At 47.4% G+C, this 142660-nt stretch overlaps 2 protein-coding genes and 2 pseudogenes across 8 annotated transcripts in view; 1 reads left to right on the forward strand and 3 right to left on the reverse strand.

Moving 5' to 3' along the window:
- Nucleotides 1–24895: 24895 nt before the first annotated feature.
- On the reverse strand, nucleotides 24896–69417 carry TMCC2 (transmembrane and coiled-coil domain family 2). Of its 5 annotated transcripts, none has more exons than XM_025353525.1 (5): nucleotides 68553–69417; nucleotides 55496–56041; nucleotides 28329–29263; nucleotides 26966–27101; nucleotides 24896–26408 (listed from the first exon to the last, which is right to left on the reverse strand). In XM_025353525.1, the coding sequence occupies exons 1-5, from the start codon at nucleotides 68757–68759 to the stop codon at nucleotides 26097–26099; spliced, it is 2136 nt and encodes a 711-aa protein (XP_025209310.1). In that variant the 5' UTR covers nucleotides 68760–69417; the 3' UTR covers nucleotides 24896–26096. The 5 variants fall into 5 exon arrangements, with proteins under 5 accessions (XP_025209310.1, XP_025209312.1, XP_025209319.1 ...); XM_025353527.1 differs by lacking the exon at nucleotides 68553–69417 and adding an exon at nucleotides 68202–68396; XM_025353534.1 differs by lacking the exons at nucleotides 55496–56041; nucleotides 68553–69417 and adding an exon at nucleotides 51088–51283.
- Nucleotides 69418–73133: 3716 nt separating this feature from the next.
- Nucleotides 73134–73612, reverse strand: LOC112636798 (annotated as a pseudogene). The gene has a single exon (XR_003122276.1). The product of XR_003122276.1 is annotated as a 60S ribosomal protein L26-like (transcript).
- Nucleotides 73613–87760: 14148 nt separating this feature from the next.
- DSTYK (dual serine/threonine and tyrosine protein kinase) overlaps nucleotides 87761–142660 on the forward strand; it is a 67796-nt gene continuing 12896 nt past the window's right edge. For both annotated transcript variants that reach the window (XM_025355676.1, XM_025355687.1), the window contains exons 1-9: nucleotides 87761–88205; nucleotides 113697–114085; nucleotides 131859–132528; nucleotides 137141–137373; nucleotides 138084–138167; nucleotides 138877–139053; nucleotides 139676–139805; nucleotides 140785–140941; nucleotides 141395–141527. In XM_025355676.1, coding sequence (XP_025211461.1) covers nucleotides 87935–88205; nucleotides 113697–114085; nucleotides 131859–132528; nucleotides 137141–137373; nucleotides 138084–138167; nucleotides 138877–139053; nucleotides 139676–139805; nucleotides 140785–140941; nucleotides 141395–141527 — 2244 coding nt within the window. In that variant the 5' untranslated portion in view covers nucleotides 87761–87934. The remainder of the gene's footprint in view (nucleotides 88206–113696; nucleotides 114086–131858; nucleotides 132529–137140; nucleotides 137374–138083; nucleotides 138168–138876; nucleotides 139054–139675; nucleotides 139806–140784; nucleotides 140942–141394; nucleotides 141528–142660) is intronic.
- Nucleotides 97759–98634, reverse strand: LOC112605801 (annotated as a pseudogene).

The following is a 142660-nucleotide window of genomic DNA, read 5'->3' on the forward strand; positions in this document are numbered from 1 at the left end:
CTGTAGCAAGGAAATGACAAGTTGTCAGATTTCTAACATATTCCGAAGCTAGAGCCAACAGACTTTCCTGATAGATTAGATGTAGGGTATGAAAGAAAGAGGGAAACCAAAAATCACTCCACAGCCTTTGGCGTGAGAAACTTGGAGGGTGGAGTGTCCATTAGCTGGGTTAGGGAAGGCCTGCAGATGGAGGAGGTGTGAGGTGAAGTCAGAGGCACTTAGGCCTCCAGGCAAAGATAAGTGGTATGAGGAGCCTGGAGTTTGAGAGATTTGGGTTGGAGATAGAGATGTGGGGGCTGTTGCTAGAAGGAATTTCTGCTTCAGGTGGAAAATCCAGCCAGATGACACCTGAAGAAGTCCCTTCCATCTGTAAAGATTCTAGGATTGTATTGACTAGGAAAGCAGAAAGCAGTTCTTTCCAAAGCTTGTCTGATATGATTATGTGAGGAGGTGGGCAGTGCTGCGATGAGGAGGTGGGCAGTGCTGCGATGAGGAGGTGGGCAGTGCTGCGACGAGGAGGCATGTTTTGCCTGGTGGGGACTGGCTTTCTCCACCCGATAAAGTCTTTTTTTTTTTTTTTTTTTTGACACAGGGTCTCACGCTGTGGCCCAGGCTGGAGTGCAGTGGTGCAATCTCAGCTCACGGCAGCCTCGACCTCCTGAGGGCAAGCGATCCTCCCACCTCAGCACCCCTTGCTCCTCCAGTAGCTGGGACTACAGGTGCACACCACCACGCCCAGCTAATTTTTTTGTATTTTTGGTAGAGACAGGGTTTTGCCATGTTGGCCAGGTTGGTCTCGAACTCCTCACCTCAAGGATCCACCTGCCTCGGCCTCCCAAAGGGCTGGGATCACAGGCTTGAGCTACTGGGTCTGGCCAAAGTCTTTCACAGATTTTTATAAGAAGGTTAGAGAAGTCACCCTTAGACCAGAGCTCTGCCTCTGACATCGGCCCCTACAGAGGGGTTGTGAGTCGCTTTATACAGCAGAGGCCCCAGGCTGGGAGAAGGATTCCCACTCAATATTCTTTCTGTGTTTCAGAACTTTCTACTTCAGATCCCTGAAGGAGCCTGGAATCGGAGCACACCCCAGTGAGGGCACGGCAATCTCTGCATTTTCACAAGCACGGCAAGTGACTCTGATCACACTAAAGTTCCAGAATTTACTCAAGGTGAGGGCCTGAATCTACCTTAACCTAGAATATTTTTACTCTGCCAGGCATGCAGCTTCCCTCTGGGATGAAAATCTTTCTTTCTTTCTCACTCTACCTCTTTTTGGCTCTGAAATCCTCTCCTCACCATCTCTTTGCAAAGGAATTCCCCATCCTTTTCAGTTGTCTTTTCCTTTCTCTCTCCAGCCTCCAACCCCCTCCCTGAGCTAATCCCACCGTCTCAGTTTCACCCCTTCCCCTCTCTAGGGGCAGTTGGGTCAAGCTAGGGGATGAGTCATCCTAGGTAGGGGAGGGGATTTCAGGTCCATAAATGGGCAAAAACTCAGATTTCAGGTTTCTGTCTCTAGGAAAAGGCCAGTCTGTCCCCTCTATCTCTCCACCCCCAAAGGAATTCCCCAGGGAAGAAGAGGAAAGAGTCTGGGGCTGGCTTTGACCGGATGGAATCCTAGAAATAGCAGAGTTTTTTAGGAGATAGGTTTCAGAGTGACTCAGCTTCCCTGATAAACAGACACTGCCGGCCAGGATTTTCCCAGCCCAAGAGGCCAAAACCCCCACTTCCCAGTGGAAGTGTTCAGCTCTGCCTTTGGAGTTCTGGGCCCAGCCAGCACCACTGCCTCCATCCTCCTCACCATTCTCTTTCCATGATCAGAATTCGAGCTCCGAGCTGCATTAAGCTGAGCTCTGGCCTGTGAGGGCACCTAGCTATTGCAGCAGAACTCGCCACATGTCTCCTCCTGGAAGCTAGGGTTAAGGTGCAATGACCCTTCAAAGTTCTTCCAGCTAGATTCCGAATCACCTCTTTATGACCCCTGGCAGCAATCACCCATCACCTTTGTTGTGTCCATCCGGAGGGTCCTTGGTAAGTGACAACTTCATACTCACAGCAGGCTAGCTACTGGCAGGGATCCCTCCTCTGCTGAGGGACCCCTGGCTTGCCCTGTCTCCCAGTCCAATGTGCAGTCCTCTGTGAATCCAAGAGCCATTGGTGAGGCTGAGTGGGGCCTGGGGAGAGCCTAGCCTGCCAACAGGGCCTCACATGGTGGCCAGACTCACCTGAAGACCTGTTTGACATTCAGAGCCTCACTTTGCTGCTCAGAAACCTTGCTTATCAACAGGCTAGGAGGCTCAGGGGCAGACTCACTGAGCTCTAGGAGAGGAATGAATTCAGCCAACATGCCAATTCATTCATTTCTAATGAATAACAAAACCCCTGTCAAACCAACCAGATACTTGGGTTTGCTGATGAGCACATTCACTGCCTGTGGCAATTTCACACAAGGATATTCTGAAGTTCAGTGGGAAGTTTTCTTGAAGAGCATGGAAGCTGGGCTAGGAGAGCTGGTTGAATTGGTCTTCATGGTGGCGCCAACCTCTTTGTCAAGATACATCTGGTAACCCCGTTCAGGACACCCCGCCCCAGCGCAGCTCTTGGGAGTGCCTCCCCACACACGCACACATTGGACATCCCAAAGACAGCCTTGCTGGGCTAGCACATTCTTCCCACAGAGTGCGTTGCAATGACTTAGAGAGTCACTTTCACAGTCAGCTCACACCCATCACATTACTGCAAGGATTAAATGAGACAACACATGAACATGCTTTGTAAGCAATACATCACCGGAGAAAACCTAAGGAGTGAGAACAGGTACTCAATAAATGTTTAATAAAGGGCCTCCACCCGCTTTCCTGGCCCCAGCCCCTTATGAAGGGGAATCTGATTGTTAAATCAAGTGAAAACCCATTCCCTAATAAACACACCAACATTTATTAAGACCTTACTATTGTTCTGGGTGCCACGTAAAATACAGAACAGAAGCAATTGAGGCACGTCCCCTCCTTCAAGGAATTTACATGTAATAAACCTGGGGCCATAAACTAACAGCTACAGGTTGGTCATTAACAGCACAGAGGTGGGAGGCTGGTGGCTCAGGCCTGTAATCCCAGCACTTTGGGAGGCTGAGGCAGGTGGATCACCTGAGGTCGAGAGTTCAAGACCAGCCTGACCAACATGGAGAAACCCCATCTCTACTAAAAATACAAAATTAGCCAGGCACATGCCTGTAATCCCAGCTACTCGGGAGGCTGAGGCAGGAGAATTGCTTGAACCGGGAGGCGGAGGTTGCGGTGAGCCAAGATTGGACCGTTGCACTCCAACCCGGGCAAAAAAAGCAAAAGCCCCTCTCCAAAAAAAAAAAAAAAAAAAAAGCACAGAGGTGAATGTGCTAAGGGTGTGTGTAGTAAGACGCCCCAGTTCCACTGGAGCTGGTTGTCATGGGATTGCTTGTGTTGACGTGGCTAGACTGAAAACTGGCCGTTTTCAGTCCCCACTCTTGCGTCACTGGATTGGTCAGTCAAGGAAGAAGCCCCCCAGCTGTGGGGCTCTGCACGCCTGGGCCCAGGGGCAGAGTTACTGGAGTGGAGATTTGAGAGCCCAAGTCGTTCCTCATAAGCAATGTTAGTCTTGCTGTCCCAGCCCTTGCTGGAGATGCCCACGAGGGTCAGAATGGGCAGACAGGCTGGGCGTAGTGGTTCACATCTGTAATCCCTGCACTTAGGGAGCCAGAGGCGGAAGGATAGCTTGAGCCCAGGAGTTCAAAAACTGCCTGGTCAATATCGCAAGACCCCATTCTCCACAAAATGCGGGGGGAACAGGCAGACAGATGCCAGGTAGGGGTGAGGGGTGGAGTTGGTCAAAGAACAGGCAGACAGATGCCAGGTAGGGGTGAGGGGTGGAGTTGGTCAACTCCCTCCCTCACCAGTCATGGTTGGGGGTGGGGTGAGCAGCACACAGCTGGCTCCTTGACCCTGGCCTCCTACCAGGCTCACCCATTCTGTCTCCCTGCCTAGCAGGGTTGACTTTCTTTAGATGCCTCTTAAAGGCTCTGGGAACACAGAACTGCAGTTCTCTCTTTCACAGCTAAGTGAGCTGGGTCCACCTCACAACTGAGTCCCATACCCAGGCCTTTTGGGGCAGTCTATCTGGATCCAAGCTTCCCCACATCTGCACCACTCATCTCAGAAAAAAGAACCAGCTTGGAATTGCATTAAATTATGTGCATGGTGTCACACCATCCCCATCCCAAATTAACTTGCACGGCAAAGAAGTAGATACCGATCACCACTGAAGTCTCTGGCATTGTGCTAGAGCACTGGTTCTCCAAGTGTGGTCCAGGAACCCCTGGGGGCTCCCCAAATCTTTTCAGAAAGTACACACAGTCAGAAGTGGGGTTTGTTGTTGTTGTTGGTGGTGGTGGTGTTTTGAGGCAGGGTCTCGCTCTGTCACCCAGGCTGGAGAGCCACAGTGTGATCGTGGCTCACTGCAGCCATGATCAAGCAATTCTCTTGCCTCAGCCTCCCAAGAAGCTGGGATTACAGGCATCTGCCACCACACCCAGCTAATTTTTGTATGTTTAGTAGAGATGGGGGTTTCTCCATGTTGGTCATGCTCTTCTCGAACTCCCGACCTTAGGTGATCCACCTGCCTCGGCCTTCAAAAGTGCTGGGATTACATGTGTGAGCCACTGTGCCTGGCCTTAATTACTACTTTTAAAATGTCTGTTTTCATTTCTAATATGGTAAATATCGGTAGCTATCATTCATCCACATAAATGAAAGTTCTTTGGGTGTCCTCAATAATTTCTAAGAGTGTAAAGACATCCTGAGATCAAAATGGTTGAGAACTGCTGCTTTCATGTGAAGGAATACAAGGTTGGGTGCGGCGACTCACGCCTGTAATCCCAGGACTTTGGGAGGCTGAGGTGAGTGGATCACTTGAGGCCAGGAGTTCAAGACCACCCTGGGCTGCATGGCAAAACCCCATCTCTACTAAAAATGCAAAAATTAGCTGGGCACGGTGGTATGGGCCTGTAATTCCAGCTATCTGGGAGGCTGAGGTGGAAGGATCCCTTGAACCTAGGAGATTGAGGCTGCAGTGAGTTGAGATCGCACCACTGTGCTCTAGCCTGGGTGACAGAGTAAGACTGTCTCCAAATAAAAAGAGAAGGAATACAGCAGGTAGGGAGTTGCCAGATAAAATAAAGAATGTCTGGTTACATTTGAATTTCTGATACACAATGAGTAATTTTTTAGTATAATATTACATAGGACATGCTTAACTAAAAAGTTATTCATTGTTTGTCTGAAATTCAAATTTAAATGGGTTTTCTGTGTTCTGTATTTTTACTTGCAAAATATGGCAACCCTAACAGCAGGAGAGATTTGGGTTAGACAACAGGATGAACTTGGATCAGATATTGGGATTCTGACCCAGGGAAGGATGGAGAATCCCCTATTCTGGACGGCTTTAAAAAAGGAGAATGTGGGCCAGGTGCAGTGGCTCACGCCTGTAATCCCAGCACTTTGGGAGGCCAAGGCAGGAGGATCACCTGAGGTCAGCAGTTCAAGACCAGCCTGACCAACATGGAGAAACCCCGTCTCTACTAAAAATACAAAATTAGGCAGGCGTGGTGGCGCATGCCTGTAATCCCAGTTACTTGGGAGGCTGAGGCAGGAGAATCGCTTGAACCCAGCAGGTGGAGGTTGCGGTGAACCGAGATCGCACCATTATACTCCAGCCTGGGCAACAAGAGCAAAACTCCGTCAAAAAAAAAAAAAAAAAAAAAAAAAAAGAGGAGAATGTGGTGAGGTGTGGTGGCTCACGCCTGTAATCCCAGCACTTTGGGAGGCCAAGGCAGGCAGGTCACCTGAGGTCAGGAGTTCAAGACCAGCCTGGCCAACATGAAGAAACCCCACCTCTATTAAAAATATAAAAAGTAGCCAGGTATCGTGGCACACACCTGTAATCCCAGCTACTCAGGAGGCTGAGACAGGAGAATTGCTTGAACCTGGGAGGCAGAGGTTGCAGTGAGCTGAGACTGTGCCATTGTACTCCAGCCTGGGTGACAGAGTGAGACTCCATCTCAGAAACAAACAAACAAACAAAAAGCAAAACAAAAAAAAAAAGAAAGGTGAGTGTGTCCGAGGACCTGAAGGGCAAGCCTCTAAATGCTTAGGGGTAGAGTTTATAGTCAGAAGGACCTTCCCGCAGCTGTGCCAGAGACTCCCCCACCCTCAAGAAACCTCAGCAGCTGAGGATGAATAAAACCCACAGGAAGTGGTGGAAGTGAAACTTGGTGTCAGTGTTGTTGTTATTAAAAGGGGGAAGTGCCGCCGGGTGAGTGAAGGGTGGGTGGAGGCAGGGGACCGAATTTTCTGGAGGTAATGAGGTCATTCAGCAGCCCCTCCCTCCTGCTCTGCTAAAAATAGTTATGGTTGTGATAGGGGTGTGGGTTGTCTGAGGCTGGGGGAATGACTCTTGCTTGAGGTCTAGATGGGGCAGAGCAGAAGTAGTGCTGGGGTGGTCGGAGCTTCAAACCAGGTAGCAGGAAAACCTAAGAAGCGTTTTTGGGTTTGGAAATAAACAAATAAGTAGCCTCAGAAGCAGCTCAGAGGAGAAGGGCCCTGCCCTCCAGCTAAGAGAACTAACCGTAAGAGGGAAGAGGGGCCCGTGACCATGGCAGTCCCTCCTTTGGTCAGCATGGGAAGCTCTAAGAAGCTCTTTCCATTAAGAGAGACAGGGGTGCTCCAGAAATCAGGCTGGCAGGGAGGTTGCAGTGCGTTTTTGTCTTTAGCATTTATTGAGCACTTACTGTGTGCTTGGCATTGTGCCAGGCCCTGAGGCTCCTGAATTAAATACAATGTGGTTCCTGTGCTCCAGAGCTTGGAAGTCCAGGGGAAGAGATAGGCATAAAACTAACATAAATTCATGAACTCATTGTGATCAGAGGGAATAGTTGAAAGCCCGAGCAGCAGCCGACCTACTGTAAGCCTGAGCCCGCCCCTCAGCAACTCTCCCCAGCCCTGGCCCAGGCTGCAAATCAACAGAGGCCGGAGTCACCCAGCTGCCTGCAGAGCCGTGCATCAAGTCAGGACCCTTTCTCTGCCCAGACGTCTTTACCAACTGTTTGGAGCAAAGGGAAATAATCTGGTTTGGGGAAAGACATAAGAATGACAGTTTTCTTTCCAAAACCTTCACCCTCTCCCATTTCAGCCTGAGAAAAGCTGTTAGATTTTTCTTCAGAGGGTTTCTAAGGGCCACAATTGCCTTCCACCTAAGAGGGAACAGGGTGGGGAGGGGTGGCAATGGCTTTCTTCGACCGCAGAGGTTTTGGATTTAGCCTGAAGTCACAGAACAAGTGAAGCTGAAAGACAGTTCACCATTTTCTGGTATCTAGAGCTTATTGAACAAATGTCCATTGACCCCCTATTGCCAGGGGCAGGGGTGAAATATTGAGTTGAGTCCAGGGCTCCAGCCTACTAGAGGCACAGTCTTTAGAGGAGTCAGATAATGACCAGGCAGTGCCTAAGCAGGATCTGAATCCAGGGCCGTGAGGAGGGAGCAGGCCCCTTAGTCATCAGATGCTTCATGAAGGGAGCTGGGTCTTGCAGGCTGAATAATTTTCTGGGTCAAGTACGTGTTTAGGGAGAAAGAATTCCTTGGAAACTTAAAAACTAGTCTCCCATGGTCAAGTCTGGTGCCTGTATGTGAACACTATACACATGGAACATGGCTCTGTATCCTGACTCCTGTGCCCCGCTGCCACATTTTATACTCCTGGGTGTGTGCTCCTGGCCAGTGAGGTGTCTGCACTCTTGGGACAAGTGGTGGTCAGGGAGTCTTTGTCCCCCGGGTTCCTGGAGTTCAGGCTACAGGTCTGGTTTCTGCCATTGCCCCTCCTCTGGTTCCCTCCTTCTCACAAGCCACAGCCTGGCAACCTGGCCCTCTCTCTGCCTTCGTGAGGAGGGAGGCTGCTCAAACCACAGCTCACCACAGAGGCCAAGCTGGGTGTGCCTCTGTGGAGCAGTGGCAGGAGCCAGCTGAACACAGCCAGGACCAGTTTCCCCAGGGGCCAAATGCAACCTATTCTCCACTGCATCTTCCCCACTGCTGGGCAAACTGTGTTGGGCTTCTGTGAGACCCCATAAAGGTAAGAGAGTCTGGAGTGACTTTGCCCAGACTGACTGTGTGACCTTGAGCAAGTCACTGGACCTCTCTGGGCCTTGACCTCCTTTATTCAATTATAATCCAGACCCTAGGGTCTATCCCAGCAATGTATGTGAACGTGCAGTGTGAGTTGTCGAGCACAGCACTCATGTGAGAGGTTATTACTTTATTACTTTGAATTTGCCCTGAGCCCCACAGTTTGGGTAGGGAGGCTGCCTCAGAATTTATTTTTGGGTATCAGCTTCCAGATGGAGATTCCTAACCTGGGGTCTGAGGATGGTCTGCAGGGAGTCCTGATGTCATATACAGAATTTTTGAGTAGATGCATTTTTCTTGGAAGAAGATGCAGAGTTTCCATCAGACCCTCAAGAGTCTGATGAAAACCTGTTAAGAGCCACCCATAGGGGGCAGGCAGAGGGGCCTCAAATCCTTGGTGGCAGTATTCACGAACCAATGTGACCCGCTCAACAAGGACATGCCTATGTGGGTCTGAAAATACCAAGTGCAGGCCGGCAAGCTAACAGAGCTCATGAGAACCACAGTGCCAGAGCCTGTGAGGTGAATTTCATTACCACCCTCTGTGCTGGCCTGACCTTAGCTGGAGCACTGTGCTCTGTTCAAAACAACATGCTTTTTGCGGAGTTTTTTTTTTTTTTTTTTTTTTGGTTGGTTGGTTGGTTTCGTTTTTTTTGAGATGGAGTCTCACTCTGTCGTGTAGGCTAGAGTATAGTGGCGTGATCACAGCTCACTGCAGCCTTGATCTTCCAGGTTCAAGTGATCTTCCTACCTCAGCCTCCCAAGTAGGTGGCCCATGTCTTCATGCCTGGCTAATTTTTTTTTCTTTTTTCTTTTTTTTTTTTTTTAAGTAGAGATGAGGTCTTGTCTTCTTGCCCAGGCTGTTCTCAAACTCCTGGACCCAAGTGTTGCTCCTCCCTTAGCCTCCACTTTGAGATTACAGGCGTGAGCCACTGCACCTGGACAAAGATATCATGTTTTAAGAACTTGGGTAAATGGAAATGTTTCCAGAGGAAAAAGGCCAAGCTGTCAAAAGGTCTTATGCCCATGTCTTGGGAGAAATGACTGAAAGAACTAAGGGTATTTGGCTTGCAGCAAAGAATATAGGTTAGATGGGGATTGGAAGTGGGCAGTAACTTCTTGAAATGCCGCCTAGTGAATTCTACCGGGAGGCAGACAGAAACTTAGCAAAAGGAAATACTTTCCAGCGGGGAGCCCTGTCCCTCCTGGAGTGGGATAGGACTTCCCTCTGCCTCACATACTTGGTTCCGCAGGATGGAATACATTGCAGACAGGATCCAAGCTCTATCTAACAAGGGAACAAATAGATGACAATGGCCACTTCCCTAGGGTTTGGGAGACTGAGTGATGCCTTGTGGGTCAGGCAGGGGAGGACAGGCTGGACTTGGGCCCTTGCAGCCTCTGTCTCCGTCACAAAGGAGTCTGCTCTGTCTGCCTGGGTCTGCGCGGTCAAACTCCTCCCTCTCCACTTCACAACCCACTGATGTGGTGTTGCACAAGCAGCAGGGGGAGCCAGGTCGGGTGAAGAGAGAGGAAGCTGGCGGCCCTGGGAGGCTGGGCTGCAGCTCCCTTGGAGGACAAGCTAGGCTGTCGTGGGCCAGGCTGGAGGGGTGGGGAGGGGAAGATGGCTCACTGGTGAGTCAAGGTGGCCATTGTCTGCTCCTGCTCCCTCTGGGGGAGGGTGACTGAAAGAGACAAGCCCTCTGGCCAGCTGGGCCTGTGAGGGCAGGTTTTCCACCCTTGTCCTCACAGCTCTGAAAGCAACTGGGGTTTGGCTCCCTTACCCTGATTGCCCATCATGCAACAAGGCAGGGCTGGTGGCTGGCATTGGATGGATGCTGAGAGGAGGGTGTCCAACCCCGCTCACACCTTGCTAAGGGGCTCAAGATGGTCAGTGGATCCTAAAAGCCCAGGCTTGGGGAGAAGCTGTCCTGCCCTGTCTGGCACGGCAGAGGAAGCAGGCAGGCGTGCCCCTCTCTGGTGATCACACTGAACCTGAGCGGCACACCCTCCCCACCGCACCCTTCCTAAGCCTCCTTCCAAACCTGCTCCCATCTAGCAGGCCTGTCCAGCACCCCACCCTCCCTCAGGGCCCCAGGGGGAGCCTACAGAGAGCGAGGTCACTCTGGGTCGGTGCCTGGAGGCACCACCCTTGCCCCTCACTACAACCTGGTCTGGTCCGAGTGTCAAGGCCTCCATCCTGCCCCCTGTCAAGCCCAAGTTTGGGTCCCTGATAACTCCTAAGGCTGACGTCACAGAAGCACAGAATGACAGACTGTCAGGGTTATTGTACGTTTGGGGAAACTGAGGTTCACAGAGGTCAGACACATGCAGCAGGGGTGCCCAGTCTGCAGTGGGCAGGTGGAGGAGGGAAGACTCCCTGTCAGGGGACAGCTGTGCTTCCAGGCCCTGGCAGGCCTCCGAGTTGGGGACAGTCTGAGGTTTAGGGCCACCTTACAGTTCCCCTGCCGCTGCCTTCTTTGCTGCTTCATTCTCATTTGGGTGGAACAAAGGTGTTCCAGAGCTCAGGGGGTGAGGTGAAGTAAGGAGCTGCCTTGTGTGGGCGGCCGTGTGGCTTTGGAGTTGACAGACGTAGGTTAGAGCCCGCATTTCTCAACCTTCTGCCGGCGGGACCCTGAGAGGTGCCTAGATCTCATTTCCCATCTGTGAAATGACAGTAATAAGCATCTCACAATGCAAAATGCTTTGCATATATTGTCTCATGTATCTTTGAAGAGGAACAGAATATGCCACACCAAAATATGCCACTTCCGCATCAGGGTTACTCTCATTTGAAAAATGGCTGATGCAAAAGGCACACTCTGACTTCTTCCCTTTTCTCCTTGTCCCCAGGGGAAAGAAACGTTTTTGTCACCAGAGATGAGGAGTTGAGGCAGAGGCAAATGTGCACAAAAGGATAAAATACCTCTTACCTTCCTTAGCTTCCCTAATCATCCTTTTCCACAGTCGCCACTCTTTCTTTCTTTTTTTTTTTTTTTTTTTTTTTTGAGACAGGGTTTTGCTCTGTTGCCCAGGCTGGAGTGCAGTAGCATGATCATGGCTCACTACAGCCTTGACCTCCTGGGGCTCAAGTGATCCTCCCACCTCAGCCTCCTGAATAACTGGAACTACAGGTATGCACCACTATACCTGGCTCATTTTTACATGTTTTGTAGAGGTGTTTCACCATGTTGCCCAGGCTGGTCTCAAACTCCTGGGCTCGAGCAATCTTCTGGCCTTGGCCTCCCAAAGTGCTAGAATTACAGGTGTGAGCCACTGCGCTCAGCCAAAGACCTATTGTTTTTTTGAAACCCAGTTTCACTCTGTCCCTCAGGCTGGAGTGCAGTGGCATGGCAACCTCTGCTTCCCAGGTTCAAGTGATTCTTCTGCCTCAGCCTCCCCAGTAGCTGGGATTACAGGTGCATGCCACCGCACCTGGCTGATTTTGTATTTTTAGTAGAGACGGGGTTGCCCAGGCTGGTCTCGAACTCCTGACCTCAGGTGATCCACCCGCCTTGGCCTCCCAAAGTGCTGGGATTACAGGCGTGAGCCTGGCCTCTCGAGGCCCTACTTTTTTTTTTTTTGAGACGGAGTCTCATTCTGTCGCCCAGGCTGGAGCGCAGTGGCTCCGCCTCCCGGGTTCACGCCATTCTCCCGCCTCAGCCTCCAAGTAGCTGGGACTACAGGTGCCCGCCACCATGCCCGGCTAGTTTTTTTTGTATTTTTAGTAGAGACGGGGTTTCACCATGTTAGCCAGGATGGTCTCGATCTCCTGACCTCGTGATCCACCCACCTGGGCCTCCGAAAGTGCTGGGATTACAGGCTTGAGCCACCGCACCCGGCCGAGGCCCTACTCTTGATGGCTCTTCTAGACTGCTGCTGGCTCAGGATGGATCTGAGACATGGAAGAGGTGAGTGAGATAAAAGGTCACAGTGCTCTTCCCAGAGCAGAGCAGTGGAGAGAGGGGCTTGTCAGGCAGAGGATGCTACTGATGTCCAAAGGAGAGGAGGCTGAGAGGGTTGCCCTGAGTCCAGGGACACAGTCCAGGGCTTTCAACTGTGCCTGGGGGAGCTTTGGGCTAGCGGTAGAGGAGGGACTGGAAGTCTTGAACAGCAGGTGGCCAAGAGTTCGTATAATGGATGTTCTGTGGTTAAAGGGGCTCCTCAGTGCCCATGGGATGAGGGCTGAGGGCTCGGACTCAGGATGAGTACGCGCCAAGCTGCTGACAGTGCTTTCCTCTAGGGAGAGGGGCTGAGGGACGTTGTTACTCTCTATGCCTTCACAGTGTTTGCTTTTTTTTTTTTTTTTTTTAGAGACCAGGCCTTGCTCTGTCACCCAGGCTGGAGAGCAGTGGCATGATCACGGCTCACTGCACCCTCAACCTTCTGGGAGCAAGTAATCCTCTGCCTCAGTCTCCCAAGTAGCTGGGACTGCAGCCAAGGGTCACCACCCTTGGCTAATTTTTTTTTTTAAGTTTTCTTTTGTAGAGACAAGGACTTGCTATGTTAGCCAGGCTGGTTTCGAACTCCTGGCCTCAAACAATCCTGCTGCTTCTGCTTCCCAAAGTGCTGAGATTACAGGCATGAGCCATGTTTGCATTTTGTTTGTTTGTTTTTTGTTTTTTGCTTATTTGTTTTTACAATGATTGTGCCATATTTGAATTTTCTTTCTTTTCTTTTTTTTTTTTTGAGACGGAGTCTCACTCTGTCACCTGGACTGGAGCGCAATGGCGTGATCTCGGCTCACTGCAACCTCTACCTCCTGGGTTCAAGCAATTCTCCTGCCTCAGCCTCGTGAGTAGCTGGGATCACAGGCATGCGCCACCACGCCTGGCTAATTTTTGTATTTTTAGGAGAGACAGAGTTTCACCGTGTTGGTCAGGCTGGTCTCAAATTCCTGACCTTGTGATCCGCCCACCTCGGCCTCCCAAAGTGCTGGGATTACAGGCGTGAGCCACCATGCCCAGCCTTTTTTTTTGAGACAGAGTTTTGCTTTTCTTGCCCAGGTTGGAGTACAATGGCGCGATCTTGGCTCACTGCAACCTCTGCCTCCCGGATTCAAGCGATTCTCCTGTCTCATCCTCACGAGGGACTGAGATTACAGGCATGCGCCACCATGCCTGGCTAATTATGTATTTTTAGTAGAGATGGGGTTTCTCCGTGTTGGTCAGGCTGGTCTTGAACTCCTGACCTCAGGTGATCCGCCCGCTTTGGTCTCCCACAGTGTTGAGATTACAGACATGAGCCCCGCATGCAGTCGAATTTCTTTTAAAGGAAGAATAAAGACCAGAAGGGCCTATGTCATGCTAATAGTGGGTGGCGGGGAACGACTTGGGATTTGAGTTTCCCAGTTGAATTTTCTCCAACAAACGTGTATCAGTGAAACTAGAAAAATATTTTAAAATGAGATTACATATGTAAATTGTTCAGAGTAGCGGCGCTGTTGGAACAGAACACCTGCCATACTGGGAAGTTTTCTATCTGCACTGTCTGAGACTGGAGTCACTGAAGCCATTATGGCTGTGGGCTCTTGACTTGTGGCTAGTGCAGCTCAGGAACTGGAGTTTTAATTTATTTAATTTTGACGATGTTAAATTTAGGCCAGGCCGGGCGCGGTGGCTCAAGCCTGTAATCCCAGCACTTTGGGAGGCTGAGACGGGCGGATCACGAGGTCAGGAGATCGACCTGGCTAACACGGTGAAACCCTGTCTCCACTAAAAAATACAAAAAACTAGCCGGGCGAGGTGGCGGGCGCCTGTAGTCCCAGCTACTCGGGAGGCTGAGGCAGGAGAATGGGGTAAACCCGGGAGGCGGAGCTTGCAGTGAGCTGAGATCCGGCCACTGCACTCCAGCCTGGGCGACAGAACTAGACTCCGTCTCAAAAAAAAAAAACAAAAATTTAGGCCAGGCGCAGTGGCTCATGCATATAATCCTAGTGCTTTGGGTGACTGAGGCAGGAGGATCACCTGAGTTCAGGAGTTCGAGACCAGCCTAGCCAACATGGTGAAACCCTGTTTCTACCAAAAAAAACAAAAAAACAAAAATTAGCCGGGCATGGTGGCGGGCACCTGTAGTCCCAGCTATTCAGGAGGGTGAGGCACAAGAGCTGCCTGAACCTGGGAGGTGGAGGCTGCAGTGAGCCAAGATTGTACCACTGCACTCCAACCTGGGTGACAGAGTGAGATCCTGTCTCAAAAAAACAAAACAAAACAAAAAAATTAAATAGCTCTGTCTTGAGAGCATCCAATAGGACAGACTGTGAGGGTGACAGGGCGATGCTGGGTCTTAGGAGTGAGTTTCCTGCCTTATCACCATCTGAGCCCCTCCTGATGGGTGCTTTCTCCCCTATCCTTTCTCTCCTCCCAGGCTTCAGAGCATCCTCTGTTCAGGGTCCCTCCTGCCTCAGGTTCCTTCTCCAACATGTACAGAGGACAGGGGTTCCTCGGTCAAACCCCTCCAGGTGTGTATGTGTCACGGTGGGGGTATCTCCTGCAGGTGAGAGCCCAGGCTCAGCACCACCTTGCTGTGGGGATCTTGGGCAAGTCACCTCCCCTTTCTGGGCCTCAGTTTCTTCATCTGTATAATGAGGATATTGGCCAGAGATTCCATAAGGGCCCCATGGCCCTTTGTCGTCTTCTTTTTTTTTTTTTGAGGGGGGGGATGGAGTCTCGCTCTGTCGCCCAGGCTGGGATGCAGTGGCACAATCTCAGCTCACTGCAAGCTCTGCCTCCCGGGTTCACGCCATTCTCCTGCCTCAGCCTCCCGAGTAGCTGGGACTACAGGCGCCTGCCACCACGCCTGGCTAAGTTTTTGTATTTTTAGTAGAGACGGGGTTTCACCGTGTTAGCCAGGATGGTCTCGATCTCCTGACCTCGTGATCCGCCCGTCTCGGCCTCCCACAGTGCTGGGATTCCAGGCTGAGCCACCGTGCCCGGCCTCATGGCCCTTTGTCTTCTAATTGCTGAGATCACTGGTTGAGGTCCTTGGCCATGGTCAGGTGTACTGGGCACTGCTGGGCAAGGGACACTTAAATGAGGTAACAGAAAGGACTTTCTGCTTTGGGAGGCTGAGGTGGGAAGATTGCTTGAGCCCAGGAGTTCAAGACCAGCCTGGGCAATATAGTGAGACTTCATCTCTGCAATAAAAAAACAATTAGCCGGGTGCAGTGGTGGGTGTGGTCCCACCAGCTACTCAGGAGGCTGAGGTGGGAGGATGGCTTGAGCCCAGGAACTCAAGCTCGCAGTTAGCTGAGACCGTTCCACTGCACTGCAGTGAGACTTTATCTCAAAAAAAAAAAAAAAAAAAAAAAAAGGGCTGGGTGCGGTGGCTCACGCCTGTAATCCCAGCACTTTGGGAGGCCAAGGTGGGCAGATCACAAGGTCAGGAGATCGAGATCATCCTGGCTAACACGGTGAAACCCTGTCTCTACTAAAAATGCAAAAAACTAGCCGGGCGAGGTGGCGGGCACCTGTAGTCCCAGCTACTCTGGAGGCTGAGGCAGGAGAATGGCGTGAACCCAGGAGGCGGAGCTTGCAGTGAGCCGAGATCACGCCACTACACTTTAGCCTGGGCGACAGAGCGAGACTCCACCTCAAAAAAAAAAAAAAAAAAAAAGACTTTCTGGCTGGAAGACTAACAAGGCGCTGGGATGGGTGAAGTGTGTGGTGATGGGTGTGTCATGGGGCCAAGAGAGCTCCCTGCCTGTTGATCCAGCTTGCCTCTGGCAGTTCGTTGCTCTGTACTCTTCCTCAGATCCTGACTTTATTTTGACACTTACCAATCTCTGTTGTCACTGACCTATTTTTATCTCTGTCTTTCCCGATAGATTTCAAGATATTCACAGAGAAAGAGTCTGCCGAGCTCCCCTCTGGATACCCCAGCTCCTACGTGAAGCAAATGCTTCTTTTTTTATTTTTTGAGACAGTCTCACTGTGTTGCCCAGGCTGGAGTGCAGTGTCCCATTCTTGGCTCACTGCAGCCTCCGCCTCCCAGGTTCAAGTGATTCTCCTACCTCAGCCTTCTGAGTAGCTGAGATTTCAGGTGCGTGCCACCACACCCAGTTAAATTTTGGTTTCGCCATGTTGGCCAGGCTGGTCTGGAGCTCCTGACCTCAGGTGACCCACCCGCCTTGGCCTCCCAACCTGCTGGGATTACAGGTGTGAGCCATTACGCCTGGCCCAGAAGTTTCTTTTTCTTTCTTTTTTTTGAGATGGAGTCTCACTCTATTGCCCAGGCTGGAATGCAGTGGTGCGACCTCGGCTCACTGCAACCTCAGCCTCCCAGATTCAAGTGATTCTCCTGCCTCAGTCCCCCATGTAACTGGGATTACAGGCCAGCGCTGCCACGCCTGGCTAATTTTTGTATTTTTAGTAGAGATGGGGTTTCACCAGTTGGCCAGGCTGGTCTTGAACTCCTGACCTAGAGTGATCCAGCCACCTCAGCCTCTTAAAGTGCTGGGATTACAGGTGTGAGCCACCATGCCTGGCCCCAGACAATGTTTCTACAGGTTTGAAGAACAGAAGCATGAATAGTTCCTTTGCAACCTCTCCCTGGCTTTTCCCCTTTGGGGTTAGAGTTAAACTCCATGGCTAAAGGACCCAGACTTGAGAAAAAATACAAAGTCAACAGAATTTGGAGACATTTTGTCTTGCTTTCTGCCTCTTTGAAAGTGACTTTTTCCCTCAACTTCTCAAACTCCAACCTTCCCTTTCTCCTGAAAAGCAGGAGAGTGTTCAGTGGGTTGTCCCCCACACCGGGGGCACCTACATTTTTGTTGTTGTTTGTTTGTTTGTTTTGAGACAGAACCTCCCCTGTTGCCCAGGCTGGAGCACAGTGGCACGATCTCGGCTCACTGCAACCTCTGCCTCCTGCGCTCTAGTGATCCACCACCTCTGCCTCCCAAGTACCTGGGACTACAATCACGCGCCACCCTGCTCTGCTAATCTTTTGTATTTTTTGTAGAGACAGGATTTCACCATGTTGCCCAGGCTGGTCTCAAACTCCTGGGCTGAAGCAATCCACTCACCTTGGCCCCCCAAGGTGCTGGGATTACAGGCGTGAGCCACCACGCCCAGCCCATTTCTTTGGTTTTCTTTTTTTTTTGAGACATGGTCTTGCTCTGTCACCCAGATTGGAGTGTGGTGTGGTGGCGCACAATCACAGCTCACTGCAGCCTCAACTTCTACCTCCCACCTCAAGCAAGCCTCCCACCTCAGACTCCTGAGTAGCTGCGACTACAGGTGTGAGCCACCATGCTCAGCTAACTTTTTAATTTTTTTGTAGAAACAGGTTCTCACTATGTAGCCCAGACTGGTCTCAAACTCCTGACCTCAAGTGATCTTCTTGCCTCGGCCTCCTGTGGTGGAACTACAGGCATGAGCCACTGCACCCAGCCACACCTGCATATTACATGAAGAAGTAATGCCTAACCTGAATATGGCTTGTCACACTTCAGTTACAGGCAGGAGCATTGTCGTCCGACCTGGGTTCATCCTGGTCTGCTGGTCACTAGCTGTGTGTCCATGAGTGAGTTCCCTTTATCCTTCTGAGCCTCAGCTTGCTCATCTGTAAAATGGAGTCCAGTGACACCTCCCTGGCCATTCTGCAGGTTGCTGTGAGGATACAGTGATTCAGTCCAGCACACAAGAAGCATCTGTGAGCCGTAAGGGCCTGAACAGAAAAAGGGTTCATATTGCCATGACTTTGGGCCAGGGTGGGGCCTTCCCACACCCTCTAATCATACCAGAGTCGATGACAGTGGCTGTGCGTGGAAGCCACCTCCTTTTTAATCTTACAGCTGACAAGCAGAGAGGGTAGCCCTGGTATCGCTTTCATCTTTAGCCTCACCCCTGGGGGAGGGTGACAGAGAGGCCAGGTAAACCCAGTGGAGCCCAAATCTTGCTCCTCTCCTAACCTGGAGCTCCTCACTGGCCTGACCATCCAGTACTGAGGACCCCTCTGGTGGTCAGAACACAGGTCCCAGATCTGTCTTTCCTGTCTTTTTTTTTTTTTTTTTTTTTTTTGAGACAGTCTTGCTCTGTCGCCAGGCTGGAGTGCAGTGGTGCAATCTCAACTCACTGCAACCTGCACCTCCCAGGTTCAAGTGATTCTCCTGCCTCAGTCTCCACAGTAGCTGAGACTAAAGGCACACACCACCACGCCTAGCTCATTTTTGTATTTTTAGTAGAGATGGGGTTTCGCCATGTTGGCCAGGCTGGTCTTGAACTCCTGACCTCAGATGGATCCGCCCTCCTCGGTCTCCCAACCTGCTGGGATTACAGGCGTGAACCACTGCGCCCAGCCCCGGACCTGTCTTCACTCCCCACCACCCTGACTCCATAAGCCTCCCCTCTACCAAGCTGGGAGCCTGCCCTTGAGTCGGCTTTGCACACAGACACCATTTTAGGTATTCCCACAGCCCCCAGGGCCTGGTCACTCATTAGCCATGTCAGTCTCTCCATCCTAAGTTCTTTATCTGTGTAGATATGGGGACACTAGGACCAGAGAGGTGATGTTACCAGCTCAGTGTCACACAGCACACCTGAGCATCAGTCCCCAAATCCCCAGAATGCCAGATGGCTCCAGCTCTTCCCCACAGGAATGCTTTTTCTTTCCCTTCTTTCTCAAAGCTTCCCTCTGGCTTCCCTTCTGATTTCAGTGGGTTGTTCCCACCCCAGGGGCACCTGCATTTTATTGTTTTGTTGTTGTTGTGTGTTTCCCTTCCCTTTGGCTTCCCCCGCCTGCTTTTTCTCTTTTTTAAGACAAAGTATTACTCTGTCGCCCAGGCTGGAGTACAGTGGTACAATCTTGGCTCACTGCAACCTCTGCCTCCAGGGTTCAAGCAATTCTCCTGCCTCAGCGTCCCGAGTAGCTGGGACTACAGGTGTGCGCCACCATGCCCCGCTAATTTTTGTATTTTTAGTAGAGACAGGGTTTCACTATGTTGGCCAGGCTGGTCTTGAACTCCTGACCTCGTGATCCACCTGCCTCGACCTTCCAAAGTGCTGGGATTACAGGCGCGAGCCACTGCACCCAGTCGCCTTTGGCTTTCAAGCATGGACAACCCCTTTGAGGCCCCCAGGCCCTAGAGTTCTGGGGTGGAGTCTCCTTCCTGCTCTGAAAGCCATCCTCATTCTTCTTCTCGCTGCCACAGACTGAGAAGCCCCTTCCTCAGGTATCTTGCCCTCTGGGTTATGGGCCAGGCAGTGCTGATGCCTGAAATCACTGCATAGCTACTCACACCATGGATACCCTGTCTCCCGCTCCAACCCCAGGACGTGACCAAAGCCATCCTGCTATAGAACACGGTCCCTTTTGCCTCTTATGCTTCCTCCAATGCTTGGAGAAACCTCCCCTAGCTCCCATCAGAAGGAAGCTCTACATCTTGAAACCTCCCCATCCCGGCCAGGCCCTATGGCAGCATTGATCTCTGCCTGCCTCTGTACTGACGGGGTGTGTGTGTGTGTGTGTGTGTGTGTGTGTGTGTGTGTGTGTCTGTCTGTCTGTCCCCACTAGCTCGTGAGCTCCATGACAGCAGAAACCACGTCTTGCTCCTCTGTGTCTCCACTGCCTGTCACAGAGCCGGAGTTCAAAACCAAGTTTCTTGAATTTAATTGAACCTAAAGCTGGGTGGTTTGGGGGTCACAAACCTGGACTCCATGGCTACCAAACCATGATAAGTGCTTCAAGAACAACAGAGGAGAAAATGAAGAAGAAGGAAGGGAACCCCTCCTTGGCCCCTTCCTCTTCAGCAGCCGGATTCCCATCTCTCAGGTCTTCCCACCCTTGGCCTGGCTGGGCCACACTTGGCTGAGAAGCTAAAGTGGAGGAGGCCGGTCAGAGAGACATCAGGTCTGTGTTGGTGACTTGTCTCTTGCATGAGTTCACTTAATGACCAATTTCATGGGAAATCCTCTCTTCTCCATCTCCACCCTCAGTATGGGTGACTGGGGCTGACCCAAACTAGAAAAAGGACAGAGGGACCCCAATTAAGTAATAGCTGGAGACAGCGCCAGGTAGGAGTGGATGGTCTCTTACCTAGGGTGGTATGGAGAGGACTCAGTCTTCCTACAGGAGAGCAAGGAACAGAACTCCAGACCAGCCAGAGAGACACTCAGATCTTTCTAAAGTGTTTACTTGAGACTTATCTTCAGAGAGCTGAGATTACAGTAAGTAAAACCAAAGTGGCCAGGCACACAGGCTCATGCCTGTAATCCCAGCACTTTGGGAGGCTGAGGCAGGTGGATCACCTGAGGTCAGGAGTTCGAGACCAGCCTGGACAACATGGTAAAATCCAGTCTCTACTAAAAATACAAAAATTAAGCTGGGCACAGTGGCTCGAGCCTGTAATCCCAGCACTTTGGGAGGCTGAGGTGGTCAGATCACCTGAGGTAGGGAGTTCGAGACCAGCCTGACCGACATGGAGAAACCCCATGGAGAAACTCTACTAAAAATACCAAATTAGCCGGGTGTGGTGGCTCATGCCTGTAATCCCAGCTACTTGGGAGGCTGAGGCAGGAGAATCACTTGAACCTGGAAGGTGGAGGTTGCGGTGAGCCGAGATCATTCCATTTCACTCCAGCCTGGGCAACAAGAGCGGAACTCCGTCTCAAAAAACAAAACAAACAAACAAAAAAACAAATTAGCTGGATATGGTGGCACACACCTGTAGTCCCAGCTGCTCAGGAGGCTGAGGTAGAAGAGTCGCTTGAACCCAGGAGGTGGAGGTTGCAGTGAGCCGAGATTGTGCCATTGCCCTCCAGCCTGGGTGACAGAGCAAGACTTTGTCTCAAAAAAAAAAAAAAAAAAAACAAAAAAAACAAAAAACAAAAAATAAGAATAATCAAAGTAAGGCAACAAGAGATGGATAAAAGACTACAAATAGGGTACACTGCTTGGGTGACGGGTGTACCAAAATCTCACAAATCACCACTAAAGAACTTACTCATGTAACCAAACACCACCTGTTCCCCAATAACCTATGGGAATAAAAATGATAAAAACTACTTAATGCCAGATACATGCTGAGAAAATTAAACTGAAATAATTTGTTTCACTTAAAAATAAAACAAAACAAAAAAACAAAGTAAGGGCAACAAGAGAAGCTCAGGCTGAGGCTGGCAGAGAGCAGAGACTAGGCACCCAGACCTCTCAGAATCACCTCTGGTGCTTTTGTTATCAGAGCCAGCTTTGTGGATGGTTGCCTGGAGGCAGGCGCATGGCTGAGGTGGCACCGCTGGGCCTGGGATACTTCATCTGGACAGTCAGCCTTGGGGTATGGGGGGACCAAGGCGGGAGTACTCTCCTGGGAGGCCCCGTGTCTGGGAGGCAGCACTGCTGTCACCACCCCGACTGCTCTTCTGGCTGCCTGGGTGACTCAGGACCTGCCAGCAGGCCCGAATGTGCTGGGACAAGTCTCAGCCTTCCCTCCTTCCCCACATGCCTCCCCGTGGCCTAGCGGGGACTAAGCTTCCCCCTTCCACCTGCATCTGGAGGTTGGCTGCAAGCTGTCAGGCCCGTGGGCCACTGCTGGCTGCTTCCCCAAGCCCTGCCCAGCCCTGTCCCTGGGCAAATCAGAGCCCTCCCTGGGGCCCCAGATGACTGGCAGCATTCTAACAGGTCATTCCCCTAGGGTGAGATCCTGGGGTGCCGTGGGGCAGGCACTCATACTTGACACCTACGAGCCTCACTGGTGTCCTAACAGTTGGGCAGCACGGATATGATTATCCCCATGTTTCAGTTGGAGAAACTGAGAGCCACAACCTCCACAGTCTCAACTCAAATGCAGGCCTCTTGATTCCTGCTCTCCTTCCTAGACCGCACACCCAGGACCACGGGCTGGAGGCGGGAGGGAACCACAGACTGATACACTTGTGGAGTTGGGGTGGAGGCAGCCATCTTGGGTCAAATAGGCCGAATCCAGTCCTCTCTCAAGCTGGGGCTTGGCCTCTTGGGACTGGACCAGCTTTGTCTACCAGACCGAGGGAGGGGAGAGGTTGCTGGGAATAAGCAGGTTCTGGGTTCCCAGGGAAGAGGAACCCTGAGGACCTCTATTAGGCCTTCCAGTGTCAGAGGCTGAGGCTCACTTAGCCACCCTTGGTCTTGTATGTTCCTGTGGGGTCGGCTTTAGACTTCTCTGAACAGTTCTCCTGCACCTTAACATCTCACAGGGTCAGGAATGAGGAACAGTAATAAATCTCGGGTTAATCCATTATGTTCTAGGCCTTGTGCTTAAGTCTTGATCTGCAGAATGTCAAGTCTCCTGCACTCAAGCCTGTGAACCACTTTCATGTCACCTCCATTCCTCCTGGAAGATGAGGATATTGGGCTGAGAACAGCTGGAACCCTGTCCAAGGTGAGTAGCAGCAGTAGGGTTTGAGCCTAGGTCTGCTGGCTCTTTAATATTGGGATCCAGACTTGACTTAAGGGCCCTGGCTTTGAAGGGGAAATTGAGCCTGCCACAAAGATCCCTCCAGGTGCCCTGGCTACAGCTCCCCTCCTCTCCCACCCTGTGGCCCCAAGTCTTTCCTCCTCCCTTCCCTCCCTCCATAGCTCAGAACCATTCCAGAGTAACCTGGGCTGGCAAGGGTTAAGTCACCTCCTGCTGGCTTGTGCTGTCTGCCTGCTTTGCTGTTTGCCAGCGCTGCACCTGTTGTAGCCCTACAGTTTTGATGAGGTTGGCAGGGAGTGCCAACTCGTACGGGCATGGTAAACATGCCACCTGCCTGCTCAGTGCTGCCAGAGCAGTAATGTGCCAATTCCAGCACGAATTCTTAGCTACTCCCTCCCTAGTGGACCCAGGCTGAGGGGGGCATACCAGCCTGGCTGAGACCTCCAGACCCTCAGGTGAGGGGCTGGGGCCTGCATGACAGATGCTCTGGAAAGGACCTGCCTGTTGGCCCTGCATTCTGAAGGAGAATGGTCCCCAACAGAGGAGGCAATCCCAGTGAAGGAGGCCAGGTTGAAGTGGGGACAATGTACTCCCTTTTTCTTTCTTTTTTTTTAAATTTGAGACAGAGTTTCACTCTTGTTGCCCAGGCTGGAGTGCAATGGCACAACCTTGGCTCACTGCAACCTCTGCCTCCCAGGTTCAAATGATTCTCCTGCCTCAGCCTCCCCAAATAGCTGCGATTATAGGCATGTGCCACCATGCCCAGCTAATTTTGTATTTTTAGTAGAGATGGGGTTTCACCATGTTGGTCAGGCTGGTCTCAAACTCCTGACCTCAAGTGATCTACCCACCTCGGCCTCCCAAAGTGCTGGGATTACAGGGGTAACCCACCATGCTGGGCTGCACTCCCTTTTTTCCAAAGGGCGAGAAGGCTCAAACACAAACAAGGAAGCATCAGTGACCATCAGTGTTCCGGATGGGCAGGGCTTTATTAGACACGTTGTCATGATAAGGCAAACACAGGCTGGTGTTCTGTCCTTTTTGCAGATGACCCTATGTAGCTGGGGCTGGTCTTCCCCCACCTCCTCTGTTCGCTGTCAGTCTCAGGACCAGCTGAGCATGCCCGCCACCCTCCCTCCCCTTTTCCTCCTCCCTTTCAGTGTGGGCTGTGGTTGGCGGTGACATTTAATTCAGGGAAGGCACCTGACCTTGGGGAGGAATGTGGGAAATGTCTGCAGACTGGGGCAGTCACCCCCCACCTGGAGCCCAGGAATGTGGGCTCTAGGCCACCTGCAGCCCTCAAGGGAGGTGAGTGCAGGGTCCAGGAATGACACTGTTGGAAGACACTGGCAAGGTCACCTAGTGAAACTCCTACATTGTACAGAGGGTGAGGATGAGCCACCAATGCCCACCCCCGTGGCACCAGCACAGCCTTCTCTCCAATCTGGTGATGGCACTGTCCCTGACTCTTGGTGTCTCCTCAAGCCGGAGGCCACAAGTACAGCGGCAACTTTTGATTTGTCAGACCCACAGAACTGCAGAAAGTCCAAGCCCTTCGAAGTGAGCTGCCGTACATCCTCTATCACTGATGTGGAGACTGAGGTGCAGACAGATGTGAATTGGTTGCCATCTACTCACTATGGGCCAGGACCCAGGTCTCTGGCATGGGTGCATTTCCCACCATCCCTCCTGTTCCTGATGCTGGAAGTCAGCATCTCCTCTTCATCCCAGCAGGGAGATTCAGGTGGCCTCTCCAAAACTCCCACAGGATTACTGCTGGGAGTGCAGTGCCTTCTGGGGTGCCCATCTGTGTGAACTGCCGGGGGTGGGCGCTGCAGCCACAGAGGGCCTGGTCACTACACTCAAGCCCACGCTCCAGCACCTGGAGAGCAGGTGCTCTGTGCTCTGGCTGACTGCTAAGAAAACCAAGCTAACTCCAGCAGCTGCCTTCTTTGGGGCTGCACCGGGAGAAAGGGTTAGAGTAAGGACTCTGCTGCCCTCTCGTGGCCCCACTTGGGCATTGCTGCTTGTCATTCAGGCTGCTGGCAGCTCAACTGCTCTGAGCTATGGAAATCTCTCTCCTAATTGCCCTGCCATGGACTCCAAAAGGCCTGGATGGGGTGTATATCATTCCTCCTATCACACCACTTAGGCCATGCCTTGTTCCTTGTTGGATCCTGGAGGAAGAGGGCCTCAGGTCAACAGATGACGCCCAGCCTGTTACCCAGAATGCTTGGGTATAGGGAGACACCTGGTGGTTCCCACAGACACAACCTAATCAACCAACACCAGACAGGATGGTTTGAAAATTTAGAGGATATTTATTTCTCAGGAAGGTGCACAACAGCTGGCAGGCACTGCTTTCCCTGCTCTAGGGGATTCCTCTCTCCTTTTCCAAGAAATCCCCTCTCTTCTTGGAAGTGCCCATGGGAGGCTGGGATGTGAAAAGAAACCATACACAACACTCCAGAGCCTTAAAAAAATAAAGCAACGACCTCCTCCACATGAATACACACTTACAAAATAAATAGACAGATAAAAGAGAGGCCACGCGCCTCCCATCCCGGCTGTAGGGCTGCTTGGGGAGAGAAGGGCTGGGTGGCTCGGTCCCACTTCTCCCAGCCAGGATGATCCAGAGGCTAAATGGAATGGAAGGGCCCTGGCCTCAGAGAGAGGACGGGGTAGGACCTCTCCCGGTGCTCAGCAGGGAAGACACTGGGAGCATGGGTAGGGAACAAAAGAACAAATAAATAAATAAATAGAACCCAACAGCACTCCCAGAGGCCTAAGGGCTTAGGGTGAGGCTCAGGGGGGCCCTGGGGCCTGTTTCCCTGAAAATAGCAGATCCAGTACAGGCAGAAAGGACAGCAGGGAAAACACAAGCCACACCCACCTGGCCTGCAGAGCCCAGCCCCAGAAGGAGGCCACAAATCAGCTCTACAGGGAGGAGGGGTGGGGTGGGGGATGCTGAGCTCCACACTAGCTGCTCTGAGCCTGCTCTCTGGCCCTAGAGGTGCCCGAAGGCTAGGGACCCTCCCATCCCTGTGTTCTCTGAGGCCAGCAGAGCCTCCTCCCTCACTCTCCAGCCTTCATCCTCACCATCTCCACCAGAGGAAACCGTAGCTATCTCTGAGGTGGGCTCTTTCCTAGGAAAGTTGAGGCAGAGCCCTCTCCTCTTATTCTTAATGGCCTTCCTGACCCGGGGCATCCTGAGGGTCAGCTGGGAGAAGTCAAAACAATCCAATCCCGTGTCCACCTCTGCTCCACTTGGCCACAGGTGCCCCCACTACATCCAGCCGGGGCTGCATTCTAAGCTCCCTTCAGGCCAACAGGGAGAAGGTGTCAGACAGAAGCAAGTACAGAGAAGGGGGCAGGAGCTGCTGGAATGGACAGTTTGGGCAGGAGGCCAAACTGGACACATGAAGAAGTCCAAGGGTCCCTCCTGGAGCAGAGTGGCCAGCTGGGGGCCGGAGAGCACAGGGTCGGCATGGCTGGCCACTCAGCTGGGCAGCAACACGTGCTCCAGGAGGTAGGTGAGGGAGTCCCAGTGCTTCCAGAGGAGGAACAGGACAAGGACCAGGAGGGCAGTGCTGGTGATGCGCAGGCGTGTCTTCATGAGGGGCGTGATGAAGTTGGCGACGGTGGACACGAACACCAGCAGCACGGCCATGAGCGCCAGGATCACGTTGATGAACTTGCCCAGCAGCGCCCGCGCGTTGGCGTTCTCCACGCCCTCCAGCTGCACCACCTGCTGCTGTTGCTGTTGCAGCTCCAGCTTGGTGACCCGGGTCAGGCAGGACTCCACGGCCTCCTGTGGGGGCAGAGGGGCTGGCATGTGGGCGCTCAGGTTGGGCAGGACCCCTAGCCTGAAAACCTACATAGCCCACTGGGAAGGTGCCTATAATGAAGCCTCCTCTCCAAAGGCCAGGAGGAGTGGAGGTTGACTAGCTGTAACTCGGGTCAGAGCCCTTTAAGGATGACTCTTTGGGGAGGATGCTAGGAAATGAGAGTCTTGATTACTAGGGATGGAGAGGAGCTGGCCCAATCCCAGCTAGCTCCCTCTTGAGGCAGGCTGGAGGCTGGGAACTCCAACTACTCATTTGCAAGGCTGCCATCAAAGAGGTAGGGGCCTGGCGGCCCTTGCCCTGTGGGCTTGCCTCTGCACAGTGCATGCTCTCAGCTTCAGGCCTGTCTTGCTCATCTACACTTGGCCCCCGCTATGCTGCCCTCTTCGTCCACGTGCCTATCTGCCCCAGCCAACAGGCCAGGCTGTGTCTATCATGCCCCACGAGACAAGAATCCTAAACCTCTGGCTGCTGCCAGCTCTCCCAGCACATGTGGGGCCTCCCACGGTTGCCCTGGCCATACCTGGATGTCCCGCGCCCTCTCATAGGACTGGTAGGCCACCTTCTCCTCCATACTGGCCAACTCCTGCTTCAGGTTCGTCATCTCATTCTGGTGAAGCTCAGTCAGGTCGTTGAGCTGCTCCTCCAGCCGCTCATACCTGGCGGAGGGAGAGAGAGTGACACCAGTCCTGGCTCCCCGAGCCTCCCTTCTCTCCCATGGTTGATTCATTCATTCTCTCAATAAACAATGACTCAGCCCACCCCACGTGTCCAGCTCTGCTCTGTTCTAATTTTAACAGCAACAACAATGAAGCTACTCTTTACACAGCACTTAGGTGCAGGCACTGTGCTAAGCGTCTTACCTACATGACCTCATAGGATCCTCCCCGCAATCCCGTGAGATAGGTGCCAGTGTCATCTCCATTTTACAGAGGAGAAGACTGAGGCGTGGAGGCTGAGGAGCTGCCTAGGATCACACAGCTCATGAAGGGAGGAGTTAAGGATTGGCTGACTTCAACCTGGGCTCTTAAGCCCTGGGCTCAGATGCTCTCTGGGTACCAGGGACACATGGGTGTAGAGGACACAATCCCCACTCTGAAGGCACAAAATAGTGTAAGATGAATATTATGTGAGGAGTGGATAGTTTTTAGGTGGGGCTCCCCTTCAATCTTCCAAACCTTCTTCGTATATACGGAGAAGAAAAAGAGAAAGTGCTAGCTAAGGAGAAGATCCCTCCGTGAGCCCAGGGAGCGAGCGGCAAGTACTGCAGAGGCACACAGCAAAGGGCAGCAAAGGGCAGCACAGGGCCGAAGGGAGACACAGAAGGAGAGGCCGAGAGACGCCAGCTCCATTGCAGGCTGGCCCCAGGAGCTCCGACTGGAGGTTCAAGTTTCCCAAGTTACACAGTCACATGCTTCAACTTTACAGGTCTGGACTCATTATATCTTTACGACCCTATGAAGAAGGGATTAATGTCATCCCTGACTTGAGGTCAGGAGATCGAGACCAGCCTGACCAACATGGTGAAACCCTGTCTCTACTAAAAATACAAAAAAATTAGCCAGGTGTGGTGGTGCGGGCCTGTAATCCCAGCTACTCAGGAGGCTGAGGCAGGAGAATTGCTTGAACCCAGGAGGCGGAGGTTACAGTGAGCTGAGATCGTGCCACTGCACTCCAGCCTGGGCAACAGACAGACTCTGTCTCCAAAAAAAAAAAAAAGAAGAAAAAAAAGTCTCCTTAGGGCCTCATGCTGGCCCCTTCCAGCCACCAGGAAACTGCAGATGCTCCTCTGACTGCCTCCACACCCTGGGTCTGAAACCCAGTGCTCCTTGCCTCATCCCAGGTCCGGCTGGACTGCAGGAGGGGCTGGCTGGGCAGGCACCTACCTGTAGCGCTCCTCCTGCAGGCACTGGGTCATGTAGGTGTAGTCCCTCTGCAGCTGAGTCTTCAGGTCTTCCATGGAGTCCTCCAGGTGAGACTGTCCCTCCTTGATCTCCCGTAGCTCTTCCAGCAGAGCATCCAGGTTTCCAGCAGCACCATACAGTGCACTGGACTTAGGGCTCCCCAGTGCTCCGCTGGGCCCAGCCCCCGAGTTGCTGCCTGCCCCGGCTGAGCTGGCGCTGGCACTGGAGCACTCGTCATCGCTGCCATACTTGGGGCTGGAGACGAGTGTGGCACTGCCGCTCAGTGCCCGGGCTGCCTCCTCGGGAGGCCCATCTTCCAGGGGGTCCTTCAGGTGAGCGATGTTGTCAGCACTGCCAAACTTGTTGCGGATAAGGCTGGCAAACTCCCGGGGCTTGGACACCACGGCGGTGTGGGTGGCCTGTGAGAGACCGGAGAGGCTGCCCTTGACGCCCTCCACCACGCCGCCCCCAAAGCCACTGATGCCTGCGCGCACGTTGGCGCCCACGTCCTTCAGCCCCTGCTGCATGTCCCGCAGCACGTCCTTGGGCTGCCGCGAGGGCCCGTTCTGCTCAATCTCCTTCAGGCGACGGCGGTAGTGCTCCAGCTTCTTGTGCAGCTGGGCGATGGTCTGGGCTGACTTCTGGTTCTTCTTCTCGAACACCTGCTTGATGCGCGACACCTGCTGCTTGTCTGCGTTGTTGGCCAGTTTCAGGTACTCTGCCACGTTGTCGTCGCGAGCCTCCTGCTCGATCTTGATCTGCTCGGTGATCTTCAGGATCTTCTGGTGCAGGTGGTCAATGGCGGCCTTGGTCCGCTGGGGGTCCGGTGCCCCGTCGGGCACATCCAGGCTGATGGGGCCGTCAGTGTCACCATGGCCGGCGGGGAGGCTCAGGGCCACCAAGTCTCCCTTGTCGACCTGCGGAAAGAGGCAGGCAGAGGAAGCATGGGTAAACCCTGAGGCCATAGGAGTGCCCCTGGATGCCTGGATGCAGGAGTCCAAAAGAAGACAACCACCACAAGAACAGTATTCCCTGACAGCCACTTACACAGGGCTCTCACATCTGCGCTCTACCCAGTCACCACAGCATCCCTAAAATGCAGTCTAGGCAGAGCTGCTCCTCTTTTGGTCCAGGAAGGTCAAGCAAGTTGTTCAGGGACACACGGTCAGGAAAGGACAGAACTTCCAGCCCAGAACTCTTTTGTTTGTTTGTTCATCTATTTATTTGAGACAGAGTCTCGCTCTGTTGCCCCGGCTGGACTGCAGTAGCATGATCTCAGCTCACTGCACCCTCCACCTCCCTGGTTCAAGGGATTCTCCCGCCTCAGCCTCCTGAGAAGCTGGTATTACAGGCGCCCACCACCATGCCTGGCTAATTTTTGTATTTTTAGTAGAGATGGGGTTTCACCGTGTTGGCCAGGCTGGTCTCGAACTCCTGACCTCAAGTCATCTGCCTGCCTTGGCCTCCCAAAGTTCTGGGATTACAGGTGTGAACCACTGCGCCTAGCCCCAGCCCAGAACTCTTAAAGCTCCAGTACATGGACAGGGCAGGTCTGAGGCCTCATTAGAGTCATGGGGTTAGATTTCTGAGAAATGAGACAATTTTTCTCTCTGGACTCAACCGCCTCATAAGGCCTCTCCCAGGCCTCTCCCTCAGGGCTGACCAAAGCCTACACTTGGTGTCCTGCCTGCCTGCCCTCACCACCCCATCTTCACTAACACAGCTCGGTGGGCCACCCTGCCTCTGCTGACACCTCTCCCGGGCCCTCCATTACCTTATGGCTCTCCAGAGTCATTGGTAACCTTTTCCGCTTCATAATGGTAGGAGCCCCCAGTACTTCCTAGTCCCCGAGAATTGGGAGAGGAGCATGCCCCACGCCCACCCTGCTGGCCGGGTCCCGATGACTAAAGCCCCAGAAGGAACTCACAGGCCAAGGGAAGCAGAGACCAGTTTGGGGGCCTGAGGCTACCAGCCACCCAGCTTTGCAGAGGGTGAATGCGTAGGAAGGAAATGACAGCCCCCTTTACTCCCCACCAGGCGGGCAGGCTTCCTGAGTGCATCAGGGTGGCACCAAAGTTGGAGAGACAAGGAAAGGAGAAGAGAGACTAAGAAAGGATGAGGGGGAGGGAGAGAAAGGAAGGAAAAGGTCGCAGGAGATAGGAAAGATGGGAAATGTAAGGTGGGCTGAAAGCGGGGAGGCCTGAGCCCCGCTCCCCTGGCTCCTGGTTCCCCTCAGCCTGTTGGAGGATCTTTCTGTCCACAGCTGAGTCCCCAGTGTCTTATCGCCATGCAACAACGGAAGCAGCAGGAAATGGCTCAACCCCATGTATTTTTACACATAGCACACCCCAAGTAAGGCTGGGTCAGATCATTCGCCCTTAGTATGTATGGGAGGGGGCAGGGGTGTGGTCAGATATATGTGGGGGAAGGGGTTAAACACAAAGAAAGTGGCCCAGTCTAACATGCACCGGAACTGGAAACAGTCCCTGCCAACAACAGGCATAAGTCACTTGGCTTGATTCTGCCAAGGTGCAAAGTTATTGGGAAACATGATTGAAAACAATAGCCCTGCCAAACTCAGGAGCCGGGGGAGGGCGGCTCCTCTGTGGGCTTCCCCCGGGGATGCTGGGGACAACCACAACCCCGTCCCTAATCTCTCCTGAAGTCAGGACTTCCCTCTTATGTTTGCTTTGGGTCTCCCCTCATTCCCTCTTGCCCTCCCAGCAGGTGCTCATACCTTCAGGACTCTGCTTCTCAGAATTTCTGACCTTTCATACCCACAGTCTCCCTTAAGTGATCTGCTCCAAGGTCAAACTGTCACTGTAGCCTGACTTAAAACCCTACCCTGCAATGAGGCTGCTTCCTCCTGCCTTGTTCCCTGCAGTGACAGCAAAAAGCCCATCTCTCCATTTTCCTGACCTTCAGTGTCCGCGCTGACAAAAGGGGGGTAATCATAGCTACTCTCAGGCCTTTTGTGAGGGCTATACAAGATGATGTCTGGCAAGCACTTGGCATAGTGCGAAGCATACAGAAGGTACTCATTAAATGCTGAGTCTGATTCTGGGCAGCGTAATCCCTTTTTTCCCCTGGGAGAAAAAATGCCTGCAATCAAGCTGGCCTAAATTTATTTCAGAGATTATACCAACAAATTTACTCCGTATTGCTAGAACTACATAAAATTAAGGGGTTTTTTTGTTTGTTTTTTGTCTTTTTTTGGGAGACAGGGTCTCACTCTGTCGCCCAGGCTGGAATGCAGTGGCACCATCTCAGCTCACTGCAACCTCTGCCTCCTGGGTTCAAGAGATTCTCCTGCCTCAGCCTCCCAAGTAGCTGGGATTACAAGCATGAGCCACCACGCCCAGCTATTTTTTATAGAAATGAGGTTTCCCCATGTTGGCCAGGCTGCTCTTGAACTCCTTATCTCAGGGGATCCGCCCGCCTCGGCCTCCCAAAGTGCTGGGATTACAGGCCTGAGTCACCGCGCCCGGCCCCAAATTAAGTTTTATAGGCAACACACGGCCTTTGATGTTACAGAATCTGGCTCTCTTATAAAGCTGCTGACCTTTCCACAGATGCCCAGCTCTCTATCACTCTCTTCCTGGGAGAAAGAATATCTAGAAAATGGGTTCTGAGTCTGGCTGCATCACTGCCATTTGCTCATCTTTGTAACAGGGAGAGAGTCTGTCCCACCTACTTAGAGGGAGAGTGGAAGGAGCTAATAAGCAATGGATGTGAAATGCTGTGAAAAGCAAAAGTGCTTTAGGACTATACCGGAGTGTAAAATAGCAAAGTCTCCCCCTGCCGTGGCTCCTTCCTGGCAGCTTGGCCCTCTACTCCCTTGATTTGGCATCTTTCTGGCTTACAAATGGAAAAGCAGAGTTCAAGCTGGCTGTGAAATCCCCATTAATGAGAGGAGAAGAGACACTCCTGGGAAAAACAGCTGGGGCCTGATGGTGGGTGCAGAGGCCTGGGCTGAAGCCCTGGCTCCCTCGCCCACCCCTCTTCTCTACCCTAGGACCCAGACTTGAGTCTAACAGTCCTGCAGCAGGACACCAGCTCCTTCCGTCCCTCCATGGAGGCCTGGACACCTCCTTAGTGACACGAAGGTCTGCAATGCCTGGATTGAGTGGGTCAGTCTCCAGTCACAGAGCATATCCCCATTTTATTCTCTTCCCTGTGGAGGACTCAGCTCCACTGGCTTCCAGAAAGGTGCATATTTTCCTGGTGGCCTCTGGGCTCTTCTCTTTTTCTCAAATTCTAAATGTTTTGGAAAAGGATAAGGATAACAATTATAGTTGGCCTTCTATATCTGAGAATTCCACATCCATGGATTCAACCAACCATGGATTAAAATAATAATAATACAAATTTTAAAATACAGGGGCCAGGCGCAGTGGCTCACACCTGCCAGCACTTTGGAAGGCCAAGGCGGGCAGATCACCTGAGGTTAGGAGTTCAAGACCAGCCTGGCCAACATGGTAAAACCCTGTCTCTACTAACAATACAAAAATTAGCTGGGTGTGGGATGTGGTGGCGGGCGCCTGTAGTCCCAGCTACTTGGGAGGCTGAGGCGGGAGAATGGCGTGAACCCAGGAGGCGGAGCTTGCAGTGAACCGAGATCGTGCCACTGCACTCCAGCCCGGGCGACAGAGTGAAACTCCATCTCAAAGAAAAAAAAAAATTAGCTGGGTGTGGTGGTGTGTTCCGGTTGTTCCAGCTACTCGGGAGGCTGAGGCAGAAGAAGCACTTGAACCTGGGAGGTGGAAGTTGCAGTGAGCCAAGATTGCACCACTGCACTCCAGCCTGGGTGACAGAGACTCTGTCTCAAAAACAAAAAACAAAAAAACAAAAAACAAAAAAACAGTATAACAACTATTTTCTATTTTCATAGTATTTACATTGTACTAGGTATTGTAAGTAATCTAGAGATAACTTAAAGGAAGGATGTGTGTAGGTTCTATGCAAATACTACACCATTTACTGTATGAGACTTTAGCAATCTGGAGTTTTGGTATCTGCAGGGGGTCTTGGAACCAATCTCCTTCAGACACTAACATTTCTTGACATACGTCAGACTTGTCTCTAAGTGTTTACACCTATTAATTCATTTAATCCCAGTATTAACCTCACAAGAGGGTAGCACTATTATTTCCATTTTACAGGAGAGAAAACCAAGGCCTACAGATATAACTTGCCCAGGACTACACAACTAGTAAGTAAAGAACCTAGAATATAAATCCTGTCTGGCTCCAAAACTCAGGGCCTAACCTCACCTTGGAGGGCTGGGTAGCTCTGACAGACCCACAGCTTAAGATACCTTTGGCTAGGACAGCTGGCCCTCTGCCACCTTTTCAGGAAGCAAGAGAGTCTAATCAGTGGTTGTCAACCACAGCCCAGCCTCACTCCACAGCAATGAAATTGGAATTTCATACAGCTAAGACTGCAGGCTTTTTTTGTTTTTTGGTGAGACAGAATCACTCTGTTGTCCAGGCTGGAGTGCTGCAGTGCAGTAAGGCAATCACAGTTCACTGCAGCCTTGACCTCCCTAGGCTCAAGTGCTCCTCCCATCTCAGCCTCCCTAGCAGCAAGGACTACAGGTACATGCCACCACACCTGGCTAATTTGTGTTATTTTTTTTTTTTATTTTTATTTTTTTTGTTGAGACAGAGTCTCGCTTAGTCGCCCAGGCTGGAGTGCAGTGGCGCGATCTCGGCTCACTGCAAGCTCCGCCTCCCGGGTTCACGCCATTCTCCTGCCTCAGCCTCCCGAGTAGCTGGGACTACAGGCGCCCGCCGCTTCGCCCGGCTAATTTTTTGCATTTTTAGTAGAGACGGGGTTTCACCATGTTAGCCAGGATGGTCTCGATCTCCTGACCTCGTGATCCGCCCGCCTCGGCCTCCCAAAGTGCTGGGATTACAGGCGTGAGCCACCGCGCCCGGCCTAATTTGTGTTATTTTTTTGTAGAGACAGGGTTTTGCCATGTTGTCCAGGCTGGTCTCAAACTTCTGGGCTTAAGCGATCCTCTTGCCTTGGCCTCCTAAATTGCTGGGATTACAGGCCTGAGCCATGCTGCACTTGGCCAGACTGTTGGCTTTTACACCCCGAGAGAGCAAGGAAAAACAAAGGAGTTCTCCCCAGCCCCATCCTGCCTTCTCCACATCTGAGGGCGTGCAAATCCTTAGAAATGTCCAAATATTGGCCACAGCATTTAAAATCACCTCTGAAGACTTATCACGGTGACATCTCCAGCCTTCCTCACTGGAGATAACCCTTAATCTTACTGGTCTCCATGCAGACTTCCCTTGCCCACCCAGCCCCCTCTCGTGCTTAGGGGTATGTGCGTGTACCTGCATGCATGTGTGCAAACCTGAGAACAAGAGAAGAGGTTTGTGTGTGTTGTGGAAGGTGGTAGGAGGTGCTTGAGGGAACACTCTGTGGGAGATACCAAGATCCTGTTTGTGGTTTTTGCTTTTAAGGCTGGAACACCTTGGCAACCACATCCATCTGAATTAACTCCCTTCAATAACTCCCCCTGCCAACCGGAGACTTTTACTATGGACTCACCACGAGATCCTAATTGAGACTGAGCTCATCCCTGCTTGTAGCCTGGAGTTCAACCTCAGGAAAGCACCTAAGAGCTTCTCCCCAACACCAGCCTCCTCCTTAGATCCCGCAGTCCCCACCCCACCCATCAGGGATGCAAAGAAGGACACAGGGAGGTAGGCAGTCTGCCTGGAGCCCCAGACTGCACTGAGACACTCCTCAAATCAAGGAAGGGGTAGCCTCCCTCTGGGGCAAACCTCACATTTATCTCACTCGGATCTGCCCTCTTCACACACAGGCTGACCAAACCCAGGAAAGGTTATTTCAGTTTGGAGAACAAGGGAAACATCCTGCATGCTAACAGGAAACAGCAGACATCCCCCCATCCTTCCCCTCCAGGATCTTTAGTCTCTACCCCTATCCCTGGAGGGAACCCAAGACCTCCAGATCCCGGAGAGGCTGTGCTGTCTAGTTACAACTCTGAGAAGCAGAGTTGGAGCTGGCTGGGAAATCCCCACGAAGGAGAGAAGAGACACTCCTGGGCCTGGTGTGTGGAGTGGCCTTGAGCTGAGATCCTGATCCTCTTGCCAGCCCCTCTTCTCTACCCCTGGGTCAAGATTCTAGCCTGGGAGTCCTGCAGCAGGACACCAGCTTTTTCCTACCCTTCACAGAGGTTTACAATGCCTGGGATCTGCTGTTGAGTCTCCAATCACAAAACATCACTTTGCTCTCCTTCCCCGTGGAGGGAGCTGGCGTGTCTGAGGAAGGCGGGGAGCTCTCCATGCCCTGCCTTCCGCGGCACACATACCCAGGGTGACAGCTCCCTTTCAGGACTTGATGGAGAGAGGGCAACCAAGGTAAACAGAGCCAAGAAACTGGCAGACAGGGAGAGGTACAAAGAGGGATTATGCTTTAACAAAGGAAAGAAAATTAGTGAACAAGAAAAAGATGAGAAAGCTGTTCAGAGCGCTGGAACAGGTCAGAGGGTGAGAAAAGGAAAAAGATTTGCCAAAAAGACCAGCGATGAGACAGGATACAGGGCCTGCGGAATGTAAAGGAAAGGGCTTTACAGTTGGAGTTGGGCACTGATTTAGATCCTGGCTCTGTCACTTACCAGCTGAGAGCTATCACGATGAGGAGAGGAAACACTGAGTAAAGGGCATAAAGCAGGTGCTTAGAAACAAATACGAACAAATTAAGAGACACTTCACACCCTTAGAATGACTATAATAATTTTTTTTTTTTTTTTTTGAGACAAGTTCTCACTCTGTGGCCTGGACTGGAGTGCAATGGCATGATCATGGCTCATTGTAGCCTGGACGTCCCAGGCTTAAGCAATCCTCCCACCTCAGCCTCCTAAGTACCTGGGACCACAGGCATGAGTCACCGAGCCCAGACCCTAGTAATTTTTAAAAAGGAAGTAAGTGGGCTGCACACAGCGGCTCACACCTGTGGTCCCAGCACTTTTGGAGGCCAAAATGGGAAAATTGCTTGAGCCCAGGAGTTTAAGACCAGCCTGGGCAACACAGCAAGACCTGTCTACAAAAAATAAAAAGACAGCCAGGTGTGGTGGTGTGTGCCTATAGTCCCAGCTACTCAGGAAGCTGAGGCAGGAGGATGGCTTGAGTCCAGGAGTTCGAGGCTGCAGTGGGTTATGAACACACACACCACCGCACTCCAGCCTGGGCAACAGAGTGAGACCCTGCTTCAAAAAAAAAAAAAAAAAAAAAGAAGGAATAAGTGTTGGTGAACATGTGCAGAAACTGGAAGCTTTGTGCAATGTACCTAAAATGGCACAGCTGATGTGGAAAATAGTTTGGGAGTTCCTCAAAAAATTAACATAGAATTACTTTATGACCCAGCAATTCCACTCCTAGATATTTTCAATTCCCAAAAGAATTGAAAATGAGTATTCAACACTGATCTGTACACAAATGCTCACAGCAGCAATATTCACAATAGCCAAAAGGAGGACATAACTCAGATGTCCATTAACTGATTAATGGGTCAACAAAAATGTGGTATGTCTTGTAATGAAATACTATTCGGCCATAAAAGAAACAAAGTGCCGGGGCTGGGCCTGGTGGCTCACTCCTGTAATCCCAGCACTTTGGGAGGCTGAGGCGGGCAGATCACCTGTGGTCGGGAGTTCAAGACCAGCCTGACCAACATGGAGAAACCCCATCTCTACTAAAAACACACAAAAAAATTAGCCGGGCATGGTGGTGCATGCCTGTAATCTCAGCTACTCAGGAGGCTGAGGCAGGAGAATCGCTTGAACCTGGGAGGCGGAGGTTGTGGTGAGCCGAGATCGTGCCATTGTACTCCAGCCTGGGCAAGAAGAGCGAAACTCAGTCTCAAAAAAAAAAAAGAAACAAAGTGCTGATAATGCTCCAACATGGGTGAACCTCAAAAACATTAGGCTAAGTGAAAGAAACCAGACAAGAAAGGCCATATAATGAATGATTCCATTATATGAAATATCTGGAATAGTTAAATCCACAGAGACAGAAAGCTGATTAGTGGTTGCCAGCGGGTTGGGGTGAGCATGGGGGAAGGAATGGGGAGTGACAGCTTAATGGGTACAGGGTTTCCTTGGGGGTGCTGAAAATGTTTAGGAACTAGATGGAAGTGATGTTTCAACAACTGGATGGGGAAGGCCAGGGTCCTCCACTGGCCTGGGCCACAGCTCCCACCGTTGTCCCATTACAGAGTGGGTCTGCAGGAGGATCTCTGGGTCCTTCAGCTCACCGTGTCAGGTTTAGTAGAGCAGCAGCTCTTCCTGACACACTCCTAATCCCCCTGTCGTGCAGCTGGTTGACTAAAAAGAAGACCAGGACAGATTACTCAACCCCCAGTCACCAGTAGGCAGAAATGCCCAAGGTTCCCCAGCCCAAAGCAGGGCACAGGTGGGCTACACAGGCACCACTGCTCCTCTCTCCAAGCCATCAGAGTCCTGTTTGGTCCATGCTACCCAGCTCTCTATCCATGCCCAGCCACCAGCACCACACCTGGAGTTGTGGCCCCCATGCCATGACCTCCTCACCCCACCCCCTCCTGCCTGAGACAGGCTGGCCACTCCACAGGTACCTGACTCCAGATTAATCCCTGTGAATGGGCTGGGCAAGCTTTAAGAGGAGAACTGTGGAGGGAGAGTCATGCTTCTTCCATGATCCAACTCCACACCAGAATGCCCCCTGCTCAGGGACCCTACCAATCAGGGCCATACATCTTGCTCTACACAAAGGCTGGGGGCTAAGAAGTGCTGATGAATGTCTGGATGAGCCACAGCTGGGATGTTCTCTCAAGTGTCCAAGACCCAACTTTCCCTATTCCTCTTCCTGCTCCAGTGAGACCTACCCTCAGCCCATGCACACCTAGGGGCTCCCCTCCACATGGCGTTGGTGGCACTCTGGACTCACCTCCCTGGCCCCTTTCACAACACTAAATTAAGCTGGATTAGGCTCTCTGCCAGATTATAAGGAGCTGCCGGATCAGGGCTTCCCAGCCCTGGCTCCCATGGCCTTCCTGGGGCTCCCACCTCCTCCCAGGGCCTGAACTCAGTGTCCTCGTGTCAACCCGGCCCTGGACATGGGACACCGGTGCTTCCTCTCACACACTAGCCCAGCAGCCTGGATCCCTGAGATCCGGGAGGCACACAGTAGACACTGTTGGGACAGAAAGTATCCAGGCTTAAGTGAAGCTCTGTGGAGGGAGGGGAAGGGCACTAGCTATGTAAATTGGGAAATGTGAATCGTGGTTCTCTTTCTTCATAATGTAAATGCATTAAGCAGTTTTCAAGATGGACCACAGAAACAGCTGCCACTTGCAAGGAACATGTGCTCCATACCTGTGCTCCCAGTTGCACAAGAGATCTGTGCCTCTGACCCTCCTCCTTCTGAGGCAGGCAGCCCCTTCCCAGATTCACAAAGAACCCCTATTAGGGTCCCCACAGCAGGCTGACAGGGAGGAAGGAGCCTTCTCTTGTTACCATCTGCTCAGGATTTGGAAAGACAATATAAAGTCACTCTTAGATGGAAAAAAAAACACAAAGAAAAAGTTTTGAGGGTTCCTATGCTTCCCTTTAGGAAAGCAGGGCAGCCCAGTCATCCTGACAATGGAGTCAGGTGTCAACCCTGGCTTGTCTATGGGTCTAGACAAGCAGGTCGAGGCCCATGCAGAACACGGCTCCTGGGAGCAAGGTCTGGGCTTCCAGTGGGTCAGAGCCCAGCAGGCGAGTGTGGCCCCAGGGCTGGCAGGCCTGGGTGACTCAGCGGAGATGCTTCAGTCTGCTGACTGCTGCCCCGTGACTCTGATTTCAGTGGCCCTCTCGGGATAAAGAACGCTCAGATTCCCTTTTTCTACTCATTCCCGGATGGAAGGGGAGGTCAACCGGACTAGGATGGAGAGGAAAGCCTATGGCCAGCTAAAATCCTTCAACCCAAAGAGGTCATGTGACCTTACAGTAAAGCTGGGAGAGAAGGAACCTGTCATTTCCCGTACCAACCCAACATTCCAGCAAGAGCAGGCTGGAAAAATTATTCCAACCCTTGGTCCTGAAGTCGCAGGCTTCCCCCATTCCATTTTCTCAACTCAGCAGGAATAGCCCCGTGGAGCTGGTGGCTCTCTGCCTTCCTGGTGAGGATATGTGGGCACAGGAAGCTGCTCACTCCAGCTCTGATGTGTGATCACAGCTGACCCGGGTGCTCCCAGGTGGGCGAAGGGGTGGGGGTGGAGAAAGAGCCTACCTATCGGTTTAATTGGTGCCTGGGAGCCTAAGCGGCTTTTCTCAAGCGGGCAGGCACCACGTGCTTAGATACTGAATGGGGCACATGTGGGGCAGTATGGACCTGAGTCACTTCGCCAGGGGCACAGCGGGGTGACAAAATCCCCGTAGCAAGGCCCCAGCTACCACATGGGGGATTCGAGAAGCAGAGCATGCCCTCAGTAGCTTTAAAAGGCATCTCGCTCTACTACAAGGGGATTTCAGGTGCAAACTACCGAGAGACAGGAAAGTCACTCACTCATCCTTTCAGGCAGCACCTGCTCATCTCCAGGCCGCGTAGAGCCAGCTGCCTATTATCAGCTGACACCAGGTAGAGGCTTCCACCTGCCACCTCCTGTAGCCAGCAAGTTCTTCCTTCTGCCCTGACCCTAAGGGCTACTCTCTTGTCCTGGTGGAGACACCCCTCTCATCTAACCCTTGGCTTCTAGCCCCTTCCATTAGGGCCACCCCTCAGTTCTGATGAAAACTACATCCTCCACTCAGCGTCTGCCCTGTGGAGAACAAAGCACTTTTGTCCAGTAAATGTCCTGCACCCTCCTCGTCTCCTTACACCCACAGATCCCAGTTGGGGCCCTGAGCTGCCCTCTCATATTCAGGTTTTCTCCATTCTCCATCCTCTGAATTCCCTAAAAACTCTCAGTCCCCAAACATTTTACTCCTTATGGACTCCCCCACTGTCTCCCTGGGGTCAGCACTCACTGGACCTTCACAATCCCCATCCCTGTCACTGTTTCTCCATAGACAGAAGTGACCACAACCATGAACACCCCTCCACTTAATAAGGTGCCTGGGCCCCAGCTGAAGTGCCACATAGCCACGGTTTCTGGAGGCATCTCTGCCAGGGTTCACCTGCCCTCCTGCACAGGGCGCCCACACCCAGCCCCAGGGGCTCTCCCAGCATTTGGCAGCCTAAGGCTCCTCCTTTCTCCTACCCACAAACAGTTCTCTACACCTGGAGGAGAGCTCCCTGAGAGACTGGAGTGTAAGCAGAGCCCACCTGACTAATTGCAGAACAGGCCTTTCTCCATCCCCCAACTCCACCCCACCCAGTGAAATTCTCTCCTTCCACCCACCAGGGGCCTCACCTGTGTGGGCACTGTTTCCCGAAGCCGCGCTGGCGACAAGGTGCCCGGAGCTCTGAGGCCCCAGCTGTCTGTGGAGTGCGTCGGGCCCCCGGGGTCACAGACCCTGGGCAGCACTGGGCTTGCTCCAGGAAGCCGGGGCCTGCGAGCAGGTGTGCCTGAGCTCCCAGGCTCTGCAGCCGCCATCTCCAGACTGAGGCACAGCCTGGGGATTAGGGGCGGATTGTTCTGGGAGATTTCCCCCTCCCCTGGGGCTCACGGGCTGCTCCTTCCCATCTGGCAGGAGACATGGAGGATCACCGAGAGGACCAAGCTCTGATGAGATGCCCCTCCCCAAGTCCAGCTGTTCCACTGTGAGTTATGTGCATAAGGATGCCCAGGTATGACAGACACCAATGAGGAGGGGTGGCGGGGGGACAAGGGAGGTTGAAAGGGATGTGCACAAGGACACATGACAGGATGCACTTGCATCCTTCAACCACCCAGAAGACAGGCACTCCACCTTGCCCCTCCCGTCTCACAGAAATGCCTCCCATGATCAGAAGCTCCTCTCACAAACAGAGCAGTCTCATGGATTTGGAATGGAAGTGAGCCTCCCAGCCAGCCTTCCAGGATAGGGAAGAGCTCTCCAAAGCCAAAAAGACTGGAGCCTGGAGGGGGGCTCCCCAGCAGATCCTAACACAGTCAGCTCCAGCCAGAGTCCTCTCCTCCTCTCCCTGCTGCCCTGCCCGTTGGCTTAAGGCACGATCACTTTCAAGGCAGTTTCTCTACTCCAATAACCACCTGGAGGAAGCTGACAGCAGCCAGCCTCACCAGGGAAATTCTTCTGCCCTGAGATCCTGTCCCAGAAATCCAGTCTCTGCCCTGGACACCAATGGCCACTTCTGCACTAGCTTCTGCTTCCCAGTCTCCGCCAGCATTGCCCTGGCAAAAACACCCAAGATAAAACACAGATGGCAAACTCACGGCAGTTTCTTCCTCCTTGGACTTCATCTCGACAGTCCCAGCAGGAAATTCTGTGAGTGGCCAGCAGAGGGGGACAGAGGTCCACAGTTGAGGACAATGAGCAGTGAGCAGTGTGAGTGGCCCGCTGAGTCCTGGGGCCTGCTGGATCTCTCTAATGGCAGCTTCCCACAGCAGAACTGTTCAGAAAGACGTGGATTCTGCACCCTCTGCACTTGAGCCTGGCGAGGGACTCCGGGCTTAAATAATGATGGTTAACACACGTCACGTTGATTGGGTAGTCCCAAATTCAAGAAGGTGTAAAGAGATAAGGGCCCAGTGCTATCTCTGGGAGCCAGTGCCAGGGCTTGCAGCCAAAATCACCAAGATCAGGAGTCCTCATACCCTGGGCTCATGGAAACTATACAAACATTTGTGGTTGGCTGATGACTTGGGGTTTGTGAGCACAGAAGCCTGGCAAAGCATATTACATAGGTCCCAATTTCTGAGGCCAGCTCTGACCTGTAGGGCCAGGGAACACTTCTGGCCGTTCCCCTACTTCTGTAAACGCTCCCCCTCTTATGGTACTGGATCTTGACTTTATATGTTGGCACCAAGCACTGTTCTTGTATAAGGGTTATTTGTAAATAGGTCTTATGCCCCTATTAAATGATAAGGCAGGGATCAGATCTGATGTTCATCTGGACCCTTCGCTGTGCCTAGCATAAGACTGATCCTCCCTCAACACTGACATGGTAGAATGATGAAATGATCTATCTCATTTAGCTGCCATGAAAGGCAGTCTGGCCACTGCAGTTCTGTCTCAGGTAGCAACAAAGACAGCTTGGTCTTCTCATACTCAAGATACCCCTTCTTTTTTTTTTTTTTTTTACTTTTTGAGACGGAGTTTTGCTCTGTCACCAGGCTGGAGTGCATTGACGCGATCACGGCTCACTGCAACCTCCACCTCCTGGGTTCAACCGATTCTCCTGCCTCAGTCTCCCGAGTAGCTGGGACCACAGGTGCGCGCCACCATGCCCAGCTAATTTTTGTATTTTTAGTAGAGAGAAGGGGTTTCACCATGTTGGCCAGGATGGTCTCGATCTCTTGACCTCGTGATCCGCCTGCCTTGGCCTCCCAAAGTGCTGGGATTATAGGTGTGAGCCCATGTAAGCCCATGCCCAGCCCAAGCTAAGATTTTTAACTTCTTCTTATTAAGCAGAGGAAAAGGAAGAGAAGGCAGTGGCAGCAGGAGACAGGTGGGGAGGGGCCGAGTGAGCTGAGAGCCCTGGGGTTCACTCTACATGGTAGGTCTCTCTGTGCTTCCTGGGATCAGGAGGGCTCAGAAGCAACAGAAAGAGTTTCCTGCAAGGCCACGTTGCACCACCAAAATGAACTGGGGATAGGTGCCCCCAATACAGGCACCTCGTAGTTCCCTAACGGGAGGTTTTAGCTCCAATCCAAGAGCAGCTTATGCATCAGCACAATAACTGAACAGCAGGAAACAGGGGGTCAGGAGGGAACCAATAGTCTGCTAGGAGAAAAGTAGCAAACAGGAACCAGGGGGATGCCTGCCAGGCAAGTTAGCAGGAGAGCAATGCTTTTCTGAGCCTGCTCTTTTCTTTATACATGAGACGTGTTCCCAAATCTGCCAAGGACGCAGAGCTTCCTGTGGTGGGGGTGGGGAACAGACAGCCCAAAGCATGGTGGCATGGTGGGAAAGGCCCTGTAGAGCCCTGGGTGCGAGACTCACTTCCATGCTTTCTAAGTGGCCTTGGTCAAGTCACTATAGGCGCTGAGACGGTTTCCACAAATGTGATGGGAAGATGGTGTAAAGAGAGGGGATTAAGGTGAATGTGTCTGGCAGGAAGATGTGCCAGAGCTGGGCTCACTGGGCACTGAATGAGCTTTTCAGTGGCCACAGAGTGCTTGGGAGTCAGAAGACCTGGTCTAAATCCTTACCCTGCCACTCGCTAGCTATGCGGCTTTCACGTTCTGTCCATGCCACTTCACAACTGCAAGGAGGCAGGAGCAACTACAAAGCAGCAGCCTGGGTGAGGCGGCCTTACAGAGTGAGACCAGTGGCATCAGGAGATGGAGGAGAGGGTGAATGAGCCAAGCCTTGGAGACTCTGTGCAACTGAGTCTCACTTCTCCTAGCTGCAAATGGTACACAGGATCATTATCTCCCAGGACCCTCGTGCAAACGCATGACACTTTCTAAGTTTTATTGAAATCGGTGACTTGTCCTGAAGCTCCCTCACCATGGGTATATGTGCACATGCATACACAAACCACAGTATTCCAGATAGTACCTGGAAGACTTGGTCTGAAACAGAAAAAGTCAAAGAAGTAGCTGCCATCAGGAGCAAAGTTAAGAGAGTGGCAGGCACACCTGGGAAAAGCTGCCAAGGGCACTAAAGCAGCGGGCTCTGAAAGGACACCAGTCGCAAAGCAGCTCTTCTTTTGCAAAGAAAAGGAGCTGTGGAGTAAGCCGCATCCCCTGCACTTCCTGATCAGTCTTGGACACCCCTGGGCTGCCTCCTCTCTGGCCTGGCAGAGATGGAGGCCACATCTCAGTGACACAGAGTGGTCACTATCAATTCACAGGATGGGCAGCTGAGCTGTGGCAGGGGGGTCTCTGGCTTCACTCTTTCCACCCATCCAAGTTAAGCCTGAGGCGGGGGTGACAGATGGGCTCTTGTCATCTTAGAAGGGTGGACTGGAAGGAAGCCCAGGTCCTGGGCACAGGCTCTTCTCTCTGCACGTCTGGAAGGTCTCAGCCCTTTTACTGGGTTCCCCTTAGTTTAGTTTTTTCTTCTATATCCTTCCTTCTCTTCCCTTAATTTTTATGCCATGCCTCTTCTTTCTTTAGTACTCTTTAAATCTTTAAATCTTAAATTTTTTATTTTCTCTTCCTTTGCCTTATTGTTATTCTCTCCCTGCTGCCCTTTTAAAATCATCTTATTTTTCTTGTTTTTTCTTTTAGAGACAGAGTCTCATTCTTTCCCCTAAGCCGGAGTGCAGTGGTGTGATCATGGTTCACTGCAGCCTCAAACTCTGGGGGCTCAAGCGATCCTCTGCCTCAGCTTCCCAAGTAGCTGGGACTACATGTGCATGTCACCACACTCAGCTAGTTATTTTTTTATTATTATTATTTTTTAAGCGAGACAAGGTCTCACTATGTTGCCCAGGCTGGCCTCGAACTTCTGTCCTCAAGTGATCCTCCTGCCTTGGCCTCCCAAATCACTGGGATTACAGGCATGAGCCACTGCACCTGGCCTACTTTTCTTTCTCTTAAAAAAAAAAATCACAAACCACACATTTTAAAGGGTGGGAAACTGGAGAAGTCATAGGCTTTAGGAGCAAAGAACCACGCAGAAAAGCAGCTACATTTAGTAGCTTAGAATACAAGGTGAGGCCTTAAAAAAACCTCAGGCCCCAAATGTGCGGTGAAAATCTCCCAGTGAGGATTCTTCTTTGAAAGGCTGGCAGCTTCTTTTATGCTCACCAAGCCTGCTTGGAAATGGAAGTTTGCAAAGTGGTCATTATTCAGAGGTTCTCTCCCCAAGTATTCACTTTCAGCCCAGCCAGAAGGTGCATCTTCTTAGAAACACACATGACCAAAGAGCTCTGCTAACCCCCAGGGAAATGCGAGAGGAACGATAATATTCTTCAGCGTGAACGGCAGCAACCAAGGTGGGCAGGCTTCCTAGGAGTACGTGGATAGGCACAGCTGTGTGAGCTGGGAAGGCAGACAGATCAGGTCAGAGTGGAGGAAGATGCAGGGCAGCACCCACATGCACACACCAGGGCCCCTTTCAGCTGCTTCCAGAGAGGGAGCATGCCATCTCTCCTGCTAGTCCTCTGCCCGTCTAATGCCAGACACTCCTGTTTAGGTGGTCCTTCTCACAGACATGAGCCCAGATGTTGGGCAGTGAACAGAACCACTTACCTAGGTCACTTTTAGGCAAATCAAAATCTGTACCAGGCAGGTAGGAAAGACGGATGATTTCTTGCCTTTACAGTCACTTGCCCTGGAGGAGGCTTTACTGGCAACAGGCCCGAGAGAAAGTGACCCGGAGAGGAAGCCACATTTCCTTTTTGGGCAACTTTTAGGAAGCAGAGCACCCTCGACCCCATCCTGCTTGCCAGGAATAATTTGGAATCATTCCTTTCTAAAAGCAGAGGATTGAAACACTGAATTCTAGTGTGCTCCTGCTGACTCAAGGGCTCAGAGCATACCATGAGCTGATGTGACTAAATGAGAAATGTGTGTGAACGCATTCTGCAAACTGTAGCTTGCTGTTCAGCTGACTGTTGATGCCTGGAAGGCTTTCAAAAGGACAGGAGTGGCACCTCTTGGGGGGCATGCCCATAAGCCATTGAGGCCCTGAGAAGTCAGTGGACAGGCATGGGGCCCAGATTATATTTGGATCTGAAACTACCTTCTCAGGCAATGAAGAAACCTTATATAATGAAGTTAATGTTACAGAGCACTTGTCTTTCCAGGGCAGGATTCGTCTTTCCAGCTGCCCAGAGGAGGCCTCCTGGTCACAGTATCACCTTGGGTCTGATTTAGCTCCTGCTGAGCCTGCTGAATTATTCACTAGCTATGGACACTAGCCCAGCTCTAGGGTCCCAGTGGTGGGGTATCTGGAGAACTGTAAGGAAGAGGAAAGGGAAAGGAAGAGTGAGAACTCCCAGAATCAGATCTGGAGGGGGATCAAAGAGGACAAAAGCAGCAGGAGGCAGGAGGCCTCTAGGTTGGCATCTGGAAGATTTGGGAAATGGGCTAGGGGTCCAAGAGCCTGTCCCCGGACCGAGAAGAGAGGTAGGAAAAGGCTACTGTCCCCAGAAGCGACACTGACTTCCCCCAACTCCCTACTGCAGCTCAGGGGAGCTTCTGATTCCCTAGGAGCCTAGAAGAAATGCAATGGCGTGTGTACATTCATTTTTGCTTCTATTTCAGAGCTCTCTGCTCCGTGGTGTATAAAGAGAAAGCCCAAAATGTGCCTATGAAAAGGACAGGCAGAAGCAGGGATCAGGTTAATGATACTGTATTTCCATTGCCTCATCTGGCACCAGAGGGGACTGGGGTCACGTTTCTCATCTCAGGGATGTGGCAGATCCAGGGAAGAATGTGCTGGGTAGCCGGGGAGACCTGAGCCAACTCCCATGACCCAGCCCACATCAGAAGCGCCGGCTCCTCACCGTCTGGAACTTGATGACAGCTACTCTTGCTGACTGCTACCAGCTCTGGCATAGGGGTCTGACACCTGAACCGTGAGCACACCTTCCCCTTGGGCAGCCTTGGAGAGCCCAGGCAGATACCTGGCTGGCCTCTCCCACCTGTGTCTGCAGACAGACAGCTTATTTCTCACCAAGTTTTCACCTGAGCTTGGGGACAAAGGCGTCAACAAGGCATGACCTCACATCTTCGCTAGGTAACTTGGAAGTTATCTAATTTTGCCCCCTGTATCCTGGCAATTTCTGTACTCCCAGATGCCAGAGCTAGTCTGGAGAATACTGGATATTTTCTTTTTTTTCTTTTCTTTTTCTGAGACTGAGTTTCGCTCTTGTTGCCCAATCTGGAGTGTAATGGCGCGATCTGGGCTCACTGCAATCTCTACCTTCCGGGTTCAAGCAATTCTCCTGCCTCAGCCTCCTGAGTAGCTTGGATTACAGATGCCCATCACCACACCTGGCTAATTTTTGTATTTTTAGTAGAGACGAGGTTTCCACATGTTGGCCAGGGTGGTCTCGAACACCTGACCTCAGGTGATACGCCCGCCTTGGCCTCCCAAAGTGCTGGGATTACAGGCATGAGCCACTGCGCCCGGCCGATATTTTCAATCTAGAAAGAAAGTCAGTGGGTGTTAGTGGGGAAAAGATGCATAAAGGCTAATTCTGGAGGCCAGTTACTTGCTGTCTGATTCTGTCTGAAAAGTCAAGAGGATGCTGCAGCTTATGATGTCTGGTGTCAGAGCTTTAGGTCAGACACAGAGTCCTCACTTTGGGCCCCTCTCAAGGGGCAGGACCCCTACAAGGCAAGGGGCTTCACCTGAACATGAGGAATTCAAATCAGACTAAAGGAAGAAACTTCTCGGATCTCCAGGCACAAGAGGATATACAGCTGTGCTGGGACCCCAGGGCCTCTGGGGAATAGGGGCTTTGAGTCACTGAGACAGGGAGCAGCAATTCATGGCAAATCACACAGCTGCCCTGCCTTGGCCTGGCAAGCCACTGGCAGCACAGGCACGGCCTTGAAAGGCTCCTCTGAGACTGCTGGTCTGGCTGCCTCTGGCTCTCCCTCTGCCCAAAGGACCTTTCCATGCAGAGAGGAAGAAAGAAGGGCAGAAGAGATGAGATGGAATGGGCAAGGGGAACAGAGGAGGCAGTTGCCCTCCACCACTCCTGGGTGTGAGGGAGGGCAGGTCAGCAGAGGCTGGCGCATGTACCTGCATGGTGGTGTGACTCAGAAACATGCAGAGTGTGGCCCGTCTGGGCCCCTTCAGCCTCCCATGCAACCTGGCCTACAAGTTCAGATACATCGGGCGCCCGCATGGCCAGCTGGCTGAGCGGTCATGTTTGGAAACCTCTCTCAGCAGAGCCCGCCCCACCCACCTCTGAACCAGCAGACTCACAGACATAAACAAACCAAGGCCTCTGGGCAGCTGCCAAGATCTATCTTCTTGGCAAGAGCCAGGGGTTGGGGGGGGGCCCTCACTCACCATCCTTCAGAGTAAACAGGGGTGCTTATTTATGCTGGGGCAGAGAAGAAATCTTGTTGGATAAATCTGGTGTGGGAGTGGACGGAGAGCATAGGGCATTCAGAGTCTGCTCTGGCTTAGGTGACGGGCTGAACTCCACTGGTTTCCCCGTCTGGAGCCTGGAGATAACACCTCCATGAGGCCACAGGGAAGCATCCAGTCAGGACATTGTCATCTCTCCACCCTCCTCACTTCACCTGCAGCATGAGTGGGGAGATCTTGGCCCTCTCTTCCTTCCTGCCTGCTCTCAAAGCAGGGCCTGTCATAAAGTCCTGTCCCCAGCACCTCCACAGTCTCCTGAAGCTGTCCAGAAGCCCTCCCAGCTCTGCCCCATGCTGCTTCTCAGCCACACTGCAGGAGGGGAAGGGGTGAGCAGGACACAGTCAGGGGCTGGCTGGCTGTAAACCCAGCACTCCTGCGCTGCATCCCCTTCCTGACACTCCATGCACAAGCCCAGGGGTCAGCTGGGGAGAGGTTCTGAACAAGGCGAGAGGGGACTGATGCCTCACCAGGCCTGGGAGAGATGACAGAAGGGGAATACAACCCTCTGACACTACATTTTCCAGGAACTGCTGTTAAAAAAAAAAAGAAAAAAAAAAAAGAAGAAGAAGAAGAAGAGGGAGAAGAGGGTGGGGACCTCATCTGTTTTCTGAGGAGCCAGATGGCTCAACTCCATCTCCACTGGATATATAACCAGTAGTTCCCTCTCTAGTCTCCAGGGCATGTGCCTCCCAGAGGTTAAGGCAACACACGGATGGAAAACCTGCACTCTCTAATCACCTGCCAATGCCCAAGTGCACCCACAATTGATGACATTTTTTCCCCCACTTTACAAATCTAAGACAGAGACAGCAGTTACTTTTCTGTGTCACATACATATTAGAAAGCAGAATGGCAAGGCTGAGATGACGATTTTTAAAAATGGAGATAGGGTCTCAATCTGTCACCCAGGCTGGAGTACAGTGGTATAGTCGTGCCTGACTGCAGCTTCAACCTCGCGGGCTCAAGTGATCCTTCCACCTCAGCCTCCCAAGCAGCTGGGACTACAGGTGCACGCTACCACACCCGGCTAATTTTTAAATTCTTTTTGTAGAGATGGGGTCTGACTATGTTGCCCAGGCTGGTCTCAAATTCCTGGGCTCAAGTGATCCACTCATCTCAGCCTCCCAAAGTGCTAGGATTACAGGCAGGAGCCACGCACCCAGCCAACAATGTTTTGTTTTTGTTTTTAAACAGGGAAGTAATTGAAGGCACAACCTCAAAGACAACTAAGTGGATCTAGCAGGAACAACCAACATCCAAATTACCATCACCAAGGCTGAGCTGCTTCCCTGGACCGTGAGCCCCTATCTGTCCCCCATCACACCCTGCTCCCCTTGGGGCTTGAGGTCCCCTACTTTCTTGGGGTGGGGCTGGAATGAGCCTCTCCAGGACAGCTGAGGAACTTTAGCTGCCTCTAGGGTGTTTCGGTAACTCAACCCCAACAGGGCTGCTCTGGTCCGAAAGCCAGCTGGTGAGTTCTAAACAATGGCAGGGGGTGTGCGGAGAGGGGGAGGCTTATGAATTAAAAATAGATGCTAGTAACCGCCAGGGATCTTGCAGAGAGCATGTGGGGCTGTGTTTACTAGGGAGAGAAGAATACCTCCTATTCATGCCCAGAGATCCGGGCAGAACCACTACTGCTTCTCACACCAGCCCAGGGCCTCTGGGTGTGGGGGAGTCAGCTGACAGAGCAGGGTTTACTGATGGCTGGAAGACCCTCTTCCTCTGTGACAGGGAAGCACCTTTCTCTCCTCACGATCCTCAGGGCCACGCCCATTCCTGGAAGGACAGCTCCAGGTCAGGAAATCTAGGTAACTCAAGGGGAAACGGCAACCAAGAGATAAAATCATCCCCCTCGGGCTGAGGCAAACCTGCTCTCCATAGACTTTGCATAAAATGGTCCCCAGCTGGGTTCAGTGATGTCACCTCTCAGATGAGTCTCGGGTACAGACTAGGATCCCTTGTCTCCCTGCCAAGACCTAGCTGGGTGCCATAGACAAGCAGTCTCTTGATTCCCCTAGGCCTTAGTCTATTCATCTGTAAAATGGAGATAACACCTGCTCTGCCAACTTCACAGGTATGTTATAAAGATCAACCAGGTCATACACCTAACAAAGCTGAGGGTTCTAAAGAAGGATATAAAATAGTCACAGGAACAACCATTTCCCCCATTATCACCCTGAACCCAGAGAACTGTCCCCTCATCGGGTCACCCAAAGTCTCTGGGTCTCGTCTTCCATAAGCAGTAAAAAAAGAGTTCCTCCCTCCCATCTGGGTATCTCAGGCATGGTGAGCCACATGGCAGAGCCTCACAGAGAAGCTCCCCAGCTAATGTTTCCCCCAGGTCCCGCTTCCCCCAGGCCCCTGCAAACATCCAGTCTTTCACCAGCTTCTGTCAGTGCCCACTGCCCACCCCAACATCTTCCCCCTGTTCAGGAGGTCTTCATGGGAGCCCTAAGCAACCAAAGACAGCAAGGTTCACGGTTTCCCTCCTCATAAAATAGCTCCATACCAGAGACTCCTGCTTGACAGGATTTTTCTAATTTGATTTTTAAAATGTATTCATTGACTCACCCATGAGAGGTGGGCCTGGCTGCCTCTACACGCAGAGTGTCTGCTCATTAAGGGCTGAACAACCTGGTTCATTCTGCTGGGCTCCTCCAGCTCTCAATTTCACAAAGCCACGCCACCCTTTTAGCCAACGCGTGCAGAGCTCCTCACTCTGAGAACAGACTTCTCCCCACTGGAGGCTAGGCTTGCAAATGGTTCAGTCCCATCATTTTAAATACTATCTATATGCTGACAACTCCCAAATTTATGCCTCTAGCTTGGATCTCTCCCCAGAACTCCAGACTTGTACAGCTGACTGCTTAATTGGCATTTCCACGTGGACGTTTAATAGCCACTTTAAATTGAAGGTACCCCAAACGTAGCTCTGATTTCTGCCTCCCCACCTCACGCCCCTTGCCAGGTACTCATTCCATTTGCCATCTTCCTTGACTCAGTTATTGGCCATTTCTTCTTTCTGGCTGCCAGGCCACAAATCTGTGAACCACATTTGACTTCTCTCTTTCTGTCATGCCACATAGAATCATCAGAAACCTTTGTGGCTTGATCTTTGAAACCAATCCAGAATCCAGCTACTCTGCCCCACCCCCAGAGTAGCTGGACAGCTTCTGAACCAGATGCCCTGCTCACACCCAGTTCACAGCACTTTGGGAGGCTGAGGAAAGCCGGATCACCTGAGGTCAGGAGTTTAAGACCAGCCTGGCCAACACGGTGAAACCCCATCTCTACTAAAAATACAAAAATTAGGCGAGGTGGTGGGCATCTATAATTCCAGCTACTCAGGAGGCTGAGGCAGGAGAATCACTTGAACCCAGGAGGCGGAGGTTGCAGTGAGCAGAGATGGGTGACAAAGCAAGACTCTGTCTCAAAAAAAAAAAAAAAAAATTGGGATATCTTCACCTGGCTTAGCTGTCTCACAGGATTGCTTTAATGAATTCATGAAACAATGTCTACAAAAGCACTTTCTACGTTGGAAAAGTACAAAACCAAACCCGAGCTGCTATACAGTGCTGGGCACACAGCATATACACAAATGCTTGTTGAATGAATGAACATCCAAACATTTTCAAATGTCAACACGCACAAGAACTTGAGAAACAGTCTGTGTTGATGAGAGGACAATTTAAAACTATATGTGGAGATGGATCTGCTCTGGTGATCATCTAAGGTAAAAACAACTTTATATCAGAGTTTCCCTTGGAACTTTGACGCTGGAAAACCCACGGGGCCTCACATGCCCCAAATGTAGAATTGTTTGGTCTTCCATCATGTCTCCTTCTCTCACTTCCACTTGAGCTGTTTTCTCTTTCATCTGCCCTCCCACTGGACCTTCCAGACTCCTCCTTCCACAACAAACAAGCTGCCTCCTGCCCACAGTCATGCACTTGGGCCCCTGCAGGCTCTTACTGCAGCTCCGCTTGCCCTGGAGCCCGCATTAATCGCAGTGATTTTTTTCTTCCTCTTCCTCCCTCATTTTGTGCCCTCTGGAGATGGGACCAGCATTCTACTGTACTCAGTGTTGCTTTAGCCCGGCCTCTTTTGAGGTCCCTGCCATTGCACTCTTCTCCCCCACCCTCCAGTTATCAAAGCTACCGGCTGCCCTCCTTCCTGACCACTGTCCTAGGGGGCATCTCCATGTCATGTGGACAGCCCATCCCACAACCTAGCCTCTCAGCTCTTGCCACTGCAAATTATCTTTCCATTCATTCCTTGTTTGCCATGCTCTATGAGTATACTCGGACCTTTGTCTTCCCTATCCCATCCCCCAAATCGTAAACACCAATGCCCTCTCCTATCTCTCACTCCTCTTTATTCTTAACATACCTGCTCCCTCACTCCCTCAGTACCCCCATCTTCTTTTCTCCACATTCATCAGCCTTCTCCTATCCCCACCTCCTTCTCTGCTAGCCAAGATTTCAAGCATTCTCTGACCCAAACCCCCAACTCCTCTGTCACCCTTACATGCCCTCCCAGCAACCCCCAACCCTGGATTAGCCAGATAATCATTCAGCTCTGTTCCTACCCTCTGGCTAGGACCACTACAGAGAAAACAATGTGCAACCACTAGGGTGCTGCCAGCACAAATTACGAGCCTCTACAACACCAGACAGGTCACCCGTGAGTTCCTGCTCAGAGCCTTGCTCTGCCCCAAGCCAAAACTTTACAGCCCTTCTCAAGCCAGCCCTTCCCACCACCCCTACTATTCACAATAAACAGTTGCTCTTTTGGTTTCTTCCCCTATAGAAAATAAAAACAAAGTAAGAATTCATTTCTGCCTCCCAGAGGTGACTCTTTGTGACCAAGGACCATGCTGACATCTGGATCTCACACCCTTTCACCTACTCACTGACCTCACCCCAGTGAGAATTCCCCTTCCTCACTGCTATCTTCGGTCTCTCCCTAATAGGGCCCTCTCCAGTCAACATGAAGGTGGGCTCAGGTGCTTCCTGACTCAAAAAAACCAACAAAACCAGACTGCCTCCACCTGATGCCCTCCTTCTTCCCAGCCAAGCTACACACCTGCCTCCACTTCCACCCTCTCCTTAATCCACAGAAGCTGGCTTTAGGTCATGGTTCCCAATGACAGCCACTGCTTGCTACTGCCTGTGCACATTTCCAAACCCAGATGTGACCTGCCCCTTCTATGCATTTCACTCTAATTACTTCCTCCTCCTTCAAGCTCATTTTTCTTTTGTTTTGCTGCAAGTTTACTTCTATCCATCTGACTGCTCTCTCTCAGGCTCCTGGTGCTTGGCCTGTCACTTATATGTCAGTTGAATCTGTCCATGGCCTCCTTCTCATTCGACACATCCTCCTTTGAAGACCTCACCCATACCCATGATTTCAACCTCAGTGCCAGCTCCCAGAGCACTGGCCCCGGCTCAGGACCCTACCCCACAAACCCAATTACCAGCTGGTCCTCCCTAGCTGGACAGCTCCCAAAGGCACTTGCAACTCAACAGGTCCAAAACTGAATTCATCACCTTCCCCTCAAAACACGCTCCTTCTCCTGTGATTCCTCAACTAGAGAATTCCCCCATTTCTTTTACTTCTCTTTATTTATTTATTTTTTTGAGACTGAGTCTTGCTCTGTCGCCCAGGCTGGAGTGCAGTGGCTTGATCTTGGCTCGCTGCAACCTCCGCCTCTCAGGTCCAAGCAATTCTCCTGCCTCAGCCTCCCGAGTAGCTGGGATTACAGTCGCCCACCACCATGGCTGGTTAATTTTTGTACTTTTAGTAAAGACAGAGTTTCACCATGTTGGCCATAGTGATCTTGAACTCCTGACCTCAAGTGATCCGCCCACCGCGGCCTCCCAAAGTTCTGGGATTACAGGTGTGAGTCACGTGCCTGCCCCAATCTACTCTTTATATTGAGACCTAGAGGGACCTCGTCCTGCCAGTTTCCTGCCTAGCACCCCTTGATAGCTTCACACTATTCCCAGACTCAACATGGCAAGGCCTTTTGTGATGTGGCCTCTGCCTACCTGTCAATCCCCAAAAGTGCTAGATGCTCTGGCCATAATGAACCCCCAGTAGCCCCCAGCACCAGCTTGTGTGCTTTTGTACGTCCTATGCCCTCCCTTCCCCCTTCCCCTCTCCCAGTTCTTGCCTGGCTAAATTATTTAAGATTCAGCTCAATGGTTTCCTCAAACAGGTCTTTGCCAGCTCCTCGCTCTCTCCTCAAGTCCCCTCTCCCTTGAAGCTCCCACAGCAGCTCCCATCTCTCTGTTCATTCACCCACTCGTCCCCCTTCTAGAGTGAGCTCCACAAGGACAGCAACACTGGCTTGTTCATTCTTGTAGCACAAAATAAGGATTCAATAGATACTTGTTACATGAATAAAAGAACGAATATATAAATTCATGAAGTGCCAAACTAGCTTTTCTCCTTCCCAAATCACCCTTCACGGATTCCCTATCTTCTTTGGTTGGTGCCAATAGTAAGGATGATACTACTCCAGGCTCTATTCCAAGTATGTTATATATATTAACTCATTTAGTCCTACAACTGTACTATTATTATCCTCATTTTCCACTGGTGACACACGCATAAAGAGGTTAACTGAGTAAGTGGCAGAACCAGGGTTGCTTCCAGTCTATGCTTTAAACTACTATACATATTGCTTCTTGATAGCCCATTTAAGGAAAACAAGTCAACATTAATACCAGTATGAACAAAACACAATTTTGAAAAACAAAACCCTGAGGAAACAAAAATTAGCCATCCTGGGGATCATCTCTTGTTTTTGGCCTAGTCATATCTGACTCCTTTAACCAAGGCAGATAACTATGCAGGCGGCAGGGTGTCAGGATCTGCCAGGCAGGGCCCCCGGTTCAGCTCCCCAGATCTCAAGGCCCCTCAGCAGATGGCCCTTGCCTTTGAGTCTCCCCCTGCCCCAGAAGGCCCACCTCACCTTGTCCCCGATGCCTTCGGCCTCCTCAGCCAGGAGGTACACGTTGCTACCATCGGCCAGCAGCAGAGCAGTGTCGGTGGTGGAGGAAGAGCGGGGACGGCACTGGTGCTGGTGCAGGATGGCGGCCAGGCTGCTGTCCTGGGGGGCCTTCCGCAGCAGGTGAGGGCTGCCACGCTGGGGCTCCAGGGAGCTACTCTTGGTGCGCCGGCTGCTGCTCCCGCTGCTGCCGCCCCCACTGCTGCTGTGCAGGCTGGCGCCCCGCTTGATGGAGGGCCGGGACCGGATCTGCTGCAGCACACGGTTGAAGGCAGTGGGCCGGGCAGGCAGATCGTGCAGGGACATGGCGTAGGAGACGCGGTGCATCTCCGGAGAGCGTTCCTTCTCATCTGGGGAGTCATGGTCGGACATACCCTGCTGCTGCTGCTGCTGCTGCTGCTGGGAATCCTGAGACGTCTGGTGCTCCCTTTCCCGAGACCGACGGCGGCTGTGGAACAGGTGCTTCAGACCGTGGCCAAACATGGAGCCCTCTGACAGCTGCTGGATTTTCTGAAGGGGGAGAGATGAAGAACCCTGGTGGGTGGAAAGCTCTTGATTGCCTAGTCAGTGTGGGGTGAAGGTGAAGGGTCTGTCCTTGGTGGACTGGCATAGCTAATGCAGCCATCTGAACCTGGAAGATCTCTATAGATGGCATGTCGTGCATAAAAGGTCACTTTGTGAAAAGGTGGCAACCCAGACTCATCCTTTCATTCCCAAAGAGATGTGCCCCCATGGTTTTCCACAGGACATTCTCAATCAAAATGTAGATTCAGAGTTTCTAGGAATGATGCTCTCAGGGCTTCAGTCTGAGGCTTAATGGCATACATAGGTAGCACTTGGCTCATGGGGTTGTATCCCTCTACATGGATACCCCCAGCCCCAGTTCTTCCCTCCTTCCAAGTTAGACATCCCTTCAAGCTGTACCAGCTCTTTCAGGCCACCAAGCATTGATTTCCAAAGATGCCCAATTCCAACATTCGCCCAGGAAAATCAGGGTCATACAATCAGGTTACACTGTTGTAGCAGAGACTGCTAATTGCCTACCCAATATCTATTTCTCTTTCTTTCTTACCAACCAAACTGCAAGGACTTAACTCACCTTGCTAAAAATTCCTGCTTCATCAGACTCCCTTGCAGCTAGGAGTAGCCACATGGCAGTTTGGGCCAACAAAAAGGTGAGTTTCTGGGAACACTTTTGCTTTCCTGATAAAGGCACTGGTCCTTTCCACATCTTCCCATCTGGAATGGGAATGCAGTGCCCGGAGATGCAGTGGCCATTCTGCAACCTGATGAGGGCCTGCACACAGATGGTGGAGCCCAAGGGACAGTCCTGGGAACTTGAAAGTCTATGGAGCCACCAAACCAGTTGTGAACATCTATCCTGGGATTCTTGTTGCATGAAATAAACCCATCTTTGTCTACACAACTCTAGTATGATTTTCTGTTATTTGCAGCCAATCTCATTCCTGATGCGGTTGGCAATGAAATAAACTTTACTTCTATGAGCAAACCTTGTGACATAGTCAGTAATGTGACCAATTCTTCAGCATACACATCGGAACAAGCTATCCAAATGAGTGTCTTTCCCCTTAGACCCAAAGAGGCCCTGCAACCCAGTGCTGCCCTGGCCACAGCCTTTCCTCTCAGCCCTGTCGCTGAGATTCTCCAGCTGCTCCTCCGGCAAGACTGCTCCCAGAGGGGCAGCTGGATGGCCTGCCAGGGCGAGCAACTGTGGGATAATTCCAGACAGCTGCTTCTGTCAGGGGACGGCTTATCTGGCCAGGCTGAGCCCTCTATGAGAGCTTTGGAGCCAGTGGGAGGAGGGGTGAGACTTGGAGGACCAGGAGACACCTCACATTCTGCAGCTCCTTAGAGGAAAACTCAGGACCCAGCCATGTGGGACTCAATGAGCCATAGCAGGATTTCCTGTGATGAACAACCTACAATCTTACCAGGCAGCCTCAATCATTTAAAAAATGTTCCAAAAAATTACACAGACTGGATTTTCTTTTTTTTCCCCTAGAAACAACCTTACAGAGCAGAAAATCTAGACCATATAGAAACCAAGAAAAAGCAACCTGACATCCTCTGAATGAGCTGACCCCACTCTTAGGTTACTTTACAACTCAGCCTTGAGTTTGTGCAGATGGCTGCACTTACAGCTGGATACAAATAACCACACCATTATGTATTTGTGTAAAATATTAGGATTTTCATTTTTCACCTCATTTGAGCATCCCCAGAATCTTCAAAGTAGGTGAGGCCCTTACATCACCCATTTTACAGACCAGATAAATTACATCATCACAACTCATCACGAACTAACGGTTTTTCATTTTAAAGAAGCTTTGTATCCTGCATTATCCCATCTGGTTTTCCTAAATAGTAACAAAACCAACAACTGGAACATCTCCTTTTAGAGATGAGGAAATTAAGGATACCACGATTCCCTCTCAAGAACTGAATTCTGGGGCGGCCCGCGAGATGCTAAGTTACACAATGCCAGGTTTTCCCACAGGAGTTACCATCCCCTGGGGGCCAGCTTGAGGCAGGATCACAAGGCTCACCTGAATCTGTGCTGGGAAGAACCAAGATGTCAACTCTGCCATGGACTTGAAACAGGCCAGATCCTGCAGTCTCCAGAACAGGGACACGCCAGGACACCTCCCTCTTCCCTAGGCCCAAGCTGATGCGAGACCTCCCTCCAGGTACTGTGATGGGGCCAGCTGGCTCTGGCATTTGCCCAGCTGCCTCTGCCAAATCGTCACATTCCATAATACAAATTGTCTTTCTAGCATTCTATTCCAGGTCTCTTCCTCTTCTCCCCCCATTCCGAAACTGGCTTCTCCAACACTGAGGATCCACTCAGGCAGAAAGAGTTTCCCTTCTAAAGACTTCAGCAGAGGTCCTAGAGTTCTGAGGCATTTCTTCTCCCCTATCCCTGGGAGGCCGGTGGAGGTGCCAGGGAGAGCTATGGCAGCCACTAATGTCTGCCGTATTGCCTTGGAGCCTAAAATCTTTGGTCAATTTGCTTTTAAAATTTATACAACAGCATTTTGCAAAGTGCATTCTGATTTATACTGTCATAATCTGACACTAGCCTAATCTCAGGAGCTAGAAATGTGAGACATCATAGCATCAGTCTATTTTGCAGATGAAGAAATGGAAGCACAGCATAGCTAAGTGGCTCATCCAAGCCACACAGAGAAACCCCCAACTTCTAACTGAATTTACCTTCATGGGCCCATACACTGATTTCTTTTTTTTTTTTCTTTTCTTTTCTTTTTTTTTTTTTTTTGAGACAGAGTCTCGCTCTGTTGCCCAGGCTGGAATGCAATGGTGTGACCTTGGCTCACTGCAACCTCCACCTCCCAGGTTCAAGCACTTCTCCTGCCTCAGCCTCCCGAGGAGCTGGGATTACAGGTGTGTGCCACCACACCTGGCTAATTTTTGTGTTTTTAGTAGAGATAGGGTTTCACCATGTTGGCCAGGCTGGTCTCAAACTCCTGACCTCAGGTGATCCGCCCACCTCGGCCTCCCAAAGTGCTGAGATAACAGGCATGAGCCACCACACCCGGCCCCATATACTGATTTCAAGACTAAAGTAGGTAGGGTATTTGCACGCGTCCCAGAACAGTATCAAAGGCAGGAGCAAAACAAAAATGCCTGGGTCAAGGGTTGTTAGGTCCCCTGAACTGCAGTCGTGATCTGCCCATCCCATGTTATAGGACAAGACCCTCAACTATAAAGTCTTTACTTCCCATCTCCCTGAGCTGTCCTGTAGGTGAAGGAAACCTAAGGAAAGTGACCAGGAGACCCCAGGACCTTTGCCCCACCAGACCAAGGAGTCTATCAAAGTCTGTGGCAGGCAGGAGGGAAAGTACAAAAAAGAAGTTAAAGAACAATGTGCGGAGAGAGGAGATTGCTCCAAATGAAGGGGTTTTTCCTCACTTATAAGGTGCGAGGCGGGAACAGCAAAGTGACGCATGGGCTGGGCCGCTTCTTTATGTGGGTGTCAGGGAGGAGATGGTTAAGGAGTTTTGACATAACACAGTAAGTGTTTAAAAAAAAAAAAAAAAAACTCAGCACATACACATAACCAGCTACAAGTTTCAGAAGTGAGGAAAACCATGGTGACTAGCTTAAGGGAACTTAGCCGCCAACGCAGCAGAAAGCACCACCTGCTCTGACTAACAGGTTCCAGCTCCTAAAATGTCACTTGCTTTTCCACATTGACTTTTGCTTTTCCCTGGCTGCCAGAAACCATTCTGGTGGCCAAATGAAGCCATGTAGTAGAGAGCTGAGAGGTGGGACACAAACAGGGCTTTCATGATCCATAAGACCGAAGCAAGAAGTGCCGTCCCCAGAATTGGCCAGAAGGCAGTCAGAAAGGAGAGCCTCCCAGGGTGAGTTGCCCTGAGGAAGGAAGTGAGGGGAGTTGGCTGTCCCTCCCCTGGAACTATCTGAAAGGGCAGGAAGGACCCCATCTCCTTGGGTGACACTGTCCTTTCAGGAAGAAAGGGAGGACTAGATGGCTTCTGAAAGATCCTTCCTGAGAAGGCTGTGGTTTCTGAACAGTTGGGCTTCATCCGTCTTTCTCCCTGGGTGTGGGTCCCCCAAAGGGGAAGTTTGCTCCAAAATCTGCAAACACAGCTGCATAAATCCAAAACTAAAATGCCTCGGGGTACAGTGTCATTGGCACCATCTGGTTAAAAATGACCAAAAGTGGTTTCTAATTTTTACAGGTCCCCGTGTTCTCAACAAATCCCAGGAAAGCTTAAAGTCACACTAATCTATAGCTAATTATCCCACCTGGCAGCTGACTGCATAGCCCTTCCTCCTACCTGGGTTTGAAACTCCTTCCGCTCTACCAACAGTTTGGCTGTGAGGGTTCAGTGGGGTGACTGGGTCACCCTGAGCCTTTGCCAGCCTAGGTCGCCAACGTTCCTCTATTTATAGGGTCTCTATGGAAACAGGGCCAGCATTAGAGAACTAATCACTGTAAAAACCCACAGAGTTCTACTCTCAGGATCCAAAGTGGATTGAAGAAGTCTCCAATTGCCCTTAAGAAGCTCTGGGTGGGGAGCCTGGGCGGGAGCAGGAGCGGAACCATTACCCCAGGTTTGGTGCTGATGATCACAGTGGTGTACAGTAGGCAGCTGCAACTGCTCAGGCCCACTTGGAGTTTCTATTGGAAACCCAGTGATGAAAGCTTTTTGGAATCATTTATTTCTTGCTCAGCCTCACAGCTGACATTAAAAAAAAAAAGTCTCAACTCATGGGCACACAGGCAAATAATTCCCCCATTCTCAATTTTATTTTGATTCCTTTCTCCTTTATTGCTTAGAGAATTCTGCCTGGAGCCAAAGCAAGTGGGAAAAGGTCACCTCATCCACCATGTCTTTAGGCAGAACTGATTCAGCACACACCAACATAGAAGACTTTTATTAAAGTTCCCAGCATGGTGTGCCCTCTCTCTGCCTCTTTGCATCCTACCCATCCTTCACCACCTCGCCACTCCATAAAGACCTCTCTGATCACACCAGTCTGAAGCGATTTCACCCTGCTCTGAACACATAAGCGCTCATTATCTGCACCACTCATTTTGCAATTAATCGTGTACTGCCTTGTGACATCGCTTCCAGTGCTCTCTCCAACTGTTATCCAACTTCTCACCTGCTGATGGACGGAACCTTTGAGGACAATATGAGTGACTGGACAGCAGGAGCTACAGCACCTACATCTGTGTCCCTAACATTACCTGGTAGAGGCCTCAACACAAACATGTAAGACTGCTACGTAAATCATTTGTTCATTTATTTTCTGAGCAGCCACTATCCAAGTCTCTACAAATCCATCTTACAAAGGTGATTTTAATCCTTAGATGGCTATCTTTTCCAAAGACATAACCTTTCACAAATATTTCAAATGCTCCAACAGCCTTTTCTTGTGTCTAACTCAGATTTCTCCTGCTGTAGTTTAAACCCTCTTCTCACTCTATTATCTTAGTAACCGCCAAGATTGAGTTGGCTTGGGAGGAGATGAACACAGGCCAAGGAGCCAGAATGTGTGATGTCTTCAAGAATGGCTTAGGGAGGGCTCGGGTCGGGGGGCTCACGTCCTTATAGCCAGCTTTGTTTTCCCTGGTGGACATCACTCAGTTAACCTGGCTGGCATAAGGAAGCCTTTAGTCATTTGGTTTGAAAATAACTGTTCTTTTTTTTTTTTTTTTTTTTGAGACAGAGTCTTGCTCTGTCGCCTAGGCTGGAGTGCAATGGCGTGATCTCGATTCACTGCAACCTCTGCCTGCTGGGTTCAAGCAAATCTCCTGCCTTAGCCTCCCGAGCAGCTGGGACTATAGGGGCACACCACCATGCCTGGCTAATTTTTTATATTTTTAGTAGAGACAGGTTTTCACCATGCTGGCCAGGCTACTCTCGAACTGCTGACCTCGTGATCCCCCCGCCTCAGCCTCCCAAAGTGCTGGGATTACAGGCGTGAGCCATTGCGCTCAGCCAAATAACTGTTTTTCTAGCACAGTCACAAAACATACCTGTTATCCCCAACAGCTTTGTTCTAACTTCTTACATGAAGAGAGACTTCAGTGTTTGGCTGACAAAGGTGGACCCTGTCCAGTTATGGCCTCATTCCAAAAATGTACCATGCTAGTAGTCTACGGGGATTTCAAAGGCAGATGCCATTTCTTAAGGGAGAGATGAAAACAGAAATGAGTTTTGAGTTGGCCTTTAAGACCACCACTGAGAAGCTGCCTGAGCCCTTTTCCCCAGCTCCTGATAACCCCATACTCTTTTAAAACTTCAACCCAAAATTTAGGTCCTATCAGATGTTTCAACTCCTTGTTGAAGGAAATTCTTAATGGGATTGGCAGTGAAGACACAATTAGATACACAAAAAGCAGCACATTCTGTAAATACTGAGCCTGCCAGACAGTTCCCACTAGAACAACTAGGGCAGCTGGGAATTAATCTAGAACTCAATATGTGGCAGGAGAACAGGGAGCTTCGTTTGCCACATGCTTTCCCATCGGTCACCAGTTCCCTCAGAGCCCACATACAGGGCTGCTCTGGATATTACTGAAGGTTGGAGGGGGTGGGGATGGGGCCATCCTGGGCCTTCCAACCCTCTGCCTGCCTCATAAGGTACAAGCGGGACAAAACAGATAACTTCAGCATTTGCACTACCCTCCATTGTTCCTGACCATTCTAGTCAAACAGGGCAAAGACCCTACAAAAGCACTTGCTACCTCACTCCCCCCATTTGGAAAGCCCCTCTTCTCTTGTTTGGTAATAAATGTTCCACCCCTTCTTTAAAATCCTGCCCTAGGCTGTGCACAGTGGCTCACGCTTATAATCCCAGCACTTTGGGAGGCCAAAGAGAGTGGATCACCTGAGGTCAGGAGTTTCAGACCAGCCTGGCAAACATGATGAAACCCCAACTCTACTCAAAATACAAAATTAGCTGGATATGGTGGTGCATGCCTGTAGTCCCAGCTACTCGGGAGGCTGAGACAGGAGAATCGCTTGAACCCGGGAGGTGGAGGCTGCAGTGAGCCGATATTGCGCCACTGCACTCCAGCCTGAGCGAGACAGAATGAGACTCCATCTCAAAAAATAAAAAAATAAAAAATAAAAAGATCTTGCTCTAAAGCCACCTCTTGCAGAACAACTTTCCTGATAAACCCCCATAAGTTTCTGATTGCACTGCATGATGCATTAAGCACCCTTAAACTTATGTGTATTTCCACTATGGTTTTCTTGCAAGTATTTCATCCTATTTGACCTAGAAGCTCACCTGGAGGTGAGGCCAAATAACCAATTTCCCATTTCTTTGTTTTTAGGCATACCTCAATTCTACCTCCTCTGATGAAACTTACCCCAGGCGTCTGGCTCCCACCTGAGATTGCAGGAATCTTCAAGCCTTAACATATCTACTGGGGCCTCAAGATGCAGCAGGCCCTCAGAGAGCCATCCCAACCATAAGCTCCTGGAGAGCCCCAGGAAATGCACACATCTTCATCCCACCCACGTTCTTATGAAGTAGTTTGTCTTCTCCTTCATTTAAAAAATGAAGAAACTCTCCACTCCCACTGCTTCGCTTGACTAACATTTAAAAAAAAAAGGAGAAACTGAGACCTATAAATTTTATCAAAACCCTGAGCCTTGAAAAAATATATATCTAAGAAATAAACAAATAGAAAACAAGCAGGGGCTTCTCAGGAATGTCAATTTTTTTTTTTTCTTGACTTGGGTAGACGAGGTGTCTGTTTTGCTTCTGTTATTTAAACTGCACACATGTTTTCAGGCACTTTTATAAGCATGTTTCACAATTTAATTCAGCAGCACCTTTCCTGCTGAAGGTGGTCAGTATCTGCTGACTGCATGAACCCTTCTCTAGCGGGCTGTCCGCAGGAGCACTGAAGGAACACAGGCCACTCACAGTGGGAGGAAGCTGCCTGTGACCACCAGGAAAGGTGGAGAGCCAGCAGGGAGAACCACACAGGACTCAGCTGTGACTTTCTCTCAGATATCTGGCTTCAAATTATTTTTCCTGCTCTTCACTAAGTAGGCAGGAAGACCAGTGTATGGTGTGACTAGAACATGAGCTGGAACCCAAATGAGTCTTGAGTCAAAAGTGCTTCAAACCAGGAGAATGATGGAATTTGGAGCTCCCCCTTTTTCTTCAGGGAAAGATATTAATACTGCTCAGAAATCTCCGGGAAAATTACTTACAGGGGCTTTTGTGAGAGGAAAGAGAACCTTAGGGGAAGTCCAGGGGGAAAGCCCGGGCCAGCATCCCCAGATACCTCCTTTCAGGAAAGGGTCAATGCTTCCCACTGCATAAGGGGTGAGAGAGGTGGGGAGGTCAGTAACTTCGTCCCATGCCTTCAGGCTTCCATCACATATCAGGACAGAACCAGCTCACCCTTAAGCTTGGCCACTCATCCTGGGCCTCAGAAGTATCTACCACACATTCACACGTTTTTTTTGTTTTTGTTTTTGTTTTGAGATAGGGTCTTGCTCTGTAACCTAGGCGTGAGTGCAGTGGCATGATCATGGCTCACTGCAGCCTCAGCCTCAACCTCCTGGGCTCAGGCGATCCTCCCACCTCAGCCTCCCAAGTAGCTGGGACTACAGATGTGTGCCACTGCACTTGGCTAATTTTTGTATTTTTAGTAGAGACAGGATTTTACCATGTTGGCCAGGATGGTCTCAAACTCCCAGCCTCAAGTGATCCACCAACCTCGGCCTACCAAAGTGCTGGGATTACTGGCATGAGCCACCCACCGCTCCTGGCCCGTATGCTGTATTTTTAACAGGAATGTGTGTTCCCTGTCTGCAGTATTCCCCTAAGCTCCCCGTCTCCTCCCATATGCAATGGAACTGGGTTTTCTTGCTGTAGAATTCTGGTGTACTTTTGGTCAGCCAGCACTCTCTGTGGCTTAGCAACCCCAGTATCTTCTCCCAACAAGCAGGGAATCTGTTAGCAGCAAAAGACTGGGCGATAAGGACAAATGAATCGAAACATGAACTCGAGTGGTTCAACAGGAATTCAAGCTGCAAGTGGCTGAAGAATGGGACTGAATTGTTGCGCTCCTGTTGGCAGGAGTGTCTACTGAGATTTTCCCCGAAGGTCCCACAGGTGTGTGGAACAGTTGAGAAGGCCCTCAATGTATCTGCATGAGCCTCCTGTGAGGCAATGTCCAATTTTAGGTTATTTTTCAATTACAGTTTTAAAATTGCTGCTTAACTACTACTTTTCACTGGCCCTTCCCACCCTATAATCACAGATCCCAGGGCACTGTAGCAGAAATTCACAGTGCACAGTAAGATGGTCCACAGTGCTAAAGGACCAGAGGCGGACCATAGGAGCCCCTGAAACCACGGACTGTCACTAAACACCATTCAGATCTCTTTGGCAAAGATAAAAATTCTCTCCTCTTCCCCTACCTCCCCAACCTCTATGGAGGTGCTTTATACAGAGTCTCTTATTTTTTTGTTTGCCCCAAGATGATTTCTTCCAATGCACTTAAATTCATCACAGTGCCTGGAGCTGTCATGACAAAATAGAAGTGGGGCTAAGGTACCAAAAGTTATCATCTCCAAAGTTTAAAATGAAAACAAAAGCAAACCAGACTGCTTATCTGCCTTGACCGAACACAGGGATGAGGTAGGGAGCATTAAAAATTAAACACCCTTCTGTGGTACCACCAACAAATCTAAAACCAGTCAACTTCTACCCAGTTCCAGAGCCAATAATGGAATTTTTCTATCATTGGAAAACTGTAACAGTATTGGAAAACAACTTTTCCAGAAAGTTTGGAGGGGCTGGGCATGGTGGGCTCACACCTGTAATCCCAGCTTTTTGGGAGGCTGAGGTGGGAGGATTGCTTGAGCCCAGGAGTTCGAGACCAGCCTAGGCAATATAGCAAGACCATGTCTCTACAAAAAAATTTAAAATTAACCAGGCATGGTGGCATGCGCCTGTAGTCCCAGCTACTTGGGAGGCTGAGGTTGGGGAATCACTTGAGCCCGGGAGTTTGAGACTGCAGTGAGTCGTGGTCATGCCACTGCACTCTAGCCTGAGTGACAGAGCAAGATCCTGTCTCTAAATAAATAAGTTTGGACACTCTCCAATATTCTTAGTCCCTTTCCCCAGAAAAAGGCTTAGAAAAGTTGGGTGATTTGCCTGAGACCACACACCAAATCAAACTGTGAAAGTCCCCAAGTCACATCTGGTTGGAAGTCCCTTGCACCCGGTAGTAAACATGTTGTGATGAAGCAGACAGAGATAAACAGGAAAAGCCCTGCTGTTTCCCTGAGCTCCCACAAGCAGGCTGCCGCTGGGTTTTCTGCTCCTTACTGGGTCCACATTGCTGGGTTCAGTGGTATGTTTTATCGGGGGCAGGGTGGGGGGGAACCTTCTTTTCTTGCAAGTGATTCCAATTCTGGTTGAGGGCAGTTCGGCAGTTAATACCAAATGTAAAGTTGTTACTACATCTGCCCCTGACCAGAATAAGGGCATCGCCAAAAAAGAAAAAAAAGAAAGATGATACAGGAGAGTGGAAACGAACAAGCTTAAGGCATCCCTTAAGGCATCCCTCTACAGAGACACTGCAGCCCCCATGCCATGACCAACCCATCTTCCTCATGAAGGCAACTGGGGGAATAAATGGCGAAAGCAGTTTCCACTGCTGTCCTGAGTTGGAGAGTGGGGAATTTCCAAGACCGCCTCTGACAGACTCAGCTGAGGGTCTCATCTGGTCAAAGAATCAGGGTTTGCTGGACCGGTTCAGAATGAGGCTGAAGTCAGCAGCAGAAGGCTAGCCTCCTCCCCACAACAGCATTCAAGGGACCCCTTCCCCCTCACCATCTCACTTAAAACAGGAACTACACCTCCTGACCACATGGGATGGACTCGCAGGTGACGGCAGAGATAAACACCAAGGACTCCCTGGGTCTGGCAAAAGCTCAAGCTTCCTGTGCAGAGAGAGCCTATCCCACAGAGATCCTCTAGACATAAGGCTAGCCACGAAGCTCTGAAAAGGACAGCGGCAGAACCAGAGGTCAGATTTGAATAATTACTGCAAAATTTAAAAAATACACATAACAATAACCTAGTCGTCCCCCTTTTCACTCCTTCCCAAGGCACACAGACAGGTAACATACACAGGTAAGAGCACACACACTCACCTGCGCTCTGACTTCCTGACTCTGAGCCGCTCAGGCCAAATGAGGAATGTCATTGGCTTATTCTGGTGAGCTCCTTAGTGGCTGCTGCCATAGGATACAGGCTTTATTAAATGCAGCGGAGTCCTTTCCGTTCCCCTAGCCCAGACCCCGCACCTTCTCTGGAGAAAATAACTGAGGCATCAATCTCCAAGGCATCTAAGTTCCTTCCTTGGGCTGACATCTCGCTCAGCCAGACGGTGAGCTGGCTTGAGAAGCCTGAGCCTGCAGTCCCTGTGGCAGTTCCGGCAAAGGTGCATTATTTATCTCAGCTGCTGTTTTAATTGATAGAGATATATTCAAGACAGCTCGCCAATTGTCTCGGCAACCTCAGGCCAGAAAATAAACATCTCCATGTGAACAGTTCTTTCGGCTTCTGGTTCTAGCTGCCGTCTCAGCATGTATGCAACTTGAACTGAGGCCCCAAACCAGCCCAAGCACTGCTCCACCACCTGTCAGTTCTCCACCCTGGGGGTTGGTTCAGCAGCAGGCAGAGATCTCCAAGCACTATCTTAACCTCTGGCTCCACCTAACGGCAGGAAATCCACACCCCCTGTTCACAGACCGGCAAACTGAGCTTCATCCAGGAAGGCGCTCAAAGATCCCGATGGGGCCGGCTCACGCCTGTAATCCCAGCACTTTGGGAGACCAAGGCGGGTGGATCACCCGAGGGCAGTTCAAGACCAGCCTGGCCAACATGGTGAAACCCCGTCTCTACTAAAAATACAAAAATTGGCCGGGCGTGGTGGCGCGTGCCTGTAATCCCAGCTACTCGGGAGGCTGAGACAGGAGAATCGCTTGAACTCAGGAGGCGGAGGTGGCAGTGGGCCGAGATCGCGCCACTGCACTCCAGCCTGGGCGAGAGAACGAGACTCCGTCTCACGAGAAAAAAAAAAAAAAGATCCCAATGGGTAGAGACTTACTCAGCAAGGAAAACTAATGGTCACCTGCTGTCCACTTTTTGGTTAGCATCTTGGATTTCAGCCCTTTGTCTGCGAATAGCACTTCACACATTATTCAAACAATCTCGGATGGGTGAGTCACTAAAGCGTTTGCTGAATAATGGGGAACAAACACAGAGGCCTGAAATGGAGCTGAAAGACAGAGGCACAAATGGTACCTGACGTCCCCCCTGGGGTGCCAGCCAAGCATCCGCTCATCCTCTCTGACCTTTGCCTGACTTCCCCCCTCACTTGTATCCTGTTAAAGCACTTCTGCGTGGAGTGGCAAGAGCTAAGTCGCGGGTTGGGCTTGGCGGGGGATGGTCTGCTCACCTTTAAATCAGGAGGCTTGCTTCGGGGACCTGGGTTGGGCGCCGCAGCAGCGCCAGCGTCTGAAGTTGGCCCGCCAGCAGAGTTAGCACCCGTGGTCTCCCCGGGCCGGAGGTCCGCGCCCGGCAGGTGGGAAGCGGCATCTTCCAGCCCAGCTCCATCCTCTTCGCCCTGTTGTTGCTGCAGCTCGTCCGATCTGCACCTCTTCATGTTGTATGTGGGTCGGCAAGGGGAATCTGTCCTTTCAGCGCGCCGTCTTGGGGAAGACCGCACCCCCTCTTATACTCAGAAATGAGGCCTGGGGTCTAAATTATTAACAAGGAGGGGAGATGGCAGACCACGATTTCTCGAATTAAAAAAAAAAATTCTTAAAGGCGGGTGAGGGAGGGACGAGAAGGGGGAGCCTTGGTTACAGCTTGGAATAGTTCATTTCGACCTGGGGAGCGAAGACAGGTCACAGTCGAGGCTGGGCAGCAAGAGTCCTTGGGCAGTCATTGCAGGAGGGAGAAGGGAGACAACCCCTGGCCCCCAAACTTTCTGCTTCAGGGCACCGGGAGGACGCAGAGGAGCTGGGCGGCACAGCGCATCCCTCTCGGCCGGCCGGGCTGCGGGGCGAGGCGGGGCGCGGGGCAGCCGGCCGGGCAGGTCCTAGTCGGCCGCCCTCGGCGCCGGCTGCTGTTCCCGGCCCTGCAACCGGCCCCTGCCCCGCATGGGCCGGCGGCGGAGGCCGCAGCGCGCCCGGCCCCCTCCCCGGCCCGCGCGCCCGGCTCCCAGCCCGACGCGCTGCCTGCTGCAAAGCCGCGGCCGCGGCCCGAGCCCGCGGCGAGCGCGCAACCTACCCCGCCCGGCTGCCTCCGCCCGGGAGCGGGAAGGCGAGGCTAAGAGGGAGTGACAGCGGCAACCGGCCAATGGGAAGCCCGCGAGGCTGAGGGGGCGTCGCGCGGCCACGTTTTTAGGGTTGGTTGCACCGTGCGATCCCCCAGGAGAGGGCTGCAGGGCGATCTGCTGCGTTTTTGCATTGCGGAGAGCGGGCTGCCGCGCACAGGGGCCAGGGCAGCCGGCGTGGGAGTCGCAGTTTCGGCGCCAGCTTGAGGGACCCTGCCGAGGAGGGCTTGCCCGGGATTTCCTCCACCCATTCGCTTTATTTGGCGAGAAGGGGCACAAGAGGGATGTTTATTATCACTGCTTTTTGGGGCTCTAACTTTGCACCTTCTATCCATAAGGGAGACACCTATCCCCTCTAGGATACTTGGTCTGAGTTAAACCTATGCCTACATTCAGAGCTGCAAATGCTAAGGGGAGGGGGTGTTCTCTCCTCACTCCTCATCGCCCCGTCCCCCGCTTTAAGTGCATATTTCTTAATGAGACTTTACTTGGCATAATTTATGCTCAGAAATTGGGAAGAATTTCATATAAAAACACAATAACGTATGTGAGAGTTCCATACAAACTGCGAAGCAGCTTTTAAATAAGAAAGGGTATTAATGGCAGGAGGTTGCTACATATAGAAGTGTAGAAAAGGAATGCTGTCTCTCTTTGCATAAATCTCAGCCAAACTGCTGAGTAATCTGGAAGCAGAAGAGAGCAAACGTTGGGGTTACCAAGATATGGAGAGTAGTAATAATAACAACCCGATCTGAGTGTCTATTGTATGCCTCCTGTGGACACAAAGGATTTTACTCATCCAGCAACTAGTGGTTCTCAAATTGTGGTCCTTGGACTAGCAGCTTCAGCATCACCCGGGAACTTGATAGAAATGCAAATTATTGGCCACCAGCCAGACCTACAGAATCAGAAGTAGTGAGCCAAGAAATCTGTGTTTTGACAAGCCCTCCAGGTAATTCTGACACACGCTACCCTTTGAGAACCACTGGCCTAGACAGTGAAGGGACCACACGGTCTCTAAAGGATTTTACAGTTTGCCCATCTCTTTCACACCCATCATGACATTGTAGCCTCACTTCAGTCTCACTAGTCGGAGTTTCTTGACTCTGTTCTGTCTTCTTCCCATTCCAACCACTCATTTTAATGTGTATCCTAGAAGAGACTAATTTGTTAAGAATTTACTTCAGCCAAGCAGCTACTTTCTAAACTAGGCAGCTCCACTTATAGAAGATAGGAATTTAGGATGGGCTGGGAATGTAGAACCACCCCCCACATCTACCACAAAGAATCAAGCACAATGTGGAAACACAAAGCTATAAGCCTTTATTTAGCATTTTCAATGGTGAGGGGATGGCAGGATGCCAGTGTAGACCGTGGGCAGGACTAGACAGAACCGGAGGGGGCAGGTTCCCATGGTGCAAGGTTTCAAGCAGAGGAATATACTGCTCCCTGCCTGACTTGGTCCAGGTAAGTGCAGAGGCCCCAAAGACCCTGAGCAAGTCTTGAGGGGCACGTGGTGGCCAGCAAATGGTGAGCATGCATTGACACATGTTCATGACCTAACTTGAAGCCAAAGGAAAGTGAAGGGATTTGGTTTAAGGAAGGGATTTGGTCTCGTTTAAGGAAGCAGAGAGCATTATAATTTTGAATTATGCCTTGTTTCTATACTAGATAAAAGTTGGTCTTAAGTTTGGTTTTTGTATTATATACATACAGCATGACAGCCACATTTTCTACTTGCCGTATTTGCAAGGTATGATTCAGGTCAGCAAAAAAGTCTGTGGTGTGTTTCATAAAATCAGCTAATACTTTACATTCCATTTTGGAGAGGCAGCATAGCATAATGGTTAAGAGCTCAGGCTCTGTGGCCAGACTGGCGACAAATCCTATCTCTGCTCTTCACTAACCATGTGAGTGGGAACAGGTTATCTAACCTCTTCATGTTCCAGTTTCCGGGTTATTTGGAAGTAGGGATAATGACAGTACCTACCATACAGGATGTTGGGTAATATATGGAAAGCATTTGGACATTGCCTAGCAAAGAGTGAAGGGCCATAGCTTTGACCACACATGTCATCCAGTTTCAAAAGCATTGCACATTTCACTCCAATGCTTCTATCTTTGGGAGTTCAAATGTGTCCCACTGATTTCTGAGTTTCACTGAGTGTCATATTATGGAATAAATATGCTACTGCCAAAGAAGTTTGGATGAGAAGTCTGTGTAGAGACCTGAGTGACCTATAACCACCAATTTGAAGCCAATGGCAAATTTTCATTAGCCGCCGTAAATTCTTGAGCACCTAAGAAAATCAGAACTTGGAAGTACTTTGGTTGGTCGAAATTTTGTTTACAGCATTGGATTATTCTATCGTTCTATGTTTCTCTGGGAAAATATAGGCACAAATTATGTTTTGATATTCAAGATAAGACAAAAGTTTGCAGACACACAATACGAGTGATTATATTTTCTATGTAGGAGTAGCATTTCCATTCTATTTTGGCACACCTAGTTAATTGTAAGGAAATAGCATGATTTAGTGGGAAGAATATTGGTCTTGGTGTCAGAAAATTCATGTAAGCATTCTAGTTCGGTTACTTCTTGTGAGCTTAACCTCTTTCACCCTCGGTTTTCTCATCTATAAACGGGGGCTAATACTATCTATCTTCACTGGTTATTGTGAGGATTAAGGTAGATAATGCATGTGAAAATGCTTGACACATGGTATATGTGCAGTAAACCTAAGTGAAACAAAAATAATTAACTTGGTCAAGCCCCCCGTATGCCATATGAGAAAGAATTATCCCACTAAGCTGAATGGTTTTTGTGAACAGAAATCCCAGTTAAACTAATGAAAGGGAACACTCTGGTAGTATCAAATTTGCTAAACCAATAAGTATATAAACAAGAAGTATAAAGGGCAGAATTATGGAATCCTGCTCTCTTGTCAACACCTAGTTCATTTAGTTTGATAAATGGTTGAAGCTTTCATTATAGAGGATAAGGTGCCAAGATCAACAAAGTGTAGAGTAGGGTTTTGTTTTGTTTTCCTTCTTTTTGTAAAAGCAGTTAGGTCTGAAAAACAAAAGGCTTCTCTTTTTGCCAATAGTAAGAAGCTTGCAGATTATCCAAGGCAATTCTATGTCCTATTCCATAGCAATACTTAAAAAAAATTTAAACATCAAATGGATAAATGGTTGTCAGTGTGCTATTTTAAGGTTTAACATACTGAGTAGAGTGATTCAAAGGTAAAAGTACTCTCTAGAGGGACTAGATATAACAATTTTGGTCACTGAATTTTAATACCAATATCATTGCACATACTCCTTTGTTAATGTAATTCTCTTCCCTTTTTGTTGGAGATGACCACTTCCACTCAATGCACTCCTTAAAAGAAATTGAGTTCTGTTGGATTAGGAGTAGTAAACTATGCAAATAATCCTTAGAAAGATTGCCTGGATTGTTGACGTTGTCACAATCCCACCACCTAAGTACAGGCTTTTTATTGGCTATTGTAAAAGGAAGGGAGGACCAGGAAGGCTCTGTATCACTCCTGATTGGAGAAAACTCTTAGCCTAAACCAAATTTTATCCTATTTTTTTACTTGAAATGTACTCAGCAGCATTTCTGACATTATTACCTTTTCTCATATTATTCCATATATTATTGGCCATATTCCATATGTTTAAGTAAACTTTTTTTTGTTTCAAGTTTTAATCAAAGCTTTTACATAAGATTACTTTATTCCTGCATCTTCTCAATTGTTTCTTCCTCGTATTTGCCCTTTTCCTTTCCTACTTGGCGAGATTTGGCTTTCCGTTCAAGGATCTTTTTGCGGTCTTTGTCCAGTTTTACCCTAGTGAGAACCACCTTGCTGGGGTGAATGCCTACGTGGACAGTTGTGCCATTAGCCTTTTCCCGCTGCACCCAGTCAATGTAGATAACATATTTCTTCCTGTAAACCTGCACTACTTTGCCAATTTGCTGACCTTATAGTGTCCTTGTACAACCTGAACTTCATCATCCTTTCGGATGGGCATGGATCGCACGTTGTACTTCTGTCTCAGCTCTTTGGAAAGAGGGGAAGACATAATCTTCCTGCGAATGTGGGAAGGTGCATTGAAATGCCTTTTGCGATTCTTGCTTCCGTCGGAAGTCACAAAGGGATTAAACTTCATTTTGGCCCCTCCTGCTTCGGTGATGGCCGCAAAAGGCTTAAGTAAACATTTTAAATGACTGCTTAATGTTCTGGTTCTGTCAACTGAAGATATCATGGTTTAACATACTATCCACCTTATTCTTTGACATAATTTTTTGCCTTTAGAAATAAAGCTGCCATTACTATATTTATGCAGAAATTGTATACATTATTTCATTCAAAACACAGAATCTCTGATACCAAACAGGCAAGGTTGTTTTTTTTTTTTTTTTTTTTTTTTTTTTGAGATGGAGTCTCACTCTGTTGCCCAGGCTGGAGAGCAGTGGCATGATCTTGGCTCACTGCAACCTCTGCCTCCCGGGTTCAAGCGATTCTCCTGCCTCAGCCTCCCGAGTAGCTGGGATTACAGGCATCTGCCACCACGCCTGACTAATTTTTTGCATTGTTAGTAGAGACGGGGTTTCTCCATGTTGGCCAGGCTGGTCTTGAACACCTGACCTCAGGTGATCTGCCCGCCTCGGCCTCCCAAAGTGCTGGGATTACAGGCGTGAGCCACCATGCCTGGCCCAAACTGGCAATGTTTTAAAGGAGTAAGCAAACCCAAATTACTAACCTTGTGATCATTTCTCTCACAGCATCCCTAAGACTTACACAGGAAATTCCAATGTCTGTTTCATTCCTGGGGTGGGTGAATCTCCTATCTGTAATATGAAACAGCAGGAAGTTCCTGCTTCTTATTTCAGGTAGGATGCATATTCTTTATTCTGGTTGCTTCTCTGTAATGGGAGAAAAAATGATAATCATGGCAATGAACAGAGGAGGACTGTGAAGCATAAACTTAAACCCTGATTGTACTACTATGTGTGAAAGCCTGGGACTGGTAAAATGGCTGCTTTGTGCCCTTTCCCATCTCTATAGGGAATCCATACAAATCTCTGGACAATCTGTTACTTAAAGCTGAAAATTCTAGACCTTAAAAAGAAAGAGAAAATATCAGCTTTGCTCAGAGAGAATCGATTGTTTATTATTTTACATCTGAAAATAAATATCTATGGGCAGTTCTATGTATAATCCTATGTGGTACTTTTAGATATAATAGTAAGAGCAAGTCTCCACCATTTAAAGAGAACCACAGGTGTTTGACGTTTTGCTAGGAACCTTGTTAACACTCTCCTGAAACAACCCTACAAAGTAAGTGTCATTCCTACTCTACAAATGAGAAATAGGCTTAGAGAAGTTACAGCACTTACAAATAGGTCCAAGATCTGTACTGTGAGCTCCGTCTGACTCTAAAGCAAGCGTGTTCAACCCCCAGCCCACGGACTGCATGCAGCCTAGTACGGCTTTGAATGAGGCACAACACAAATTTGTAAACTTTCTTTTTTTTTTTTTTTTTTTTTGAGACGGAGTTTTGCTCTTGTTGCCCAGGCTGGAGCGTAGTGGCGCAATCTCGGCTCACTGCAACCTCCGCCTCCCAGGTTCAAGCGATCCTCCTACTTCAGCCTCCCAGGTAGCTGGGATTAAAGGACACGCCATCACGCCCGGCTAATTTCATATTTTTAGTAGAGTGTTGGTCAGGCTGGTCTCGAACTTCCGACCTCAGGTGATCTGCCTGCCTTGGCCTCCCAAAGTGCTGGGATTACAGGCGTGAGCCACCGCGGCGGGCCTGTAAACTTTCTTAAAACATCATGTGGCCTGGCTTCATGTTTCTTAAAACATCATGTGGCCTGGCTCCAGCCTGGGCAACAAGAGCAAAACTCTGTCTCAAAAACAAAAAACAAAACAACAAAAAAAACCCATCACATACTCAGAAGCATTTTCAACATTATTATATGTTTCTCTATTACATTTTTCCTTTTTTTTTTAAGCTTATCAGCTATCATTAGTGTATTTTATTTATGGCTCAAGACAACTCTTCTTCTTCCAGTGTAGCCTAGGGAAGCCAAAAGATTGGACACCCCTACTCTAAGCCTAAAAGCCTAATAGCTCACCTTTTCACAACTATAATTTTGAGTCACTTTATGGCAAGTAATACTCTAATTAATATTAGTCTGCAATTCAATAGCTCTACATTCGTTCACATATATTTATGAAACATATCGTGTACAAAGGCTTTATAATACACTTGTGGGGGATATAGAACAATAAAAGACATTGGTCCTGCCTTAAAGTCCAGTTGGGGAGATGAGATACAGATGAAATGTCAATTAACAACACAAGATTGAAATGGTAATGCCTGCCAACACTCCAAGGGGAGCTAATTAAGTACCAAGGTCCGGAGGAGAGATCTCTGTGAGGGATCAAGATGACTCCCCAAAAGAGGTATTTTCACACATTCATCTATATCATGAATGTTAAAAGGATAAAATATTCTTTAGGATGATTCTCATTCTTTTAAGTAAGGAAGAACTAAATATCATCTTGAAAATAGAACATTCAATATTTGGATCTCTTTAATTATATATCTGCATGCTATAGAGTTGTATGGCATATTAAAATGGAATTATTTTTCTTCTCTTTATTCTCTGAGACTGTAGGGTAGTCTTTCTAAAAGTATGGTTCATGGACTACCAGCAACATAATCACCTTGAAATTTAGTTATATGTGCAGATTCCCAGGCCCCATTCCAACCTGATAGAAACCGAATTTCTGGGGGTGGAGCCTGAAACTCTGCTTTTTAGACATGTTTCCTAAGTGATATATGTACATTGCAGTTTGAGAACCACTGATGTAGGGGAAGACTTGGTTGATTATATGTGTTGATGTATTAATTAGTTGAGCACTTACTATATGCATAACACACCTTCCCATTTAGTCCATAAAACAAACTTTGTGGCCAGGCGCAGTGGCTCCCGCCTGTAATCCCAGCACTTTGGGAGGCCAAGGCAGGCGGATCACGAGGTCAAGATATCGAGACCATCCTGGCCAACATGGTGAAACCCCATCTCTACTAAAAATACAAAAATTAGTCGGGCATGATGGTATGCACCTGTAATCCCAGCTACTCAGGAGGCTGAGGCAAGAGAATCACTTGAACCCGGGATGCAGAGGTTGCAGTGAGCCAAGATCGTGCCACTGCACTCCAGCCTGGTGACAGAGCAAGACTCCATCTCAAAAACAAAACAAAACAAACACTTCGTAGGTTAAGTATCACTTTACAGTAACGAAACTGAGGCTCAAAGAAGATATAAAACTTGCCTTAGGTAACCTGGCTAAAAAGAGATGGCCAGACCACTTCTGCTTCCTTTCAATGTCCATACTTTTTCTGTAATGCCTGCTGTACTGTTAGCCTAGACTATGTATAGTCTAATTATAGACTAATAATAACAGCTATCATCTGAGTTCCTAATAATGTGCCATCTAATTTAGATCTAAACCTTTCAATAGCCTCAAATGGTATTCTTGCCGTGTAAGATAACTAAGATAGAGACATATTAATATATAATCTCAATATCATCTTCCACCAGTTGGAATAGAGCTTTCTTATTTTAGTGTGACTTTTCCTTACTTTCACTTCTTCCTGACAGTTCCTGAAACCTTTTCAGCTCTTTCAGGACTTCCTTTCTTTGGTGTCCTGGAAGGACCCGCTGAGGCGGGAGAATCGCCTGAACCTGGGAGGTGGAGGTTGCAGTGAGCCGAGATCATGCCATTTGCACTTCAGCCTGGGCAACAGAGTGAAACTCCATCTCAATAATAATAGGCCGGGCGCGGTGGCTCAAGCCTGTAATCCCAGCACTTTGGGAGGCCGAGACGGGTGGATCACGAGGTCAGGAGATCGAGACCATCCTGGCTAACACAGTGAGACCCCGTCTCTACTAAAAAATACAAAAAAAACTAGCCGGGCGAGGTGGCGGGTGCCTGTAGTCCCAGCTACTCGGGAGGCTGAAGCAGGAGAATGGTGTATACCCGGGAGGCGGAGCTTGCAGTGAGCTGATATCCGGCCACTGCACTCCAGCCTGGGCAACAGAGCGAGACTCCGCCTCAAAAAAAAAAAAAAAACAATAATAATAATAATAAATAATAATAAATCTGAAACTACCTAAATGTCCCAACCCTTTTGCACTGAGATTGGAATGGTAAACCATGGGCCATTCTAACTGAAGTCTAGGCTTCAGTTCTAACAGGCACCACACTTTTTTCCAACATGGGAATGGTGAGTTGCTCTGAATTAAGAGGAAAATATCAGTTGTTTGGAAAGCCTTCTGCTGATCTTGTGACTTCAATAAGAAAAAGACAACTCAATGAAGTCTCTCGTGAGAAGGGGAATCACGCTATCCATGTGAGATATTATTCTGGACTATGCATCCTTATATCATAAACCATTTTCAGGCAGCCTCATATTGCTCTGGGGGCATACGCAAGCAGACATAGGGACAAAGGGCTGTTTTCATTAATGAGACCAGCCAGGCTTGTCTTATATCTCTCACAGGGTGCTGGTGAAAGAAGATAGTACTCTCATGCCAGGCTAGAGTGCTGTGGCGTGATCTCGGCTCACTGCAACCTCCAACTCCCTGGTTCAAAGGATTCTCCTGCCTCCACCTCCTGAGGAGCTGGGATTACAGGCATGCACCACCACACCTGGCTAATTTTTGTATTTTTAGTAGAGATGGGGTTTCACTATGTTGTCCAGGATAGTCTTGATCTCCTGACCTCGTGATCCGCCTGCCTCGGCCTCCCAAAGTGTTGGGATTACAGGCGTGAGCCACCGCGCCCAACCGATAGTACTCTTTTTCAACAGGCAATGACACAGTGCAGTTCTATCAGAGGGCAGTTTAGTATCATAGAGCTACAACCATATAGATGTTTATACTCTTTCACTCAGTGATACCCTCCTGGGAATTTATCTCCAGGAAATAATTCAAAAGAAGAAAACAAGCTACATGAACAACAACAAAAATGTTTATTGCAGCATTGTTTATAATAATGAAAAACCTGGCCGAGCGCGGTGGCTCACACCTGTAATCCTAACACTTTGGAAGGCCGAGGCAGGCAGATCACCTGAGGTCAGGAATTCAAGACCAGCCTGGCCAACATGGTGAAACCCCGTCTCTATAAAAATACAAAAATTAGCCGGGCACTGTGGTGGGCACCTGTAGTCCCAGCTATTCAGGAGGGTGAGGCACAAGAACTGCTGGAACCCAGGAGGTGGAGATTGCAGTGAGCTGAGATCTCACCATTTGCACTCCAGCCTGGGTGACACAGTGAGACTCCATCTTAAAAATAATAATAATAATGAAAAACCTGAAACTACCTAAGTGTCCCAAGAATAGGGAATGGATGAGGAACAAGACACAACAATATAATGGAATGGAACATTGTGCTGCTATTAAAAGGGATAATATGATGAATATATAGAAACATTAAAAACCTTCTTTAAGTAATATAAAATGAAAGCATTAGAATGCAAAATTTTGTAGAGCTAGAAGAATTAGGGCTTTGGAGTCCAACAAATCTGTGTTACTGGCTATATGGACTTAGAAAAATCACTTAGCCTTAGTCTGAGTTTCCTCATCTGTAAAATAAGGATAAAACTATGCGGGGTTGTTGTAAGAATTAAATATGATATAAACTGTATTGACAAATTTTGGGTAAGTTATGGATAAATATGGGAGGGAGTGCTCAGAAATAATCCTAAATTTTATGCTAGAATGTGAGACTGTTAAAATCTTATGTAAAATGGATTTATTTTTATGATGTTTTAAATACTATTTTTTACTCTTTATTCCTCCACATCCTTAAAATTTGTCATATTCCCTCTGCAAGAAATGTGTGTATATAAACTGGAAACTTGCCTAAATGAATCCCTAAGCCCTATTTTGAGAAAGTGCCTAGACTGGTGCTTCTGCAATCAGCTCTAGGAAAAACGGTAGGACCCTGTCAACACAGAGATATGTGATGGTGGCTCAACCAGGTGCCGGCAACTTTCTTCCAAGCACTTGGAGGCTCACCTGAAGCTCGATAGGTGGAGGTCCCTCTTCCCTCTGAAATTTGGGAATAGAGAATGTTCTCTTGACCAGAATGCCTGCCACCTTTGCTTCAGAGTCCTAATCCTCACTTCCATCAAACCACCTCCCTGGAGGGGGCAGGCAGGGGAATGAAAGGAAATATTTTCTTTCAGATAATATTTATTGAGGGCCAGGCGTGGTGGCTCACACCTGTAATCCCAGCACTTTGGGAGGATGAGGCGGGCGGATCACGAGGTCAGGAGTTCGAGACCAGTCTGGTCAACATAGTGAAACCCTGTCTCTACTAAAAATACACAAAAAATTAGCCGGGTGTGGTGGTGTGCGCCTGTAATCCCAGCTATTCAGGAGGCTGAGGCAGGAGAATCGCGTGAACCTGGGAGGCGGAGGTTGCAGTGAGCCGAGATCGTGCCACTGCACTCCAGCCTGGGTGACAGAATGAGACTCCGTCTCAAAAAAAAAAAAAAAAATATATATATATATATATGTGTGTGTGTGTGTGTGTGTGTGTGTGTGTGTGTGTGTGTAGAGAGAGAGAGAGAGTATACTCTTTGTTTCAGGCATTGGACTTGGCATATGTGGATAGATACAGACTAAGCTGGATGGAATGTTTCAGAAATTGGGCTTCAGAGTCTTCTAGAAAACCTCTATCAAGATAATGTTGAGAAGCCTGGGCTTCATAGTGAGACTCTACAAAAAAAAAAAAAAAAAGCTAGCCGGACATGGTGGTCCCAGCTACTCAGGAGGCTTAGGTGGGAGAACCGCTTGAACCCCTGTAGTTGAGGCTGCAGTGAGCTGAGATTGTGCCACTTCATCCCCAGCCTGGGTGACAGAGAGAGAGACCCCATCTCAAAATAATAGTAACAAATAAATAAATAAATAACATTGCCATAGAAAAGAGTACTGGTAGCTGTTAATCTATCCATCTTTATCCACCTAGGATCAGCCCAGAGATAAGAATATAACCAATTATAAGGTGTTATTCCAGGTAGGTAGGGAAATAAACCAAATACGGGTTCCACTGAACTGTCAGATAACATAACGGAGAAAGGATCACAGCCATTTAGACTTAGAAAAGCAATAATGAGGACAGGCATGGTGGCTCACACCTGTAATCCCAGCACTTTGGGAGGCCGAGGCAGGTGGATCACTTGAGGTCAGGAGTTCGAGACCAGCCTGACCAATATGAAGAAACCCTGTCTCCACTAATAATACAAAATTACCTGGGCATGGTGGCGCATGCCTGTAATCCCAGCTACTCGGGAGGCTGAGGCAGGAGAATCACTTGAACCTGGGCAGGGGTTGCAGTGAGTCGAGATTGCATCATTGCACTCCAGCCTGGGTAACAAGAGTGAAACTCCATCTCAAAATAATAATAATAATAATAGTAATAATTAGCCAGGCGTGGTGGTGGGCTCTTGTAATCCCAGCACCTGGGAGGCTAAGGCAGGAGAATCCCTTCAACCCAGGAAGCGGAGGCTGCAGTAAGCTGAGATAACGCCATTGCACTCCAACCTGGGTGACAAGAGCGAAACTCCATCTCAAAAAAGAAAAGAAAAAGAAAAGCAATGCCGATCTACTATCTTACTGATGAAAAATGAATTGTGGAAAAACTATATTCAGGGCTTCTGGAAAACTTTGGATCGGTTACTCTAAAACATTTCTGGAAAACCTTGTTCTTCTACTTGGCAGTTAAACAAAGATGATCTCTGCTTAGAGTTATACCAAATTCCCTTTGATTGTTTCCCCCCAGTGCTCTACATCCTGATAGCCAGGCATGGCACTGATGAAATATTCAGCATTGTAATGATATTTGATGTATAATTAAATAGCATTTAGCAGTTCAATTTTATAGACTTTTAATCTTCAAGTTAACAAACCTTCATGTAGAGAATCTCATAAACAAAATATTCTTGGAAATGCTATCCTCCTTGTAAAAATACATAATCCTGAATGTGAGTAGTTACTACAGACAGAAAACATTTCCTAAGCATGTCTGTGTGCCAGGTAAGGTGCTAACTGCTTTACACATTATGTCCTTTAATCTTCATAACCCTGTGAGGTGGGTATTAGTTCTTCTCTACAGATGAAGTGAATGAGGCTCTAAGTAATTTGCTTACGATCATGAAATAAGTAAGCAGCACTGCCAGGACTGGAAACTCAGGTTAGATTCTCTCTGATTCCCTTGCTTTTCCCTAAATTTTTACAGGATTTCTTTTCTTTTTTCTTTTTCTTTTTCTTTTTTTTTAAGACATGGTCTCACTCTCTTGCCCAGGCTGCAGTGCAGTGGCATGATCATGGCTCACTGCAGCCTCAACTTCCCCAGGCTCAGGTGATCCTCCCACCTCAGCCTCCCAAGTAGCTGGGACTACAGGCCTGTGCCACCACACCTGGCTACTTTTTAAATTTTTTGTAGAGATGGAGTTTCACCATGTTGTCCAGGTTGGTCTCCAACTCCTGGGGTCAAGCAATCCGCCTGTCTCGGGCTCCCAAAGTGCTCGGATTTACAGGCATGAGCCACCACACCAGGCTGATTTCCATTTCAAAGCACTTTCCGCTTACCTCCAACCTGGGAGGTGGAGGTTGCAGTGAGCCGAGATAGAGCCACTGCACTCCAGCCTGGGAGACAGAGGGCAAGACCCTGTCTCAAAAATAAATACATAAAATAAAAAAATAAATAAGATAGGTCGGGTGTGGTGGCTCACGCCTGTAATCTCTACACTTTGGGAGGCCGAGGCAGGTGGATCACCTGAGGTCAGGAGTTTGAGACCAGCCTGGCCAACATGATGAAACTCCGTCTCTACTAAAAATACAAAAAATGAGCTGGGCGTGGTGGTGCATGCCTGTAATCCCAGCAACTCAGGAGGCTGAGGCAGGAGAACTGCTTGAACTCAGGAGGCAGAGGTTGCAGTGAGCCAAGATCGTGCCACTGCACTCCAGCCTGGGCAACAAGAGCAAAACTCCATCTAAAATAAAATAAAATAAAATAAAATAAAATAAAATAAAATAAAAGCAGAATCCCAAGCACCACCCTAGATTTACTGAATCAGAAGTGCATTTTAACAAGATCTCCACATGATTCGTGTGCACACTGAAGTTTGAGAAGCACTGTTCTGCAATACCGCCAGCAATATACACTATAGGCAGAGAAGAGGGCAAGACTGTCTAGAACCAGGGATTCTCAAACATGTTCCCTTGGGAATCAGTATTGAGCTATAAGAAAGTATGTTTGGTTGTTAAATTTGATAATGGTGACTTTTCCCAATTCATAGAAAAAAAATTAGGTTAATGGGTTGTATTTTTCATCTTTTCTTCCATAATTTTTCCTCTCTTTTTTTGGAGCAAAATATTACCTACCTGCTGGTAACTTTAGAAGATGATAGTGATCGAACAAGTAGTAAAGAAATACTTATATTTCTCAATATAATTTCTCAATATAATAAAACTCAATAATATATAATTATTTGTTTTATTTCTTTCTTCAATTTGTAGATCTTTTGAATTCTTGGATTTGTGATTCTGATTTTATGTTGCATAATAGAAAATAGTCACACTTTTTCTTAGTAAACTGTTCTTAAAGCATATGGAAGAATTAAGTGTTAATGTTTTATGGTGTTCTTAAAAAAGTACTTGATTTCCACCTACATGAACAGGAAGATCAAGGCTTCAGAATCTCTCTAGAAATCATCAAACCAAGAGGAACTTGTAATAGAAAAGTAAAGTTAGAAAGAATATTTCTCACCTATCCCGTTTCCTCCAATGACAACATTAATGGATACCAATATAACCTACTGTTTTTTTCTGGATAGTAAAAGTTTAAGTGGTTTTACTTTCTCTTCTGTGATTTCCTGAATGTTGAAAAATGTCGGCTGGGTGTGGTGGCTCACATCTGTAATCCCAGTACTTTAGGAAGCCAAGGCAGGTGTGTATCGCTTCAGTCCAGGAGTTCGAGATCAGTCTGGACAACATGGCAAACCCCAAAACCCTGTCTCAACTTAATCAATTGATCAATCTACAGTGAACATTCATTCACTCGACAAATATCTAACGAGTACCTACTAAGTGACAGGCACTGTTCTAGGTCCTGGAGATACAGCAGTGAAACAAACAGGCAGACAAAAATCTCGGTTCTGATGTCAGTATCTTTGGGTCTCTGTCCTCTTGGGCTGCTCATATTCCTTCATGAAGACACTTTTAGTTTTCTCTTTGGAGGGTAAGCAGCTGGTAGCCAAAGATCCATGAATTGAATGAAGAGGGCATCCAATATCCATACATTCACTTATGTCCCTGTTTATACAGAGAGCTATTTAACCCTCTCTGGAGAATAAATACTTCAGTCTTGTTTTTCGGAGGGTAGGGTGGAAGCTGAAGATGAGGAAGTGACCTCAGGATTTAACTGCTCTTAAACAACTCTACTTCCACAGTAGGCAGTGGGGGAACTATTGCCACCAGTTTCTAAGACTTAGGGAATCCTTCAATAGATATTAGGTCGGATCTCAACTTTACGACTTTGGGTTTAGGATTCAGGTTTCTTAGTTAAAACTTGCCCATTTGCTTTCCATCTTCCACGTTCTTTTTTGCTACCGACTCCTCTCATTATTCTGGCTTTGTGCCTGAAAAAAATCCCATTACTGTCATTTTAATGGTGTCATAGAAGAGAACAAAAGTAGATCTGTGTGTTCATCTTCATTAATTGTTTAACTCTCAACACTTTCAGGAAATACTTTTCTTTCTTTTTTGAGACAAGAGTCTGACTCTGTTGCCCAGGCTGGAGTGCAGTGTCATGATCTCGGCTCACTGCAACCTCTGCCTCCCGGGTTCAAGCGATTGTCCTGCCTCAGCTTTCTGAGTAGCTGGGATTACAGGTGTCTGCCACCACGCCTGGCTAATTTTTGTATTTTTAGTAGAGATGGGGGTTTCACCATGCTGGCCAGGCTGGTCTCGAACTCCCCATCTCAGGCAATCTGTCTGCCTCAGCCTCCCAAAGCGCTGGGATTACAGGCGTGAGCCACGGTGCGTGGCTAGGAAATATTTTTCTTTTGTTTTTTTGTTTTTTTGAGACAGAGTCTCGCTCTGTTGCCAGGCTGGAGTACCATGGCGTGATCTCAGCTCACTGCAACCTCCGCCTCCCAGGTCCAAGCAATTCACCTGCCTCAGCCTCCCAAGTAGCTGGGACAACAGGCATGTGCCATCACATCCAGCTAATTTTTGTATTTTTAGTAGAAACAGAGTTTCACCATGTTGGCCAGGATGGTCTCAAACTCTTGATCTCATAATCGGCCTGCCTTGGCCTCCCAAAGTGCTGGGTTTACAGGTGGGAGCCACTGTGCCTGGTCAGGAAATACTTTTCTTTTTTTTTTTTTTTTTTTTTTTGAGACGAAGTCTCGCTCTGTCGCCCAAGCTGGAGTGCACTGCCCCGATCCTGGCTCACTGCAAGCTCCGCCTCCTGGGTTCACGCCATTCTCCTGCCCCAGCCTCCCGAGTAGCTGGGACTACAGGCGCCCGCCACCGCGCCCGGCTCATTTTTTGTATTTTTAGTAGAGACGGGGTTTCACCGTGGTCTCGATCTCCTGACCTTGTGATCCGCCCGCCTCGGTCTCCCAAAGTGCTGGGATTACAGGCATGAGCCACCGCGCCCAGCCAGGAAATACTTTTCTATACCAGCTTAAACCCTCTCTTCTTACCATTCAAAACTTTATTTTCTCCGTTTGTCCTTTGAATTAGATATTTGAAGAAAATATGTATTTTAATTGGTAAGTTATTATGATTTATGAAGGGCTCACTGTCACTTGCATCCTTTAAGATTTTAAATGCAAAAAATTATTGCTTTTCTCAACAGATCAAAAATGGCGATGAGATATACTTACACATACTCAAAATGATGTACATAGAAGATTAGTTCTTGCAGTACTGTTTGTAATACCAAAAGATTGCAAAAAACCTAAAGGTCCTTAAAACAGGCCAATCCATGTGGTAGTATGTTACACAGTTAAAAAGAATGAAACAGACCTTTATGTTTTGGTGCAGAGGTCTGCAAGGCCATAATCAAGTATGTATTACATATGCTATCATTTGTATTTAAAATACATACATACACATACATATATATATAGGATCTATCTATATATGATTTATATCTACAACAGTGGTTGCCTCCTGGTAGGGGAACTAGGTGACTGGGAAATGAACAGAAAAACTAAGGAAGACTTAGTTTTTCCTTGTATATCCTTTGCACCATTTGAATTTTATACTACATTCTTGTATTATTTTGAAAATAAATGTAAGGTACTAAGGAATAGTTTTTAAAAGGGTGGGCTTTGTGATATTTACCTGAAATAATGCCCTCTCTGATTACTTCCACCTATCCAAATTTTGCCTCTTCTTCAAGACAGATTCCTTTTCTGGATAACTCCAGCTCAAGTGCTCTTATCTGACCTGTGCTAGAAATTACTGTGTGTGGCAAATCATTACACATTGCTTTCTTTTTTTTTTTTTTGAGATGGAGTCTCGCTCTGTCGCCCAGGCTGGAGTGCTGTGGCCGGGTCTCAGCTCACTGCAAGCTCCGCCTCCCGGGTTCCCGCCATTCTCCTGCCTCAGCCTCCCGAGTAGCTGGGACTACAGGCGCCCGCCACCTCGCCCGGCTAGTTTTTTGTATTTTTTTAGTAGAGACGGGGTTTCACCGTGTTAGCCAGGATGGTCTCGATCTCCTGACCTCGTGATCCGCCCGTCTCGGCCTCCCAAAGTGCTGGGATTACAGGCTTGAGCCACCGCGCCCGGCCACACATTGCTTTCTTACAGCTCTTCTATTTTAAAAAATTATCTATTTTGTATTAAAATTCCCATTTTTAATTTTCATTTCTGTTTTACTGAACCTTTTGGAGATTGCATGAGGAATACAATCTTGCAAAAGAAGAATGGCTGATGGAGAATGTGACCAAGTAAAAGGCAGAAGGGAGAGTGGGTAAACGGGAAGGAGCATGAGGCTCCCTCCTTGCAGTCAGCCCTCACAGATATTTATCAAATACAGATTCATTGAATTAGTGATCCCTTTTTACAAAATCCTAATGCCCCTGGAAAGGTAAGGCCTTCACATTTTACAAAAATTAATCCAAATATCATGACATCATTTGGCCAAGAATACCTGGGTGTTCTGAGATGAGAGGTTAGGAGAAGTAAAATTTCTGAAGCAGGACTCACAAAATTTTAAAGCCAAAAGGGCTTAAAGATCTGCCATTCTAAACCCTTACTTTACAGAAGATGAAACAGGGTCTTGACCGAGATCACAAGGCAAAGTATAGGGAGAACCCAGACCCAAACTCAAATCTCCTCTTAATTTCAGTCAAGAAACTACATCATTCCAGCCTATCAGAGAAGAGGTCTGGCCTGGGTAAAAGATGGTGTCTTTCTACAGCAAGAAAGATATAGATGGGCTCTGTGCCTGGTGAAGAGGGGAGAGATAACTCAGGAAACAGAAAAGAGGTGACGTCAAGTTTTGCCCCCTTTGTAATTGTGTCCAGGAGTCTGTGACTGTGTGTGTCAATGGAAGTTCTCCATATTAGCAGAAGCCAAGTTAAGATAATCAGAAATAGTTTGGAAGGCCACAAACCTCAACTTCCCCTTACCCAGCCCAGTCTCCTTACTTGAGGAACCAACTGAAGTTCAGCTTACAGCTCTTGTTGATCCTTTCACAGCCTTCCTTTCTAAGTCTGGAAAAGGAAAGTTGGAAAAGGGGAACGCAATACAAACATAAGAGATTTCCCTATTTCCAGGGTACTTTCAGCCGATTCCTCAGTTATCAACTGTATTCGAAACACGAGAGAGCCACTTAGGGTAGCCATGGAGATATGACTGTCCTCTGTCTTGTTTCCTTCCTTTTCTCTGCTATTAACATCTTTCGCTACGATTTCGGTAAGGCACCCACTTCTGCTGGCGCTCAGGTTCTGTAGCTCCTCTCTCTCCTCAGGGACGCTGAGTAGGGATTGGGAACACTTTTTAAAATGAGGAGAGCGCGAAAACATAAGAACGAGTGAGGATTTTCTCCAAAAGAGATCAGCACCATCTACAGCCTCCCCTTCTCCAGCCTTGAGGTTTTGGCGTTTGGTCCCAGCCCGGACTACAAGTCCCAAGAGACCCCGCGGCGAGGGTGTCCTCCAGCGATCCTTCCCTCACGCTTCTGGGTAGTGGAGAGAAAGGTTCCGATAGCGGCGCACTGCGGGTTGGTTTGTTTGCAACGGCAGTGACGGAGGTTGGGAGCCTGGCTGACTGCAGGCGGGGGTGTCAAGAGGCGGATTCCTCCTCCCGTCGGCACTGGGGGGCGGGGAGGAGGGAGGCCGGACCAGCGGCCGGGGACCGAGCCGCAAAGACAGAGCGGGCAGAGGCGATGGAGGGCAACGGGGTGCCATGGGGGAGCGAGCCCGTCTCGGGTCCCGGCCCCGGCCCCGGCGGCGGCGGAATGATCCGCGAGCTGTGCCGGGGCTTCGGCCGCTACCGCCGCTACCTGGGACGGCTGCGACAGAACCTGCGCGAGACCCAGAAGTTCTTCCGCGACATTAAGTGCTCCCACAACCACACTTGTCCCTCCTCCCCCACGAGCGGCGGCGGGGCCGAGCGCGGCCCTGCGGGCGATGTCGCCGAAACCGGGCTGCAGGCGGGTAAGGAGGGCAGCCCGGAGGGAGAGAGGGCAGTAGAGGGAAATCGGAGGGCGGACCGCACCCCTGCCCTGCAAAACAAGCCCGAGAAGAGGCAGGCGGAAAGGGGCAGTCTGCAGTGTGGCCGGGTCCCCGGGCCTGGGCCGGCCGGATCCGGGATGCCTTGGGAGGGCATCCCTCTGAGGAGGGGAGGAGGGGGCCCGCTGAGGGCCCGGCTGGGGGACCGGGAGCCGGGGGCAACCGAGGGCTGGAGTTCCCGGAGCAGGACCCCGGAGACCGGGGTGTGCGCTGACGGAACTGGGCTGGGCCGGTGTTCGGAAAGGGTACCAGTTAATCCGAGGAGTCGGGAAAGTTGCTCTGAGCTGGAGGCGGGCGGGTGCGCAGTTGTGGGTCAGAGCCCCAGTTTAGGGATGGAGCAGAGGCGGCAGGGTGTCCCGGGAGGCCGTGGGACTGTAGTCGGATGTGTGGGTTTGATGATGTATGTGAAATGTGTTCACACCAATCATGCGGCAGCTCTGTGAAGAGGGGACATTCTCTAAATAGGGTTGGGGGTGGAAATCATATCTGATGGGTGCCAGGGAATTGCCAGAGATGTTGCTCCTGCTTATGGTGAAGAAGAGAGGGAAAGGATCATCTTGGTCCTGAGCCAATGGAGAACTAGCTACTCTTGTTCTTGCATGATTCTTTCTAGGATGTGCCAAAGGCCCCCAAACACTTAAAATCGTGCATGGTCTTTAATCTTTCCTAACGTCTTGCTTCCTTTTAAACTGCTGTTGGTGGGGAACTGGAGGATTTGTTAACTACTGCGTCTAATTAGGAAATAACTTTAGATCGGAAGGGAGAAGGGACTGGCATTCCATGTAGATAGATCTCTTGGGGACAAAACAGGAAAGAAGTCTGTGGGTTTAATTTAGTGATTCTCAAACTAAAGTGTACATTAAACTCACCCCAGGGACGTATTAAGAATGCCATGTCTCATGCTCTAGCTCATTAATTCCGATTGAATAGGTGTGGGAAGTGGGTCCTAAAAATCTAATTTAACATGAAAAGAACGTGGAGAGGACGGGCGCCGTGGCTCACGTCTGTAATCCCAGCACTTTAGGAGGTAGAGGCGAGCGGATCACTTGAGGTCAGGAATTCGAGACCAGCCTGGCCAACATGGCGAAACCCCATCTCTACTAAAAAAAAAAACAAAAAAAAAACTAGCCAGGTGTGGTGGGTGGCGCCTGTAATCTCAGCCACTGGGGAGGCTGAGGCAGGAGAATCGCTTGAAACCAGGAGGCGGAGGTTGCAGTGAGCCGAGATTGTGCCACTGCACTCCATCCTGTGCGACAGAGTGAGATTCTGTCTCAAAAAATAAAATAATAATAATAATTATAAAAGACAGTGGGGAATGTGAGGCAGGCGGTCTGTTAAAGTCCCTTCAGAACCATGAATTTAGATACAGCAAATCTGAACACGAGGCTCAGAACTGGATGAATTGTTCTGACTTTGGGTGTTAGCTCTTATATTCCCAAAGTTTTGCGCTTAATGTCCTACATCCGACTGGGAATCCACAAATGGTGATAAAAATAAGATGCTAAGATCATGACAGGGCCCTAAATGATACTATTCCATTTAGTTGGTTTGGATTGGAATTTAAAAAGCCTTATTTTATCTTGTAGCATAAAAGGAGGGAGATTACTAGTTTTTCTGAAGTTGTTTTGACATCTTATGTCCAGAAATACACTATCCTGGAATGGACTTGTAGAGAGAACTAGTATCTGTGAGGCTACCAGAAAACAGCTGATGAGAAGGGCTAATGTTTTCTGAGACGATCCCCAGAATGTGTACTTTCACCCGCACCCATAACAGTGCTTTCCAGAGGTGTCCCCTGCTCGAAAGTTTCTCTCACAGCTTATCTTAAAAAGCCCTTTATTGCTGTTTTTATTTTAAAACAACTATTTATTTTAGACTTGGCTTCTAAAACAAAGAGAATCGATTAACCTCAGAGAGATGGAGGTTTTCAAGGCACTTTGGTTGGCTCTTGTTTTTATTCTTTAAAAAACAACTTAAGACATACAAATATAACTTTGCATTTCGCCTCATTAGCTTTTCCAGTTGACTGCATCACGAACTAATCTTTGCGTATTTAACTCTTTTCACCGTGTGGAGTCTGTCCATCCCAAATAAAAACCTGGGAGGGTGCAGATGGCAGGACTGGGAGCAATTCGGTTTTGTTCCATAAAATGCTTCCCTTTCTTTCAGCATGGAGAGTTTGGGGGTAAAAATGCACCAAGAAAAGTTAGTGAGGGGACACTTACTATGTATATTTTAGGGATACATTTTCCTAGCTATTTAGGTGGTCATGTCAGAAAGTAGAAACCACTCCTAAAAAGACAACTAGTTGTTGTTCTGTCGTTTACAGGCCATCTTTGTAAGGTCAAGTTCATTCAGAGACTGTCTCAACTTTCTTTTTTAAATTTTTTTGTAAAGATGGAGTCTCGCTTTGTTGCCCAGGCTGGTCTGAAACTCATGGCCTCAAACGATCCTTCCACCTCAACCTCCCAAGGTGCTGGAATTACAGTAATCAGCCACCACACCCAGTCCTCAGCTTTCTTTTGTGAATGTTAGTCTCTGATTAATAGGAACTTGGATGTTGAAGGAACACTCAATTCTTTTATTTATTTTTTATTATACTTTAAGTTCTAGGGTACATGTGCATAACATGCAGGTTTGTTACATATGTATACATGTGCCATGTTGGTGTGCTGCACCCATTAACATATACCTAATGTCATTTACATTGGGTATATCTCCTAATGCTATCCCTCCCCCTCCCCCCACCCCACAACAGGTCCCATTGTGTGATGTTCCCCTTCCTGTGTCCAAGAGGAACACTCAATTCTTACCCAAACAAACCTGTAGGTTTTAAACATTATTTCAGAATGGAAGTGTGCCTCTAGGTTGATGTAGTATGGTATTTGAGCAACTGAAAGAAGATCAGGGATTAACTCTCAATTTGAAATGATTGTACTAAAAGGATGGTAACAATAGTAAAACAATTTTCATGTCTATTTATATACCATTTGTAATGCCATATGATACCAAAAATTTTTATTGTCTCACTTTCACCCACAAAAGAGAGTAAAGGACCCAAAATAATATTTTCCTCTAAAATTTTATAGTTCTGAATTCACTGGGGTCAGTGTAGAGGATATGTAATGTACATGGTATTTTAGAAGTTAAAAAGTAAGGCCGGGTGTGGTGGCTCACACCTGTAATCCCAGCACTTTGGGAGGCCAAGGTGGTAGATCACCTGAAGTCAGGAGTTCAAGACCAGCCTGGCCAACATGGCAAAACCCCATGTCTACTAAAAATACAAAAATTAGCCGGGCATGATGGTGCACGCCTGTAATCCCAGCTACTTGGGAGGCTGAAGCAGGAGAATCGCTTAAGCCCAGGAAGCGGAGGTACAGTGAGCTGAGATTGCGCCACTGCACACCGGCCTGGGCGACAGAGCGAGACTCCATCTCAAGAAGAGAAAAAAGAAAAAAAAAGTAAGTAGAATGGAATTCCAAAATGGTCTTCTGTTTTTAGAGTAGCTTGACCTATACAGAGAAAACTGAATTATAAGTAAAGTTTCCTTGATTCATTTCTTCCCCTGCTGCCCAAATCACTGGCCTTTTCACTTAGCTATAGGGCGTGAGAGCCCTTTTATCTGTTGATTTTCTTATGTCAGAGGGATCAGAAGTAATGAGATAAAGGCTTTGGGCTGGGTGTGGTGGCTCACACCTGTAATCCCAGCACTTTGGGATGCTGAGGCAGGCGGATCACCTGAGGTTGGGAGTTGGAGACCAGCCTGACTAACATGGAGAAACCCGTCTCTACTAAAAATCCAAAAAAATTAGCTGGGCATGGTGACACATGCCTGTAATCCCAGCTGCTGGGGAAGGCTGAAGCAGGAGAATCACTTGAATCTGGGAGGTGGAGGTTGTGGTGAGCTGAGATCACGCCATTGCACTCCAGCCTGGGCAACAAGAGTGAAACTCTTGTCTCAAAATAAATAAATAAATAAATAAAGGCTTTGAGCACTTCTGAGGAAAGGCAGGGTGGAGTATTAAGAGTAGCAGAGGGAAAAGTATTTTTCTTTTTCTTTTTTTTTTTTTTGAGACAGAGTCTCTCTGTATTGCCCAGGCTGGAGTGCAGTGGCATGATCTTGGCTCACTGCAACCTTCGCCTCCCCTGTTCATGTGATTCTCCTGCTTCAGCCTCCTGAGTAGCTGGGACTTGTAGGCCTGCCACCAGGCCCAGCTAGTTTTTTTTTCTTTCTATTTTTAGTAGAGGCAGGGTTTTACCATGTTGGCCAGGCTGGTCTCAAACTCCTGACCTTAAGTGATCTGCCTGCCTTGGCCTCCCACAGTGCTGTGATTACAGCCATGAGCCACTGTGCCCGGCATGGAAAAGTATTTTTCTTGTTTTGTGATCCAGTAAAGTTGCTAGCTGTTGCAATTTGTCATAAGCCTCTCAATTTTAAGAAATTGGAGTGGGCCAGGCGCGGTGGCTCACGCCTTTAATTCCAGCACTTTGGGAGGCCGAGGCGGGCAGATCACCCGAGATCAGGAGTTCGAGACCAGCCTGGCCAATGTGGTGAAACCCCATCTCTACTAAAAGTACAAACATTAGCCAGGCATGATGGCACGTGCCTGTAACCCCAGCTACTCGGGAGGCTGAGGCAGGAGAATTGCTTGAACCCAGGAGGCGGAGGTTGCAGTGAGTCGAGTTCGAGCCATTGCACTCCAGCCTGGTCATCGCAGTGAGACTCTGTCTCAAAAAAAAAAAAAAAAAAGATAGTGGAGTGACTTAAATATGTCTTGTTGAAATTCTGTGGTCTGTGCTGCCTTCTTGGAATCCTGGTTTCACCTCGTCCTAACCAAATGATCTTGGGCAAATCACAACTGTGCTGTGCCTTCATTTCCTAATCTGGAAATAGGGATTATAACGGTACTGATCTCTCAGGTTCTTGGGAGTGAATCTATGTGCATGTTTAGAACAGGACCTGGGCTGGACGCGGTGGTGGCTCACGCCTGTAATCCCAGCACTTTGGGAGGCCAAGGAGGGCGGATCACTTGAGGTCAGGAGTTGGAGACCAGCCTGACCGACATGGTAAAACCCCATCTCTACTAACAATACAAAAATTAGCCAGGCAGGGTGGCAGGTGCCTCTATCCCAGCTACTCAGGAGGCTGAGGCAGGAGAATCGCTTGAACCTGGGAGGCGGAGGTTGCAGTGAGTCGAGATCACCCGCTGTGCTCCAGCCTGGGCGAGAGTAAGACTGTGTCTTAAAACAACAAAAAACAAAAAACAGGCCAGGTGCGGTGGCTCACGCCTGTAATCCCAACACTTTGGGAGGCTGAGGCGGGTGGATCACCTGAGGTCAGGCGTTTGAGACCAGCCTGACCAACAAGGAGAAACCCCTTGTCTATTAAAAATATAAAACTAGCTGGGCATGGTGGCACATGCCTGTAAAATCCCAGCTACTCGGGAGGCTGAGGCAGGAGAATCGCTTGAACCCGGGAGGCAGAGGTTTCAGTGAACCAAGGTTGTGCCACTGCACTCCAGCCTGGGAGGCACAGCGAGATTCTGTCTCAAAAAAAAAAAAAAAAAGAAAAGAACAGTGCCTGGTAAGGTGCTATGTAAGTATTAGCTATTATTCAATAAATATCTGAGTACCTGGTATGTACTGGGCAATGTGCTACGTATGGGGGATAAAGAGTCAAATAAAAAGGGCCGGGCACAGTGGCTCACGCCTGTAATCCCAGCACTTTGGGAGGCCGAGGCGGGCGGATCACAAGGTCAGGAGGTCGAGACCATCCTGGCTAACACAGTGAAACCCCGTCTCTACTAAAAATACAAAAAACTAGCCGGGCTTGGTGGCGGGCGCCTGTAGTCCCAGCTACTTGGGAGGCTGAGGCAGGAGAATGGCGTGAACCTGGGAGGCGGAGCTTGCAGTGAGCCGGGATAGCGCCACTGCAATCTGGCCTGGGCGGAAGAGCCAGACTCTGTCTCAAGAAAAAAAAAAAAAGAGTCAAATAAAGATACTGGCCTTGGCCTTAGGCCGGTGAAGATGTCTTTCCCTTCTATACTTTTAAGAAAGAAAAAATAATTATAATTATCATCAATAATCGTTTATGTTGGATGATGGATTAAAAAGGTCTAAGGAGACCTGAACTTGGTCCTCTAGAAAGGTATAATCTAAACCATATATGTGTGCAACACATAAAACACATACATAAAAAAGCAGAATGCTAAGGTAGGTTATAAGCCTTTTATATGAGTTATAATTCTCAGGTTTTTTATAGCTCTTTGCCTTTGGTGAGCTCACAGCTGTGTTTCTCCAACATTCTTTACCTTTTTGTCACACCTTTTAAATGTGCCAGCATTTAAAAAGAGGGGAAAAGCACTAGTGTACTTATTTAAAATAGGCATTTTTGGCTGGGCGCAGTGGTTCACTCCTGTAATTCCAGCACTTTGGGAGGCTGAGGTGAGTGGATCACCTGAGGTCAGGAGCTCGAGACTAGCCTGGCCAGCATGGTGAAACATCGTCTTTACTAAAATACAAAAAGTTAGCTGGGCATGGTGATGCGGGCCTGTAATCCCAGCTACTCAGGAGGCTGAGGCAGGAGAATCACTTGAACCCAGGAGGCAGAGGTTGCGGTGAGCTGAGATCATGCCAGTGCACTACGGCTTGGGTGACAGAGTGAGACTGTGTCTCAAAATAAATAAATAAATAAATGAATACATAAAATAGGCATTTTCCTTGGTCGTCTTAGACATTTGTATGATAAGCAAGTTTAAGTGGCAGAGTGACATTTGGGGAAGGGATGAAAAGTTGGGAAAGAGGAGATTCTTTAGAGCTTCATTTTATAGAGCTGTCATCTCTATGGGGCAGAGGAGTGGGGAAAAGCTGGGATTGTAGGGTGGAGCACAGTGACAGCAATACTGAGGCTGGGATGGGTGTGCTCTGTGGTTGTTTGCCATCATCTGTTTAAAAGAGTTGTCAGTGCATTTCAACATCTTATGCTGAGCATAAGCTCAGCAAAGATAGTGCTATAGTTTTGGTTCTTACTACTTTTAATAAAAGGTAATCTAATCTAATCATTTTTTAAAAGATTAACAAAATCCCATTTTTCCAAGGATATCCAAAACTTGGTCTTTCTTTCTTAGTTTTCTTCCTGCATGGAGGCAGCACACAGTGGCCAAAAGCAAGCATAGCATTTGAATGAAACCTGAGTTCCTATTCAAGTGCATTCTCTTTTTAACTGTGTGACTTGGGGAAAGTTACTTAACCTATTTGAATCTTGGGTTCTTCATATATAAAATGGGAGTAATAATGCCACATATTATATGATTCCATTGATATGAAATATCCAAAATAGGCAAATTTATAGAGATAGAAAATAGATTAGTGGTTGCCAGGGGATGTGGGGAGAAGAAAATGAGCAAATAAGGGGTGACTGCTAATGGGTATGGGATTTTTCTTGGGGGAGATGAGAAAGCTCTGGAATTAAATAGTAGTGATACTTGTACAACTTTGTGAACATACTAAAAGCCACTGAATTGTACACTTAAAAGGGGTGAATTATATCTCAATAAATAAATAAAATGGGAGTGATAACAACTGCCTTACAAAGTTGTTGTGACATTTGAAGATAATATACCTTAAAGCACAGGCATATAATTAGTGCTAAATATATGTGGCTGGCTCTTTGAGTGGCGTGTGTGTGTGTGTGTGTGTGTGTGTGTATGGTGAGCATTGATTTAGAAAGTTAGAACATGGGGTTGGCAGAAGAGTGAGAGGAACAGAAAGATGGAATGTGGGACAGAACAATTTTGAGCTAGAGGCAGATTTAGGCCCGAGTGTCTAGGCTGCCAGTCCAATTCTGCTTCTGCGGCTTTTCCTTTGTTCTTTCCTGATCTGACTATGGGAATACAAAATGCACCCTGGCAGTGGAGAGACTCTGTTACAAATGAGTCATCACCCAGGCTCCACAGCTTGTATGGAACCGTCATTTACTTAGTGGGAGACTATCTGATTGAATAAGTATAATGTGGCACTACCTACTCAGGCTCTTATTCTAGTTTCCACTCCCTGACATTCAGGGCATCAGACCCCTTGTTGCTGATCTTGCTATCTCCTGCTCCCTGGGAGGAAATGGCCTCCCCAGCCACAGTGGCTGTTTGCACCCTTTCCCTTTTTAGCCTTTCTCCTTCCGAATCTTCCTTTCCTGGGGTAATCTGTTTCCCATGGTACAGGTCTGCCTGGTGTTTTATTGTTGTTGTTGTTTTTGAGACAGAGTCTCGCTCTGTTGCCCAGGCTGGAATGCAGTGGCACAATCTCAGCTCACTGCAACCTCTGCCTCCTGGGTTCAAGCAGTTCTCCTGTCTCAGCCTCCCAAGTAGCTGGGACTACAGGCGCACACCACTATGCCAGGATAATTTTTGTATTTTTAGTAGAGACAGGGTTTCACCATATTAGTCAGACTGGTCTGGAACTCCTGACCTCAGGTGATCCGCCCACCTCGGCCTGCCAAAGCACTGGGATTACACATGTGAGCCACCTTGCCCAGCTGGTCAGCCTGCTATTAAAAAGGGTTGGGAAATTCTGTCCCCTCCCCTCCCCCTCCCCTTCCCCCCTCCCCTTCCCCCTTCCCTTCCCCCCCTCCCCTTCCCCCTTCCCTCCCCCCCCTCCCCCTCCCCCTCCCCCCCCCCCTCCCTTCCCCTCCCCCCCTCCCCCTCCCACTCCTGTCCCCTCCCCTTCCCTCCCCTTTTCTTATTTTATTTTTTAAGACAGTCTCACTCTTGTCGCCCAGGCTGGATCTTGGCTAACTGCAACCTCTGCCTCCTGGATAAAAGTGATTCTCCTGCCTCAGCCTCTCAAGTAGCTGGGACTGCAGGCATGCACCAACCACACCTGGCTAATTTTTTTTTTTTTTGGGTAGAGACAGGGTTTCACTGTTTTGACCAGGCTGATCTTAAGCTCCTGGCCTCAAGTGATCTGGCCACCTTGGCCTCCCAAAGTGCTAGGATTATAGGCATGAGCTCCCATGCCCAGCCTGCCTGCTTTTAAAAGAGAAAATATTGCCTTTAAGCTTATTATAATTTGCAATATGTTTAGTCTTAAAAGTCATTACTGATTTCAGTATAGTTAGTTCTTCAGCCTTGCAAGTAGTTTTTAAAGAAGGCGTGGATTTAAATAAAAATCCAATCTGGGTTTTATATTTTGTTTTGCTCTGTCTACTTTCTCCTTTTCTTTCTCCATGCTTCTGTTCCCTGTTTTACTAGGTTAAGAGAACAGGGAATCTTTCTCCAATAAATGCACTTCTCAAAAACAATCCTTTCAGAATAAAACCTAAAAAAAGTTATGGAAATAAAGGGGAATACGAATTTTACCTTATACCTGTTAGTCAGTTAATATAGGCTCTGCTCATACAGATCATGCTTTTATTTACTTTCTTTTCTTTCCTTTTTTTTTTTTTTTTAAAAAAAATTTAATTGCATTTATTTTAATGCTGAATTTACTCCTGTGTCATAAGTTTTTGTTTCTTCAGTTTCTTCTGGGATAACTTTTTCTTCTGGGCAACCTCCTCTTCTGGTTTAGGAACAATCTGTTCCTTTTCTGTAAGGATCATCTCAATGTGGCAGAGAGAGCACATGTATGGGTTAATCCGACCATGAGCTCTATAGGTCCAGTGGTGCATCTTAGGTGCTTTTTTCACTTGGATATATGCTGAATGACCAGAGAATCTACATCTAAACCCTTCAGTTCAGCACTACTGTCTGCATTTTTAAGCATGTGCAGCAAAAATTCAGCAAGCTTTTTGGGCCACTGACCTTTTGTCCAGCCCCACTGCTTGGCCTGGGCAAACCAACCAACTCCACCATTGTAATGTTGGAATGGTACATGCTGTTTCTGTAAAGTGATGTCTTTCAGATACTTCGTGGCTTTTCATATACGCGTACCCTTGATGGCCTGAGAAGTGTCACGAGTATTCTTCTTTTTTTTTTTTTGAGACGGAGTCTCGCTTAGTTGCCCAGGCTGGAGTGCAGTGGCGCGATCTTGGCTCACTGCAAGTTCCGCCTTCCGGGTTCATGCCGTTCTCCTGCAGCCTCTGAGTAGCTGGGGCTACAGGCGCCCGCCACTACGCCCGGCAAATTTTTTTGTATTTTTAGTAGAGACGGGGTTTCACCGTGTTAGCCAAGGTGGTCTCGATCTCCTGACCTTGTGATCCGCCTGTCTTGTGATCCAGCCTCCCAAAGTGCTGGGATTACAGGCGTGAGCCACCGCACCCAGCCTAAGTGTCACTAGTATTCTTGAAGTGAACACGAAGATTTGAACCTCTTGATTTGCATGATTTTGTGGGGTTCTCTGGGTCAAGTGAATAGTGAACCATTTTCACAGCTTACCTCAGGCCATGTAGGGGAAGAGGCCCCTTCCCTTCCCCCTCTCCCCTCTCTCCTCTACCCTCTCCCCTCTCTCCTCTACCCTCTCCCCTTCCGTTCTCCCCTTCCCCTCTCCCTTTCCCCCCATCCCCTCTCCCCTCCCCTTCCTGAGTTTCCCAAGTTTCCTTTCCTGAGTTTCGTTCTTGTTGCCCAGGCTGGAGTGCAATGGCGCAATCTTGGCTCACTGCAACCTCTGCCTCCCGGGTTCAAGCGATTCTCCTGCTTCAGCCTTCCTGAGTAGCTGGGATTGCAGGCATGCACCACCACGCCCAGCTAATTTTGTATTTTTAGTAAAGACAGGGTTTCACCATGTTGGTCAGGCTGGTCTCGAATTCCTGATCTCGGGTGATCCTCCCATCTTGGCCTCCCAAAGTGCTGGCATTACAGGTGTGAGCCACTGCCCCCGGCCTTTTCTTTTGTATAATTAGCTGTGAATATGTTTGTATTAGTCTGCTGACAAGATTGTGTACCCCTAAGGGTAAAGAGTATGTTTTACTCATTTTGTACCCCCCGTAGTGCCTACCATAGTGCTTTGTACATAATGGGCAAATAAATATCTGTTAAATTATTTCCACAGCTGGTGGATATTGGAATGATGTTTTGAAATTAAATGCAATTTAATTCCTTCTTTGGAAGGGCATTTTTTGGCCCCATAGAACATAAGAATTTTTGTAAATTCATACATATTTTACCCTCTGGGCCCCTAAAAAAGGACAATGATAGGTGACTCAGCATTTGATAGGTGACTAGTTAGGCTGCAGTTGCATTCTTTTTTTTATTAAAAAAATTTTGCTTTTAATTTTGTGGGTACATAGTAGGTTTCTATATTTATGGGACACCTGAGATGTTTTGATACAGGCATGCAATGTGGAATAAACACATCATGGAGAATGGGGTACCCATCCCCTTAAGCATTTATTATTTGAGTTACAAACACTCTAATTACTTTCTTTAAGTTATTTAAAAATAGACAATTGGGCTGGCGTGGTGGCTCATGCCTATAATCCCAGCACTTTGGGAGGCTGAGGCGGGTGAATAACATGAGGTCAGGTGTTCAAGACCAGCCTAACCAACATGGTGAAACCCCGTCTCTACTAAAAATACAAAACTAGGTGGGTGTGGTGGCACACACCTGTAATACTAGCTACTCAGGAGGCTGAGGCTGGAAAATCACTTGAACCTGGGAGTTGGAGGTCGCAGTGAGCGGAGATCACACCATTGCACTCCAGCCTGGGCAACAAGAGTGAAACTCTGTCTCAAAAAAAAAAAAAAAAAAATTAAGTTATTATTGACTATAGTCACCCTGTTGTGCTATCAAATAGTAGGTGCAGTTGCATTCTATGCCAGTATCCCAAAGAATTATTTTCATGTTCCAAAGAATGACTTGCATGCAATGCCAGTAGATCTGAGCTTCACCATGATATGGCAAGTAAATTGTTAATATTCATTCACTCAGCAAATCTTTATTTAATGCCTGACTCTGTACTAGGCACAGGTCACACATTGGTGAACCACTCTATCTGACTAACTGAGATTATTAATTCCAATTGATGTTATGAAGGAAAGAAGGATTAGTGTTTCATCATGTCCCTCCCAGAGGATTTTCTACAAATTGGTTATCTACTTAACCATTAGTTGTCTTTGAGTGGGTAGAAGTGTAGGGCATATGGAAAGTTGTAAGATTAAATGGCATTGATAAGAATAGGAGTTGAGGCTGGACGCAGTGGCTCATACCTGTAATCCCAGCACTTTGGGAGGCCGAGGTGGGCGGATCACCTGAGGTCAGGAGTTCAAGACCAGTCTGGCCATGGTGAAACCCAATCTCTACTAAAAATACAAAAAATTGGCTGGGTGCGGTAGCTCATGCCTATAATCCCAGCACTTTGGGAGGCCGAGGTGGGTGGATCACCCGAGGTCAGGAGTTGAAAACCAACCTGGCTAACATGATGAAACCCTGTCTCTACTAAAAATATAAAAAGTTATCCGGGCATGGTGGCGGGTGACTGTAATCCCAGCTACTTGGGAGGCTGAGGCAGGAGGATCTCTTGAACCCAGGAGGCAAAGGTTGCAACGAGCCGAGATCGGGCCACCGCACTCCAGCCTGGGTGACATAGCGAGACTCTTGTCTCGTTAAAAAAAAAGAATAAGAGTTGAAATGTTCTGCCCACTTTCTGATAGTAGAGGAAAATCAGCCTATTTTCTCTTTGATGGAAAGATTATATCATCTTGTTTATATGGTTCAAATGCAGAATGCATTTATGAAGATTACTGTTAGAGCTTCTTTCATTTCTGTCTCTTAGAAGTTACAGACAAGCCAGTAGGAAAAGTACGAGGTGTGGGTGGATGTGGTTTTTTTGGTTATGATTTTAAGACCTAAGGTTACTTTGCTCCTTCTTACAGGAAAATAGCCTCTAGGGATGATGGGGTTTGCTTCCTACATGGTGCAGGGAATCTGAGTAGTGTCATTCATAATAAGACTATAGAGGGTGAGTTCATGTGGGGGTGCAACTTTTCTATTTTACCTCTCAGAGCTCTGACTGGGGTACCCTGGGAGGATGTCCAGTCTCAGTATAGGCCATTCCCAGGTTTGAAGGTTGATTCAGTTCTTTGCCAACCTATGAAACCTGGAACTTGACACTTACGTGACCAGAGGAGAACAGATGTAGAAATGCTTAAGATATGTGTCTCCTTGCTTTGAGCTATAAATGAGACTCTCTGAGAAAGTTCCCTTATGCGTAATGTTCCTCCAAAGTCCAAACCAAAACTCTTGAAGGGCAAGTTGGTCAGAGCATGGAGACTCATCAATATCCCCTGCGGATTCTGGTTGAAGTGCCTGTCAAAGGCAGTGCGTTTTTCTGTTTTCTTCTCTAGGCAGTGTGAACAGCTTGGATGTATTCCCCAGCTGTGTGCCACGTGGCTGTGGGAACCTTTTGACCACCACTTTCTTTCCAGTTGGGCTTTATTACAACATGCTTCCGTTCCCTGGGGTGGTGTGCTCTGGGCTCAGGATGGTGGGAGTAGGACTTGAGGATTGTTTCGCTTTTCACTTGTCAGTTGTCCCAAAGAATTATGTCTAGGTTATATATTTATAAAAGCCTTTGATTTTTTTTTAAATTCCACTTCTTTTAAAAAATTACTTTCATCCCCAAAGTGTCTAATTTTAGTTTCATCAGATTAAGAGCTTTAGTGCCCAGGAGACTGAGGCAGAAGAATCGCTTGAAACCGGGAGGCAGAGATTGCGGTGAGCCGAGATCACGCCACTGCACTCCAACCTGGTGACAGAGCGAGACTCTATCTCAAAAAAAAAAAAAGCTTTAGTGCCTTATTTGTGCCAGACAAATTTCAGTTTAGATCTTTTTTTTTTTTTTTTTTTTTTGAGATGGAGTCTCGCTCTGTCGCCCAGGCAGGAGTTCAGTGGCGCGATCTTAGCTCACCACAACCTCTGTCTCCTGGGTTCGCGCCATTCTCCTGCCTCAGCCTCCCGAGTAGCTGGGACTACAGGCGCCCGCCACCTCGCCCGGCTAGTTTATTTTTGTATTTTTTAGTAGAGACAGGGTTTCATTGTGTTAGCCAGGATGGTTTCGATCTCCTGACCTCGTGATCCGCCCCCCTCGGCCTCCAAAAGTGCTGGGATTACAGGCTTGAGCCACCGCGCCTGGCCAGTTTAGATCTTTTTTAAAATCTTTTCTAGTCTATTTAATGGGGAGACAATTTCCCAGGCTTTTTTTTTTTTTTTTTTTTAAATCAAATCAAACTTGCCAGAGCAAAGACTAAGGCCCTATCACAAATGCAGCTAGGTTACAAGACTAGTTTAAATAAAAGCTCTTTCTATTCAATTGAGAGGGACAGTGAGTGAACCAGTATGGAGTTTACGTTTTAGAAATATTCCTTATGATATACTCTAGCCTCAGCGTTTAATATTATGGCAATATCGAGGTGCAAGGAGGAATGTGGGGAAATACAGCTAGTAGAAGAAAAGTCATTCTTAAGTTTTAGTATATAAGAACCCCACTGAGGAAACCTCTTTCACTTTCTCCTGATTGAACAACTGACATGCTCTTCTGGTTCTGTCCCATGGAGATAATTGGAAAAGTTTTGCTGCTTCAACTTGGAAAAGTGGTTTGTTGGTATAGGATAAAAGTAGTTAGTGTATAGTGGCGATATAGTCTCTACCACTAAGTAAACATAAGGGGTCACTACAGGCAGTGCAAAGTCAAAGTCAGGCTTCCCCTGGTGGTTTCTTTTCTTTTTTTTTGAGATGGAGTTTTGCTCTTGTTGCCCAGGTTGGAGTGCAACGGCGCGATCTTGGCTCACCGCAGCCTCCACTTCCCGGGTTCAAGCGATTCTCCTGCCTCAGCCTACCAAGTAGCTGGGATTACAGGCATGTGCCACCAAGCCCAGCTAATTTTGTATTTTTAATAGAAACGAGGTTTCTCCATGATGGTCAGGCTGGTCTCAAACTCCCAACCTCAGGTGATCCGCCCTCCTCGGTCTCCCAAAGTGCTGGGATTACAGGCATGAGCCATCACGCCTGGCCTGGGTGGTTTCTTATTTAATGAACCTGATGGTTACAGGTAACTTTTATCAGAGTGTCCTATACTGGAACATCATGTTGGTCTATACTGCTTAGACTTGTGGATTTGGATTCTAAGTCTGATTCTAAACTACTTACTTAGATCAGTGCCTTGAACTCTCCAGACTCTGAGCAAGCAATAGTAAACATCACAGGAAGATTGATGAGATGGAAGGTAATGTGCAGGGCAAAAGTGGAGACAGTGAAGAAACTGTTATTGTTCAAATCCTATTACTACTGTATTTGATGTATTTTTTTTTTTCCTGCTGGCTTTTCTTGTCAAGTAAAATCCTATCTCTTGATCTCTTTCCTCTGAGATCAAGAGCTGGATACGCTTTACTAGGTATACCTTTGGATCCTAAAAAAAAATTATTTTGAAATAATTTCAAACATACGTAAGTATTGCAAGAACAATAAAAGAGTTCTAATACCTGCTTCCTGCAAATTTTCTAGTTGTTAACATTTTCATGGATTTGTTCCATCACCCAGTCTCTCTCCCAGTCTCTCTCCTTCCTGATGTATATTAGATGTAGTCTTTTAATGAAACTTTTGAGAGCTGAATGCAGATAGTTCTTCTCATCTCCTCTAAACACTTTAGTATGCATTCCTCCCAAACAAGGATATGCTTCTGTGATCATCATACGGCTCACCAAATCAAGGAATTAACCTGGGTTCAATACTACCATCCAGTCCACAGACCCTGTTCAGGTTTTGCCAACTGTCCCAACAATGTTTCCTTTTTTTTTTTCTTTCATCACAGGGTATATGATGTCAACTCATCCCTGGAGATGTTTTTTCCACCTTAAATTCACCATTTTTAGGGCCAGGCACGGTGGCTCATGCCTGTAATCCCAGCACTTTGGGAGACCGAGGTGGGTGGATCACCTGAAGTCAGGAGTTCAATACCAGCCTGGCCACTGTGGTAAAACCCCATCTCTACTAAAAATACAAAAAAAAATAACCAGGCATGGTGGTGCATGCTTGTAATCCCTGCTACTTGAGAGGCTGAGGCAGGAGAATTGCTCGAACCCGGGAGGTGGAGGCTGCAGTGAGCTGGGATGATGCCATTGCACTCCAGCTTGGGCAACAAGAACAAAACTCCATCTCAAAAAAAAAATTAAATAAATAAATAAAATAAAAAAATTCACCATTTTTTCCTTTGCAATTGATTAGTTTGTGAATTACCATTTTTTCCTTTGCAGTTGATTAGTTTGTGGAGAGGTGTTCTTATATTTCATTGATACCCTGTTTCTCAAAAAACCTCCTTCCAGTAGACCTGGCATTCACTGATAACTCCCACCTGTCTCAGTGATGGGGTTTTTTTTTGTTGTTGTTGTTTTCTTTTTACAGGCAAGGTCTTGCTCAGTTACCCAGGCTGGATGGAGTGCAGTGGTATGATCATAGCTCACTGCAGCCTTAATTTCCTGGGCTCAGGCAATCCTCCTGCCTCAGCCTCCCTGGTGTCTGGGACTACAGGCACATGTCACCGTGCTTAGCTAATTTTAAAATTTTTTGTAGAGATGGAGTCTCACTATGTTGCCCAGGTTGGTCTTGAACTCCTAGGCTCAAGCGATCCTCCTGCCTCAGCCTCCCGAAGTGCTTGGATTACAGGCATGAACGACCATGTCCAGCCCAATGGTGATGTTTATATCCATCATTGCTTCTATATGTATTAGTTGTAGTCTACTGTAAAGAAGAGCTTTCCTTTTCTCTTGTTTATTTAATCAGTGTAGACCTGTGAATTTTTTCAATGGATTGTAATATCTTCCTATCACTTTTTATTTTTATGCATAAATTGGCCCCACTTTGGTGAGTAAGTTTCCCTTCAAGCTGGTTCCTGTGTCCTTTTGACATATTCCCACCTTTGGATCATTGTTAATGCTTATAAACTGTTATACACTGCCTTCCAAATGCCAGAAACTAAGCCCTCTTGGAAGCATGGGGTTGACTTCCTTCAAGGAACTACTTCCATCTCTGCGTCCCATACATTAAAGCCTCAACTGCCAGCTGCGATTCTGTTCCCTCTGTAGTGTGACCAGTCTCAGGAGCAGTTTCACCCAGAAAGGAGCTTCTTCAGCATGCTGCTGAGTGTGTTCCCATTTCACATGGCTCCCAGGGAGTATCAGCCTCTAGGGAGGCAGTCTCCTCTCCCCAGGTGCCAATACTATCTGCTTCTTAAAAGCTGTGAGAGATCTTAACATGGCCCTGACATAGAATAACTTTAGAGAGACTTCTGCCAACTTGACTTTTCCGATTCCAGCAAGAGCTTTGGCTACTAGAGTGCATTTCAATCTCTAATCTTCAATAACCATCCCCTTCAAATGAAATAGCGTGTACTACTTGGTCCTGAAGGTTCTGAAAGCCAGACTACCTAAGCATCTGTTTTCCTTAAATGAGAGTACCTCCTATGTCAGTCTTTCAAATTTAGCTGAAGGTCAGAGAGCTTGTTTGGGAAGGATAAATAAATATTTCTGGACTGAATTTTTTCTCTCTCAGCCCCTGGAATTTTGTAGTTCAATACTTCGAAGCTTGTGGTAGAATTGACTGTAGTAGAAAGACTATATAAGATTACTTTCTCAATTTAGGATTTGTTCTTTACTTTTGGTACAGATAGTAAAAAATAAAACATCACTACCTATTTGTGGAAATGCATATTTGTGTCACTGGTTGGCTCAGTTAAATATAAAATCCTTTGTTTTTCTTTCTTTCTTTTTTTTGTTTTTTTTTGAGGCAGAGTCTCACTCTGTCGCCCAGGCTGGGGTGCAGTGGCGCGATCTCGGCTCACTGCAAGCTCTGCCTCCCGGGTTCAGCCATTCTCCTGCCTCAGTCTCCCGAGTAGCTGGGACTACAGGCGCCCACCACCGCGCCCGGCTAATTTTTTGTATTTTTAGTGGAGACGGGTTTCACCATGTTAGACAGGATGGTCTCGATCTCCTGATCTCGTGATCTGCCCACCTCGGCCTCCCAAAGTGCAGGGATTACAGTTGTGAGCCACCGCGCCCAGCCAATCCTTTGTTTTTCATTCACTTTCAGAGGGGACTTAAGTTGACTTCCCATAAAAGCATGGAAAGTTCAATGTTAGAAGTGATATTTTTGGCTGGGCATGGTGGCTCACACCTGTAATCTCAGCACTTTGGGAGGCTGAGGTGGGCAGATCACCTGAGGTCAGGAGTTTGAGACCAGCCTGGCCAACATGGTGAAACCCTGTTTCTACCAAAAAAAAAAAAAAAAAAAAAATTAGTTGCACTTTCCTGTAGTCTCTGCTACTTGGGAGGCTAAGGCATAAGAATCGCTTGAACCCGAGAGGTAGAGGTTGCCCTGACCCGAGATCATGCCACTACACTCCAGCATGGACGACAGAGCTGGGGTTTTGGCACGCACCTGTAGTCCCAGCTATTTGAGAGGCTGAGGCACAAGAATCTCTTGAACCAGGGAGGTGGAGGTTGCTATGACCTGAGATCATGCCACTGCACTCCAGCCTGGGTGACAGAGCTGGAGTTTTCTTTTTTTGAGCTCTGTCTCTGTCTTTTTTTTAGGCCAGGCATGGTGGCTCACGCCTGTAATCCTAGCACTTTGGGAAGGTGAGGTGGGAGGGTCACTTGAACCCAGGAGTTTGAGACCAGCCTGGGCAACATAGTGAGACCCCATCTCTATTTAAAAAAAAAAGAAATATTTTTAAAACTACCGAAAGAGGGAAATCCTTGGGTACCAGGAACAAGTATTGCAGTAATAACCGTCAAGACCTGAATTAACTCTGCAGTCCATGTTAACTTTATGAGCTGCAGTAGTATAATAAAGCAAAAGTATTTTCTATTTCACTGACTCTTATAGTGCCTTCCCTACGTTGGACATGGACTGTACCTTAAGAGCCTTTAGTTACCTTTCACGAGTATGTATTACTGATTGGTAGTGGCTGAAAGGTGTGATAGATTTCCTCACTCATCTTAAGGGTCATAGTCAACACTTCTCTAACAAAAGACAGGTTAACAAGAGAAAAGCATAACAAATTTATGTAACACAGGAGGCTTTAGAAATGAAGTCTCAAGGACCCAGGGAAAACTGTCTGTTTTTATGCTTAGGTCTGATGAAGAATTCACTGCCGTATAGAAAGTGATTGGACAGTAAGACATGATCTAATGGTAACAGACTGAGAAACCCACCAAGACTGGTGTGCTCAGGTCATTCTTGGGCTCTCTATGTAGCATTCCTTCCCCCAGGTTATGGGATGGGGCAGGACCTCTCTAGAATGTGGGTCTTCAGAGGACAAGAGAGTGACCTTTCTAGTTTTATGGCTTGCTTCAGAGAAGAGGGTTTCTAGTTAGTTCTTTTTTTTTTTTTTTTTTTTTTTTTTTGAGATGGAGTCTCATTCTGTTGCCCAGGCTGGAGTGCAGTGGCATGATCTCGGCTCACTGCAGCCTCCACCTCCCAGGTTCAAGCAATTCTCCTGCCTTAGCTTCCCAACTAGTTAGGACTATAGGCACATGCCACCATGCCTGGCTAATTTTTGTATTTTTAGTAGAGGTGGGGTTTTACCATGTTGACCAGGCTGGTCTTGTAGTGATCCACCCACCTGGGCCTTCCAAAATGTTGGGATTACAGGCATGAGCCACTGTGCCTGGCCAGGGTTTCTAGTTTCTATGGTCTTGAGGAAGAGGAATTCTGGTTTCTATGAGTAGCTTAGGGGGAGAAAAAGGGGAGGCAGACAGGAGGCCAGGAGAAGGTCAGAGAGCAACCTTGCTTCTGAGGCCTTCCAATCTCCTTTAGTTCAAAGTGCTCAGCATGCCAAAGCACCATACTTTGGGGTATTGTTTTCTGAGCCTGATGGAATGGAAGTAGGCAAGAAGGAGAGTGTATTGCTACAAATCGATTGCCATTACCCCAGAAACAATTTAAATAAAATATCTATCCTGAAGAGTCACTAGCAACAGAAACAGGTCATGAGTATTTCCTCCCTCCTGTCGTCTCTTTTCAGAGTAGTCACCCAAACAATAATACACACTGACTGTTGAGTGGAGCATTAAGAATTTCTCTGAAAAGAGTGTACTGTTGCTGTTAGCAAAGAAGCTTTAGAGATCTCAGGTAGAATAACGTTTTTTGAAAGTGTGTACCAGCCAGTGGTCATGCTGCGGTTTTCTCCATATGCTTTATTCCTCATGGTTTGAGACAACTTTCGTAGGGATTATATCAGTCTGCTTTACATTGAGGTCCTACAGTTACTAAATCGCATTTGACCCCAGATTGGAAAACAATGTGGTGTAGGGGGCATTGTCTACTGGCCCCCAGAGATCTAAGTACAGTTCCTGCTTATCTCTGCAGTTCGCTGCTCAGAGAAATGGGGAAACCTGAGCTGTTTTTTGTTTTTTGTTTTTGAGACGGAGTTTCGCTCTTGGCACTCAGACTGGAGTGCAATGGCGCTATCTCGGCTCACTACAACCTCTGCCTCTCGGGTTCAAGCAATTCTCCTGCCTCAGCCTCCCGAATAGCTGGGATTACAGGCATCAGCCACCATGCTTGGCTAGTTTTTGTATTTTTAGTAGAGATGGGGTTTCACCATGTTGGCCAGGCTGGTCTCGAACTCCTGACCTCAGGTGATCCACCCGTCTCAGCCTCCCAAAGTCCTGGGATTACAGGCGTGAGCCACCGCGCCCAGCCTGGTTTGGTTTTTTGAGCATCCATTTCCTCATCTTTATTATTATTATTTTTTGAGGCAGGTGACTCACCCAAGAGAGTCACACAGCAGCGTGATCACAGGTCACTGCAGCCTCAATCTCCCTCGGGTCAAGCAGTCTTCACACCTCAGCCTCCTGAGTAGCACACCACCATGCGTAGCTGATTTTTAAAAAATTTTTAGTAGAAACAAAGGTGCGGCGGGGGTTGCTCCCTTTGTTGTCCAGGCTGGTCTCTCACTTCTGAGCTCAAGCCATCCATCCATGTTGGCCTCCCGAAGTGCTGGGATTAGAGGCATGAGCTACCACTCCTGGCCCATTTCTTCATTTTTAAATGGAGTTAATAATAGTCTTTGTCTGGTAGAATTATGAGCTTTAAATGAGACGAAGCAAATAAAGTGATCAATACATATAAAGGGCTCAATAAATGTTATCTAAAACAAAAACCAAAATGGGTTGCTGCTTTAGTTGTTCTTCTCTTCCATCTAGCTTGAAACTTTTGTTTAGAAGTAAGCAAAAAATCAAAATCTGTATTTAAGAACCACCACCAAGAACAACAACAACAACAAAAGCCTTGGTTTGCACTTAAGACGATTTGGTATGAATTTTCCCCCAGCCAGAGTTGGCAGGGTTAATGTGCGCCAGCTGAGAAGCCATGCTGTTACCTTCTGGCAGCCCATATGCAGATGCTGTTGTATTAATTACAAAAGAAAACTCGATTAACTTGGAAGTCCTTTAACTGTCAGTGAGGCAACTGCTCCAGCTCTGAAACAGGTTTTCTTCCTCCCTTCTACTGTCAGTCTACAGCTTTTAATCTCTTCTTTAGAGAACTGCTGAGACTGCACTGTAGGTCCTCAGAGCCCCTGGCTAGTTCAGTCTACTTTTTGATCTGCAGTTATAGTGGTCCAAGGGGCGCTTGCATAGATTCACATAATTTAAAACAAAATAAAAACAACCAGACCAACCACCCATCCCCCTCACATCATTGTTCTTTCAGCAGTTAAAACCTGGCATTTTAGAACTGGAAAGCATGTTAAAGATGATCTAATCCAACTCCACCCCCCTGCATTTACCGATGAGCATTTCAAGGCTCAGAAAGATCGAGTGGATTGCCAAGGTCACAGAGCTAGTCAGAGTGGCAAAGCATGCCTTCATTCTCATGCTGTTCCCGCTTCCATATTGCACTCCACATCACTGAGCAGTGTGCTCAGAATCCAGGAGTAAAACCATCTGCTTTCAACTTCATTTCTCTCCAAGCCCTTGTTCAAATCTGGTAGAGATGTCAGATGATTGAAAAAGCTAAAGATTTAGTGGGAGAAGCAAAGGGCTTGGATAGTGACGTGTTGGAAAACAGAGACAGTGATGTTTGCCATAGACTTCTAACAGTGTACTGGGCTCAACTTCAGCACCCTTTCCTGTTGCACTGGTCTTTGGTTGGTTTGACAGTAGCAAGTTTATTTGTGGTGACTTTTTGTAGGAAAGATGGAGGTGGGGAGTGTTCATTGGGGTCAGATGAATAATGGGGTGTGTCTGCTGTGGTTTTGGCTGATGCAGCCTGTTTCATTGGCTGTCCTGTAGTTGACACTGTCTCAGAGGTGCAGATGCTTTCTCCCTCTGGTCCTGAAAAGTGATTTAGTTGGTTTTCTTCTCTATTATCCACTCTCCTGGTAGTAGCAGTAACAAAGGTTAGTTAGGTTTGTTGGTCTTTTTGTGATGAAACCATTTTTATTATAAGAATTTAAAGGTTGTCAGTATGCATTCACATGTAGACACTTATGTGAAAATCTGGGGAGGACTGGGAACAGAAGAAAGCTAGGAAGTGTAGATGAGGGTGAAGACACTCTAGCTGGACTTCCCACTGCTCGAGCTAAGACTATGGTAGTTAAATTCCACAAGATGAATGGAAGGGTCCTGTTCTTGTTTTTTTTTTTTTTTTTTTTTGAGATGGAATCTTGCTCTGTTGCCCAGGCTGGAGTGCAATGGCACGATCTTGGCTCACTGCAATCTCTGCTTCCTGGGTTCAAGTGATTCTCCTGCCTCAGCCTCCCAAGAACCTGGGATTACCACCATGCCCGGCTAATTTTTTGTATTTTTGGTAGAGACAGAGTTTCGCCATGTTGGCCAGGCTGGTTTAGAACTCCTGACCTCAGGTGATCTGCCCGCCTCCGCCTCTCAAACTGCTGGGATTACAGACGTGAACCACTGCATCTGACCGAAGGGTCCTATTCTTTATCCACATGAAGGAGGTTTTTAGGAGTGATGGTTGCTCTTAAACTATTCGTCATGATACTGGACTTTTCAGAGTACTCAGTGGGTTTGCTTACAGCTTTCTATAGGTAGCTCTCCCCACTAAATGGATTCTCAGACAAAACAAACAGATCTGTAACATTAAGCCCTTGGTATGTGTCAGGCATTGTGTTGGGTGTTGAGGATGAAATAGGATGGTTCTTCCTGCTTTTGATGATTATAAACAGATCATTAGAATAAAGCATGGTAAGTGTTCTGCAGTTGTGAATAAGGTATGAAGGGACTCAGGACTGGCTTGCTGCTGCTTGTTAATGACCACACAAGCAATTGGCTGTGTCCTCTTGCTTTTAGGTTGTAGATCAAAAGAGTAGACTAGTTGTCTGGTGTTACACTCTTGTATTTAGTAAATACCCTTGCACAGAATTATATACTTAGTTAACTCTGTTTGGTTTTTGAAAGGAACTCATCTCTTTCCCAGGAGAGTAGATTGGCTTGTTTCAGTGTCTGGTGTTGCTGATGTATATATGCAGGCCAGGGTGATATCCTTATAGACAGAGAGATATGAAAAGAAGGGCCCTAATGAAATGCATAGAGGGATTTGCGTGAACACAGACCTCTTTAACCCTTTTGGCATTACTGTTTGTGGAAGAGAAGGATGCTTAGGGATTTGAAATTGTAGCTGGGTAGGTTCACTCTGAAGTAGAACCACCTCTTAATTGACTCAGGCCTCTCTTGCTTCAATTCCGGCAACAAACAAAATAAATGGCCTACAAATAATTTAATGCAGCTTATGGTTAAGTGACTAAAACAAATACTGTTTCAGTTAGTGCCACCCCAAATTTCAATTATGATGGATGTGTTTGGCTCAAGGATTGTCCTTTTTGTAGCCTAAGAACTGTGTGTCTGTGCTGTTCTGAACAAATGCGGGAATTGCCTGAATCTTAGAGGTAGGCAGACACTGATATTGAGGGAATAAGGAAGCGATATAATTCAGACTGAGAATTTCAGTGAACTAATTTCGGGTTATTTTTCCCAGACAGAGATTCTCGTTCTTTAGGAAGCTTGTTCTGTCTTGAACATTATTTGAATGTGTTTGGGGAAGTTATCCATTTAAATTAGTAGTAGTTGCCTTGAAAGGAGAAGTTTTTTTGTTTTTGTTTTTGTTTTAGATTTTTATTTTTTATTATTTTTTGTACAAAACATCAGGTTGGTGAAAAACAGATTTTTTAATTGACACATAGTAATTGTACATATTTATAGGATACATGTGGTATTTATAGGATACATGTGGTATTTCGATATGTGGGTAACAATGTGGTAATGGTCAAATCAGGGTAATTGGGATGTCCATCATGGAGAATGTTTTTGAGATAAATCACATCTCTTTCTAGATTTGCCTAGATTTTATCCTAACAGGCAGTTATTTCCCTTTGTCCTATTTAGGGTCTTGTCTCCCATAAACAGAAGGAATGTGATTTGATTAGGAGGTATTGATGTTAATTGAGCACCCCAGTGTTTTAAGGAAACAGATGACTTGGCAGCTGGGATGTTGTCACCAGCTATCAGAGCGATGAACTGGAAAAGATTCTAGAGCTTATGCAAACCTGAATAGCATTTCATTTTATACATTTATACATGTTATATATTTATAGCTCATACATTTAGTAGTAAAATATGTCACAGTGAAGAACATAAGCTAAAACCGCATATGGTAGATAAATTTAAAAGGGCTCTATAGTGCTGTATTATGTGCTACATGATGGCATCTTGGTCAACAAAGGTACAGTATTTTTAGCACACCTTTTCTATGTTTAGATATGTTTAGATACACAAATACTTAAGATTGTGTTACAGCTATCTATAGTATTCAGTACAGTAACATGCTGTGCACGTTTGTAGCCTAAGAGCAATAGGCTACACCCTATAGCCTAGGTGTGTAGTAGGCTGTACCCATACCACCTAGGTTTGTGTAAGTATACTCTGATGTTCACACAGTGACAAAATCGCCTGATGATGCATTTCTCAGAATATATGCCTGTTGTTAAGCAACACATGACTGTAATCTGTGTTCAAGTATTAGTTCCTCTGTCAGAAGGAAGGGTTTAATTTTGACACATTCAGGTATGTTTCTCCTTGGGCTCACATCCCAACCAGTATAGTTTTTCTGGCTTTGTTATTTTAATAATCTTGGTATTTGTGATGGAGTCCTTGTAAACTCCTTAGGCTGTCCCTCCACTGAATGAAAAAGGAGCGGGGCGGGAAGATCAGGTCACTCCCACGTTTCTGAGTAGAAATAACAACTTGTTCCTAGGGGATGAGCTAGGGAAGGGAATTCTGTTTGGTATGTGAAGAGCCTTTTCTCACTGGGGTTTTTCCCCGATATGTCCTTCAACCAAGGTTCCTAGAAATTGCTCCTCAAGGACCCTGTCATCCTCGTGGGATTTCTGTGTGAGTCTCTCTCTCTCCCCTTCCTCACTCCTCTCTCTCTACTCCTTTCTCCTCCTCCACTCTCTCCTTCCCCAACCAGGCCAACTGAGCTGCATTTCCTTCCCGCCTAAGGAAGAGAAGTACCTCCAGCAGATTGTGGACTGCCTCCCTTGCATACTGATCCTCGGCCAGGATTGTAATGTCAAGTGCCAGCTGTTGAACCTGCTGTTGGGGGTGCAGGTGCTTCCCACCACCAAGCTGGGCAGTGAGGAAAGCTGTAAGCTTCGGCGCCTCCGCTTCACCTATGGAACTCAGACTCGGGTGAGCCTGGCGCTCCCTGGACAGTATGAACTAGTGCACACGCTGGTGGCTCACCAGGGCAACTGGGAGACCATCCCTGAGGAGGATCTGGAGGTCCAAGAGAACAATGAGGATGCTGCTCATGTTTTAGCGGAACTGGAGGTAACGATGCACCATGCTCTCTTACAGGTACCAATCTCATACTTCTCTACCAATTGTATACGTATATACCAGCTTTCCTTTTGTTTTGACTTTCTAGAAAAGTAATTCGATGATACATAGTCTGAACTCTGAGCAGCAGTGGCTAGTGGAGTCAGAGGAACATAATCTGGGAAGTTGAAAAACAAACAAGACTGTAGCAATACCATTCCTGCCTCTTCTTACCATGCTGCAAGGCCCTGAGTAGTTTGCTTGTCTCCCCACTTCCTTATCTCCGTTTCTAATGAAAATGAAAGGAATATGTGATACTTATATCTCAGCATGCTTTTACAGAATAATTGTAATCAAAGTTAGAAATCCTTTCTCATTTCTTAACCAGAAGGTATTGCTGGAATTGTCTCTAGTTACCTCTTTCAAAAAGGAATGATAAGATGATGGAGTATTGTTCTTATTAGAATTGAGACCAAGTGAAGAATTTTGTGGGTTCTTCCTTAGACCTAACCATTAATTTACTAAGTAGTACAGAGGACAGATAATTTCTCCTACTTTATAAGGAACGTGGGAATGTGAGGACAGGTCTGGCTCAATGTAAGGAGACATGGAGATCTTGTTATTTGAAGAGTATCTTAGTTTCTCTCATAAACTCCCAAAGAGAGCACAGATCCTGTGTCATCTCGTAAGATATCATATTGTCTAAGACTTTATATATTATCACTTAGGAAATACTTCTCTCTTGGTCTGTGTTTCCTTTCCTATTGGATAGTTAGGACTGGGCTATTTAACTAGACCAAATGGGTATGTGACTATGGCAGGGTCAGGAGTGGATAGGGATAAAATAATTCAGCCATACTCAGAGTTTGACCCTTGGTTAACTGTGCCAGGAAGGATGGGCTAGTTTGGCAGGACCTGAAAGAGTGGTTTTTTCTTTCCTTGTTTCTTATAACCACTTCAACTACCCCACTTCTAAGAAGCTTAGTTTCTCAGTCAATGAATGAGTCCTTTGGTTGTGGCCATGGCCTGTGACACCCTAGAAGTAAAAACTGTCATCTCATTTCCTTCCACAGTCCATATTTCTTTCATCTTGATAAATGCCACAGGGGGCTATGTAACAAGCCCCCATTCTCTCTCAGCTCAGTTTCAGTGGTGGTTTCCTGTGTTTTCAAACTGAGAGTTCACATTTCCTAGCTCTAGGATAATGTGAGGGTTTTTAAATAGCTCTGATAGTAACTCTGGCAGTAACCTTTGTATATTAACTGTGGCATGTTCAGTTGACCCATGAACTTCTTCACAATTCACAAGTATTTGATTGATCCATACACAGTCTCTCTGTAGTATACAGTCTTGGTCTAGTTCCTTCAAGCTTCCAATAGTTCAGTGGTTTTCAAACTTATATATATATATATATATTTTTTTTTTTTTTCTTTTTTTTTTTTTTTTTTTTTTTTTTTTTTCTTTTTTTTTTTTTTTTTTTTGAGATGGAGTCTCTCTCTGTTGCCCAGGCAGGAGTGCAGTGGTGTGATCTCAGTTCACTGCAACCTCCGCCTCCTGGGTTCAAGTGGTTCTCCTGCCTGAGCCTACAGAGTAGCTGGGACTATAGGCGCCCGCCACCATACCTGGCTAATTTTTGTAATTTTAGTAGAGGCAGGGTTTCACCATGTTTGTCAAGGGTTTGTCAGGGTGGCCTTGAACTCCTTACCTCAGTGATCCACCCACCTCGGCCTCCCAAAGAACTGGAATTACAGGCATGAGCCACCACGCCTGGCTACTTTTTTATATTTTAATTCAGTGTAAGACATACATTTTCTTTCAGGACCCAGTACATGTATATACATATACATTTGAAATACAAGTTTCATGAAACATTACTTTTGCTTTCTGCAATACATACTGATAATTTCCTCTCTTTTTGACTTCATTTTTTGAAAATGTTAGTAGCAACCCACTAAGTTGATGCTATGACCTGGTAGATTATAACCTGTAGCTTAGAAAGCACTGTTGAGCTCAGTGGCATACACTTGTAGTCCTAGCTACTGGGGAGACTGAGGCATGAGGATTGCTTGAACCTAAGAAGTTTTATCCAGCCTGGGCAACATAGTGAGACCCTGTCTCTAAAAAAAAAAAATAATAATACTGTTAAATAGCAGAAATGACTGCTGTAAGTCAGGTGGTGATTTTTACCATTCTTGCCTTTAATAACAATCCTAGAATGTGACAAAGCCATCTGCAGGAGAAGCAAATCATTTGATTTTTTTTCTCTTAGTCCCTTCATTTTTTAAAATTACTATTATTTTTTTTTATTTTTTTAATTTGTGAGACAGAGGCTTGCTCTGTGGCCCAGGCTGGAGTACAGTAGCACAGTCTTGGCTCACTGCAACCTCCGCCTTCCAGATTCAAGCAATTCTACTGCCTCAGCCTCCCAAGTAGCTGGGATTACAGGTGTGTGCCACCACACCCGGCTAATTTTTATATTTTTAGTAGAGATGGGGTTTCGCCATGTTGGCCAGGCTGGTCTTAAACTCCTGACCACAAGTGATCCTCCTGCCTCAACCTTGCAAAGTGCTGGGATTACAGGCATGAGCTACCATACCCGGCCCCTTCATTTTATTGATTTAAATTTCTAATGCTTGTCTGAGCACAATGACTTATGCCTGTAATCCCAACACTTTGGGAGACTGAGGGAGGAGGATTGCTTGACCCCAGAAGTTCAACACCAGCCTGGGCAACATAGTGAGATCCTGTGTACACACCTGTGGTCTGAGCCACTTGAAAGGCTGGGGTTGGGGGATCAAGTGATCCTCCAACCAGTGGAGGCTGCAGTCAGCTGTGTTTGCACCATTGTACAACACTTGGGTGACAGAATGAGATCCTGTCTCGAAAAAAATTTTTTTAAGATCTTTCTCTTCATTACTTTGTGGGTTTTTTAAATTTGTTTGTTTGTTTTTTCGAGATGGAGTCTCATTCTGTTGCCTAGGCTGGAGTGCAGTGGAGTGATTTTGGCTCACTGCAGCTTCTGCCTCCCAGGTTCAAGCGATTCTCGTTCCTTAGTCTCCCAAGTAGCTGGGATTATAGATGCCTGCCACCACACTCAATTTTTATATTTTTAGTAGAGATGGAGTTTCACCACATTGGCCAGGCTGGTCTCAAACTCCTGACCTCAAGTTATCCGCCCCCCTCATCCTCCCAAAGTGCTGGGATTACAGTCATGAGCCACTGTGCCTGGCCCTAATTTTTTTTTTAAATTTCTAATGCTCATTTACTTTTATTCCATAAATTGAGGTGCTATAAGAAAGTCACAGAGGCCGGGCGCGGTGGCTCAAGCCTGTAATCCCAGCACTTTGGGAGGCCGAGACGGGTGGATCACGAGGTCAGGAGATCGAGACCATCCTGGCGAACACGGTGAAACCCCGTCTCTACTAAAAAATACAAAAAACTAGCCGGGCGAGGTGGCGGGCGCCTGTGGTCCCAGCTACTCGGGAGGCTGAGGCAGGAGAATGGCGTAAGCCCGGGAGGCGGAGCTTGCAGTGAGCCGAGATCGCGCCACTGCACTCCAGCCTGGGCGACAGAGCGAGACTCCGTCTCAAAAAAAAAAAAAAAAAGAAAGTCACAGAAAGGGAAGTACGAGCCATCCCCCAAGTGCGTATCTGAGCATGTATCTTTCCATTGAGAGCTCCCAGGGCCTACTCCTGGTGTGTGCTAAGCATGCAGACAGAGGCAACAATTGAGGAAGCTACTTGAATGGGATGTTGAGATACCAAATCAGCTTTCTCTCAGCATAGTTAAAAATATATATTCTCTCCTCTTTTCTTGAGGAATTATCTAGCCTCTCATGTTGTTTCATGTGGTTTGTGAGACTTCCTTGGCCAGTGTTTCTCTAGATCTGCTTTATTCTCCAGTGGTTTTGGTGTAGGCCTTGTACCAGATCCCTGTAGTTCTAAGTTTAGAACCCCTTGTTGTTGAGTCTCAGAGGGCCTTGCAACCTTTGTAGAATCCAAGCACTGCCCTCTCACTGCAGCCCGACTCCTGTCTCTGTTACATACATCAGCAATGCTCATCTTACTGCTGGGGGCATTGCACAGCAGCTACCTGGAAGATCATTCATGCCAGCAAGAATGAGCTTTTTGTTTAGCTCCAGTTATTTTTAGGACGAGTGAGTTAGCTCTAAACAGCCCTTCCATCTGATTTGTGAAGAGGGTAGTAAAGAAAGGAAACATTTAGCTAAAGGAAATCAAGATTGAATTAGGGGAAATGCAGTGTTCATTTTGAACTGTCAAATTATCAAAGCAGAATTTCCCCTGCCCTCTTATACAATGGTCATTCTTCTAATACGTTATTTTAAAGTCCTCATAAATTAGCCATTTTCAGTTTGTTCCAGAATAGGCCAACTCACATGGACCCACACTGCTTGGTATTCCCACCTTTTTAGTTCTGGATCCCCTGAGATTCTCAGTTCAAAATTCAACAATAGAGGAACACTGTCAAGCCATTCGTAGCTGAAACCTCATTTGGTGTTCAAACATAGTCACTTTGCAGTTGGCAGCACAGTTCACCATTCGCCATATTCACTAGTTGTGTCTTTATTACTCCCCCTTCCCCCACCCTCATGCCTTCCTCAAGCATATATGTCTGACACCTCCTTTTCTTTTTCTTTCTTCTTAGAAATCTGATGGAACAGTTGTCTGCCTTAGAGTTGCTCAATCTGATATATCTGTGTGTGTGTGTGTGTGTGTGTTTTTTTTTTTTTTTTCTCCTGTGAACACCTGTAAGAAAAGGAAGAAGCAGCAGCAGAAGCGATTAAACTTGCTCAGCCTGAGATGGGATTCCTGCAGCCTGGAGGTGGCATTTTGTTTACTGTGGCAGTTACATAGCTTCAGTTGATCTGCTCTGATCAGTAGCCCACCAGGTGCTTTTGACCTTTTGGGCTGCCACATACTGACCTGGTTATTGGCTCATGGTGTTATCTGTTGGGGTTTACTTCAGGGAACTGAGGTAGACTAATATTTCCAGGCAAGGTCAGTGACTTGCAAATAACCTTTTTTTGTGTGTGTGTGACGGGGTCTTACTCTTGTCACCCAGGCTGGAGTGCAATGGCGCAATCTTGGCTCACTGCAACCTCTGCCTCCTGGGTTCAAGCGATTCTCCTGCCTCAGCCTCCTGAGTAGCTGGGATCACAGGTGCCTGCCACCATGCCTGGCTAATTTTTGTACTTTTAGTAGAGACGGGGTTTCACCATGTTGACCAGGCTGGTCTCGAACTCCTGACCTCAGGTGATCTGCCCACCTCAGCCTCCCAAAGTGCTGGGATTACAGGTGTGCACTACCATGCCTGGCTAATTTTTGTACTTTTAGTAGAGACGGGGTTTCACCATGTTGACCAGGCTGGTCTCAAACTCCTGACCTCAGGTGATCTGCCCACCTCGGTCTCCCAGAGTGCTGGGATTACAGGTGCGCACCACCATGCCTGGCTGATTTTTGTATTTTTTGTAGAGATGGGGTTTCATCACGTTGGCCAGGCTGGTCCCGAACACTTGAGCTCAAGCAATCTGCCTGCCTTGGCCTCCCAAAGTGCTGGGATTACAGGGATGAGCCACCACGCCTGGCCGCTAATTGTTTTTGTTTGTCTGTTTTGCTACCCTGTTTTTAACGAACAGATATTGGTATTTTAAATTTTTCAGTAATTAATGCTTTTACAACTCATAAGCATTATAAAAGATCTTAAAATGACAAGTTTACATAAAATTTTAACCCCCAAATTTACTAAACACTGTTTGTTGCTAGAAAACTGGCTTCTCTCATTTTTTTGTCTAGTTATTGGCATTTCAAGACCAGACTGGGCTACAAAGTGAGACCTCATCTCTACGAAAAATGAGCCAGGTGTGGTGGCGTACACCTGTGGTCCCAGCTACATAGGAGACAGAGGCAGGAGGATCAGTTGAGCCCAGGAGATCGAGGCTGCATTGCATCTTGGGTTACAGAGTGAGACCCTATCTCAAAAAAAAACAAAAACCACACACACACACAAACCCCAACATCAGTGGCTCACACCTGTGGTTCCAGCACTTTGGGAGGCTGAGGTGGGCGGATCGCCTGAAGTCGGAAGTTTGAGACCAGCCTGGCCAACATGGTAAAATCCTGTTACTATTAAAAATACAAAACTTAGCTGGACGTGGTGGCAGGTGCCTGTAATCCCAGCTACTCGGGAGGCTGAGGCAGGAGAATCGCTTGACCCAGGGAGGTGGAGGTTGCAGTGAGCCGAGATCACGCCACTGTACTCCAGCCTGGGCGACAAGAGTGAAACTCTGTCTCAAAAAAAAAAACCCAACATTTGTTATAGGTTACTTACCTTTAGTTAGATACCATATTGTCTCTTGACTATATCTAGGTTAAAAGATAAAAATTGATAGGTAAAAGGTAAGAAAGAATGCTGAGTAAGGCCCTCAGGGCAAGAAGATACTGTTGGTGGAGGGAGTCTATGGAATTGGGCCAAAAAATGGTCAACTCCACGGGAAAAGAAACAAGGATCGTATTTATATGTACAGGATAGAGAAATAAGAAATGATATTCTAGAAGTATAATTCAAAATTTAAAAACTTATTTTATGTGGCAAAAAAGGGAAACTGAAGTGATGTATTTAAAAAGGATGTGGAAAGTTCAGGTGAATGCTAAATTATAAATTCTTTATGGCAGTAATCCTATTTTGTTTTTAATATCTCTCTCACCTTTACCCTAGCATGCACTAACATACATAGTAAAATGTAACCATCCTGCATACATTGTTCTTTGCCAAAAAACCTGGGAATTCCTGTTATAGGCTAATATACCTATGAAGGATATGTGTGATTCAGAGGCAATATATTTTTTTTAATCCCTATGCTCACTGTAATAACCTTGATATATCTCTTAAAAGAACAGCCTGGCTGGGCGCAGTGGCTCACGCCTGTAATGCCAGCACTTTGGGAGGCCGAGGCAGGCAGATTGCTTGAGTTCAGGAGTTTGAGACCAGCCTGGGCAACAAGGCAAAACCCTTTCTCTACAAAAAATACAAAAATTAGCTGGGTATGGTAGCACATGCCTGTAGTCCTAGCTACTCAGGAGGCTGAGGTGGGAGGACCACTTGAGCCTGGGAAGTGGAGATTGCAGTAAGCTGAGACCGCGCCATTGCACTCCGGCCTGGGTCTCTGTCTCAAAAATAAATAAATAAATAAATAAATAAATAAATAACAACATCCTGTGTAGCCATAAAAAAGAATGAATTTGTGTCCTTTGCAGGGACATGGATGAAGCTGGAAGCCATCATTCTGAGCAAACAGGAACAGAAAACCAAACACTGCATGTTCTCACTCATAAGTGGGAGTTGAACAATGAGAACACATGGACCCAAGGAGGGGAGCATCAGACACGGGGGCCTGTTGGGGGTGTTGGAGGAAGGGGAGGGAGAGTATTAGGACAAATACCTAATGCATGTGGGGCTTAAAACCTAGATGATGGGTTGATAGGTGCAGCAAACCATACCTATGTAACAAACCTGCATGTTCTACACGTGTATCCCAGAACTTAAAGTAAAAAAAACAAAAAATAACATCCTGAAGCTGAGGCTGTATTTCCTCAGTTCACTGTCAGTGATTCATCTCTGGCCTTCCAGGGTTGGCTCTTTTTTTTTTGAGACGGAGTCTCGCTCTGTTGCCCAGGCTGGAGTGCAGTGCAGTGGCCGGATCTCAGCTCACTGCAAGCTCCGCCTCCCGGGTTTACACTATTCTCCCGCCTCAGCCTCCCGAGTAGCTGGGACTACAGACACCTGCCACCTCGCCCAGCTAGTTTTTTGTATTTTTTAGTGGTGACGGGATTTCACTGTGTTAGCCAGGATGGTCTCAATCTCCTGACCTCGTGATCCGCCTGTCTCGGCCGCCCAAAGTGCTGGGATTACAGGCTTGAGCCACCGTGCCCGGCCCAGGGTTGTTAGCTCTTGAGGCGAAAATCTGACAGCAGTCACAGTCTTAATCTTCTTCTTTTGTCTTCTTCCTTTGCTAGGATTCTGTCTACCTCTTTCCTGCACCAAATAGCTTCCTTTCTGTTTTTACTGTCTCACATATTTGTTTCCTTTTGAGTAGAGGATGGATGGGGTAGGGAATCTTCCCTAATTCAGAGACTTAGAGATTGAAAAGTATTGTCAATGGGCAGAAACTGTTGTTAGGACTATTAACAATATTTTCTTTTTGACTGCTATCGTGATGTCTCAGCCAATCCATAGAGGATATTATCTTGTTTGATAATGGAGCCTTTACTTTGTAACCAGCATATACTTAATACAGAACCCTAGCTAGAATTGTTAGGACCCCTGAAAGCATCTAGTCTATCTTTTATTCTACTACACCAAATCAGACAGTGCTTGACACAGAGTGGGTCTTCCATGAGTGTTTAAACATTGTCTTTGTAGCTACGGGGACCTGGATTTATATCCTGGTTTTGTCACTTAGCTGTGTCACTTTGTTCCCTCATTTATAAGATGGGGCTATAATTCCTATCTTTTTTTTTTTGTCTGAGACAGTGTCTCACTTTGTCGCCCAGGCTGAATTGCAGTGGCAGGATCGTGGCTCACTGCAGCCTCAACCTCCTAGGCTCAAGTGATCCTCTCATCTCAGCCCCTGAGTACCTGGGACTACAGGCGCATGCTACTATGCCTGGCTAATTTTTGTATTTTTTTGTAGAAATGGGGTTTTGCCATGTTGCCCAGGCTGGTCTCGAACTTCTGGGCTGAAGCATTCTGCCTGCCTAAGCCTCCCAAGGTGCTGGGATTACAAACATGAGTCACTGTGCCCGGCCTATAATTCCTATCTTTTAGAATTGGTATGAGGCTAACGTGAGAGAATGTGTTAAAAGCACCTACCACAGTGTCTGGCACATAGTAAGCCCATTTCCTTCTCCCTTTGAATAAATCAGTGTCCTTGAGAAGACTTCCTGCTCTCTCAGTCACCCATCCCTTCCCTGACAATCATCCACATTGGAACTCCTCCCAAAACTTAAGGCTTCTTCTTCCAACTTACTTATAGTTATTCTTCTACTCTTATTAGAGAGAACATTCTTCATAATTCATTATGGCTTATTTTTGTAATAAAATGAAAGCAGAAAGCTGTTATAAAAGGTTAATAATACGGAAGTATATAAAAGTTGAAAGGTAAAGTTTTCCCTCCTTTCTCTTTCCCGCTTCTCCATTCTAGACAAACTATTTTGTCTCTCTCAATCTAGTAAGTGGCAAAAGAATAAAATTCAGATTTCTACTTTTGTGTACATCAGTAGATACCTAGATGTTTGACTGTCCATTAGGTAGAATGCATAGAGACCATTCAGTATATTCTTATCAACTTGTCAATTACCTAATCCATTGTCATTTGAGATAGAGAGAAGAGAGTTCAGATCCTTAAAGTCTTCATGCTTATGAACTGAGAATCAGAGCTAAAACCTTTGCTTTGGGTGTTTGGAATTATAAATATTCTTCTACTTTTAACATGATGGTCTCATGCTTTCTGTGGCTTCTGAGGGCTATGATTGTGATTATGTTTTTTCTAAGTCTTATATCTGGCCTGAGTTACACACTGATGCTTTTACTAGGTAGGGAGATGAGCTTGTATCCATTCAATGTTGACTACTGGGATAAAACTCTGTTTTGCCTTCACATTGATCCCAGTTTCTTTGAGGCATGTTGTAACCTAGAAACATGTTATAGCTGTTTGGTTGCAGCTCCCCCTTGGAAGGTATATGTACCACCAAGAGTCAAGGTATTTTATTTTCTTTTTTTTTTTTGAGATGGTGTCTCACTCTGTCACCCAGGCTGGAGTGCAGTGGCAGGATCTCGGCTCACTGCAACCTCTGCCTCCTAGGTTCAAGCGATTCTCCTGCCTCAGCCTCCTGAGTAACTGGGATTACAGGTGCCTGCCACCGTGCCTGGTTAATTTTTGTATTTTTAGTAAAGATAAGGTTTCAGTATGTTGGCCAGGCTGGTCTCAAACTCCTGACCTTAAGTGATTCACCCGCCTTGGCCTCCCAAAGTGCTGGGATTACAGGCTTAAGAGTGATGTTTCAGGGAACTATTTAGAAATGATAAAGAATCAGCCCTGTGTGAAAACAAACAGGAGAAACCTTTCAAATGCCCAGTGAGAATGTCATGAGAGGAGAACTGGAAGTAAAGATAGCTAGAATATGGGGACAAGGATAGAGGTCAAGGGTGTGCAAGGACAGGACAGTTATTAATATATAGTTGCATACTTTTCTATGTGATGTGAACCTGAGGCTTCAGAACTCTAGAGAAAGCAAAGACACCTGCTACCTACCAACTTTAGCCTGTGTACATAACTGTTTTCTGGGTTTTTTATTTGTATGTTTGTTTATACTTTAGAAATAGGGTCTCATTCTGTTGTTCAGGCTAGAGTACAGGAACGTGATCATGGCTCACTGTGACCTCAACTTCCTGGGCTCAAGGGATCTTCCTGCCTCAGCCTTCCGAGTAGCTGGGACTATAGGTGTTTGTCACCATACCCGGCTAATTTGTTTTATTTTTTTGTAGAGATGGAGTCTCGCCATATTGCCCAGGGTGGTCTCGAACTCCTGGGCTCAAGGGGATCCTCCAGCCTCAGCCTTACAAAGTGCTGGGGTTACAGGCGTGAGTCACTGTGCCAGGCCACTGTTTTCTGTTTGAATTAGCAGTTAGTATAATCATCCTTTGTTATAATAGAGTTTTAGTAATGTGCCATGAGCTACAGAGTAGGGATTCTTCACCTATAAGAGTCAGTACTCTTAGGAAGGGGTCAGCCTTCTCCAGTGATTGAGTGATTACTTCTTGGCATTTAAAATAGCGTCACTGGCTGGGCACAGTGGCACATGCCTATAATCCTAGCACTTTGGGATGCCAAGGCAGGAGGATTGCTTGAGCTCAGGAGTTTTAAGACCAGCCTGGGCAACATAGTGAGACTTTGTCTCTACAAAAAATTTAAAAATAAATAAAGTAGGCCAGGCGCGGTGGCTCAAGCCTGTAATCCCAGCACTTTGGGAGGCCGAGATGGGCGGATCACGAGGTCAGGAGATCGAGACCATCCTGGCTAACACGTTGAAACCCCGTCTCTACTAAAAAAAATACAAAAAACTAGCCGGGGGACGTGGCGGGCGCCTGTAGTCCCAGCTACTTGGGAGGCTGAGGCAGGAGAATGGCGTAAGCCCAGGAGGCGGAGCTTGCAGTGAGCTGAACTCTGGCCACTGCACTCCAGCCTGGGCGACAGAGCCAGACTCTGTCTCAAAAAAAAAGTAAAATAAATTAAATAAATAAATAAATAAAATAAAATAAAATAGTGTTATTTTACACTTTATACCCAAAACAAAACCAAAGAAGTATATTCTGGTGTTTGTAGAGTAGCAAGCTCCTTTCTATTGCATTTCCTTTTTTTTTTTTTTTTTTAAGATGGAATTTTGCTCTTGTTGCTCAGGCTGGAGTGCAATGGCATGATCTTGGCTTACCACAACCTCTGCCTCCTGGGTTCAAGTGATTCTCCTGCCTCAGCCTCACGAGTAGCTGGGATTACAGGCATGCGCCATCACCCCAGCTAAGTTTGTATTTTTAGTAGAGACGGAGTTTCTCCATGTTGGTTAGGCTGGTCTTGAACTCCAGACCTCAGGTGATCCACTTGCCTCGGCCTCCCAAAGTGCTGGGATTACGGGCATGAGCCACGGCGCCCAGCCTCTATTGCATTTCTTAATCCTACCAAGAAAATGGGTGGTAACAGATCAGCTTCTGTAAATTCCATGGATTTATGCAGAATGCATTCTACAAGAGAGATCTCTTTAGGAATTCACTGTGACTCAATATGGGAATTACGGGTTACTGTCATGATTCCTTGAGATTCTTTTTACTTGATTGAGTTAGGAGCAAAATGCTTACTCATTGCTTTATTCTTGGAGTAGAGGCAAATACGATTTCAGATAAATGTGTGGGATAAAATGTGTGGGATGAGAGTTGAAAGATAGAAGATTTTACATATTTTGAAAGTGGTTTTGAGCATCATTTCTTCATTAATTCATTCCATGTTTATTTATTGGATGCTTACTAAGTGCCAGACACTGTTCTAGGTGCTAAGAAGGGATATAGCCATCCATGAAACAGTCTGAGGTCAGACTTCCCTCTCAGGTGGCCATACTAAGACCCATAACAGCTCTGGCTCATCCTCTTTATATTAATTTTTATTTTTTCACTCCCTGTCTCCAGGAGACAGTGTTGGCTTCCTTTTTTGTTTATAACCGTCAGGCATGAGTCATCCCTTCACTGTGAGTATTGCAGAATCGCATATCACATTCCAGCCTAATTTGTACTGCTGCCAGGGTCTCTGCCAGCAGCTCTTTGCCTATCTTCTGACTGTCATGATACTCAGAGCAGTGACACCACCTGCATACGTTAGTCAACTGGGGAAGGGAGAAGAGAGAGCATAATACCTGTTTTCTATCCATTGTTGTTTAGTACAAGGTATATTTAGAAATGGGCAGCTTCTTTCTGGGTGCCAATATATCAGGCCATACTCTACCATTAGAAAGCCCGAAATCCATGGCCGGGCACAGTGGCTGATGCCTGTAATCCCAGCACTTTGGGAGGCCAAGGTGAGCAGATCACCTCAGGTTGGGAGTTTGAGACCAGCCTGACCAACATGGAGAAACCCCATCTCTACTAAAACAACAAAATTAGCCCAGCATGGTGGTGCATGCCTGTTAACCCCACTACTTGGGAGGCTGAGGCAGGAGAATCGCTTGAACCTGGGAGGCGGAGGTTGCAGTGAGCCAAGATTGTGCCATTGCACTCCAGCCTGGGCAACAAGAGTGAAACTCCGTCTCAAAAAAAAAGAAAAATTAAAAATAAAAATAAAGCCCAAAATCTTTTATTATTATTATTATTATTATTATTATTATTTTAGACAGTGTCTCACTCTGTTGCCCAGGCTAGAGTGCAGTGACGTGATCTCAGCTCACTGCAACCTCCGCCTCCTGGGTTCAAGTGATTCTCATTCCTCAGCCTCCCGAGTAGCTGAGATTACAGGCATGTGCCACCATGCCCAGCTAATTATTTATTTATTTATTTATTTTGAGACAGAGTCTCACTCTGTCACCCAGGCTGGAGTGCAATGGTGTGATCTCAGCTCACTGTAACCTCTGCCTCCCGGGTTCAAGTGATTCTTCTGCCTCAGCCTCAGCCTCCTGAGTAGCTGGGACTATAGGCTTATGCCACCACGCCCAGCTAATTCTTGTGTTTTTAGTAGAGACAGGGTTTCACCATATTGGCCAGGCTAATCTTGAACTCCTGACATTGTGATCCACCTGCCTCAGCCTCCCAAAGTGCTGGGATTACAGGCGTGAGCCACCGTGCCCAGCCTAATTTTTGTATTTTTAATAGAGACTGGTTTTGGCCATGTTGGCCAAGCTGGTCTCGAACTCCTGGCCTCAAGCAATCTGCCCACCTCAGCCTCCCAAGAGTGCTGGGATTACAGGCACAAGCCACTGTGCCTGGCTTCCAAAATCCATTTCTTTAATAATGAATTTACACCAACGAGCAAATAAAGTCAACTGGTCTCTTAAAAACAGTATTGGGCCAGGTGCAGTGGCTCACGCCTATGGTCCCAGCACTTTGGGAGGCTGGGGCGGGTGGATCACCTGAGGTCAGGAGTTTAAGACCAGCCTGGCTAACATGGCGAAACCCATCTCTACTAAAAAATACAAAAATTAGCTGGGCGTGGTAGCACATGCCTGTAATCCCAGCTACTCAGGAGGCTGAGGCAGGAGAATCACTTGAACCCAGGAGGCAGAGGTTGCAGTGAGCCGAGATCACACCACTGCACTCCAGCCTGGGTGATGAGTGAAACTCCATCTCAAAAAAAAACCAAAAACAAAAACAAAAACACCCAACCGTATTGGTCTTACAAATGGACGTGGTAGCTTTGGCTGATGTTTCTGTCGTGCACACAAAATGGTCCTTTGAGGAAAACCTGAAAATTTATTCTAGAATTTTGAGATAATCCATCAGAAAAAACAAGCAAACAAAATTCTTCCTGAAATTTCTAAACAGTACTTTGGTTTTGAATATTTAGGCTTTCCTTTCATAAGTTTGATTGGTTGATTTATGTCTTTTAAAAAATACGTATTTAGGGCAGCTTTGTAATATAAAAAACATTTGCACCTATAATTTTTGCTTTAATGTAACTGTTTTCTTTTCTTTTTTTCTTTTCTTTGTTTTTTTTTGAGACAGAGTCTCACTCTGTCACCCAAGCTGGAGTGCATGGTGTGATCTCAGTTCACTGCAGCCTCTGTCTCTTGGGTTCAAGCAATTCTCTTGCCTCAGCCTCCAGAGTAGCTGGAATTATAGGTTTGCACCACCATGTCAAGCTAATTTTTGTATTTTCAGTAGAAACGGGGTCCTCCATGTTGGCCAGGGTAGTCTTGAACTCCTGACCTCAAACGATCTGCCCACCCCAGCCTCCCAAAGTGCTGGAATTACAAGTGTGAGCCACCACACCCAGCCTAATGTAACTGTTTTCCTTTCTTGGGATTCTTTTTGGTCTTTATCTCATTGTTATATGTGATTATAATGTTGTCATTTATGCAGTTGTATGTTCTATTTTAAACCTTAAAATTTCTTACCAACTTTTTGAATATGCTTCACTGAAATGATTCATACTGTAGCATGTGTGACTCAGGGTAGTGAAAAGGGGTTTGTTTTGAATAGCAAGATGAGTATCAGACTAGTCTTCCAGCCAGAAAACATTCCATGCAACTTGAGACACAGATGAAACAGCAGATTTCTTCTTGGCTTCGGTTGGATGAAGAGTAGATTGACTTATGTAGTTTTGCTAAAATGACAAATGGTGAGATGCTAAAAGCACTTTGAGCTTTAGGGAGTTCAAAGTGGCCAGGCAAATTAAAGTTATGTGACCTGCCTGAGAAAATAGCACAGTTCTTTGTGAGAAAAGAAGGTGAGATATTTGTGCTTTGTTGGGAATAAAGAAGATTTTAAAAACTCAAACAAGGCTGGGCACAGTGGTTCACACTTGTAATCTCAGCAGTTTGGGAGGTCGAGGCACAGATCGTTTGAGCTCAGAAGTTCAAGATCAACCTGGGCAACATGGCAAAACCCCATCTCTACCAAAAAAAAAAAAGCCAAAAAAGAATGACAATTAGCTGGGCGTAGTGGCTCACACCTGTAGTATCAGCTACTCGGGAGGCTGAGATGGGCGGATCACTTGCGCCTGGGAGGTTGAGACTGCAGTGAACCTTTATTGCACCACTGCACTCCAGGCTGGGCAACAGCACGAGACCTTGTCTCAAACAAACAAACAAACAAACAAAAACTTATCAAAAAGACCTACTGCTCATGCTGGGTGTGGTGGCTCACACCTGTAATCCCAGCACTTTGGGAGTCTGAGGCAGGTGGATCAGTTGAGGTCAGCAGTTCAAGACCAGCCTGGCCAACATGGTGAAACCCCATCTCTACTAAAAACACAAAAATTAGCCTGGCGTGGTGGTGTGTGCCTGTAATCCCAGCTACTTGGGAGGCTGAGGCAGGAGAATCGCTTGAACCCAGGAGGCAGAGGTTGCAGTGAGCCGAGATCGTGCCATTGCACTCCAGTATGGGCGACAGACTGAGACTCCGTCTCAATCACTCAATCAATAAACCTACTGCTAAAATAGGGTAAGAAATAAAAACAGTATATTGATCTGAAAGAAACAAAATTGTGTATCTTTTAGAGTTCAAATAAAGTAAATATTCAACATCTGATAACTGTTAAGGGCACAAACTTGAGCATATTTGTGTTGAGTTCTTTTATAACTCTAAAATATGCTAGAATTCTGTGGAGGATTGATTCTGAGTTTGCAGACCCTTGAAGACATCAGGAGTCTATGTACCTACAATGGTAATATATTAATATGTGTGAGTCCCTAGTTAACAGTTTACACCTGGAATGCCAGGCAAACTAGACAATGTCAGAGACACAGAGGAACAACCTATGCAATGGATTGAAATGCAGTAGATGGACATACGCTCTTGTGTGTTTGGAACCTTCATGGGAAAGAAGTAGAACACAAAGTGGAAAGTGCAGACTAGGCAAAGGACCTGTGGAAGGTTTGTTCCTAAACCTCAAAGATCATTCTTTTTTTTTTTTTTAAATTGAGACAGAGTCTTGGTTTGTCGCCCAAGCTGGAGTGCAGTGGGGTGATCTCAGCTCACTGCAACCTCTGCCTCCCGGGTTCAAGCTGTTCTCCTGCCTCAGTCTCTGGAGTAGCTGGGACTACAGGTGCCTACCACCACACCCAGCTAATTTTTGTATTTTTAGTAGAGATGGGGTTTTGCCATGTTGGCAGGGCTGATCTCAAACTCCTGACCTCAAGCGATCCCCCTGCCTTGGCCTCCCAAAGGGCTGGGATTACAGGTGTGAGCCACTGTGCCCGGCCTCAAGATCATTCTCGAAACTCACTTTAGCAACTTGGGTATTTCAGTTAGGATTAGGTTCAATTGTGTGTAACAGATCATCAAAAAAACAAAACAAAAAAACCAAAACTCAGGAACTTAAAGGTAGAGTTTTTGGGTGTTTGTTTTTTTGCCTTACATAAAAGAAGTCTGAAGCTAGGTAACTGAGAGCTGGTGTGGCAGTTCTGTGATCACCAGAGACCTAGGCTCCCTCTTTCTTTTGGTGTCATCATCTTTAGTGCTGGCTTCCACCCTCAGGTTTGTGTTAGGGCTGCTGAGTGATGACTGCTGTTCTAGCTGTCACATCTGTGCTCCAAGCAGGAAAAAGGACAAGGCCAAAGGGCATATTTCCTGGTAGAATCCACCCCCTGTACACTAAAGGGCTTTCCTGGAAACCCCACCCACTTATTGGACACCCCTATCTGTAAAGGACATTGCCTTCCCCTATAACATGGAGACTAGATATTGGATAGGCAAACCTTGGTCTCTGCCTTACCAAGTGATCATATTCCTAAAGGTATTACTTAGACTTAGGTGGCTAAGACTTTGGGATACCTACAGACTCAGAATAGGACAGTAATAGTGTTTGGTGAACCTGGCTTTTAGTTTCCTACTTAATTGATTGATTCAACAGTATTTAGGACTTACCACATGCTAGGCACTGGAGCTACAAAGGTAAGCAAAATAGACCCAGTCCCTGCCCTCAAAGAGTTTACAGACCGATGGGGGAAAGAAGAGCTTTAAATAAGTGGATTATAAATATGTTGAACCTTAAGAAAAGGGAAGTGAAGTGTGCTTGGTTGGGACTGTGTGATAGGAAAGGCTCTATAAGGATATGTCATAACATATACATCGAGACTTAAAGGATGCTTAGGAGTTAGCCAGGTCAGAATGGCAGAGATGGAGGCATCAGAGGAGAGCAAGAGGGGGAGGAGTGCGCCAGGTCGACTCACTCCCAGTCTCATAGATTCCATTGCAATTCCTTTTTCTTCCATTATTTGTCTTAATTTTTCATCAGAGGGAATCGGTGGGAATGTCTAAGCAATAAAGGAAGGCAGAGACCAAAATTTTTTTTTAATCTGATGGCAAAAGGGGTTGCCATCCTTTCTACTTCTTTGTTTTTTCACTCTCTCTAGATGAGTGCCTGCCTTCATAGGCTGCACCAGGGAGTGTTGGTAACTGAGGAAGGAGGTGGATCAATGGCTGGGGTACCGAAGTATTGTTCCACTGTAGATCAGGATTTTGGTCTCAGTGTGGGACTTTGGGGAGGCAAGTATTGGTTCTGACCTAAGGTGCTGATATGACCCCCTTCCCCTTCCAGGAAGTAGACGTTGTGGTAGCACCATGCCAAGGCCTCCGGCCCACAGTGGATGTTCTGGGTGACTTGGTGAATGATTTCTTGCCTGTGATAACCTATGCACTCCACAAAGATGAACTCTCTGAGAGGGATGAGCAAGAGCTTCAGGAAATCCGAAAGTATTTCTCCTTTCCTGTATTCTTTTTCAAAGTGTCGAAACTGGGCTCAGAGATAACAGACTCCTCAACCAGGAGAACGGAGAGTGAAAGATCACTGCTTTATCGCCAGCTAATTGACCTGGGCTATCTGAGCAGCAGTCACTGGAACTGCGGGACTCCTGGCCAGGATACTAAAGCTCAGAGCGTATTGGTAGAACAGAGTGAAAAGCTGAGACACTTGAGCACATTTTCTCACCAGGTGTTACAGACTCGCCTGGTGGACGCAGCCAAGGCCCTGAACCTGGTGCATTGCCACTGCCTTGACATCTTTATTAACCAGGCATTTGACATGCAGCGGGACCTGCAGATCACTCCCAAACGTCTGGAATATACTCGAAAAAAGGAGAATGAGTTGTACGAATCATTGATGAATATTGCCAACCGAAAGCAGGAGGAAATGAAGGATATGATTGTTGAGACACTTAATACCATGAAGGAGGAACTTCTGGATGATGCTGCTAACATGGAGTTTAAAGGTAGGTCCCAGAGAGCTTGCTGGGGTGCTGGCATGCAAAGAGTCTCTAACCATTTTCTAGCCGGAAATTAAGAACGTTAATTCTTCAGGTTGAAGGAATCTCAGGGTAACTTCATGCACCCCACTGTTACCAGCAGGAGCCCACTATTTAGCCAAGGTGGCCTCTCTTGCTCTCAAAGATCATCGTGGAAGATTCCACCCTCATTCCTTCCCAAGAACATTAGCTCAACTTTTGGTAAATTCATCCTAATAGTTCCCTCATCTCCACTTTCTGCCTGTACCCCCTCAACTCCTAATGGAGCTGGAGAAGAGCTGCTTGGAGAATGTTAGTAAATTGTGCTTTAACCTTTGCTCCTGCAGTATAGCTCATGCCTCTTTATTGGTTCTTTTTGTCTCATGGTCTCATTTCCTTTCAGGCTGCTTCTGAAGCCCAAATCAGGAGGATTTCCCAAAGTTGTGATTTTAGCCTTTTGATAGTCCTATTCTTCACAAATGGCAACTAACAAAATTGGGTGAAAGTGATTGGTCAGGTCTTTGGGTGTCTGAGATGCTGCTGATTTTGTATACTGACTTCTGTATAAACCTCCTTGCAAGATTAAAATGATGGTTTACAGATTACCCTTTAGAGTCTCAGTTGTGGGTATCCTAATCCCTTGGGAGGCTTTCTGAAAATACAGATGCTCAAGACCACTAAAGATCACTGCAGACTTACTCAGGATTTCTGACATGGGACCCAGCATCAGTTTTTTTTGTTTTTTTTTTTTTTGAGACGCAGTCTCGCTCTGTTGCTCAGGCTGGAGTGCAGCAGTGCGATCTCGGTTCACTGCAACCTCCACCTCCTGGGTTCAAGCAATTCCCCTGCCTCAGCCTCCCAAGTAACTGGGATTACAGGCATGCACCACTATGCCTGGCTAAATTTTTTTTGTATTTTAGTAGAGACAGGGTTTCATCATGTTGGCCAGGACAGTCTTGATCTCTTGACCTCGTAATCCGCCCACCTTGGCCTCCCAAAGTGTTGGGTGTCGTGAGCCACCACGCCTGGCTGTGATTAATCTTCTTGCATATTCGATACCTACCTGTGCTTTTCTATTCTGTCTCCTTAAGTCTAACTGAACTATTGTTATCTAACTGATCTCCCTGACTTCTTTCTCCAGTTCACCTTTACTGGCTCCCTACTTCTACAGACTAAGTTTAACTCCTGCACCTAGTATTAAAGACCTCCCAAAGCCTAGCCCTTACCGACTTTTCCAGTCTTATTTCCTCACTGTGCACTTTCCTGTATTTTCTATGTCAATTGGTCTTAACTTCTTTCTGTCCTCCGTACGCTCCCTTTACTTTTTCTTTGATAACACCCTGCCTTAAACCTGGAATGTCTTTGATTTGTCTGTGAACTTCCAGATCCTACCTACCCATCAGGGCCTGTCTCCCAAATGCCATTTTTCATGAAGTCTTCTTTAATTTTCTCCTTCTTATTTTTTATTTTTTATTTTTGGGACAGCTTCTTGCTCTGCCATCCAGACTGGAGTGCAGTAGTGCAGTCGTGGCTCACTGCAGCCTCAATCTCCTGGGCTTAAACAATCCTCCTGCCTCAGCCCCCTGCATACCTGGGACTACAGGCACATGCCACCACACCAGCTAATTTTTTATATTTTTTTAAAGACAGGAGTTTCACCATGTTGGCCAAGTTGGTCTTGAACTCCTGGGCTCAAGCAATCCTCCCACCTCAGCCTCCCAAAAGGTGCTGGGATTATAGGCATGAGCCACCACACCTAGCCCTGCTTTAATTTTCTTAGCTAATAACAATTGCAGTCATTTGAAATCCCATAGCATTCCATCTGTAACTTATTTCTGGCATATTTCACTTTCTGTCTTTTATTATAGTTATTTATATACTGCTGACTACTTCCTAAAATCCTAGAGTTGAAGGAGGATAGGATCTGGGTCTTATTCATCATCACATTCCTTGCAGCAAATAACACAGACTCTTTTATACAGTACATATTTGGAGAATCAATGAGTGTGTGAATGATGGTATCTAGTTTAAGTTACACTTATAAATACAAAGGAAGTATGGTTGACTTTAGCAAGCATAGGTTGCCTGATTTCTTATAGTCATTCTAAAGATGAACGGAGATACCTCTTTGGTGAATTCCCCACTACAGAGAGGAGTTGTTGAGAAGTGTTACTTGCAGTGGAAATCTTAGGAAGTCTTCTTAATATTTGATTAAAGACAACAAAGCATCACTGCCAGCATCATGTTACACAGAATGAAGGGAGGTCAGGACAGCTAGGTTGGGCAGACAGTAAAGTATTCGATTGTTCTTACTGCTTTCTGGGTATCCTTGAAACAATAAGAAGATTTAGAAGCAAGCTAGCACATATCCTATGGAGCCAGATTTTTTTTTTTTTTTTTTCTGCAGAGACGAGGTCTTGCTATATTGCCCAGGCCTGTAGCGATCCTCCCACCTCAGCCCCCACAAAGTGCTAGGATTATAGGTATAAGCCATCACGCCCAACGTGGAGCCAGATTACTATTACTGTTTGTTTTTAAATAAAGACAATGCATATGTGCTAGGTATCTTGATATTCACACTTTATAAAATTTATTTTGAAGATAAAACCTATATGTATGGTACTTAATTCAGAGTTATAAAGACACCATCCCCCAGCCACCCAGTTCTTCTCCATATGTTCTTCTGCACTTGTCTTTTTCATTTAGTATGTGTCTTAGAGGGCATTCTATAAATATTCATACAAATTTGTCTTCTTCTAATGGATATGCCTGAATTTATTGAACTATTCTCTCATTGATGGACATTTAAGCTGTTTGTTTTTGTTTTTTAATTTTTTTTTTTTTTTTGATAGAAGGTCTTGTTCTGTCGCCCAGGCTGGAGTGCGGAGGCCTAATCTAGTCTCACTGCAACCTCCGCCTCCCGGATTCAAGGAATCCTCCCACCTCAGCCTCCCTAGTAGCTGGGTCTAAAGGTGTGCGCCACTACACTCGGCTAATTTTTGTATTTTTAGTAGAGACAGGGTTTCACCATGTTGGCCAGGCTTATCTGTTTATTTTTTATTTTTTATTTTCTCTTCCGCTAATACAAACTGTACTGCATTAATCATCATTGTACATTGTACATATATGTCTTGGGACTTGTAAGGGTGTATTTCAACAAAAAGAATTCCTAGAAGCAAAATAATTAGATCAAAGGATATGTAGATTTTTCTTGGTTGGTTGAACATTTTAATAGATGTTGCCAAATTTCCTCTGAAGAAGTGGCACCAATTTAAATTTCCACCGGTAGACATGAGAGTGCCTTCTTAGGAGCACATCTTTTTTACAAGTAGTTTGGCTTCTCTTAAACTCTTCTGTCTTCTGATTTACAATATTAATAGATGTTCTAATCCTAAGAGATAGTGTAGCATGGTGGGGACAATTGAGTTTTACTTTTTATTTATCTAGTAATTGATTAGAATAAAATTCCTGGCCGGGCGCAGTGGCACACGCCTGTAATCTCAGCACTTTGGGAGGCCAAGGTGAGCAGATCACCTGAGGTCAGGAGTTCAAGACCAGCCTGGCCAACATGGTGAAACCCCCATCTCTACTAAAAATACAAAACTTAGCCGGGCGTGGTGGTGGGCATCTGTAATCCCAGGTACTTGGGAGGCTAAGGCACAAGAATCACTTGAACCCAGGAGGCGGAGATTGCAGTGAGCCGAGATCGTGCCACTGCACTCCAGCCTGGGCGATAAAGCTAAACTCAGTCTCAAAACAACAAAACAAAACATAGAATAAAATTCCCGACTCTTGGATTTTTCTCATTAATATGCTAGGGAGTGTGAAATTTTGCAGAGATCATAGGATTTGGAATGAGCACTGGGTTCAAATGCTGACTGTATTACTTCCTAACTAACTGTACTATCCCCTTCCCATGTCTACTTTGTTCTCTCTTTGAGGCTGTTTCTTGATCTATAATAACCATCTAACAAAGTTATTGTGAAGGTGAAATTAGATTACATGTGTAAAATCCTTATTTTAGTGCCTTTCAAATAGTTTGCACTTATAAATGTTGTTCCTCCCTTCCTATAAATGTGACGTAAAAGCTAACAAAACCCACAGTCTCATTCTAGACTTAATTGCTTCTTTTTTTTTTTTTTTTTTTGAGACAAGGTCTCACTCCCATCACCCAGGCTGGAGTGCAGTGGCACAATCACAGCTTATTGTAGCCTCTACCTCCTAGGTTCAAGCTATCCTCCCGCCTGCCTCATCTTTTTACTTTTTGTAGAGATGAGGTCTCACTGTGTTACCCAAGCCCATCTTGAACTCCTGGGCTCAAGCAATCCTCCTGCCTCGGCCTCCCAAAGTGCTGGAATTATAGGCATGAGTCACTGCACCTGGCCTTAATTGCTTCTTCTCAGGATCTTAGCTGGCTTAAGTAGTTGAGGGTTATGTGACCCCTGATCATTGTGAGAGTCAGACTTCATCAACGAGTCATGTCTTTTTGCAGCCATCATCATCACGGTAGTTCCATGATTCCAATTTGGGAGATGAGTTTATTTGGTGTGTCTGCCCCTTCTTCCTCACAACTCATTAGCTTATTTCTCTGCCTCCATAGATGTCATTGTCCCTGAGAATGGAGAACCAGTGGGCACCAGAGAGATCAAATGCTGCATCCGACAGATCCAGGAACTCATCATCTCCCGACTAAATCAGGCAGTGGCTAATAAGCTGATCAGCTCAGTGGATTACCTGAGGGAGAGCTTCGTCGGAACCCTGGAACGATGTCTGCAGAGCCTGGAGAAGTCTCAGGATGTCTCAGTTCACATCACCAGTAATTATCTCAAACAGGTAGAAAAAGAATGATTTTTTTAAGACATCGTGTCATAGATAGCACATGAAACAATCTGCACAAACCCACGCTTCAAGTTAGGCAAGAATTTCCCTTTCAGCTTCTTGAGAATCTTGTTTGAATTTTATTTTGTTTTCCTGTCACATGACCACTGCCTGTAGGAGATGTTGGTGAGCTGTAAAATTGCAGTTAAGTTGACGAATATAGGCCAGGCACAGTGACTCATGCCTATGATTCCAGCACTCTGGGAGGCTGAGGCGGGTGGATCACCTGAGGTTGGGAGTTCGAGACCAACCTGACCAACATGGAGAAACCCCATCTCTACTAAAAAAAACAAAATTAGCCCAGCATGGCGGTGCATGCCTGTAATCCCAGCTACTTGGGAGCTGAGGCAGGAGGATTGCTTGAACCTGGGAGGCAGAGGTTTCGCTGAGCAAGATCGCGCCATTGCACTCCAGCCTGGGTGACAAAAGTGAAACTCTGTCTTTGAAAAAAAAAAAAAAGTTGATGAATATAAAGATGAGGGAGAAGGGGCTAGATAGTTAGTCACAAAATAAATAATCAGCTTAAGTTGACTCTGCATATATATTGAGGGATAAATTTGGAAACCCTGAGTCTGGACTGTATTCTTGAAATAAATATCATTTATTGCATTTTTGAAATAGCCACAGTACTGAGGGCATGTTTTCTTTGGTGGTGTCTCTTTCAGATCTTAAATGCTGCCTATCATGTTGAAGTCACGTTTCACTCAGGGTCGTCAGTTACAAGGATGCTGTGGGAGCAAATCAAGCAGGTAGGGATTATTACTTAGAGCAAGATTTCTAAGCCCCTAGTTGGCTCAGATGAATCCTAGTGATCCCAATAGGAAACAGATATCTAGGATCTTCTGTTAAGGCAGGATGGCCATTTGTTCTGGTTTGTCTGCCTGGGAGAATTCTGATTTATGCCTATTCTCAAATAATTATTAACATTGTTACCTTGAACTCTCAGAAGTTTTGGGTTTAAATGATTTTTATGTTGGGTGTTCTTTGTGAACAATGGAAAAATAGAAAAAAAAGATAAATGATATTTCATGGAGCCGCAAGACTCTACCACACTAGCTTCTTCATATTTCTTTTTCCCAGCCTAAATCTTTTCTCAGAACTAGGCTTTGTTGTTGCCGGAGGCTGTGAATGTGGTTTCTGTTCTGGAATTTGATCTGGCTCTTATGTAGAGTTATTTACTGACTTCAGAAAGATTATCAGGCACTCCCTGGCACTGAATGTAATATATTGAGGGTTTGTGAGCATGTAAACTAGGCCTGGTGTTCTTTGATGCTTTCTTTGGGCTAGGACCTGATTTTGAGGTAGATGGAATTGGAAAGGCACTTTAGACTTCATATGGCTCCCATCTTATGAGCCTGCTCCTATTGAATGGGTAACCCAGAAAAGGAAGGACACTGGATCTTTGTAGTGGTTCTTGTCTCTCATTCTTCGGTGATCTCGCTGTCCTCATCCTGGTAGATCATCCAGCGCATCACATGGGTGAGCCCACCTGCCATCACTCTGGAATGGAAGAGGAAGGTGGCCCAGGAAGCCATTGAGAGCCTCAGCGCCTCCAAATTGGCCAAGAGCATTTGCAGCCAATTCCGGACTCGGCTCAATAGTTCCCACGAGGCTTTTGCAGCCTCTTTGCGGCAGGTTGGTATGTAGGAAAGGAGCTATAACTGGATCAAGCAGAGAAGAGCCTCATCCAGATGGGAATATTTTGCTCTCTGTTCTTCGTGTGTATATGTGTGTGTGTGTGTGTGTGTGTGTGTGTATAAATCATCAGTATTTTTTCTTTCTAGCCTATTACGTTATAGGAAGTTTTTTCAATAAATTTTTCATGTGGATATTTTCCTAACTCTAGGGAGAATGGAGTGAGCTCAGTTAATTTCTCCCCATTTCACTGAGTGAGGCAAGAAAATACGAGTAGGAATTTTATATGTTTATATAGTATTTTAGCTAAGAACAAATGACAGAAGGTGATGACTTTCCAACTTCTATGTTATTTCATAAATGTTTGACATCTGATTGTCTGCTGGCGGGGGAGTGGGTGTGTCCAGGCACAGAGTGGATAGATGTGAGTATGCATCCAGGAGGAAAAGTTATTATTTATTGAGTCTACTCTGTGCCAGTCTCTGTGCTAAACATGTTACATGTATCTTGTTTAATTCTCACAATTATCTATATGAGGTAGATATCATTATCCCTGTATAACAGGTGAGGAAGTTGAAGCTAGGGACTTAAGTCATATGTACTTTTTCTGTTTCCCTCCCAGCTAGAAGCTGGCCACTCAGGCCGGTTAGAGAAAACTGAAGATCTATGGCTGAAGGTTCGGAAAGATCATGCCCCCCGCCTGGCCCGCCTTTCTCTGGAAAGCCGTTCTTTACAGGACGTCTTGCTTCATCGTGAGTCTGGTTTTCAAATAAACTGGAGGATGGTTCAGGATACCTGACATTCTTATGTCCAACGTCAGAGAATCCCAGTGTCTAAAGCTGCTTCTTTGCAAAACTGCCTAAACTCTTACTGATGGTTTTGAATTCCTAAAGTCTCATCCTGCTATTTATATAGTTCAAATAACATGACCAGGCCAGGTGTGGTGACTCACACCTGTAATCTTAGCATTTTGGGAGGCTGAGATTGGTGGATTGCCTGAGCTCAGAAGTTCAAGACCAGCCTGGGCAATATGGCAAGACCCCGTATCTACTAAAAATACAAAAATTAGCTGGGCGTGGTGGCACTTGCCTGTAACCCCAGCTACTCGGGAGGCTGAGGCAGAAGAATCACTTGAACCCAGGAGGTACAGGTTGTAATGAGCCAAGATCATACCACTGCACTGCAGCCTGGGTGACAGAGCAAGACTCTGTCTCCAAAAAAAAAAAAAAAGAAACCACTACATAACCAAAGTTTATTTGAATTAAACCAGTTAGATTACTTTCTACTGGGTTAGAATGACACCAGAATTTTATCCCTGGGCATGATTACAGCTTCCTGACCCTAAAGGCAGGTTCACAGTGAAGAATGTTACAGGGCCGGCATGGTGGCTTGTGGTGTAATCCCAATACTTTGGGAAGCCACACTGGGTGGATCGCTTGAGCCCAGGAGTTTGGGACCACCCTGGACAACATGGCAAAACCACGTCTCTACCAAAACTACAAAAATTAGCCATGCATGGTGGCGCATGCCTGTAATCCCAACTACTTGGGAGCCTGAGGCAGAATAATCGCTTGAACCCAGGAGCCAGAGGTTGCAGTGAGCAGAGATCATGCCACTGCACTCCTGCTGGGTGACAGAACAAGACTCTGTCTCAAAAAAAAAAGAATCTTACAGAGGTTGCCCACCAAGTTCCCATCCCTCCTGCCTTATCTCTGTCTCTGTACCTTATAGGTAAACCTAAACTGGGACAGGAACTGGGCCGGGGCCAGTATGGTGTGGTGTACCTGTGTGACAACTGGGGAGGACACTTCCCTTGTGCCCTCAAATCAGTTGTCCCTCCAGATGAGAAGCACTGGAATGATCTGGCTTTGGAATTTCACTACATGAGGTGGGTCCTGGTCTCATTCATCTCTACAAGAAAGATCCAGAGGAGAATCTAGAAGCCTGGTTTAGATTTTGTACCAAGAGCTACAGCATGGCCTCTCTGTATTTAGGTTTCTGTGTCTAACAGACATGTGCTCCCTTTCAGGCCTTTACTGTCTTTGCTTGCTCTTTCCCCACCATCCTAATTTCTCAGACTCATCATTCCATTTAACTTTTCTTCTTTAGTCCTTAAGCCTTATCAGTTTTTAGAATCCAGGATTCTTCATCCTTGTTGAAGAGGCCATGCTCTGTCTGCACTAAGGGCTCTGTCTACACTGAGGGCTCCATCTGCACTGAGGGCCATTACCTCTGGACCTGTCCTAAGCATGGTCTGGAAATTCTTGTCTCCTACATTCTGGCATGGCATGCAGGATTAGAGCCCAAGTCTTGTAGCCCAGACCTCTCTTCTTCCCACCAGGTCTCTGCCGAAGCATGAGCGATTGGTGGATCTCCATGGTTCAGTCATTGACTACAACTATGGTGGTGGCTCCAGCATTGCTGTGCTCCTCATTATGGAGCGGCTACACCGGGATCTCTACACAGGGCTGAAGGTAAGGAGAGAGCAAGATCCAGCTGGCAGCCAAATCCACAGGTTCCTTTCTGGCCTCTCATCCTCTCCTGTTTATTCAGAGCTTTTAGCTTTCATCAGAGACTGTTGGAGTAATTAGGCTTTATTTCACTTATTTCCAAAAACCCTTAAAGATTTCTCAGCTGGGCATGATGGCTCACGCCTGTAATCCCAGCACTTGGGGAGGCAAGGTGGGAGGATCACTTGAGTCCAGGAGTTTGAGACCAGTCTGGGCAACAGAGGGAGACCTCATCTCTATAAAAAATTTAAAAGTTAGCTGAGTGTGGTGGCTCATACCTGTAGTCCCAGCTACTCGAGGGGACTGAGGTAGGAGGATCCCTTGCACTTAGGAGGTCAAGACTGCAATGAGCTATGATCATGCCACTGCACCCTAGCCTGGGTGACAGAGCAAGACCCTGTCTCTAAAAATAAAAATAAATTTAAAGATTTCTCAGAACCTATTTTCACCCCATTATATACCCAGAATATTGCCATTCACCACTCGGACCCCTGTGGTGGTAGTAAAAATCTAAACTCCTTAGAAGAGCAGTACAGCTTCCTGTAACTCTGCTCTTCTTTCTCACTTTTGCTGTAAGAGGATAAAGCTAGTTTTTGTTGTTTAGTCAATGGATATTTATTAGTGACTGCTTTGTACAAGGTCCAGCATTAAGCATCATTAGAGGATATCAGAAGGTATAATTGATAGGCGCTATTAAGAGAATTGTAGTCAGTGACCATTTCAGGAAGACGTGGAGTTTGAGTTTGACAAATATACCACGATGGGTAGAATTTGGGCAGTTGGAAGGAAGAGGCCATAGCAGGGGGAAGGGACAGCTTAATGCCTAGAGCATTCGAAGGCTGGTAAGGACACTGGGCACATTGGAGCAGCTGGTTCGTTTTGGGAATCAGGAGACATAATGTGCAAAGAGATGTTGGGAACAAATTACATAAGACCCAAAATGTTAAGAATTTCCATAGAATTCAAATTCTGTTATAGACTATGAGAAGCTACTGAAGGATTTTATTTGAGTGAAGGTGAAACCCTCAGTTGGATGTTGAGTTGCCCTTATCTAAACCACCAAGAGAGAATTAGAGAGGTTTCTTTTGTCTGTTCCC

The sequence above is a fragment of the Theropithecus gelada genome, chromosome 1 (genome assembly GCF_003255815.1).
Source record: "Theropithecus gelada isolate Dixy chromosome 1, Tgel_1.0, whole genome shotgun sequence".
Classification (NCBI taxonomy): Eukaryota; Metazoa; Chordata; class Mammalia; order Primates; family Cercopithecidae; genus Theropithecus; species Theropithecus gelada.

Bases quoted from the DNA above. Each gene is read 5' to 3' on its own strand.
- TMCC2 (XM_025353525.1), bottom strand. From the start codon at position 68,759: ATGAAGAGGTGCAGATCGGACGAGCTGCAGCAACAACAGGGCGAAGAG. The intron at 56,042-68,552 runs GTGAGCAGACCA...CTCCCCCTTCAG, and splicing joins GCAAGCCTCCTGATTTAAAG to AAAATCCAGCAGCTGTCAGA. The intron at 26,409-26,965 runs GTATGGCCAGGG...CTGCCCCCACAG, and splicing joins AGAGGGCGCGGGACATCCAG to GAGGCCGTGGAGTCCTGCCT.